This window comes from Equus asinus, chromosome 26, assembly GCF_041296235.1.
Source record: "Equus asinus isolate D_3611 breed Donkey chromosome 26, EquAss-T2T_v2, whole genome shotgun sequence".
Lineage (NCBI taxonomy): Eukaryota > Metazoa > Chordata > Mammalia > Perissodactyla > Equidae > Equus > Equus asinus.
The window spans coordinates 37470081-37609802 of NC_091815.1; the positions used below are offsets into that span (position 1 = coordinate 37470081).

The 139722-nt window shown below is 50.0% G+C and overlaps 5 protein-coding genes and 1 long non-coding RNA gene across 16 annotated transcripts; 5 read left to right on the top strand and 1 right to left on the bottom strand.

The window, feature by feature from the left end:
• Positions 1-14089: 14089 nt before the first annotated feature.
• On the bottom strand, positions 14090-18705 carry LOC139042139 (uncharacterized). The gene is made up of 3 exons (XR_011498403.1): positions 18343-18705; positions 16267-16582; positions 14090-14311 (listed from the first exon to the last, which is right to left on the bottom strand). It is a non-coding gene; the product is annotated as an uncharacterized lncRNA (long non-coding RNA).
• Positions 18706-19199: 494 nt separating this feature from the next.
• Positions 19200-28227, top strand: MYADM (myeloid associated differentiation marker). 7 transcript variants are annotated; one of them, XM_070498403.1, is made up of 6 exons: positions 19721-19858; positions 20525-20689; positions 21045-21170; positions 22865-22970; positions 23692-23767; positions 25876-28227. In XM_070498403.1, exon 6 carries the CDS (start codon positions 25878-25880, stop codon positions 26844-26846), a length of 969 nt encoding a protein of 322 aa, XP_070354504.1. In that variant the 5' UTR covers positions 19721-19858; positions 20525-20689; positions 21045-21170; positions 22865-22970; positions 23692-23767; positions 25876-25877; the 3' UTR covers positions 26847-28227. The 7 variants fall into 7 exon arrangements, with proteins under 7 accessions (XP_070354501.1, XP_070354503.1, XP_070354502.1 ...); XM_070498399.1 differs by lacking the exon at positions 22865-22970; XM_070498404.1 differs by lacking the exon at positions 21045-21170.
• A 2836-nt stretch (positions 28228-31063) lies between these two features.
• PRKCG (protein kinase C gamma) lies at positions 31064-48519 on the top strand. Its single transcript, XM_044759966.2, has 18 exons — positions 31064-31508; positions 31876-31907; positions 32989-33071; positions 37075-37186; positions 37335-37466; positions 37983-38139; positions 38821-38955; positions 39265-39352; positions 39640-39669; positions 41568-41720; positions 42049-42237; positions 43128-43219; positions 43307-43369; positions 43502-43640; positions 44688-44768; positions 45883-45990; positions 47175-47315; positions 47550-48519. Exons 1-18 carry the CDS (start codon positions 31339-31341, stop codon positions 47736-47738), a joined length of 2094 nt encoding a protein of 697 aa, XP_044615901.1. The 5' UTR covers positions 31064-31338; the 3' UTR covers positions 47739-48519.
• A 1793-nt stretch (positions 48520-50312) lies between these two features.
• Positions 50313-71270, top strand: CACNG7 (calcium voltage-gated channel auxiliary subunit gamma 7). Of its 2 annotated transcripts, none has more exons than XM_044760219.2 (6): positions 50313-50447; positions 53209-53433; positions 54076-54162; positions 54548-54688; positions 69083-69228; positions 69616-71270. In XM_044760219.2, the coding sequence occupies exons 2-6, from the start codon at positions 53238-53240 to the stop codon at positions 69871-69873; spliced, it is 828 nt and encodes a 275-aa protein (XP_044616154.1). In that variant the 5' UTR covers positions 50313-50447; positions 53209-53237; the 3' UTR covers positions 69874-71270. The 2 variants fall into 2 exon arrangements, with proteins under 2 accessions (XP_044616154.1, XP_044616153.1); XM_044760218.2 differs by having other exon boundaries at positions 50316-50447; positions 53125-53433.
• Positions 71271-81068: 9798 nt separating this feature from the next.
• Positions 81069-96956, top strand: CACNG8 (calcium voltage-gated channel auxiliary subunit gamma 8). The gene is made up of 5 exons (XM_014856695.3): positions 81069-81363; positions 83990-84452; positions 93003-93086; positions 94359-94499; positions 96063-96956. The coding sequence occupies exons 2-5, from the start codon at positions 84275-84277 to the stop codon at positions 96824-96826; spliced, it is 1167 nt and encodes a 388-aa protein (XP_014712181.3). The 5' UTR covers positions 81069-81363; positions 83990-84274; the 3' UTR covers positions 96827-96956.
• A 6857-nt stretch (positions 96957-103813) lies between these two features.
• On the top strand, positions 103814-127763 carry CACNG6 (calcium voltage-gated channel auxiliary subunit gamma 6). Of its 4 annotated transcripts, none has more exons than XM_070498631.1 (5): positions 103818-103942; positions 105045-105433; positions 109820-109894; positions 111393-111530; positions 125620-127751. In XM_070498631.1, the coding sequence occupies exons 2-5, from the start codon at positions 105100-105102 to the stop codon at positions 125856-125858; spliced, it is 786 nt and encodes a 261-aa protein (XP_070354732.1). In that variant the 5' UTR covers positions 103818-103942; positions 105045-105099; the 3' UTR covers positions 125859-127751. The 4 variants fall into 4 exon arrangements, with proteins under 4 accessions (XP_070354734.1, XP_070354732.1, XP_014711965.1 ...); XM_014856479.3 differs by having other exon boundaries at positions 103824-103942; positions 105017-105433; positions 125620-126332; XM_070498633.1 differs by lacking the exons at positions 109820-109894; positions 111393-111530 and having other exon boundaries at positions 103814-103942; positions 125620-126332.
• The last annotated feature ends 11959 nt before the right edge of the window (positions 127764-139722 follow it).

Below are 139722 nucleotides of genomic sequence, written 5' to 3' on the forward strand. Positions count from 1 at the left end.
GAGTAGATCTTAAAAGTTCTCATCGCAAGGAGAAAAATATGTAACTATGTGCCATGATGGATGTTGACTAGATCTATTGTGTTGATCATGTCACAATATACACAAATATCGAATCCTTAGGTTGTTACGCCTGAAGCTAATATAATGTTATATGTCAGTTATACCTCAACTAAAAAAAAAGAAAAGAAGATTGCGACAACATGGATGGGCCTTGAGGGTATTATGCTAAGAGAGATGTCAGACAGAGAAAGATGAGTCCTGTATGATACCATGTACACGTGGAATCTAAAAAAGCTGAACTTGTAAAAACAGAGTAGACTGATGGTTATTAGGGCAAGGAGTCGGGGAATTAGGGAGATGATATTAAGGGAACAAGTAAATAAATAAGTGCTGGATCTAATGCACGGCATGGTGATTATAACCAACAATACTGTATCATAAATTTCAAAGTTGCCAAGAGACTAGATCTTAATTGTTCCCACCATAAAAAGGAAATAATTGTGTGATGTGATAGAGGGGCCAGCCTAGCTGAGGCTACAATGGCGATCATATTGCAATATATAAATGCATCAAATCAACAGGTTGTACACCTTAAACTTACACAATGTTAAATATCCATTATTTGTTGTTACGTGCAGTCAAGTTGGCTCCGACTCTTGGTGACACTGTGAATGAGTGCTGTGCACGGTGTCCTGTCCTCAGCAGCCCTCCTCAGCTCGTATAGACTCGGGCTATGGCTTCCTCTACGGAGTCAGTCCGTCTCACATTTTCTCTTCCTCTTTTCCCGCCGCCTCCTACTTTTCCCAGCATTATTGTCTTCTCCAAAGAACCTGCCTTCTCACAATGCGCCCAAAGTAGGAGGGCCTCTGCTTTGTCATCTTTGTCTCCAGCGATAGTTCAGGCTTCATTTGCTCCAGGACCTACTGGTTCGTCTTTCTGACAGTCCAGGATATCTGCAGAGCTCTCCTCCAACGTCATATTTCAAACAGATCCATTTTTCTCCTGTCAGACTTCTTCGCTGTCCAGCTTTCACACCCGAAGATAGTAACTGGGAGTATGAGGGGGTGGATGATCTTGGCCTTGGTCTCTAAAGACACTTCCTTACGCTGGATGATCTTTCCTAATTCTTCCATTGCTGCCTTTCCAAGTCAGTCTTCTCTCCATTTCTTGGCTGCAGTCTCCATTTAAATCGATGACTGAGGGGCCAGCCTGGTGGTGCAGTGGTTAAGTGCGCACGTTCCACTTCTCAGCGGCCTGGGGTTCGCCGGTTCGGATCCCAGGTGCGGACATGGCACCACTTGGCAAGCTGTGTTGCGGTAGCCGTCCCACATATAAAGTGGAGGAAGATGGGCACCGATGTTAGCTCAGGACCAGTCTTCCTCAGCAAAAAGAGGAAGATTGGCAGCAGTTAGCTCAGGGCTAATCGTCCTCAAAAAAAAAAATAAGTAAATAAAATAAAATAAATCGATGACTGAACCAAGGGAAACAAACTCTTCAACAATTTCAACGTCTTCGTTGTCTACGTTAAAGCTGCGTAGTTCTTCTGTAGTCACGACCTTTGTCTTCTTGATGTTCAAACGCAGTCCTGTTTGGGCACTTTCTTCTTTCACTTTTGTCAGAAATCATTCCAAGTCATTGCTGCTTTCTGCCAGGAAGATGGTGTCATCTGCATATCTTACATTGCTGATATTTTTTCCACCGATTTTCACTCCTCCTTCATCTAAGCCTTGCCCAGTTTTTTGTACATGTTCTGCATACAGATTAAACAGAGAGGGAGATAAAACGCACCCTTATCTGACACTTTGCCTATTGGAAACCATTCTGTCTCTCCATATTCTGTCTTGACAGTGGCTTCTTGTCCATAATACAGATCACGTGTCAGGACAACCACGCGCTGAGGCACACCCAGTTCTTTCAGAGCAACTCGGAGCTTTTCATGACCCACACATCAAAGGCTTTACTGTAGCCTATGAAACACAGTAACCTTGTGAAATTCTTTGGAGTGCTGTAGTAGCCAGTGACTAATTGCATTCAAATCTCATGTGTCTCTCCTTTTTCAAAATCCAGCTCGGTCATCCAGCTGGGTCATCAGGCATTTCTTGCTTTATATAAGGTAAAAGCCTTTGTTGCAGCACCTTGAACTTTTTTTTACTTGCACGGGAACTTAGAGCCATGGTCCTATAGCTACTGCACCCCTTGGCATCTCCTTTCCTGGGGATGGGATGTATATTGAGCATTTCCAGTCTGTAAGCCATTATTTTGTTTCCCCTATTTGTTGTCATATTTGTTTTTTCCTGAGGAAGATTAGCCCTGAGTTAACATCTGCCATCAATCCTCCTGTTTTTGCTGAGGAAGACTGGCCCTGAGCTAACATCTGTGCCCATCTTCCTCCACTTTATATGTGGGACTCCTGCCACAGCATGGCTTGACAAGCTGTGCATAAGTCTCTATTCAGGATCCGAACTGGTGAACCCCAGGCCGCCACAGCAGAACGTGCGCACTTAACCGCTGCGCCCCTGGGCCAGCCCCATGTTGGCATCTTCTTGTTAGGATTTTAACAGATTCCGCTTCTGTGGCTTGAAATAATTCTATCGATATCCCACCTACCCCTGGTAATTTTTTTCTTCCCAGGACTCTTAGGGCAGCCTTCATTTCACTTTCTAAAATTATGGATTCAGGGGCCGGCCCCGTGGCCGAGTGGTTAATTTCGCGAGCTCTGCTTCAGCGGTCCAGGGTTCCGCTGGTTCGGATCCTGGGCATGGACACGGCGCCGCTCATCAGGGCATGTTGAGGCGGCATCCCACACGCCACAACTAGAAGGACCCACAACTAAAAATACACAACTATGTACCAGGGGGCTTTGGGGAGAAAAAGGAAAAATAAAATCTTTAAAATTACGGGTTCATCCTCATGCGCATCTCCTTCAAAGGAATCTGTCATCCTTTTGTCTCTTCTGTATAGATCTTCAGAAGATCTATATCCATTATATGTCAATAAAAATAAATTTTTAGGAGCCGGCCCCATGGCGGAGTGGTTAAGTTACACGCTCTGCTTCAGTGGCCCAGGGTTCCACTGGTTTGGATCCTGGGCTCGGACATGGCACTGCTCCTCAGGCCATGTTGAGGTGGTATTCCACATGCCACAACTAGAAAGACCCACAACTAAAAATATACAACCATGTTCCGGGGGGGTTTGGGGAGAAAAAGCAGAGGAAAAAAAGAAGATTGGCAACAATTGTTAGCTCAGGTGCCAATCTTTAAAAAATTAATTAATTAATTAAATTTTTTTTTTTGAGGACGATTAGCCCTGAGCTAACTGCTGCCAATCCTCCTCTTTTTGCTGAGGAAGACTGGCCCTGAGCTAACATTCGTGCCTATCTTCCTCTACTTCATATGTGGGATGCCTACCACAGCATGGCATGCCAAGTGGTGCCATGTCTGTATCCGGGATCTGAACCAGCGAACCCTGGGCCGCCGAATGAAAACATGCAAACTTAACTGCTGAGTCACCAGGCCGGCCCCTAAAATAAATGTTTAAAAAGTCCAATAAGTCCACCACCCATCCTAGTTTTCCAGTTTCTCAATCCCCCTCCCCTCTTACCACTTTCTTATACTTTTTTTTTGCAGAAATTCACCATATACACAAGAATGTATTTGATGGTTAGCAAGTACCAAGATGGCCCAATTTTGAGGCACTGTTGTAAATGCTTTACTGGATTTGAGCCTCACAATAAACACATAGCTGTTAGACGGGTGACACATTTACGAGGTTAAGAAATCCAAATAATATGAAAAGATATTGTTGGGCCCAGGGCAGGCCACCCCAAAACATCCCACGGTAGCATATTGATTCTTTTGAACTAAAGTTGCTTGAGAAGCGTGAAAGGCCTTCTGAGCCTCCTGTCTCGGTTTCCCCGGAAAGCAGGAAAGAAATCTCTCCTCTGAAAGGTGCTCTCTCTGCATCCTGATCACCAGAACCAGGGACCAGAAAGCTGTATAGACAAACCTGGCTAATTTATTACCTCGAGCCTAACCTCTGTCAATTCCTCACTAATTTCCTACCTCAAGTCTAAGTTTCTTCGTCCTGTCGTTCCTCACGGATTGACTGTTTCTTTGTGTAAAAGATGTATATATATCTGTACCACCTGCTTTGTTTGGTCTCTGAGCATCATTGTTCTATGATCTCCAATACGTATGTATCGAACTGGGTTTTTTCTTCCGTTTATCTGGTCTTGTGTCAATTTTATTATTAGCCCGGCCACAAGAACACAAGAAGGGAAGAAAGGGGATTTTCCCCGCCCTGCCAATGTACATTAAAAGTCCCGTCCCAGGGGCCAGCCCGGTGGTGCAGCGGTTAAGTGCACATGCTCCGCTTCTGCAGCCCAGGGTTCGCTGGCTCGGATCCCGGGTGCGGACACGGCACCGCTTGGCAAGCCATGCTGTGGCAGGCGTCCCACATATAAAGTGGAGGAAGATGGGCACGGATGTTAGCTCAGGGCCAGTCTTCCTCAGCAAAAAGAGGAGGATTGGCATCAGATGTTAGCTCAGGGCTAATCTTCCTCAAAAATACTTAAAAAAATAAAAATAATAAAAAAAAATTTAAAAAGTCCCATCCCAGCTGCTGCCTAAATACTTCATCTCCCTCCCTCACAAGCCAAGACTTTGAAGGATTTCTTACATGTGCTTCCAGTGTTTATGCAAAATCCAGGAAACAGGAAAATATATTCCCATTTTTTAACCTTTCCTCGCACAAATGATGGCGTGATCCTAATCTGTTCTGCGTCTTGCGTATTTTGCTTGACAAGAGATCCTGAAGATTTTCCTGTGTGCTACCCACCTTTGTAAATACCTCAGTTCTCCTCCCATTAGCCATTTGAGTGTGCCGTTTGCTGACTCCAAAGGTGACTGGTACATTTCGACATCTGAAATCCTCGCCGGCGTGGAAGGGCCGTGTGGGATACGTATACCCCGGGGGCCAGACCTATGTAGGCAAAACATATGTTCCCTCAGGAATGAGAAGGCCTAGAAAAATCTGTGCAGGGGAATTGGACATGAGAAGTCATTTATAACTCACAGTCACCACCCCCACGTTCCTGTCAACAGTTTTCTCCATCTCGGCATTCCTCTGAATCCCTCCAGATGCCCCTTGTCACTGTCACATACTCTGTTAGTTCTCAGCTTTTTCTCATCTCGGGAGAGACTCAACTTCAGTGTGCACCTCACTTTCACGGAACCTGCGGGTGAATCCTAATTAGCGAGCACACTCCAGCGACAAAGGGGGTCCTGGTCTCCTTTCGTTGCTTCTCATTTCCTCCTCAACAATTCCTTTTGTGCCAAACAATTTCCTGTCCCTTATCATAAGTAACTTTTGACGAACAGATGTCTGAATCTGTTTGGGCGACTATAACAAAATACCACAGACTGGATGGCTTGTAAGCAACAGACATTTATTTCTCACAGTTCTGGAGGTTGGAAGTCTAAGATCGATCACAGCACTGGCAGATTCTGTGTCTGGTGAGAGGGCGCTTTCTGGTCCATGGGTGACATCTTCTCACCGTGTCCTCTCCTGGCAGGAAGGACCAAAGAGCTCTCGGGGGTCTCTTCTTATAAGGGCACTAATCCCATTCATGACAGCTCCACTTTGACTATCTAAGCATGTCCCAAAGGCCCCACCTTCAAATACCATCACATTTTGGACTAAGTTTCAACGTATGAATTTGTGGGGGTGGGTGGGGCACAAACGTTCAGTCCATAGCAACAGAAGTTCTCCGTTTCAAGATAGCCCAGTTTACCACTTTCCACGTACACAATGCTTCTGCATCCTAAGAAATCGTCGCCAATCCCAGGATCCTGACGATGTTTTCCAATGTCTTATTCTTTTTCTTTTTTTTCTTTTTCCTTCTTCTCTCCAAAGCCCTCCAGTACATGTTGTATATTGTAGTTGTGGGTCCTTCTAGTTGTGGCATGTGGGACACCACCTCAGCATGGCCTGATGAGCAGTGCCATGTCCGTGCCCAGGATCTGAACCGGTAAAACCCTGGGCTGCCAAAGTGGAGTGTGCAAACTTAACCACTCAGCCACGGGGCCAGCCCCCAATGTCTTATTCTTGAATATGTATGGTTTTATCATTCACAGTTAGACCTAAGAACCATCTAGAAATTTATTTGGGGGTATGGTGTGGGGTAGGCATCATTGGCTCAACACAACACACACACACACACATACACACAATCCATTCTCTCTCCTCAGCATCATGCTGTGCCTTTGTTCATAAATCAAGTGGCTTTCTATGTGTGTATCTGTTTCTGAAATCTGTATTCTGCTACATCCGTCTATGTATCTGTCTTTGTGACGATCCCACGTTATCGGCCTCCTCTCCCACCACAGTTCCTCTGTCTCTCTGGGTTCAGCCACGTTATCCTTCTTGCTCTTCCACAAACACATCCGTTCCATCCCTCTCTCTCGGGGCATTTGCTCCTTCCAGGGTCTGGAATGTTCAGCCTTCTTTAGACTCTCTGGTTCCTCCTGATCCTTCAGGTCTCAGGTCACATGTCACCCCCTCAAAAGGCCCTTCTCTGACCACTCGGTGTCAACAGAGCCTCAATATCCTCCGTACCCTTTTATTTCGCTGCTCATCAACAACTGTGTATGTGCCTGCTTATTCGTTGCCTCCTTCTTGAATATACGTGCAGAGTAAGAGTGATCCTGTCTGTCTTGTTCACTTGCTGTGTCCCCTGTGCTTAACACGCCACGCAGCACTCACTCTGAATGTGTGAGAAAGAAGGGAGAGAAATGTCCCCCTTCCACGCCTACGATGAATGCATGTTTACCCTCCCGGTGGTCTAGAGGGCAACCTAACGTGGATGGGCCCCCACTGGGCCCAGCTCCGCAGACCATCTTGATCTGTTTTTTTGTGTTTTCACTGGTCTAGCCTGTTAACTGCAGATTTAGAGAGACTGGCCCTGTGGCTAAGTGGTTAAGTTCGTGTGCTCCACTTTGGCGCCCCAGGGTTTCGCGGGTTCAGATCTTGGGTGAGGACATGGCACCGCTCATCAGGCCATGCCGAGGTGGGACCCCACATAGCACCACCAAAGGGACCACAACTAGAATATACACCTATGTACTGGGGGGCTTTGGGGAGAAAAAGAAAGATTGGCAATGGATGTTAGCTTGGGTGCCAATCTTTAAAAAAAAGACAAAGGAAAGAAAGAGACCACACGCGGTGAAAGCCTGGGGTCAGCCCTCGATTCCCCGAATTGAGGTATTTTTACCGAAGTCTCCTGTGTCCTGGGCCCCAGGCTAGATCCCAGAGGGCATGCAGAGGTTATCCTAGCTAGGTGGCCATCCTGGAGGTGACCCCAGTCCCCTGGCCACACTCTGGCTCGCAGAACCTTGATACCCCACAATAGGTGTGGGATAAATCCCATGCATGTAGATCACAGACACTGGGATGAATTCATCTTGGCCTTCAAGCCTTCAGACTCTGTGTCTGTGATCTTATCTATTTCAGTCTGTGAAAGGGAATTGCGACATTTGCCCAGTGATCGGCTCCCTCAGAGCTTGGTAGGAAAAGGCATCTGCATTCATTTGTCATCATAAGGCTCCTTGCCTGGCAAATTATAAATAGCTCGTTAAAATACATGCATACTTATGTGTTTTGACTTGGTAATATATTTGCCATGGTAGAAGATTCAGAAAATACAAAAAGAAGGGTGGATAGTGAAAGTAAGTCTCTCATCCATACCAGTGCTCCAATTGCCCAGTTCTTCCCTTCTGATCTGAACCAAGTTCTTCTGTATCTTTCCAGAACTTTCCATTGCATATTTTATATAATTTTAGTATATATTATATAGTGCATAATTAGCATGTACTGGCATGAAGCCATTGTTCTAAGTATTTTACATGCATTGAGTCATATAATCTAAACATAGATATAATTTTAAATAAATAATGCATTAATGTTTAAAATTAAAAATTTAAATATATACATGAAATTTCATTTCCACACCTGTACTCTACATCTCACATTTTGCCCTACCTTAGAGGTCACCACTTTTATGAGTCTCTAGTGTATTCTTCCAGTGTTTAGGCAAACAAACATAATAAAATAGGAATACCTATTCTTACCTTTTTTAAAAAATTTTTGGTGAGGAAGATTGGCCCCGAGCTAACATCTGTTGCCAATCTTCCTCTTTTTGCTTGAGGAGGATTGTCACTGAGCTAACATCTATGCCAGTCTTCTTCTATTTTGTCTGTGGGACACCGCCACAGCATGGCTTGATAAGCCATGTCTAGGTCCACACCTGGGATCCAAACTGGCAAAGCCCTGGCTGCTGAAGCAGAGCCCATAAACTTAACCACTATGCCACCGGGCCAGCCCCTACCTATTCTTATTTTTATATTTTCTCACACAAAATGTTTCATCCTCATACCCCATTCTGCATCTTGCCTTTTTCACTTGAGACAATACCCTGGAAAATTTTCCATTTAGGTAAAAAGAGCTTTCTCGTTCTTTTTTTTTTTTTTTTTTAGCTATGCACATTGTTGCATTATCTGAAGGTACTGCGATTTATTTATCTAGCCCCCTATAGATGGAGTCTTGATTTACTTCCAATCGGATAAGTGCATTTGGCAGAGGAGTTTTACAAATCAAATAGATTTCCTTCCTTGTTCCCTCAAAAATACAGCCTACGACTTCCAAAGTGAAGACTTCAGTCTATTTTGCTTGAGGACGACGAGAGTCGCCATCTGTTCATCCAATCTGCCTCGCAAGGAAAAGGAAGATTGTCTCCTGGGCATGAAACCTTCTCTCAGGCCTCGTGAAGGGGAATTCCTGAGTTTCCAGCACCAGGGCCGTGACAGCGCCTACCTATCGTGCTCTGGTTTGCAAATGACAGACATCACTTTCGGATCTCAGAAGCAGAGGAGGAACTTACCGGAAGGACACTGAGTCCATCACAGAACGCATGGGAAATCTGGGGACCCAGGCTCGGGAATGTGGAGGGAAGCCAAGAAGAGGCCTCGGAGAGAATGTTCCGACCACAGCTGGGGTGGGAAGCCGCCTCGGCCGCCAGATCCACTGGACACGCCCCACTCAACGCTTGACCAATGATGTCTTTTTCCCCTTGCTGCTGCCCTCTTAATTTTCCTCTGTCCTTACCTCTTTCCTGCCTAATTCGAAGTCCCAGGGGCAAGCCTTCAATGGCCTATGCCCGCCTTCCAGGGAGTAAGAAGAAGGCAGGTCTAGCTCATTTAGTCTTCCCAATAAGTCAGAAGCCAGCTCCCTCCTTGTGCCCACAGTGGGGAATTACCCCCTCCCAAAATAAGTTGGGGGTTTAGATATTAGGAAGACCCCAAAATATCAGACATTGTCTACGGTGTTTATATATGCTGAATTCCTGCAAAGAGCAAAGAGCGCGCTGAGAAGTAGGGGCCTTAGACACCAGCCCTGTCACCAGGGACCAGAGAAATCCCTTCCCAGAGAAGGAGGCCTGGAGAGTCACAGATGGCTAACAGCTTCAGGAACTATAACTTCCTATTTATTCAGTGTTTTTCTTTTCTTTTTCTTTTTTTTTAAAGATTGGTATCTGAGCTAACATCTGTTGCCAATCTTCTTTTTTTTCTTCTTCTTCTTCTCCCCAAAGTCCCCCAGTACATAGCTGTATATTCCAGTTGTGGGTCCTTCAGGATCTGCTATGTGGGATGCTGGCTCAGCATGGCCTGATGAGCGGTGCCATGTCCTCGCCCAGGATCCGAACTGACGAAACCCTGGGCCACCGAAGCAGAGCGCGTGAACTGAACCACTCGGCCACAGGGCCAGACCCTCAGTGTTTTTCTTAAAAAAAAAAAAATTAACAGATATTAAATTTTGTCAAATACTCTTTTAGCATATTGGGAATGGTCATATTTTTTTTTCCTACTTGGCTCTGTTAATATGACAAATTTTACTAATGGTCTCCAAATATGAGTCATTCTGGCATTCCTGGAATAAATCGCGCTTGGTCACAATGTATTATTTTTGTGAAATACTGCTGCGGTCTGTATGCTAGTACAGATTGACCCACTCCAAGACACCGTTCCATTCCGAGCCTGGAGAACTCAGGACTTCAAGGCTGTGCTGTGCAATGTGGTCGCCGTGCTGAGAGCCCGAAATGGAGCTAGTGAGACTGAGGAACTGAATTTTAAATTTTATTTACATTTAACTAATTTAAATCTAAAGGCTGATACTTGCTCAGCTATTAGATAACTTTTAGTATGTTTGGATAGCTCGGGCTTGTGAATTTAGTTTTTCAACTGTGTATTTTATGAATTTCACCTACAGAGGAAGCAGTTCCCTTTGAAAACTTAACATCTGAAATGAGATATTAGGAAGTGCAAAATACACACCAGATTTTAAAGAGAGTTCAGGCCACCGTCCTCTTCATGACCAACAACTGGGGCTCATTGAGAAATTTTTCTTCATATTATGCAAAACATATTAATAATTTGGGTTAAATATAATAGGCTTTTAAAGTTAACTTCACCTATCTTTTCACTTTTTAAAAATGTGGGGGCTGGCCCCGTGGCCAAGTGGTTAAGTTCAAGCGCTCTGCTGCAGGTGGTCCAGTGTTTCGTTGGTTCGAATCCTGGGCGCGGACATGGCACTGCTCATCAAACCACGCTGAGGCAGCGTCCCACATGCCACAACTAGAAGGACCCACACAGAAGAATATACAACTATGTACCGGGGGGTTTGGGGAGAAAAAGGAAAAAAATAAAATCTTTAAAAAAAAAAAGATGAAATTAAAAAAAAAATGTGGCTACTAGAAATGTTTAAGTTCTATTTACAGCTCCCACTATTTTTCTATTGGACAGCCCGGCTCTAAGGGAAGCGGAAATCCATTCACAGGCTTTGGTGATAGACGGTCTAAGCACAGGAGAAGCTCCTCAGAGGGGAGGGGTTGCTTAGAAACTGAAAATTCTAGAGATGCCCTTTGGAGGATGGTCATGGTCATTGATGCTCTCAGTCACTGTGAGGCATGGAGGACATATGGAACTGGGTGCCTGTGAGGATTCCTTCAGCCCAACCCAGTCCAGCAAGTGTGGATCTGCCAACAGTCCACTCCAGGGATATTTGGATAATTCTATTTATGACACTCAATCATTCTTTAAAAAGGGCGGGTGCTCAGGGTATTAACTATCTTCCATTTTCTTCTCCTGTTCCATTCTGAACTCTCCAGTCTGCTCCATTATTCTATTTGTCTAGCTTTGTGCCAATATCACACTCACTTAATTACTTGGCTTCATAAATCAGTCTTTATACCCAGTAGCATAAGTTTTTGAGCTTTGTTATTCCTCTTCAAGATTGGCCAGGCTATTCTTTTTTTTTTTTTCTTTTTAACTATTGTGGTAAAATACACGTAACATAAAATTTACCATTTTAACCATTTTTTTTTTAAGATTTTATTTTATTTTTTCTCCCCAAAGCCCCCCAGTACACAGTTGTATATTCTTCGTTGTGGGTCCTTGTAGTTGTGGCATGTGGGACGCTGCCTCAGCGTGGTTTGATGAGCAGTGCCATGTCCGCGCCCAGGATTCGAACCGACGAAACACTGGGCCGCCTGCAGCGGAGCGCGCGAACTTAACCACTCGGCCACGGGGCCAGCCCCCCGTTTTAACCATTTTTGAGTGTATAATTTACTGTCACTAAGGTCATTCTCATTCTTGCGCAACCGACACCACTACACATGGCCAGAACTCTCTCATTATCCCAAACTGAAACTCTGTATCCAGTAAACACTAACTCCTATTTCCCCTCCCCCGGCCCCTGGTCATTACCGTTCTACTTTCTGTCCCTGTGAATTTGACCACTGGGTGCTTCATATGAGTGGACTCATACAGTATTTGTCCTTTTGTGTCTGGCTTCTTTCACTCTGCATAATGTTCTGAAGGTTCATCCATGCTGTAGCATGTGTCAGCACCTCATTCCTTTAAAACACTAAGTTTGGGGGAAGTTATTACCCAGCAGTTGGTGACTAATCCAGAGATGTACAGAAGTTGATGAATTTGAGAGAGAATATAGGAGGTAAAAGTGACAGGACCTGGCGTTGAGCTGGACGTGGGAAGATATGGGAGATGACAATATCAACGATGACTCTTGGAATTTTGGCTTGTACAACAGGATGAAGGGTGGTGAAATTTACCGGTGAGATATGGTGCACTGGAAGGGACCAGGATTTGGAGCAAAGATCATGTGCTAATTTTGGATGTATTGAGTTTGGGCTTTTGCGATATCCAAGTAGAGGCTAATTGAGCACCTGGATACACATGTCTGGAGCTCAGAGGACAAATCTGGGTTGCACTATATTCCTGTGAGTTGTAGCAGAGGTTACCAGTAATTTCCCCAATTTTTTTCCTCTATAATAAAAGATTTATCTGGGTATATGTTTCCCCCACTGAAGATTCTATTTCCTGGTCTCCCTTACAGCTATATGTGGCCATGTAACTAAGTCCTGGGCAAAGGCATATGTATAGAAGTGACCTGTGCAATTTCAGGATCACACACTTAAAAAGAAACACACCAACCCCTTGCCATTCTTTTCCTGCTGGCCACAATGCCAACACAGTGGTATGACCTAGATCATATGTTAGATCCCAAAAGGAAGCCCTTGTTGAAGATGACAGGGCAACAAGGGAGAATGACTCCTTGAGACCGTGGAGGTATCATGTCAACCTTGGATTGCTAGCTCTTGGACTGCTACAAGAGACAGAAACATACCATTAACTTGTATGCGCTTATATTGTCCAATATGGTAGACATTAGCCACATGTGGCTACTGAGTATTTGAAATGTGGCTAGTGTCACAGGTTGATAATATTTTTGATATATAGTCATGCGTTTCTTAACAACTGGGATACCTTCTGAGAAACCTGTCACTAGGCAATTTCATCACTGTGCAAACATCAGAGAGATACTTACACAAACCTAGATGGTAGGGCCTGCTACACACCTAGGCAATACGGCACTAATCTAATGGGACCACCGTTGCATCTGTAGTCTGTTGTTGACAGAAACATTGTTAGGCAATGGACAACTACACTGGATTAAATAAGATAAGTTGTTAAAATTAACTCAACCCTTTCCTTTGACCTCTTTTCAATGCGGCTACCAGAAAATTTAAAATTGCACGTGTGGCTCACATTATTTTTCTATTGATCAGCACTGGTTGAGGCTGTTGATATTTCACCTTTACTGTAGCAGCTGAACTATCATCTTCACTAATGCTGGGTCATTTACACATTGGTGCTACCTGAAGCCGGTATGTAGGGAATTCCTTCATAAGAGTGTGTCATGAGGGGCTGCCGGCCCAGTGGCATCGTGGTTGAGTTCATGAACTCCGCTTCAGTGGGCCGGGGTTTGCTGGTTCAGATCCTGGGCATGGACCTACACACCGCTCATCAGGCCACGCTGTGGTGGTGTCCCACATAGATGAGCTAGAAGGACTCACAACTAGGATATAAACTATGTGCTGGGGCTTTGGGGAGAAAAAAAAGAGGGAAGATTGGCAACAGATGTTAGCTCAGGGCCAATCTTCTAGAAAAAGAAATTAAAAGATTTACACAGCATTTACAAGGTTGTTTAAAAAAAAAAAAAAAAAAAGAGTGGCTGGCCCCATGGCCGAGTGTTAAATTCGAGCGCTCCGCTTCAGCAACCCAGGGTTTCACCGGTTCAGATCCTGGGTGTGGACATGGCACCGCTCATCAAGCCATGCTGAGGCGGCATCCCACATGCCACAACTAGAAGGACCCACAACTAAAATATACAACTATGTATGGGGGGCTTTGGGGAGAAAAAGGAAAAATAAAATCTTTTAAAAAAAAAAAAAAGAGTGTGTCACAAGAAGAGCAGGGGCCCAGGAAAGAGCCTTGAGGAACGCTAGTATTTAAAGGAGCATGAGCTTGCAAAGGCGAGAGGGAACCTAACGGAGCAGAAGGAAAACCAAGAGAATGATGTGTGATACAATCCTAGAGGACAGGGTTTCAAGTTGGAAGGAGACGCTAACAGCATCAGTTACTTGAGAGACCAGAAAGTTAAGAACTGAGAAAAGATTGCCCAAAGTGGTAAGAAACTGTATTAATAAAGTACCACAGATGGGATGGCTCAAAAAGAAATTGATTCTCTCACAATTCTGGAAGCTAGAAATCCAAGTTCAAAGTGTCGGCAGGGTTGGTTTCTTCTGAGATCTCTCTCCTTGGCTTGTAAATGGTTGTCTTTTCCCTGCGTCTTCACATGGTCCCAGTGTGAATGTACCTAATGCCACTGAACTGTACACCTAAAAATGGTTAAAAAGGTAAATTTTATGTTACGTGTATTTTACCACAGTTAAAAATATCTATTATTTCTTTAAAAGCTGATGAAAGGTTCTTTAAGTGGAAGATGCTGAGGATCCCAAGAGAAGAAGATGAGTAATAGCAATAGTGAGATTATGAGAAGGAGGTATTTAAGGATCAAAAAAATAAGAAAAAGGATTGGCATGAGATGAGACGAACAACTTCACTATTGTTAGAAGAGAATGGTCCTAGAAGTACAGTCAGGTTTATGGTCATAGCATAGGGAAATTGAGGGACTTCCCAGTTGACAGCTTCTGTTATTTCTGTAAATAAAGAAGGCAGGTCACAGGCTGAGAACGGGGGGCAGGAGGTGTAAAGGGTGTCGCAGACTGAAGGGGATAAAAATAGTGTGCTTGTCACTGTGGAGATGAGAAAGAGTTGACCGGTTGATTGCAATGGGATTGTGGGCAATGTTGAGGGTATATTTGAATTTGGTGATCATGTATTTATGGTGGAACTGCTCTGTCCTGTAATGTGACTTTCTCCAGGAATGTCCAATTGCTTAGGGACAAACACAGAAAAAAAGAAACCGTGTTAGATGGGCTTTTTTGTCTCCAAGACTGGGGTGATGCAAAGACAGAAGGGCAAAGGAGTGTTCAATCCCTAACCTGAGAGTGTTATTGAAATGATGGATGGGGAATCGTAGCTGAAGAAGGAGGAAAGGGAAGGAAAGAGAGGGCTGATGGACTGCGGGGTTCCTATCAGGTTAAGAAAAGGTCATAGTGAAAATTGCTGAGAAAGTGAGATGGAAGGAGAAGTGATTGATGCCTGAGAGGCATGGACAACTGAGTGGATCGATGACTGCTGTGGAGTGGAGGGTAATGTCAATGTGAGGGTCTTCTAAGTCAATGACTCTCACACATTTTCACACCATGGGGTAAACAGAAACAGAATATTCTGACAGCTCAATGAGGTAAACAAATGAGTCTGCCACAGTCAGAGGCACCCAGGTCGCTCCGAGGGCCAAGAGAATCAACATCTCACAGCCAACCTGTGCCCTGTTCACGGCACATCAGTTGAGAAGCTCTTTAGAGAATTTCAGGAAACCACATGAAAATGAAGGTAAGTAACCAGGAAGTCCGCAGATAACAAAAAGGTGTTATAGCCAGAGAAAAGGCTAGGGGGATATCCATTTCCATGAAGACCAGGGAAGAAAGAACACTTAACGACGAAGTGGCTTTCATAGGGGAATTTGCTGGTTCTGGAACAGTTCCACAGGACACAGAGCAAGGGTTCTGAGGTCCTGAGCGGAGAAGAATGGAGCAGGGTGGTGATAACTGACAATGTCAGTGTCTAGAAGGAGTCTTCCTCCTGCATGGCGCTGGAGGCACAGGTCTCCATCATCCCAAGAAACCCAACCTCCCTGGGAAAAAGTGAGATCTGGACACGCGGGATCCTGTTCCCCCTCCTTCTTCCCCACTTCCACAAGGCTCACTGCTGTGTAGACAGGACGCCAGCAGGGGAACTCTAATTGCAGCCGTGCAATTGTGATCTTGCCGGATGAAACCAACCCAGCCCTAGGCATCTAGAATGGCCAATCCATTTACCTCTAGCACAGTAAACAGAAGATCTAGAAGCAGTGTGGCTTCACCGGGGATGATATAGTGGGCTGAATAGCAGCCCTCAAGATGTGGCCACACCCTGACCCCTGGAACCTGTAAATGTGACCTTATTTGCAAACAGGGGCTGTTCGGATATGACGAAGTTAAGGATCTTGTGAAGAGGAAATCATCCTGGGTGACCCAGGTGGGCCCTAAAACCAATGATAAATGTCTTAACTGGACAGAGATGGAGATTTCAGACAGAAGAGAAGACACAGACACACACAGAGGCGAAGGTGACAGGAAAACAGGAGGCAGAGATTGGATGTGGAGGCCACTAGACCAGGAACACCCACCGTCACCAGAAGCTGGCAGAGGCAAGGAACTCGTTTCCCCCTAGAGCCTTTAAAGTGAGTGGGGCCCTACTGACACCTCTGTTTCAGACTTCTGGCCTGCAGGACTGTGAGAGAATAAATCTCTGTTGTTTTGAGGCACCAAGATTGTAATGATTGGTTCCAGCAGCCCCAGGAAATTCATACAGGTGTAGCGCAGGACGGTCACACCTTCTCCCGGGTTACGTGAATTCTTCAACCCCGTTCCACAGCTTATTCTTCAGGAAACTCCATCTTTCAATAGCCCTTAGATTCCATTCTGGTCAACTGCATTGATGACCTAAAAAAGCAGGAAGGAGCAGATAGACACACCGTCTTGACTTAAGACACACACATGGGGGCCGGCCCCGTGGCCAAGTGGTTAAGTTCGCGCACTCTGCTTCGGTGGCCTGGATTCACTGGTTCGGATCCTGGGCACAGATATGGCACCGCTCATCAAGCCATGCTGAGGCGGCATCCCACATAGCACCAGAAGGACCAGAATCAGAAGGACCTACAACTAGAATATGCAACTATGTACTGGGGAGCTTTGGGGAGAAGAAGAAGAAAAAGAAAAAAAAAAAAAGAGATTGGCAACAGATGTTAGCTCAGGGCCAATCTTAAAAAAAAAATTGTGATGAAAAATTTATTAAAAAATAAAAAGACACACATATGCCAGAACATGTGAGAAAAAAACTCCTGAAAACTGGGGAGCCTGTCACATCAGGGAAGTTACTGAGAATCTAATAATCTGAGGACAGTGGGAATGTCCCCTCCAAATGAAGCAGTTACTGTATCTCGAACGTTTTGCCATCAACAAATAAGATAAAATCTCCATTAAGGCAGGAAGTAGCCTGTTTTCTTCTCAGTAGGAGGCTCATCAATACTGATGGATGGACGAATGAAACTTTCCAATGGACCCACAGTATGGAAAGATCTGTGTGTTACTGTGATGGAATAAGATATTTAATTTGGTCTTTGTCCCCAGTTCCTGGCACTGAGCTCCTGAAACCCTTGTAATTTCCTGGGTGATGGGGGTGAGGGGAGTGTATTTATAATACACCCCTTTCGGTGGGCTGGCCCCGTGGCCGAGTGGTTAAGTTCGTGTGCTCCACTTTGGCGGCCCAGGGTTCGCCGGTTTGGATCCTGGGCCTGGACCTAGCACCGGGCGTCAAGCCATGCTGAGGCAGCGTCCCACGGAGAACTAGAAGGACTTACAGCTAGGATATACGAGTACGCACTGGGGCTTTGGGGAGGAAAAAAAAAGAGGAAGATTGGCAACAGATGTGAACTCAGGGCCAATATTCCTCACCAAAAAGCATACCTTTAAAAAAATAAAAGAAAATAATAACCCTCTTTCAACCACACCTGAGTTTATGCTAATGAGATGACTCTTGGCAGGCTCCTACGTAACTTCTGAATGGGGGCTGGTTGTCACAGGAGCCAATCAGATGACTAAAAGATTGGAACTTTCAACCCCACCCCTGACCTCCTGAGAGGAGAAGACTGAGCTTCAACACCGATGGGTAATGGCTTAATCAATCATGCCTGCGTAATAGAATCTTCATAAAAACCCTAAATAATGGGGTTCAAAGAGCTTCCACACCAGTAGAAGCATCAAGGTGCTGGGAGGGTGGTGCACCTGGAGGGGGCACAGCATCTTCCCCACGTCCAGCCCCCCCAAGCCCTATGCATCCTTTCCTCTATTTGGTTGTTTCTGAGTTGTATCTTTTGTAATAAACCAGTAATACTGAGTAAAGGGCCTTCTTGAATTCTGTGAGCCATTCTAGCAAATTACAGAACAAGAGGAGGGGGTCGTGGGAACCCCCGATTTCGAGCCAGTGGGTCAGAAGTCCAGGAGCCCAGGGACTCGTGATTAGTGTCTGAAGTGGGGGCGGTCTAGCAGGACTGAGCCCTTCTCCTGTGGGGTCTGACAATAATCGCAGGTCATTACTGCACCCAGATTCAGAATCGCATTGAATCACTGGACACTCAGTATCCAGAGCTGGACAACTGCTTGTTGGCGTGGGGGGGAAAAAAAAAAGAAAGAAACTCACATACTTGGTGTCAGAAGCGTCAGGAGTGGAAAACATTTCATAATCCGTATCCAGGTGAACTCTCCCTCAAAAACCTCTGTTACAGAGAATGCTTTAAGCCACCCCGCAGAGCAGATGACCGTTCTGTGGCTCTCCGTCAGCTTCTTTCCCCAGTCTCCCCCATGCTTGCTCAATGGGCTCACGAACAAAGTGGCCATGGTGGGCTATCCATGCATTTAAATGCCTCACCAAGGCTTAGCCAGCCATGTCACTGACCAGTGCCCACCTGTTGGTAGCAGCAAGTGGCGCTGAGCCCCCAGTGTGGCACGGTTTCTCAGAGAGACCAGCCAAATACCTGGTCACCTGAGGATTACATTGGGCCCCTTCCATCACGGATTGGGCAACGACTGTTTCCTCCTTGAAATAATTAACTCTGGGTTGTTACTCGCTTCCCTTCCCTTTCGTCCTCCTGCCAACAGCCGCATCTGTGCATGCACTGAATGGTCCTATTCACCGACCCGTTAACCCACACAATATTACTTCTGATTAAGAAACAGTATTAGGAAGTCAGTGGGCAGGTCCATGTACCCCATCACCCCAACGTAGCCAGCCTCACAGAACAGAGGCAGGGCCTGTTTGAGACTGGGTTACAGTGCCATGTTGGAGAGGACATCTTTGGGGTCGGAGCAGGGCCCTACAGGATGAGTAAACACTCTGAACCAGTAGGCACATACGAGATCACAGATTATACAGACCCGGGAACCACACGGTGTCACTTCTCCAGGTCACACCCGATGACTCACTCTTTAAATGTTTGCTTCCTGTTCCTGCTACCCTGAACTCTGCTGGTTTGTGGTTTTAGCGCCTAACGGGGGGGGGAACGCTTCCACCAGGGAGCACAACATAGAAAGCTGTGTGAGTGAAGGCCGCCCCTGGACTATTTGGGGTATCTCAGGTGTGCGACTAGAGGGTCCGGCGAAGAGAGAGAATGATTTGGGAAGGAAGGCGGGAAGAGATGCGGCTACACTGGGGTCCAAGGAGGTGTGTGAATAGAACCTGGGGACCTCCAATTAATACCATGTCTTGACTCGCTATGGGTCCTGATGCGGGGCTCCTTGAGACCCCTTCTCTGCAGGGCACAGAATGGCAAAGAGGATCTGCGCCTACCCCCTTTGCAGGGACACAAAAGTGGGCATACACGCTCCACATCCCTCCCACCCCCACCCCTACCCCTACCCCCCACTTCTGCAGAGCACAGAGCGTCCAGGGCCCCTCTCCAGCCCCTCCTTCCTCTGCAGGGCACGCAGCCGGGTATACAGAGCTCCCGGACCCCTTCGGACCCCTCCCTGGGCGACTCGCGCGGCTTCCACCCCGGGGCTCGGCCTCAAAGCCTCCTCAGTTGTCGGCCTGGAAGGCACCCAGCGGCAGCAGCGGAGGCAGTGCGCCGTTAGCTCAGCTTCGGGAAGCATCCGCAGCCGCCAGCAGGCCCCGCCCAGCCGCCGCGGCGAGCAAGGCCGCGCCAGGGACGACTGCAGAGCGCGGTGAGTGAGCACGGCCAGCAGGGAGGGACCCAGGCGTCCCGGTCCCCGCCCGGCTCCGACCCCGGGCCCGGCATCCCCACCTTCAGCTTCCGCTTGCTTCTTGGCTTTATCAATCCGTTTCAGGGCCCCAGAGCCGCCCTTAAAAAAGGACCCCGCAGCCCCTCCCTGCTCTGGGGCCCGGGCAAACCGGCCCCTTGGGCCCCTCCCCTCTTGCAGGAATCTGGCGCCCCCAGCCCCCAGCCCCGTCCTCATTCGGCTTCTGAGCCCCTCCCTTTATCCAGGAGCCAGGAATACAGGCCAAAAATATCTCTCCCTTCCAGACCTAGGAGGCTCGGCTTCCAACCACATCTGCTCTGAAAACCCAGGAGTCTGAGCTCTGATTGCTTTTTGAGCCAAGATCTGGGCCCCCAGCCTAGGCGTCATGTGGAACCCGGGAGTCCGTGCCCCCAGCTCCTACTGCCCTAGATCCCAGGAATACTGCTACCCTCGCCCTCTTCCCCTGCCTCCATCCACCCTGACATCTGGGGCCCAGGGGTCCGGTCACCCAGTCCCTTACACCGCGAGTCCCAGTGTAAATAAGGATTAGGGAACTCAGGAGTCCCGGACCTCAGCTCAGAAGGCTCTTAAAGCCTAGGGATCACCACCTTCAACTCCTTCCTCTTTCAGGGACCCAGGAGACAGAGACCCTAGCCCACAGACCCCATGAACTGAAAGGCCCGATTCCCCCAACCCGCTGCGACCCAGATGTCCAAGGTTTCATCCATCCTGGAAGAGGGGGCTGGAGCAGAAGGGGACGGAGGGGGAAGGAAGGGAGAGGGAGAATTGAGTGAGGTGAGACTGGGGTGGGGACCTGGGCTGGGGGGCTCCGTGCTAAACAAATTCTAAACAGGCGGGTTGCCACGGCAGCGGCCTTCCCGGGCCTCCCCTAGAGACTTCGTTAGGGCTGTGTCGGGGAGGGCAACCCCCAGGAGCCCCCACTCCGCCAGCTGTTGTGTCTTCCTGTTTTGTCACCACGGCAACAGTGACCTCAGTCCTCCACCCCCTCCACTGGAGGGGCGCGAGGGCCGCCGTATATTTATCGCTCGGGGGCGTGGTCTTTCCTTGTCCCCGCCCTCGGGGCGGGGCTGGGATAGCCCTGGCTCCGGGGGTGTCCCTTCCCCAGGCTGAGTCTGGCGCTCTCGCCCAGTCTCCAGCCCCGCCCCCGGCCCCGCCCGCACTCACTCTCCAGCCCGCCAACCCCACCCAGGCCTCAGACCCTTCCAGTCCGCAGCTGTCGCCTCTGCTTCAGCCGCAGCCACCACAAGCCCGTGAGGTGAGGCTGCGGGGACCCCAGGGGGTGGGAGCAGCGGTCCAAGATTCTTGGGTGCAGAAGGATGAATGAACTAGGATTCAGACTATCTGAGTCCCTAGAAAGACCGGATCTAGGCCAGGACTCAGGTTCTGGAAAGGAAAGGGCTGGGGACCTGGACTCATACAAGTCATACATCTGAAAGAAGAGGGGTTGGGTGCCCAGACTGCGGGGTCTCAGGGAGGAGACTGGGGACTCGGATTCTTGGGTCTGAGAGAGGAAGGGACTAGGTGCTTGGACTTCTGGTCTGATGGACCAGGAGACTGCGGTCCTGGATTCCTGGGTCTGAGGAGGGAGGAGGGGGCTAGAGGCCTGGACTCCTGGCCTGATGGAGGAGGGTCTGGGACCTGGACTCCTGGGTCTGATGGAGGAGGGGCTGGGGCCTGGACTCCTGGGTCTGAGGGAGGAGGGTCTGGGACCTGGACTCCTGGGTCTGAGGGAGGAGGGGCTGGAGGCCTGGATTCCTGGGTCTGAGGGAGGAGGGGCTGGAGGCCTGGACTCCTGGCCTGATGGAGGAGGGTCTGGGACCTGGACTCCTGGGTCTGAGGGAGGAGGGGCGGGGGGCCTGGACTCCTGGGTCTGAGGGAGGAGGGGCTGGGGGCCTGGACTCCTGGGTCTGAGGGAGGAGGGGCTGGGGGCCTGGATTCCTGGGTCTGAGGGAGGAGGGGCTGGAGGCCTGGACTCCTGGCCTGATGGAGGAGGGTCTGGGACCTGGACTCCTGGGTCTGAGGGAGGAGGGGCTGGGGCCTGGACCCCTGGATCTGAGGGAGGAGGGGCTGGGGGCCTGGACTCCCGGGTCTGAGGGAGGAGGGGCTGGGGGCCTGGACCCCTGGATCTGAGGGAGGAGGGGCTGGGGGCCTGGACTCCCGGGTCTGAGGGAGGAGGGGCTGGGGGCCTGGACCCCTGGGTCTGAGGGAGGAGGGGCTGTGGGCCTGGACTTCTGGGTCTGAAGGAGGAGGGGCTGGGGGCCTGGACTCCTGGGTCTGAGGGCACAGAGGGATGGGGTCTCCTATGTGTCTGGGTTGAATGGGGTTGGAATCAAGGTCCTCAGGAGGGGAGGAGCTTGGAGCAGGGAGTCCTGGGTTTGGGAAAGAGAGTGGCTGAGGTTCAGAATTACTGACCTCGTCCCCATGCAGGGGACAAAATCCGAACTTTGGACTCTGAAAGGCCGGGGACTGAGATCCAGCAGCTGTCGTCCCAAAGTGAGGAGGGAGCTGGGAAGCGGATGTCCTAAGACCGAGAGAGGGCAAGGCTGAGTCCAGCGTCCCTGGGTGTTGACAGCAGAGGCTGAGTTTCAGAGGCGCGATTCTGAGTCCGTTTAGAAATAGGGTATGGCGTTCGGAGAGAGGTGGGGAGAGGACTGGGGCGTGGCCAGGAGTCCTGAGCCTCGCGAAGAAGCCAAAGGGGTGTTTCTTCTCCCTCTTCTGGTCCTTGGTAGTGCATTCCTGAGCTCTGACCTCAGGCGACGGCTGAGGTCCCTGAGGGTGGCGATGGACCCCTCCCGTCGGGGTCTCAGCGCGAACGCACCTTCCGCGGGAGACCTCAGGAGCTCTGCCCCGCCCTCCTCCTCCTGGGCCAGCCTCCACTTCCTCCTAACGGGTTCTGGAGGGGCGTGGGGGGAAGGAGGAGGTGGCCGACTCCGCCGTAACACCTCCCAGGTGGCGCAGTCCTGGCGGAGAGACCTGCCTTGCTGGAGGTGGTGGGAGGTGTGGCTCCTTACGTCTGGACCGGATTCCAATACGCTGCGCAGTTTCCGGGCTCCAGGCAAGGGGCGCCCGCGAGGCGGTTCCCAGCCACTCTGCTCTTAGAGACCCTCTTGAGGGGTTCCAGTCTCCCAGACCATCCTTATAGCGACCCAGAACTCACATTTTGAAGGTCTCAGAAACTCTGACTTCCAGGCCTCCCCTCCTAGGACCTGGAGTCCCAGTTCCCAACCCCCGCCCCACCCCCTGAAATCCACCATCGGGGCGGGCCATCCTGGAGGCCGGCGCGGGGCGGGGGTCCCGGCACCGCCTCCCGGTCCCCGTCACATTCCAGATGGCTGCACCGACTTGAAGTCCTTATAAGGCCCGGAGACGCGGCGCCGGCCGGGGCCGCCCGCCCCCGCAGCCACCGCCCAGGGTCCGCCCGCCCGGCGGCCCGCAGCCCGCGGCCCTCGCGACCCGGGCAGGGTTAGGCTCCCCCACGCCCACGCCGGCCCGCGGGGCGTGCCCTTCCGTCCGGGTCGCTCCCTTCCCGCCCCAGCTGTTTGGGGAAGGAGGGGGAGGGGGCGTGGCTTCCCTGGGGTCACCTCCCGGACCCCTCCGGGGCTCGTGGCCAGACCCCACCCTAGGTCCGGGCTGGGAGTCGCGCCCGGGCTGCAGAGCCTCAGCGGGTGTTCTGGGCGAGCCCCTGGCGGGCCGGCTCGTCTCCTGGGCCCCGGGAGGACAGAGGCAAGTCTGAGCTGGACGCTGACGTTCTCTCTTCCTCCCCGTGCTCTGACTAGCCTTTTCCAGGTGTCTGACCTCATCCGCCTCCAGAGCCGGACCTTTCTCCATCGGGGTCTTCAGCTAAGACCGCTGGTGAGTGGGCTGGAGGCCAGGACTCCCAGGTCTGAGGGAGGAGGGCTTGTGGGTCCGGACCCCTGGGTCTGGGGGAGGACGGGCTGGGGGCCCGGAATCCCAGGTCTGAGGAGGAGAGGCTGGGGGCCTGGACCCCTGGGTCTGAGGGAGGAGGGGCTGGGGGCCCGGAATCCCAGGTCTGAGGGAGGAGGGGCTGGGGGCCTGGACCCCTGGGTCTGAGGGAGGAGGGGCTGGGGGCCTGAACTCCCAGGTCTGAGAGAGGAGGGGCTGGGGGCCTGGACTCCTGGGTCAGAGGGAGGAGGGGACTAGAGGCCTGGACTCCTGGATCCTGAGAGAAGGACCTGGAAGCTTAGGTTCCAAGGAGAGGCCCAGACACCTGTGCATCTGAGGAAGAAATGTGTCTGGAAACTGGACTCCTGTGTGCTCAGGGAGCTATTGTTCGGGTATGGTGGGCCCCAGAGGAGCTCAAAGCCTGTTAGACTGCCCTCCTCTGTGTCCCACACTAGAAGGAGGAAGTTTTGTTTCCTTGTGGCTGAGTGAGGCCTTTTGAGCTGTTGAAGGGCAGCAGCTGAGAGATGAGACATTTTAGGGCCTGAGGCACGATCTGGACACCTGGTCAGGAATCGAGGCTGGGCCCTGGATTCCTAAATGTCTTTAGGACAAAAAGGTCTCGGAGGGACGGAAGAAAGAAGTTGATTTTTCAGAGTATAGGTGTCTGGCGTGCTCAGGGCTGAGGGCCCGGCCGGAGTCCTGAGGTCTGAAGCTGTTTAACGGAGCAGGAGAGGCCCAGAGATTTCAGTGCAAAGGGCCTGGGCACTGCACAGTCCAGCTGGGGAGCTGACTTTCCTGGAAGTTGGAGAACTAGCTGGCTGGGTTCCTGAGGGGCGCTGGACCCCATGTGGAGGAGCGGGATAGTCAGGAGGAAGCTCAGCTTCCCGTGGGGTGGAGTACTAAAGACGTAAATCCCAGGTGGAGGTAGACTGAGAACGAAGGCTCCTGTCTCTGAGGTGGGAGGGTGGGCATGGGAGGGGGGTGCCGCCGAGAGGTAAGGCCCGCTTCCAGAAGGGAGGGGAAGCTCCTGGTCTTCCAGGAGCTGGGAGCGGACACCTGCTCCGTGAGAGGAGACAGATTGGGAAGTTGGAAGCTCAGATCAGATGTGGTCCCTGAGAACATACGCATGTGGAGGTTGGGGTCTTGAATGTTTGTAGGTTAGAAATGCCTAGGCCTATTAGGTGAGGGAGGGGGTCCCAGGGGCTTGGAGGCAGAGCCCTGGGTACTGCAACAGAGGAAGTAGAGAGATGGGATTTTTTTGTTTGTTTGGTTGTTTTAATGTTGAAAGCTTTCTCTCTCTCTTCTTTCTTTTTTTTTGGTGAGGAAGATTGGTCCTGAGCTAACGTCTGTTACCAATCTTCCTCTTTTTTTTTTTTCCTCCCCAAAGTCCCAGTACATAGTTGTATATCCTAGTTGTAAGTCATTCTAGTTCTTCTGTGATGGATGCTGCCACAGCATGGCCCGATGAATGGTGTGTAGGTTGGCGCCCAGGATCTGAACTGGGGAACCCTGGGCCGCTGAAGCAGAATGCGGGCCGCTGAAGCAGAACGCCCGAATTTAACCACTCGACCACGGGGCTGGCCCCCTGAGAGATGGGCTTTTAAGAGCTCATGAAGACAGGGCCTCTTGTTCGACAGGGGCAGTGGGGGCAGGCTGGGGAGAGGGACGCTTTAGAGCAGAGTCTTGAGTGGCTGGGTTGCTGAGACCCTGGGGAATGGAGGGCAGCTCTGAGTGTCTAGAGTAGGAAGAAAAGTATGTGGTTTTATAGTAGGTGGGTTGCGGAGGGAAGAAAGGAGTGTCTTGGAAAGGAGAGAGATTGGGGCCTAGATTCCTAGCTTCGGACATGGGAGGTGGGAAACCTGAGTCCAGAGGGAGGAGGGGGCTGGGACCTGGGTGACCAACTCATCCGTGTAGGCCTGGGACTGTCAATTTGAAAACAGAAAGGCCCACATCCTGGGTCCCCCCCATGTTCCTTCATCCCCAGGGGGAGGCAAGGGCTGGGGGCCTGGATCCCCGGGTTTGGAACCTTCTTAGGGCACTTTCTTTCCCCTCCCCAGCCATGCCGGTTACAGTAACCCGCACGACCATCACGACCACCACCACGTCATCCTCAGGCCTGGGTTCCTCAACCATTGTGGGGTCCCCTCGGGCACTGACCCAGCCCCTGGGCCTCCTGCGCCTGCTGCAGCTGGTCTCCACCTGTGTGGCCTTCTCGCTGGTGGCCAGTGTGGGCGCCTGGACGGGACCCATGGGTAACTGGTCCATGTTCACCTGGTGCTTCTGCTTTGCCGTGACCCTCATCATCCTCATCGTGGAGTTAGCCGGGCTCCAGGCCCGCTTCCCCCTCTCCTGGCGCAACTTCCCCATCACCTTTGCCTGCTATGCTGCCCTCTTCTGCCTCTCGTCTTCCATCATCTACCCCACCACCTACGTCCAGTTCTTACCTCACGGCCGCTCCCGGGACCACGCAATCGCCGCCACCGCCTTCTCCTGCATTGCCTGCGTGGCTTACGCCACCGAAGTGGCCTGGACCCGGGCCCGGCCCGGCGAGATCACCGGCTACATGGCCACGGTGCCAGGGCTGCTCAAGGTGCTGGAGACCTTCGTGGCCTGCATCATCTTCGCCTTCATCAGCAGCACCCAGCTGTACCAGCACAAGCCGGCCCTGGAGTGGTGCGTGGCCGTGTATGCCATCTGCTTCATCCTGGCGGCCGTGGCCATCCTGCTGAACCTGGGCGACTGCACCAACATGCTGCCCATCCCCTTCCCCAGCTTCCTGTCGGGGCTGGCCCTGCTCTCCGTCCTCCTCTACGCCACTGCTCTTGTCCTCTGGCCACTCTACCAGTTCGATGAGAAGTATGGTGGCCAGCCCCAGCGGTCGAAGGAGCACGGCTGCAGCACCAGCCACGCCCACTATGTGTGCGATTGGGACCGCCGCCTGGCCGTGGCCATCTTGACGGCCATCAACCTGCTGGCCTATGTGGCCGACCTGGTGTACTCGGCCCGCCTGGTTTTTGTCAGGGTCTGAGGCTCTGACCTGGGGCTCCTGATACCCTGTTCTCTCCCATGATGCCCGGTTCCTGGCTCCATGCTTTCTCACCCTGCTCATTTCCTCGTCAGTTCATCTCGCTCTCTTTTCTGTTTCCTTCCCTCCCTCTCTCCCTTCCAGGTTGCCATCTCTTTTCCTTCCTGCTTTGTTTGGTTGCCCACATCCTGTTTTGCCTCCTGTTGGCCTCTTTTTTTGCTGTCTTCCTTTCTACCTGTCCTGCTTTTCGGCTCTTTTCCGGGCATCCTGTTGGTTTTCTCATGTGCGTGCTTCCTCACCACCTCTTCCCATTTTCCTTCTGCCCGTTTTCCTCGGGAGCCCTGAGACTTCTTTCTTCTCTTGCCCCACCTCCAAAGGTGCTGAGCTCCACATCCCACACACCCCTCTTCACAGCTGTTCATACCCTGGGCCTCCCGAGGGGCCTCATTGCCAAAGCATGCCTGCCCGCCCTGGCTGTGCCTTAGTCGGTGTGTGTTTGTGTCTGTGTTTGAGGGGTGGGGGTGGGAAGCTAGGGTTTGGGCCCCATTCTCCCGGTGGAGGGGGGTGCACACTGCACCTCCCCTTTAAGTTAAAAAAAAAAAATCTCTCGAGGTCAATCATTTCCTCTAGTGGGTAGAGGCTTAAAGCACAGACCCTGGGTCCCTAGGCCTCGCCTGGTGCTCAGCCTCCCCTTGAGATTGGCTCCAGAATTTTTGCGACGCTTACTAAAAACCCACTGCCTAGAGGCCATCTTAAAAGTAAAGGGTGGATACCTTCCATTCCAGCTACCCTCTAGGTATCAAAAAGGAGCTGGCGAAGAAGAACTGCATTGTCTTGAGACAATGGTCTGAAGTATTAGAGGGAGAGGCAGTCATGTCGCCCTCCAGCCTCAGTGTTAAAAATAGCATGCCCTGCCTTGGCAGGGAGGAGAAGAAAATGGCCACTGCCAGCCTTACAGGCAGTGTTAGCCTGGGTATTTTTCTTTTCTTTTTCCTGGTCGCAAGGGCAAAAATTATTGGGTAGCTCTATTCTTAAAGGGGACGTTTCTTTTCAATTTTTTTTTGGGGGGGTGGGTTGGAGGGTTGGGTGGGTGGGGATTGCTGCTGCCATAGCCAGAGAATTGTATTGCTCGAGTGTGTGGTGCACACACACGTGTGTTTCTGTGTGCTAGTTGCTTCCTGCTGCTGCTTCATGCTTTTCTGGGACTCACAAACATAACGTGATATATAAATGTATAAATATATATTTTATTTTTTTTTAATTCCCTGGAGCTTCTGGTTTCCATCAGCCCCTGCTGCCAATCATAGAGCCTTGTCCCCTCCCCCAGTCCCACATCCATAATGTTCATTTTTTTTTTTACCTTAATATAAAGATAAAAGAAAGACTTGCGCTTGCTTTATTATTGGGGAGGGCTCCAGGAGAGACAGCAACGTCCAGATTCCTGGGTCTGGTAGGAGAAGCAGAACTGGGGCCAAGACAACTCTGGCCTCATCAGAAAATACTAACTGAGTCTGCATCTTCCAAATTACTCTGTCAAACCAGGAGAAGTAGTTAGGACAGAAATGAACAAGATTTCTCCCTCCTTGGAGTCCCACGAGCACCTCAGAAACACAATGTCCCAATCTGAGCACAGCATCTTTACTCCAAAATCAACTCCTCAAGGTTCCCCATCTCAGTAATAACCTCTCAGGGCTAAGAGCCCGGGCACTTGGTCTGTCAGTCTCCTCTCTGTCAGCCAGTCGCTCATCAAACACTGTCTATTCTTTCTCCTGAATACTGTTTATATCTGTCCCCATTCTCCAGGTTCCTGACACAGCTCAGGTTTCATTTTGTTTCACCTCAGTTATTGCCCCAGTCACCTCCTTGAGCATCCTTACCTCCAGCCCGCCCTGGCCCCAGGGGGATGCTTCCAACATCCAGGGCTGACACGCCCTCCCCTGTTCAAATCTTTCCACACCCCACTCCACCCTGGCTATAGGTAATACCAGTCTGGCATTCAAGGCCTTCAGGATCTGACCCTGCCTACGATCCCACTCTCAGCTCCCTGACACCCCTGCTGCATAGAAGACCTCGGTAAAGAGCAAACGAATTACTCCCATAACGAATCTCGCTGTCCCACCGACGGTCATCCTGCTCCAGCCTGAGGAGAATCACAAATACATAAAGACATAACCCCTGGGAAATCCCAGCATCGTGCAACCCATTTCCTGCACCTACACCCGCAAAAGCAATCGGGAAGAGATTGTAAGGGAGGGAACGGTCCCTCCGGAAGAGGGGCAAGGGCTAACCAGAACAGACGCACTCCTTGTCGGTGGGGAAAAGCCTTTTTGATCTCTGCAGTGTCCACCCCAGAATTCTGACCCACACCAATCCCTGCTTCCTCAAAGGGCGTCTCGGCCCCCTTTCCCTCCCCCATCCGATGCTTGCATCCCTCCTGGAAGGCATCCGAGAGAACAGCTCTAGAACCCGGAGGTGATACAATGGTGACTCGAGAAAGAACCCAAGCAGAGCAGGAATAGAGCGCGGCGGGATTCCTAGGCCACCCCGCCCCCTATCCTCTGCCCTGGGGCACGGCGGCCGCCTGGAGGTGGCTGGAAGGCTGGAGGACCCCACGTTTGGGGGGTTAGGAGAGAAACCGGATCTCTCACCTCCCCTTCGGCTTCGGGAAGCCGGACCTGACCCCCAAAATTCCCAGAGAAAGTGTAGCGGGCGCCCGGAGTCCCAGCCGCCGCCGCAGCGCCCCGCCCCGCCTCGCGCGGCACGCCGGGAGTGGAAGTTCTCGGCCGCGTCGCGAGAACAGGCGGCCCGCGGGCTCAGACTACAACTCCCAGGATGCATTGCACCTCACAGCCCCGGGCGGGCCGTGGTTGCCCTAGGCAACAGAGTGGGTCTCCCCAGGGCGGGACTGGGAAGCGCTCGCCAGCTCGGGGAGGGACGGAGTGCGGCCAGAGAGGCGGAGACGCTGGTGGAGCGACGCAGGGGGGAAAGCGGGGGAGAAGGACAGGCCGGCGTTCCGAGAGACCCTCGCAAACCCGGAGAGATGCGCAGAGATTTCCAGAGCCAGAGAGACACGTGGGGAGAAGGACAGAGACTGAGTCGCAGAGAGACGTGGAGGGAGGGAGAGACCCCCAGATATAGAGAGAGATTCATAGAGCCAGAGAGAGTGGGAGAGAAGGGGACAAAGATGGGGGTGGGGGAGACGGAGCAACTCGAACATTGAGAGAAACCCCCGCGACGGAGGGAGAGATTGACAGAGCCAGAGAGCGGATCAGAGACAGGGACACAGGGAGAGAGAGAGGGAGAGACAGGAAGGATTTAGAGAGACCCGCAGAGAGAGAGACATAGAAGAGGAGAGACGGGGAGAGAGACAAACAGAGACTGAGTTTCAAAGAGAAAGACACAGAGAGAGGGACAGATAGAGACCCACAGAGTCACAGCCTGATTGAGCGAGAGAAATAGAGAGAGTCACAGAGCTAGAGAGACAAATAGAGAGGGAGAGATTTAGGGGGGCGGAAGCACAAGAATTTATAAGACATACAGGGAGAAACAGGGAGACTGATTCACGGTGAGACAGATATCCAATGAGAAAGAGAGACACCAAGACCCCAGAGGGTCGCCGGATGAGTGACAGATGGAGACACACAGCGAAGAAAACAGAGAAATAGAAACAGAAATTTCCAGAGACAAGGAAAGGAATGCAGATCTACCCAGAGACAGAAACAGAGACACAGAGAGCAAGCCAGGAACACAGGGAATGAAACAGAGACCGGGACAAAGAGATGCTCCCAGAGGGAGACAGAGACATACACATTCACAGAGGTCCAGAGAGAGAAGTCAAGACTCGGAGGGCATCAGAGAAAGGGAGACACCAAGCCCCCCTGGGGGTCGCCACTGGATCCCCAGCAGTGAATACAAAGTTTGTGGAATGAAACAGAGTGACACAGTCAGAGACACAGACATCCGAGAGGGGTCGCAATGGGCTAACAGGACCCACTGGGGCACCCTAGTGGGGAAGGAAGACGGGCCCGGGCGACAGATTGCGGTGGGGGGAGGGCACGGCTCAGAGGATGCCCCCTCCCTCCAGCCAGCCCCCGGAGTGGGTGTGCGCACGTGTGCTGGGGGGGAGGGCATTTGTCCCGTGTTCAGGGAGGGGGACGCCTTTAAGCCGAAACCCCGCCCTTCGGTCGTCATGGCAACGCCTCCCCCCAGCCGGGGCTCCCACATTTCAGCAGGTGCCGGAGCTGGAGCTCCCAACGCCGCCGCCCGTGCCTCCGGCTCTCCGCCCCACTTGCCCGCTCCCCCTGGCGGAGCGGGCGCGCCCCGGGCTGCCGCTCCCTGGCCCGCGCGCTCCGCTCCTGGAGGTGCCTCGCCCCTCTCCTTCCCACCCCGGAATCTCCCGGGGGCTCATTCGCTCTCCCGAGTCTCCGGCTCCTTCGTCCTTCCACCTGTTCCCTGAGAAAGGCAGGATCCTGGTCCCTGCGACGTTCCTGGGGCCATGTCAGGCCTCGGCCCTGGCGGAGGCGATTCGGAGGGGGGACCCCGACCCCTGTTTTGCAGAAAGGGGGCTCTGAGGCAGAAGGTGGTCCACGAAGTCAAGAGCCACAAGTTCACCGCTCGCTTCTTCAAGCAGCCAACCTTCTGCAGCCACTGCACCGACTTCATCTGGTGAGGGAACGGGGCTGGGGGCCTGAGGGACGACGGGACGATGGGTAGAGACCCCTGTCATGCCAGACCCCTGAGTGATGAGGGAAGAGGGGGCTGCAGCCCTGGCTCCTGGTTCTAGGGTAGGAGGGGGCTGGGGACCTGGACTCCTGAGTCAGAGGGAGGAGGGGCTGGGGTCCAGGGCTCCTGGGTCTGAGGGAGGAGGGGCTGGGGGGCCCCTTTCTGGGTTCTAGAAGGAAGAGGCAGCTGGGTCTCAGACTGCCAGGTCCTGTGGGACGAGTGTTGAAGGACACTTGCCTCCTACGGCTGGCAGAGGTGAGGGGTCCAGGTACCCTTTTTCCCACTGACCTCAGATCCTTGACTCTTGCAGGGGCATTGGAAAACAGGGCCTGCAATGTCAAGGTAAGAGCTGGGGACCTGGACTCCTGGGACCCTGAGGAGGGGGGAGGCTGGGGCCCCACAGCTGGGGAGGCTTGACACACGTGTTCTCTGGTCCCCAGAGAGGCGCGGGGGAGCCCTGGGCGGGGGGTGTGGCAGAGACACAGCCTGTGGTGGGGAGGGAGCTCTGACGGCGGGGCCACCGCGGAGGTGGTGCTGGGGGCCCCTCCCTCGGCCGGCTCCAGGTGGGGACAGATATTTGGAGAATCTGTTGCCATGGGAACAGGGAGATTTGGAAAAGGGGAGCTGAAGGGGGGGGCTGGAGATGCAAAGTCAGAGCCCCCCCCACCCCAGGCTCCTGTCGCCATGACAACACCGACTGTCCTAGGCAGGGGCAGGCCAGGGCGGGGTCACCAATGGGCAGGTGGGGGCCAGGCAGGGTGGCAGTTATGGGGGGCGGGAGAGGGGGGCGACTCCTAAAGCAACAGCTGCTACTGCTGAGAACAGAGTGAGTCAGGGAGGAAGGCGGGCCGGCAGGGCGCCCCCAGGCTCACTTCTGCCCAAGTTGCTGCTCTCTCTCGCTTCTGTCAGAGGACATCTCTCTGTGTTTTGTCTCTGCAAGTCTGCCTGCCTCTCTCCTTCTCGCTTTCTTATCTCTGTCTGTGGATCTGCATTTGTCAATGGGATCCTGTTTTCTCTCTGTCTCTCTGTCTCTGTCTCTGTTTCTCTCTCTCTCTCTCTTTCTCTGTCTCGCTCGCTCTGTCTCTCTGTCTCTTTGTCTTTCTCTGTCTCTGCTTCTTTCTCTCTGTCTCCCTTTGGCTGTGTGTATGCATTGAGCTCTCTGTGCTCTGTGTTTCTCTCTGTTTCTCTGCGTCTCTGTTTCTGTCTTTCTTTGGGTCTGTCTCTTGAATTCCTGTCCCCTGGTCTCTCTCTCTCTCTCTCTGTGTTGAGGTCTCTCCTTTGATTTTCTGTCTATTGAACTCTGTCTGTGTCAGGGTCCCTCTATTTCTGCTTTTCTGTCTGTTGGGGTTTCTCTCTTTCTTTCTGATTTTCTGTCTGTTGGGGTCTCTCTCTGTCTCTGCTTCTCTATGATTCTCACCTTCAGTCTGCAGCTTTGTGGTTCATCGACGATGCCACGAATTTGTGACCTTCGAGTGTCCAGGCGCTGGGAAGGGCCCCCAGACGGACGTGAGTGCTCGGACACCTGGTTCTTCCTCCTCGGGCCGCGCCCCCGCCCTCACCCCCTCGGCGTCCGTCCCAATTTCTCCTGCTATTTTTAAGGCTGGGAGGGGAGGGGGGCTGGAGAGATAGGGGGAGCTAGGCTGGCCCAGATTCCCTGCCCTTGGCCTGGAAAGGGGGAGTGAGAGGGGACTGAGGCAGGCTGGGGCCGCAGGTGGGGGACAGAGAGGAGGCAGGGATGAGGGGACCAAAGACCGGCACTGGAGGGGGTGCTCTGTGATCCAGAAGTCAAGAGATTTAAAAAACAGAGAGCTGAGGGACAGAGAGAGAGAGAGAGAAATATTGATGTAGGCAATGAGATCTCGAGATAAGATGGGAAAAAAATCTCAGAGATGCAGAGAAAGATAGAGACACAGGCAGAGAGATCAAAGCAGAGAGAGAGGAATGGAACAGAGACAGTGACACAAGAGGAAGGAAAAAGGGACCCGGAGACACTGAGAGAGAGATAGAGAAACTCAGAGAGACAGAGGTGCAGATTCCCGGAGAGAGAGACTAGAATAGAAAATGGTGGATCTGGAAAAAGGCTTAGGAGGTGCTGAGAAGGGGGGGCCCAGAGAGATCCTGCAATGCACATGCACACACACATGTGCATATAGAGATCTCCGTTCACACACACACCCATGTGCATATACAGACCCCATTCATGCACACACACGTGCATTTACAGACCCCCATGCATGCACACGTGTGTATATATACAGGTCCCCATGCACACACGCGGGCACATACAGATTCCATGTGCACACACACACCCATGTGCATATACAGACCCCCATGCATGCACACACATGCATATATACAGACCCATGTGCACACACGTGTGCACATAGATTCCATGTGCACACACACATGCATATACAGATCCCCCATGTGCACACATACAGATACACTCAATCCCCCCCACATCAGGGGATTATAAGAACAGTCAACCCTGGGTGTGCAGCCCTGATCCCTCCTTCACTTTCTCTCTGGCCCTAGGACTCTTCTCTCTGAGCCTCAGTTTCCCCCTCTGTAAAATGGGGCTGACCGTCTAGCATTGACCAATAGAACTTTCTGCAATGATGGAACATAGTCTCTATCTGCACCCTCCCATAGGGCAGCCACCAGCCACACGTAGCAGGGCCCTTGAGAGAGGGCTCCTGTGACTGAGGATGAAAATCTAAATTCCATTTAATTTGAACTGATTTCAATGTCAATAGCACATGTGGTGAGTGGCTACTGTATGGGCCGGAGCAGCATCTATCTAGACATCCCCAGGCTTGTTTTGACAGTTCAGTGAAGTCAGGCAGGCTAAGCGGCTTTGAGTCAGGGGTTGCGCACAGGGTTGGAGATGGCTTGATTAGAAGCAGATGGAGAAAGAGGCAGAGAGAGAAATCGCGTCAGAGAGACAGAGAGAGGAGAGAGAGATCCACAGAGTCCTTGAGGCATTTTGACAGCTTGACAGGTGAAGAAAATTGAAGTTTACATAGAGGAGGTGTCTTCATAGAACATACATTGAGCACCACTGTCTACCAGCGCCTATATATGTTACCGATTGGCCGTCTCAGCTGCCCGCCTCCACCACCAACGCTCCTTCCCACTTAGCCAGCGCGCATTGCGCACAGTCATCAGATATCTTGTATCCAATACAAGATTGAATCGCACAACAGTGTATAAGGTTGGGTATCGTTCCTGTCCCTATCTGAGCCGAGGCTCCCGACCCAGGACACTTGTGCTTGAACCCCAGCTGCACCACGCCTGGGTTCTGTGACCTTCAGGAAGTTAACTTACCTCTCTGTGCTTCTTGAGTTCCTCATCTGCAAAATGGGGTTGATAACCATGCCCGTCTTATAGGACTGACTTCAGGACTAAATGAGTCAAATACTTGGGACGGTACCTGGTACATAGCAAGAGACAAAATATTAATGATTATCATTGTAAAAGTATTCATATTCTGATGAGGAGACAGAGGTGAATGATGCGGAGGGGGGCTTTCCTCCACATCACTCTGGCTCTTTTTTTTCTTCCTAATGCTTTTTTTTTTTTTTTGAGGAAGATTAGCCCTGAGCTAACATCTGCCGCCGATCCTCCTCTTTTTGCTGAGGAAGATTGCCCTGAGCTAACATCTGTGCCCATCTTCCTCTATTTTATATATGGGACTCCTGCCACAGCATGGCTTGCCAAGTGGTGTGTAGGGCTGCACCTGGGATCTGAACTGGCCAACCCCAGGCCGCCAAAGCGGAACGTGCGAACTTAACTGCTGCGCCACTGGGCCGTCCCCTTTCCTAATGCTTTTGATCTTGTTGTAAGGAACATGGATCAAGAGCTTAAGAAGGGTAAGGGCTTGGGGACTGCCCCGTGGTGTAGCAGTTAAGTTCGCACCTTCTGCTTTGGCGGCCTGGGGTTGGCCAGTTCAGATCCCAGGTGTGGACCTACACACTGCTTGGCAAGCCATGCTGTGGCAGGAGTCCCACATATAAAGTAGAGGAAGGTGGGCACAAATGTTAGCTCAGGGCCAATCTTCCTCAGCAAAAAGAGGAAGATTGCTGGCGGATGTTAGCTCAGGGCTAATCTTCCTCAAAAAAAAAAAAAGAAGAAGAAGAAGAAGGGTAAGGGCTCGACAAGCCTGATTTCATTTCGTCTTTGCAAGATACTTTCAGGGAGGGCTCATGGCCCCATTTGATAGGGAGGAAGCTGGAGTCTCTGAAAGGGATGGTGTCTGGGAGGCCACACAGCTCAGTAGTGGGCAGAGTCAAAACGTGGACCCTGGTCTATCTAATGGGAGCCCCAGTACTGTCTCCTTTTTGATAGTGACTTTCACCTTGAGAATAATAATGTCAGCCTCTCATCGTGGAGCGCTTGTGTGTCAGGCTCCCCGCTGCCGGCCTTCACACACAGTATCTCATTTAGACGGCAGGCACCCTGTGCGTTAGGGTCAGCTGACGATCTTTAGGGGCCCAGAGCACTGAAAGAGATCATGGCAATGGCCAACACCTGCCCCCACCCAAGTATAATTCGAAACGGAATACCCACTAAACTGCAAAATAAGTAAAAGTCCAAGGATGTCCTGAATGTTCACCCCAGCATGACTCTTGCAAGGCATTCTTCGAAAAAGGCAAATGTCAAATTATTTGACAATCAGACATTGCAGGAGGCGGGGGTGTGGAGAGAGGAATGCTTTGCTGGTGTCCTAAATTCATGCTTAGTTGCACTCTGGACATTTCACATTGCTTCAAGATATAGATTGTTTATTTCCACTGGGCAGAGGAGGATGCCGAGGCTCAAAACTAGGCGCTAACTTGCCCCAAGTCACACAGCTGGGAAATGGCCTAACTCTTATTTAAACCCGGGGCTATGTGGGGACTGCAATAAAATCACTAATAGTAACCACAGCAGTAGGAGTAACAGCACTAAGCACATTTAACATGCCAGGCCCTGCTATTCGGTTTACACTTAAAACTTTCCTTTAGGACTCCTCGGGCCCTCTAACTGAGACATTAGATTCTCCATCCCACAAGGGGCTCAGAGAAGGCAGATCATCAAGAGGCAGATATGGACGGAGGCTGACAGTAAACGATCTGGGGTTCATAGTGGCCCACAACAAGTTCTGGGAGAACAGCTTATGGGAAGTGGGTAGGAGTAGGGACTATGGGACCTTAGAAGCCCCCACCTCCTTCAGGTTCTTCCCAAATGCCACCTTGTTAGTGATGCCTCCCTGATCACTCTATTTCAAACTAGAAACTAAAATTCATGTGGATGGGAGTTTTTATTTGTTCTGTTCACGGCTGGTCCCAGCACCAAGCACAGTGCCTGGCACACAGCAGGTGCTCAATCAATACTGTAGCGTGAGTGAGGTGGAACAGCAGGAAGACTGGGAGAGCAAGGTGGAAGGAGGAAGAGTTCAAGGGTTGCTCTCCCAGGGTTCTAGGACTTCCCTCCCGACTCCCTCTGACCCACGCTTCTCTGCCCCCAGGATCCCCGCAACAAGCACAAGTTCCGTCTGCACAGCTACAGCAGCCCCACCTTCTGCGACCACTGTGGCTCCCTGCTTTACGGGCTGGTGCACCAGGGCATGAAATGCTCCTGTGAGTCTGCGCTTGCCGCTCGAGCCAGAACTCGGTGCTTCTGGGGTCCCTTCAAAAGCGCAGTGTCTGGGTTTCGGGCAATGCTGGGAGATGGAATCTGGGGTCGGGGCCGGGGCCTGAAGCACTACCCTCAGTTTTATCCGCCCAGGCTGCGAGATGAACGTGCACCGGCGCTGTGTGCGCAGCGTGCCCTCTCTGTGCGGCGTAGACCACACGGAGCGCCGCGGGCGCCTGCAGCTGGAAATCCGGGCTCCGACTGCCGATGAGATTCACGTCACGGGTGAGGCCCCGCCCTTTCACCCCAGAGCGCTGGGCTGATTGAATTCCCCCGCGCGACCCTGCCCCGCCCCTCAAGACGGGAAGGCCACGCCCCTCTTGGAGGTCACGCCCACATCCCTGACCCCACCTGCAAAGACTGAGCACCACCTGGCCACGCCCCTTCTAACTCGAAGCCCCGGCCTGGCCCCCTTGCAACTAGCAGCGCCTCTTAATGGCCATTCTAGGCATCTAGGTCCTTGAGAGGGAGGGACGAGGGAAGACCTGCTTCGGGGTTACTACGGGTGATATGGCCAGGATCCTGACTCCTGGGTCCTAACGGAGGAAGGGGCTGTGGGTCTGGGTCGCTGAGGAAAGGGCTGTATGCCCTGTCTTCCGGGTCCTGGAGAGGGTCTCATGACCTGGGTCGTAAGAAAGGAGGCTGAGAGCTTGGAATTCTTGATTGCTGCCTGGGGAAGGATGGGGGGCGTCTTCCTGGATCTCTAACCCCATCCGCCCTCCTTCGCCTCCCTCCCTTCAGTTGGTGAGGCCCGTAACCTCATCCCCATGGACCCCAATGGTCTGTCTGATCCCTATGTGAAACTGAAGCTCATCCCAGACCCTCGGAACTTGACAAAACAGAAGACCCGGACGGTGAAAGCCACGCTAAACCCCGTGTGGAACGAGACCTTTGTGTTGTGAGCCTCGGGTGCAGGGGAGGCTGTGATGGCTGACAGAGAATGATCTGAGGGTCCTGGCGGCCCACAAGACCTCAGAGAGCAGCTGGTGGGAGGGGTTAGGATAGAGAGAACTCAAAAAAGGGCAGAAAAGGGTAGTGGGAGAAGGGAATGGAGTGACTGAGGGAGAGGAACAGAGATACAGAAGCTGAGAGACAGACAGACTGGTCTGTATTTAATCTCCATCAAAGCCCACCACTTCAGAGTAAGAGAGATGGAAGAGAGAGTCTCAGAAGAAGAGACACAAAGGAAATGGGGGTGGGGGGAGGCGGTTGCGAGCAGAAGGGTGGTGGTGTGGCGGATGGGTGGCAGTGAGAGAAAGAGAAGCCAACTGACAGGAAGACAGAAGGACAGAGACCCGGAGGAAGGAGAGGGACATAGTTTCAGAGTGGGAGAGAGATCTGGAGAGAAGACAGGGATGGGAAGGGGCCAAGAAAGTGGGAGGAAGAGAGAGAGACAGAGAGCGAGCTATCTCGGTTTCCTTAGGGCCGGATATCGGGGAGGCTCAGAGGTGGGAAGCCACCTTACAGAGCAGGAAGCAGACCCCAAGTCCCGGGGTTTGCCTCCTCCTCCAGCACCAAGGATGGGGAGGTGGGGGGAGCCAGAAGCCGAGCCCCTCACTGCGCCCCACCCTTCCCGCAGCAACCTGAAGCCGGGGGATGTGGAGCGCCGGCTCAGCGTCGAGGTGTGGGACTGGGACCGGACTTCCCGCAACGACTTCATGGGTGCCATGTCCTTCGGCGTCTCGGAGCTGCTCAAGGCGCCGGTGGACGGCTGGTGGGGGCGGGGACGGGGCGGGGGCGGGGCCGGGCGTCTCCATCCCCGTCTGCGTGTGGTCTCTCTCCTCTAGGCCACTGTCATTCTCTCTGCCTCCCTGCGCTTCTTTCTCCCCGGACCCTCTGTCTCTCCTCCCCCTCCTCCCCCTCCTTATCTCACTTTTTCTCTCTCCGTCTCTGTGTCTGTCTCTCTGTGTCTCTTTCCCTGCTTCTGATGTCTTTGCTTGTCCGACGGGTACCCCCCCCCACCCCCCCCACCCCGCACATCTCCCCCACTCTTGCCCTGCTCTGGTCTCCGTCTGTATGTCAGGTACAAGTTACTGAACCAGGAGGAGGGCGAATATTACAATGTGCCGGTGGCTGATGCTGACAACTGCAGCCTCCTCCAGAAGTTTGAGGTACTCAGACCCCAGCTTCCCCAAGGGGAGCCCAGCCCAGCCTCTCACAGTTCAGAGCTGGTCTTTCCCTACACTCTGGCTGCCCCCTGGTCCTAGGACTACAATTCCCAGAAAACCCTGGGGCCCCTTCCTTTGCATTTCTAGGGGACTCCTGTCCCAAGGTCTGATGGGAATTAGAGTTCCTAACCATCCCCATGGCTTGGCGGGGATTGTGGGTGCCCACCCTGCGCTCCAGGGCAATCTCCTACCCCTCCAGGGGCTCTGACTCTGGCTTTCTTCTCTGCCAGGCCTGTAACTACCCCCTGGAACTGTATGAGGTGAGTAGCGATGAGGCCTGGAATGGAGACACATTCCTGTGATCTCTCTCTCTCCACATCTCCCTCCCCTGATGTTTGTCTTCATCCCCACACACATGGGCTGAGCACACACTTGGCAGCTGGTCTTGTGAATCTGACCCTCAGGCAACTCCCCAAGGTAGGGACGCAGTCACGGATACTTGAATTCCAGGATGATGTGCTGAATTAGAGGTAGCCCGGGACACTGAAGAAGCATAGAGGAGGCACTAACCAGCCTGTGGGGGAGGTAGTCAGGGAGGACTTCCCTGAGGAGGTGGCACCTGAATTGCTCTCTGAGTTTTTCTGTCTACGTATCACCGTGGCCTTTCTCTCCTCCATTCATTTTCTCACTCACGGAACAGTTGTTTCCTGAGGTGTCACAGAAACCATGCCCTGTTCTGGGAGTGGAAACAGGCCATTCCCCAGGGAGCTTCTCTCTCACCGTAGGAGAGAGTTACAGATAAAGACTTTCACCTCCAGAAGAAATGTGTTTGATAATGGAGGTTGCCTCAGGCAGGAAGGAGTCCCGAAGCACCTGGCAGAGCCTGGGGGAGTCAGAGAAAGCTTCCCACAGATGGGAGCCATGGAGGAAGGCCAGGATTCCTCAGGCAGAGGAGACGGAGGCTGGATTTTCAGGCCAAAACAAGGCATGCTCTCTCCCTCACTTATTCTTTCCAAAACTGTTCTGTGGAGCCCCTCTGTGTGCAAGGCATGGTTCTAATTACTGGGGATGTTGCAGCGAACAAGACAGAAAAAAAAAATTCCCACCCTCATGGGGCTTACCTTCAGGGGGAGACGTTAAACAAAGTGAAGTCAATGATAATATGTTAGAGGGTGATGAGCGATATGGAGAAAAATAAATATTAAAGAGGACAGGGAGTGCTGTTGGGGAAGTGTTTGCTGTTTTAACTGCAGTAAGCAGGGAAGGCTTCACTGACAAAGCAACCACGGGGCAAAGACATAAAGGAGGTGAGAGAGTGAGCCATGAGGATAGTGGAGGAGAGACTTCCAGGCAGAGGGAAGAGCACGTGCAAAGGCCCTGAGGTGGGAGCAGGCTGGGAGTATCTGCGGCACAGCAGGAGGACAGTGAGGCTGGAACTGAGGGGCATGGTGTGGGGAGAAGTAGGAGATGAAGTCTGAGAGGGAAGAGGGTGCCTTGTCAGTTATTGGAAGGATTATGGCTTTTAAGGGTGTGAGGTGGGAGGGTGTCAGAGGTGGCCTGCGATGATTATATTTGAACGAGACGACTCCTCTGTAGAGAATAGATGGTAGACAGTGGAAAAGGAAGAAGGCCATTGTGAAGACTCAGGTGGGAGTAGCTTGTGGCTTGGCCCAGGAGGACAATGGTAGTAAAGGTGTTCATATTCTGGAATGCTCTGAAGGTTGAGCATTAGTAAGTGCATTCAGCACTTGAGACCTTCATGCATTAAGCACCCTTTTGCTGAGATCTGTTGTGTTCCAAGTCATGTGCTGGGTGATGGTGGAGAAACAGAAAGGAGGGAGACACAGTCTCTGGCTTTAAACAATTTTTTATTTCTGGCTCTGCTTTTTACCTGCTGTGTGACTTTGGGCAAGTTACTTAATGTCTCTGTGCCAATTTCCTCTTCTCTAGCACAGGAGGTGATAACAGGGTTTTTCAGAAGATTAGTGGCATATAGTAAGCTATCTAAGTTATATAATAAATAAACCCTCCAAGCTTTGGGAAGTCACAGAAAGTTCTCGAGCCAAGGAGAGGGGCAGGGACAATATCTTTTTCCTCCCCATCTCCCCATCTCTCGTCTCGCCCCATCCCTTTGATTCTTGGACGCTGTCTCTCTGAGGGGCATCTCCTAATCCCTGGCTGGGGTGTGACTGTCTCGGATCTTTCCTCTTTCTCACAGCGGGTGCGGATGGGGCCGTCCTCCTCTCCCATCCCCTCCCCATCCCCTAGTCCCACGGACTCCAAGCGCTGTTTCTTCGGGGCAAGCCCTGGACGTCTGCACATCTCCGACTTCAGCTTCCTCATGGTTCTAGGAAAAGGCAGTTTTGGGAAGGTTGGATTGCGGGCCTCTGGGGGAAGGGGAGGATGTCTAGGGGGAGATCAGGTTTCTGGTCCTTAGGGAAGAGGTGCGGAGGGAGGGGCACAGGGCCACTGAGTCCCCAAAGAGGGTTTGATGGGGCCGCTGGGCTCCCAGGGGAGGAGAGGCATAAAGATGCGGATACTTTCCCCTAGGGGCTGGTTGGCAAAGTCAGGGCGTCTGGTCCCCTGAGAAAGAGAGGAAGGACCTGCGATTCTGTTTCTCTGTGTCCCCGAAAGGGAGGGGCAGGGACCTGCATCCTGGGTTCCCCAGACGGACCAGGCCTTTCGGGCCCCTGTCCTAGGTGATGCTGGCTGAGCGCAGGGGCTCTGATGAGCTCTACGCCATCAAGATCCTGAAGAAAGACGTGATCGTCCAGGATGACGACGTGGACTGCACCCTGGTGGAGAAACGCGTGCTGGCCCTCGGGGGCCGAGGCCCGGGAGGCCGACCCCACTTTCTCACCCAGCTCCACTCCACCTTCCAGACCCCGGTAAGGCTCTGGAGCCCTGTCTCCACGCCCACCCCACCCCCCCCCCCAACCTCCATCCCGACCCCCGCGATGGATGAGGCATCTGCTTCGAAATTCCGAGTTTATGGCAAAGCAAAAGAACCATATGCACTCTGATTGGGCGTGGCCAGAGGGACGGGCGCCTCAGTGGGCGTGGCCACAATGCAGGTGCTCTGGAGGGGCGTGGCCACAAGGCTGGGATCCTGAGTGGGCGTGGCTCGAAACAGCTTGGTCTTGAGTGGGTGTTTTTCGAGTAAAGGATTTTTGCGTAAAGGAGGGCGTGGAGGAGAATGTCTCCTGAGTGGGCGTGCCTACAATTGGGCTCCGAGTGACAAGGTCGTCACTCGGATTCTGAGTGAAGAACGGGGCGTTTCCCCAAGATTGTGGAACGGAACAAGGAGTCAGAAGCGTCAAGGGTTTGAGAGGGCGTGACGACTTCCAAGAGCTCTGAAAGGGCGTCACCAGCTTCCTGGATTTTAAAAAAATTACTGTTATCAATTGCACGTGAGGCCTGAACAGCTGTCTCTTTCCTAATAGGTGGCTAGGATAGCATATGTGTGAGCGAGTGTGGAAAGAGGTTTTGGTATTCCCGGGATTTCGAATGCATGGTGGGTGGGCCTCAGTGTTCAATTCAGAGAGGGGGGCACCAGAACGCTTGATAGTTTGTACTAACGGGGGATGGAGCCAGTCGAGATTCTGAGATGGCCAGGTGAGAATCTTTGGGGCTTCCAGGTGGGCATGGCCAGTTGCTCTGGATTGGTGTTTGGGTCGATCTGGAGCCTTCCACGTTTGTCTGGAGTGGGCAGAAATGGATGGTTCCTACGCCCTGGTGGGCGTGTCCTCTCCTCTAAGCCCCGCCCACTCCTCTGCAGGATCGCCTGTATTTTGTGATGGAGTATGTCACCGGGGGCGACTTGATGTACCACATCCAGCAGCTGGGCAAGTTTAAGGAGCCCCACGCGGCGTGAGTCTCGGCCGAGAGTGGAGGCTGGAAGGTGGAAGGGGATGGGGTCCATCCTTGCACCTTCTGACTCGCCACGCCCTCTTCCAGGTTCTATGCAGCGGAAATTGCCATCGGCCTCTTCTTCCTTCACAATCAGGGCATCATTTACCGGTGAGCAGTCCCAGGCCTTTCAATTCAGAGAATCAGGTCCTTAGAGGGCAAGGGATTTGAACTGATGGCTCCAGCAGGCTGAACTCAATCCTTCCTGCAATTCCTACCCACCCGACCCCACCTCACCCCCAGGGACCTGAAACTGGACAACGTGATGCTGGATGCCGAAGGACATATCAAAATCACTGACTTTGGCATGTGTAAGGAGAATGTCTTCCCCGGGACCACCACCCGCACCTTCTGCGGGACCCCAGACTACATAGCCCCCGAGGTAACCCTAACTTCGCTGCTCTTGGCACGCTCCAAGTTCGCTGAGTGGGTATAGTTGGTTGTTTAGTATTCACAATGGGGGTGCGGGGCTGACCCTGGGGTCTTTACGTGAGTCGTGGGCGTTCTAAAGGCGAGCAGCGCAGAGAGGCCCCTGCGCAGAGCGTTGCAAGTGGGCGGAGCTGGGTCTCTAAATAGGCAAAGTGGGCGGGACTTGTGGGTGAACGTTCTAAAGAGACGGACCACATCGTAGGAATTCGAAGAGAACAGGGCCTGTTGTGGGACTATTCTAAGAAGATGGAGAACGATTTCCAGGGTACTCTGAGTGGGTGGGGCCCGTCCTTCGAGAACATTAAGCGTGTGGAGGCTGTCTCCTGAATTTTCCAAGTAGGCGGAGTATGCGCTTGACTTTAAGTAGATAGAGCTAATGATCTGACTGTATCTAAGTAGAGAGAGAATGTGTCCCGACTTGTCTCAGTTGAAGGAGGAGGTGGTGGTGGTGATGCCGTCCTGGATCTTTCCAGGTGGTACAATGGTAGTGCCCGAGTAATCAATGTCAATGGTTTCAAAACCTGGCTGGGACTCAGAATCACCTGGGGAGATTTTGAAAAATATACACATTTTCCTGACTCTGACTCTGGCCTATTGAGGCTGGAATTCTTCTGGGCTGGGAACATCTATTTTTAAACAGCACCCTAGCTGAATCTGAAATGCATCCAGATTCAAGAATCTCTGGTCTCTGAAATTTTGCCCTATGCACCCGATATTATTAGGAGAGGGTCCAGTTACCTAAATATTATAGATGGGTGGAACTTGTGACTTGGCCCTTAGATAGTCTTTATATTAGGGACCAAAAGAATGTTCTAAGCAGGTAAAAGTTTGTTTCCATAATTTTCTAAAGGATGGAGCTCTGACCAAAGTATTCTGAGTGGGAAGAGTTTGTGCTGAGAACACTTGAAATGGGTAGGGCTCCCAGTGGGTTAGGCCAGAGGGGCCTTAGGCTTCTTAAAGCACAAATCATGATTCCTTGCCTTCCATCCTCCCCGGCCAGATCATTGCCTACCAGCCCTATGGGAAGTCTGTGGATTGGTGGTCCTTTGGGGTTCTGTTGTATGAGATGTTGGCGGGACAGGTAAGGGAAGCTGAGAAGCTGTATTGGCTCAAGGCAATGCGGAGCGGGGCGCCACCTGTTAGGTGGCTTGTATATGGGGAGGAGCTGTCTAGGAAGGAAAGTCTATAGTCTATTGAGATGTGCTAAGCGGTGGGAGATCCCCCCCCCCCCACTGGATAGCACTGTCCGTGGTCCTGAAGCATTATCTTCGCACAGGCCAGAAGTTCTTCATCTTTTTTTTGCGCCACGGACCCCTTCTCAGAACAATATTTTCAAATGCACGAAATAAAATACTAAGATTACAAAAGAAATCAATCATATTGAAATATGGTTATCAAACCTTTAAAATTTTAATTGAATTAACTTAACCAACTAAAATTTAACTTCACTGTATACAGTTGTCTAAATATTAAACATTGGGATGTGGACATATATGTGACTTCCTATTAATAAATTAAATAGTAACACTTCACAGTATTAGGAAGTAAATAGGAAGGTCTGCCAGGAATTCTGAAGCAGAGATGACTGATCTTTTGAGATATCTGCAACTCTAATGTGATAAGAAAATATCTGTGATTTCTATTGGTGTTGAAGCCACAAGTCCCGTTATTGTGGTTTGTTGCCTCCATTCATAACCGAAGAGAATGCTAAATTTAAGTTAGAGGTTTTTAAGAACAATCAGATGCATTTTTTTCCCCATCCAAGTTCATGGACCCCCTCAGTTGTATGAACAGACTCCCTCTACAGACGCCACATTGAGAATCCTTGCCTTGGTATTGCTTTTCCTAATCCCAGAAGACTAGAGGCCACTCCTCTAACCAGAATGCTTTCACAGTTTTCCTGCAGTTTTTTTCTCTCTTCTATTTAAACGACATATTGCCTAATTAACACCCTACTGATTTACATAGCAGATAAAGAAAGACGGAATAGCAAAGAGGTACAGAGAGCTGAAGCATCTGAGATAGGAAACAAGAGAGTCTGAGAGGGAGGAAGATAAAGCTTTAGTGGCTTGGCCAAATTTTTCCCTTGGAAGTTGCAGAGTTGGGAGGGGAGGGTGGGCGTTGTGTTTATGGTGGGAAGGTCAGGAGAGGCAGTTAGTCAAGTCTCTGACTCTTTATCCCTTCCACTTCCTTAGCCCCCCTTCGATGGGGAGGATGAGGAGGAGCTGTTTCAGGCCATCATGGAACAAACTGTCACCTACCCCAAGTCGCTTTCCCGGGAAGCCGTGGCCATCTGCAAGGGGGTAAGACCCCCGCTGACGCCCAGATTCTCCAGACTCCTAACTCATGCCCCCAGGCCTTCCCACACAGTGTCTCTGTGCACAGTAGAAAAAGGCTTCCACTCCTCAAGTCACCTTACTTCCATCTGCTGGAAAAATTTATATAATACAGAGATTTTGTTAGAACAATAATTTACTGCCCTGCTGCCACCTCCCGTCCAAGGGTGGCCTCTATCTCATCCTCCTCTGCTGGCCCCTCTCCCTGGCTCACTGCAGGAAGTGCTGGGAGGCCAGGGCCACCCCTCCCAAATGGGGCAGGTCCTGCGGAAGTCCTGGGGTTACGGAGTAAGTGCGGGAGAAAGAGCCTAGCCAACAGCAGCTTTTCAACAGATGTTAGCGCACTTCTGCTTCTAGCGCCTGTCTCCATGTCTCTCTGACTGTCTCTCTCTGGGTTTCTGTCTCATCTCTCTGCCTCCATCTACATATGATGGGGCTTTCTGTGTCTCGACCTTCTCTCTGTGTAATTCGGGGTCTCTGCCCACCTTTGGCATCTTTGTCCCTCTCTCTCTGGGTCTCTGTTACTTTCCCCCACCACTCCCATATACATGCTCTCTGGATCTGTCCTCCGCTCTGGGGATTTCTCTCCTCCTTTCTTTCTGGGTGTCTGTCTTCCCCTTTCTCTGAGTTTCTGTCTACACATTTGGTCTCTATCCTTTTCTCTGGGTGTTGGTCTTCTGGGTCTTCCTCCTCTTTCTGGGCTCTGTCTGTCCCTGACCGCCCAATCTCCTCCTCTCTCTGGATCTCTATTCCCCTTTTTCTCTGGGTCTCCAACCTCTCAATCTCTGTCTGTCTCTCTCTTTCAATTTCCCTCCCTCCCTCCATCCCACTCTGGGATTCTGCCCTTGTCCTCTTCCTCTCTTTCTGGGTTTCTTTGCCCCTCTTACCCTCTCACTCTGATTTTCTCTTTCTCGATCCGTCCCTGGGTCTCTGGGTTTGGATTTCATCCATCCCATCTCATTTATCTTCCCTATTCCTCTCTCCCTTCCTTCTTCCCCCTCCCTCCCCCTCGCTCTTCCCCCTGCCATTCTTCTCTCTGCATCTCTATGCTCGTGTCCCTCTGTTCTTGTCTTTCCCTCTCTTTCTCGTTCTCTGGGCCTCCCTGTCCGGGGCTCTGTCTGTCCGTCTGTCTCTCTCTGTGTTTCTCACAGTTCCTAACCAAGCACCCCGCCAAGCGCCTGGGCTCAGGCCCAGACGGGGAACCCACCATCCGTGCTCACGGCTTTTTCCGCTGGATCGACTGGGAGCGGCTGGAACGATTGGAGATCGCGCCTCCATTCAGACCCCGCCCGGTCAGTCACCTTTCGGAACAAAACCTGGGTCCCTACGGGGTGGGACTCAGAAGCTCCAATCCCAGTGTGTGGAGGTGGGAGGGGTCCCTCTGCGGAAGGAGACACCCTCAGGGGAGGTGCCGAGGCCACGAAGGATGTGCAGAGGTTCTAAGGCAGACGGGAGATGGATACAGGCTAGGCGCACACCGAAGGAGCGGGCAGAATTTCATGTCTTCCTCCCGGTGTTTCCCACAGTGCGGCCGCAGCGGGGAGAACTTCGACAAGTTCTTCACACGGGCCGCGCCAGCGCTGACCCCTCCAGACCGCCTAGTTCTGGCCAGCATTGACCAGGCAGATTTCCAAGGCTTCACCTACGTTAACCCGGATTTTGTGCACCCGGATGCGCGCAGCCCCATCAGCCCGACGCCGGTGCCAGTCATGTAATCTCACCTGCCGCCACTAGGTGTCCCCATGGCTCCCTCCGCCGCGCCAGCCTCGGCCCCGACTCACTACCCCCTTCCCAGATCTTGCTCCCCAGCCTTCTGGCCTCTGCCCCGTGGGCGCTAGATGCCCCCCTCGCCCTCAAGCGTTCCTGGCAGTCTAACCTCCGTACAGTCTCTAGAGCCTTACCGTGTTCTAGATTCTGCTGCTCTGAGCCCTAGATTCTCACCCATCTCGGAGTTCTGGACTCCGCCTCCACCAGCTTCCAGAACCACCACCACCACCACCTCACCTCCATGGGGTTCTAGACACCATCTTGGTAGAATCTATACTTCTCCTTCTTTTTTCTTCCTGGGAAACAGTCTCCTGGGGTGGGCTTTTCCAGACTCGGATTCCAGAACAACCCTCCACCTTCGAGGGCCCGCCCATCCCCGAGGCCCCGCGCACCCCACTCCTTTCTGGAGTAAGTGGGAGGCTGTGCCCCCGTGCTCCAGTGCCCCTCTTCCACGCTCTGGGGATTCCTGGGATGTATGGAGGGTTCTTCCCCAATTGTTCTCGTCAGCTTTTGTCCTACACTCCATCCTGAACCCATTGCTGCTCGCCTGCCAGGTGCATGGCTCCAGTCCTGCTCCAACCCCACCCCCAACTGAACGCTGCCGCTCTCGGGACTCCCTCCCCCCCCCCCCCCCCCCCGCCTCCTCCCCCCCGCCCCCCCCATCCTCTTCTCTTTGCCTCTCCCATCCGACCACAGCTGCTGGAGAATAAATTTGGGATGCTGATGCTGAAGTGTTTGGATGTTTTCTTCTAAGCTTGGAGCATGAAGGGGGTGCGGAGGTGGGACAATGACCGTACATAGAAACAAACAGAGAAAGAGAGAGACAGGGGCTGGGAGGGGGCAGCAGAGAGAGAGGGAGAGCACAGAGGCTCCTAAAGGGAGAGAATACCCGCAGCATGAGAGCGAAAGAACAGAGACCCCAAGAGAGCAGATACCCCGGGAGGAAGACAGACAGATCCACAGAGAGAGACAGGCAAACGAGAGCCACAAAGAGGACTGAAGTGACACACGCTCAGAAGGTAGAGATGTACACAGAGACCACTGAGCGTATCGGTAGATACCCCGGGTAGAGAGACACAAGCACACACATATTCACCCAGAGCAACACACAAGCTCACAGACACATAAATAAATACACACACTGAGACCCAGAGCCTGGGAAGTCCTGAGAGGCAAGATGAAAGGCAAGCCTCCTGTTGAGAGACGTGGAGACTTGATCAGAGGGAGACACCCCACGACAGAGAAGCCAAAACAACCAGAACCTATGAGCTTAGGAATCAGCGACGGAGGCAGAAAGCAGGCCGACGCGCCCTGGGGCCTCTTTCCTTTGACCCACTTGCGAGTGGGGGGAGTGGGGAGGACAGCCCAAATAGACCACAATTCCCAGCTGACACAGCGACGGACCCTTCCCCCCCAAGTGCAGCCCCCAGCCGCCAGGGCTGATGGGAAATGTAGTCCCTGGACATGGGCAGGCCAGTCGAATGGTGTGCCCATGTCTGTGTTTTTGGAGGGGACTGAGCCCCAGATCTTCGCAGGCTCCCTCCGGGGGGCCCGGCGTCTCTTCTTCCCTAGAGGCTGTTGGGTTTCCGGGACTGGGTCCAGTTGGATGCTGGAGCTTCCCCCATCTTCCCCAACAACGCCGCGATACCCCCATCTGGTGCCTGCGGCCCCCAGCCCCCTCTCCGACCCTCGGCGGGCGGCCTGGCCCTTTAAGAGTGGCCCCGCTGACATCACGGCGGGGGGGGGGGGGTGGCTGGCCCGGCTCCCGGCTCCGCGGCGGCTGCAGGACCCGGCTCCGCTCTGCGCCCGCCTGCTGCTCTAGGGACCCCGGCCCGGGACGCCCCCTCCCGCCTCCTCCAGCTGCCCAGACCCCAGGCTCTGCCCCAGGCCTGGCCAGAGCCCCAGTCCTCATCAGGGGACCCCCCAGGATTGCCCCTGCTGTCTCTCCTCCTCAGGGTCTCTCTCTCTCATTCCCCCTCTGTCTCTTTCGCCAGCTCAAGGTCTCTGGATCTCAGCATCTCTCAGCCCGAGGCCTCTGAGCATCTCCCTGTCTCTTTCTGCCTCTGTCTCTCTGACCTCTCCACTTCCAGGGCCCCAGAATCTCTGAGCCTGGGGGAAGGCGGGGGGTCCTAGACCCAATCTCTGTCTCTCCTTTTCTCTCTCTGTCTCTTTTAGGCTCTCTCTGTGTCTCCTCCAGTCTGCAGACCTGTGAGTCTCAGAATTTCTCGGCCTCCAGGTCTCGGCGTGCTTCTAGATTCTCTGCTCTGTCTCCCCGCCTCTCTGTGTGCCCCTGCCCCTCTCGGGCTCTCTGCCTCTGTTTCTATTCTCTCTCGCTCTGCCTCCCCCATTCTCAAGGCCCATATCCCTCCCTCCCTGCATCCTTTCCCCCCTCCCTCCCCGCCCCTCCCCTCCTCCGCAGTAGCCAATGAGCGGCCGCCGGTCCCAGCTCCCGGCGTCGTCCGCCGAGTGAGGCCGCGGGCGCGGGGGGTGGGGGGTGGGAGGCCGGGAGGGGGCCGGGACGCCGGGCTCCGGGGCGGGGGCGGGGGGCGCGGGCACCGGCGACCCCGGTGGCGGCGGCGGCGGCCGGGGGAAGCCGCGGGGCCGGTCATGCGGCTGCGGGGCCCGCGGCCCGGAGCGTCCGCCCAGCCCTGAGCGAGGTGAGCTCGAGGGGAGGGTCCTGGAAGGAGTGGGGGCTCCCCCTAGGTGGCTGGGAGCCGGGGTTGGGGCTACAAGGGCCCAGAGTGACTCTGGAGGGGGTGGGATTCCAGCGGTCAGAGCGGCCCAGTTCGAGAAGCGGTGGGGGATGGAGAGACATTTGGGCCTAGGGAATCCGGGAGAAGGGGGTCCGAGGGTCCCGGAGTGGGGCAGCTGTATTCTCAATGTCCCAGTCTTAGAGACTGTGGGCACTGAAGAGGGTGCAGGCCGGATCCTTGAGGGAGGCGGTCCTGGATGAGGGGGCAGGGCCCAGACCCGATTAGAGGTGAATGTGAGTCTGAGAAGGGGTCCCCAGAAAGGGGAGTACGTATCCCAAGAGATTGAAGCGAGATGGAGTTTGGACTTGGGGCTTGGAGGATGGGACCCCGGAGATCCGAATGCCTGAATCCAGGGGAGGCTGAAATAAAGGAGGATAAGAAGGAGGCTCCAGGCCTGGAGGGAGGGTACCAAAGGAGGAAGGGCTGGAGGCTGGAGGAGAATGAGGCGATCCATTTAGAGTGAGGAGGAATCAGAGCAAGGAAGGAGGGGGTACCAAAGGGAAAGTGAGAAGGGTGACAATGGGCAAGGTCCCAGCTGGGAGTCTGAGGAGCCAATGAGGGATCTGAGGCCCGCTACCTGGGACCAAGGTGGTCAGGGTGACAGGGTTCATCATGCTTGTTTCTGAGTTGAGCAGACAGGAAGGGGAGCAGGCAGCTGGCGGTCAAACCCTGGAGCCATGGGACGGACAGGGGGAGGGGAGGAAAGGCCGGTGGGAGCTCTGCCAGACTCCATCCCCAAGTTCTCTAGGAGGCTGGGGACCAGGCAGGGTGGGGTGGGGGCATTGGATGCTGGGAGGGGAGAGGGTGAAGTTTGTCTCAGACTCCAGGGTCCTTGTGGGGTGGGGCAGAGTTACAAAGCCACAAGAATTCTGGTTAAGGAATGTCGGGTCTCAAGTCTTGGCTGCACTGATGAGGGGAGTGTTTAGGAGTCTTAATCTTCACAGTTAAAAAAATGATGGGGATCACTGGTATTCAGGGATGTAGAGGTCTCTGGTTGAGATAAGATGGGGATCCCTGGGTGAGTTCCCCAAATTATGGGATTGTGTGGTTTAGGGAAAAGTTCTTGGTGGGGGGGGGGGAGGGTGAGGGTGATGGATAAGAGATTAGAAGCTCCCTATTTGGAATCTCCAGATTCCTGATAGGAATTTGGGAGGCCACAGCTATGAACTAGGGATCTCTTGTTTTGAGGGTCCAGCATTAGAAGGATCAGGGTTCTGAGCTGGATGTTGAAGAGGGCCTGTAATTGGAAGTCCTAGCATGGGAGTTGGAGTCCAGACTCTCTGGTAGGGAATTTGGGAATCTTGTGATGGGGGCCTGGGGCGGGGAGGGGTTGGGATCCTGGACTTCTTGATTGGGATTTGAGAGTTCAGAGCACTGATCCCTTGTTTCACTGATGTGCTCCGGTTAGGGTGCTGAGTTGGGGGCTTCTGAGATTGTGGTTTTGACATTCTGGTGTCTCTAACTAAAATCTTGGCTCTGGGTCTCTGGGTCCCAATGTTCTGGGACCCAGCAGCCTAGGATGGAGTTCCAGCATCTTAGGTTCAGGGACATGCCTGGATCTCGGACAAGGGGAATTAGGGTTCTGGAAGCTTGAATCTAGGTCGTGGGCCACCATCTCAGATTGGGGTACCAAATTGAGGTCAAGGCATGGGAGCAGAGTTGGAAGGTCGTGGGTCAAGGTCTTGGTGTCAGGATTGGTTGGTAAGGGTCAAGATAAGAGGCCGAGTGTTTAAACATGGGCGGGAGCCTCTGCTCAAGGTCTTAGGTAGACCTGAAGTCAAGGGGCTGAGGCCAGGGTATGGGGTTACAGTCCTTGGCTAGTGATCCACTTTGGGGATTTGTGGTTGCTATTCAGAGAAACAGAGTCCAAAGGAAAGGGGTCAGGGCGCCAGGTCAGGACATGGAGTCAGGATTGGGTAGCCAAGGTTAGGGTTTCTAGATAGGTCATGTTGCTCAGCATCCAGTGACCAACTGGATGGGCTCAGAGTCTAGAGATCTAGGCCCTGGCTCAGCGTTGAGGCCATGGGCCCTCGCTAGAGTCTGGTATTCAGGGTTGAGGGCTTGGATCAGGGCACAGAGTCAAGGTCAGGGGTGGGGGTGCTGCCTAGTCCTAGTGTTGAAGTGCCTGATCGGCATAATTGTTTGTGAATCATGAGCTCAGGCTCAAGGTTAGTGATTCTGGTGGGAGTCTGGTGTCTTGGGTTAGGGTCTTGGGTCAGGACGTGAGGTTAGGGTCGGAGGGCCTGGTCCTGGGGTTGAGAATCTGGAAATTGAGTTTCTAATCAGAGTCAGGGTCATTTGGGACCCATATCCACACACATTGTTGGAGTCAAGTTTCAACCTCTGGATCTGGGCCAAAGGTTGTGGTTGGAAATCCTATCCTGGGGTTGAGAGTCTGGCACTGGCATCTCTGACCAGGATCTAGAGCCAGAGCACAAGTCTCAGGTTTGGGAAGCCCAGTCCTGAAGTTGAAGGTCAACAGCCGGTGTCACTCGTTCAAATCCAGGGATGAGGTCCTAGGTCAGGACACAGAGGTCAGATTTGAGAAACCTCCGTTTGGAAATTGATGTTTCTGGCCCAGCTGCAGGGTCGCAGGAGGCTGCATGGGGTTGGGGACTCGAGTCGGTCCCACCGGGGCTCTCCACGGCAGCTTTCGGCCCCTCAGGCCCCGCAGGGCGCCCCCCGCCGCTGAGGATGAGTCACTGCAGCAGCCGCGCCCTGACCCTGCTGAGCAGCGTGTTCGGCGCGTGCGGCCTGCTGCTCGTGGGCATCGCGGTCAGCACTGACTATTGGCTGTACATGGAGGAGGGAACGGTGCTGCCGCAGAACCAGACCACGGAGGTCAAGATGGCGCTGCATGCTGGCCTCTGGCGCGTCTGCTTCTTCGCAGGTACGGACCTCACCTACCCTCCTCTCAGCTGGGGCATGACAGTCCTTATCCATCATCCTACGCCTTGGGTTCCAGAAATCCAGAAACGGATCCTGTTTCTCTCCTGGAGAGTCAAATTTCTACCCGGAGAGCCCATTTGTAGGCCCTTATTCTCTGGACCCAAGAGCCCCAATGATCACACAATCTCCAGGTCCCTAATCCCCAGAGAACCCCAAAGTCTCCCCCTTAGAAGCGGTAGTCTAGGTTCAGAACTTGTCCTCCGGACAGCTCCAGTGTTGAATGGGCAACATGAAAAAATCCACGCCTCCCAGCGACCTAGAAGGAGACTCTTCCTTTGAGGAGTCCTGCCCCCCACCCCCACACCCCCGACTTTATCCTGGCCCACAGCCCCTCCTCATTTGGGGCCCAGGGTTCCAGCCCTGTGCTCCTCTATCCATGGGTCTCTAGGGCATCTCACAAGAGGAGCTCCGAGACCTCTTGCCCGCCCCTTCCGCCATCCCCTAAGAGCAGGACAGGTGGTAACCCTTGGACTAAGCCTCATATCCCCATCCCGGGGTCTCCCCGCTGTGTGTCCTGTCCCTGACTGCCTCTCCAGAATTGAGGAGCCTCTCTTCTAGTCCTACCTTCTTATCTTCCCTCCAGGCCGAGAGAAGGGTCGGTGCGTGGCCTCGGAATATTTCCTTGAACCGGAGATCAACCTGGTGACGGAAAACACAGAGAACATTCTGAGTGAGGAGAAACGGAGGGCCTAGTCAACGACAGGGCGGGATCACAGAGCAGGTCCTGGGAGAAAGGGCAGGACCGGGGAAGGGATGGGGTGGAAGGGCAGGAGGGAGGCATGAAAGAAGGTGGGGTGGTTGGGTGTGGAGGAGGGGGCCAAGCTGAAGGGGCGGGGCCCAGGGGTTGGGTGGAGTCAGCAGGAAAGTGGGTGGAGTTAAACCAGAGGAGGTGTCGCCTGGTAGTGAGTGGAAGTTTCAAAAAGGGAGGAGTCTGTGGAAAGGGGAGAAGCCACATAAAGGGGCTGGGGTGGTGGAAGTGAAGTCAGGGGAATGGGCAGGTGTCCTCCTGGAGACTCCCCCCTCACCCCTTGTCTCTCCCGTTACTCCTCCCCCAGAGACAGTGCGCACAGCCACCCCCTTCCCCATGGTCAGTCTCTTCCTGGTGTTCACGGCCTTCGTCATCAGCAACATTGGCCACATCCGCCCGCAGAGGACAATTCTGGCCTTCGTTTCTGGCATCTTCTTCATCCTATCGGGTGAGCCCAAGGAAGGGACTTACGGGCCGGGGGACTATTTTAGGTTCCAGGAACCTGTGGTCCCTCTTCCGCTAAGAAAGCCCTTTCCTTGCTGTGTAATCCTGGAGGAGTTGCAGAACCTCTCTGAGCCCCATTTTGTTTCTCTGTGAAATGGAAGTAGCTAGCGGCGCCCGTTCCACAGCGCTGGTTGGAGGACCAAATCATAGCGAATGCTTATTGGGTGCTAATTAGCTTCCAGGCTCTGGTCTGATACTCACAACAACCCTGTGAGGCAAATGCTATTAATAGTCCCATTTTACAGACGCGTACCAAACACTCAGCGAGAAGAAGTCATTTGCTCGAGGCCATACAACCAATAAGAGGCAGAGCTAGGACTCAAACTCATGCAGGTCACCTCCAGAGACTGCATTTTTAACCACTCCTGCTATTGTAGCAATCAACAGATTCCGAGGCTCTCTATTTTCCGTGCGACATTTTATTTGAAAAAATTTCAAGGAAAAGTCAAAGGAATTTTGGAGTGAACATCCATGTACCTGCCACTTAGAGTCAACCTGCAACATGTTACTAGACTTGCTTTATCCTCTATCTGTCCATCTATCTATATTCCTAACCATCTATCCATCTATCTTTTTTTAAAAATGTGTTTCAGAGTAAGTTGCGGGCATCAGTAAACTTTACCCAAATACTTGACCACGCATGCCATCAGGCAGAGTTCAGTCTTGGCTTACAGTTCTTTTTTTCTTTTGAGATACGAGGCTGTTTTGCATGCGTGATCTGACACCCTTCTCATAACATCTCTGCCTGCGAATTATTATTAGCATTCACTTGATAAAATGGGGGTACTGAGGCCTGGAATTGTACCGGGAGTTGCCCAAGATACCAGCGTAAGCTGGTGCGCAGGGACTTGAGAGTCCTGAGTTCCAGAGTAGAATTCTTTCTGAAATGTTACCCTGCTCCAAATTTCACCTCACTCCAGTCCCCTTCAGTCCAAGTCAGCTGAGGTCAGCCCGGATCAACTCGGCTCTAAAACGTTTAATTCCATCCATCAGGTCCAACCAACCCCGATCCATTGTGACTCAGTTCTTCAATTCAATTCAAATTAATTCAACATAATTTAATTAAACTCCGCTCAGGTCTTTTGAACTCGGTTGATATTTTATGAACAAATCCCGCTGTATGTCTCATTTCCGTTCCATCCCCTGGGACCTGCACTCGGCTCCCTCTTTCCAGCCGACTCTGAAAATAGTTGAAGGTGGATCTTCAAATACCCCCTCCCCCAGTCTCCTTGTGGCTCCTCACCCAGCGTTCCGTAGGCTAAACCTCCCCCGTGCCTCCAACCTAACCTGACAAGACCTTTTCCAGGGAAACCAGGGTGCAACCTCTGTGCAGAGTTAAATCATGGCATGTGGAGCCAGACACCGAACTAAAATAAGACGCGTAGAATATCACCATCCCAGAGTGTCAGAGCAGAAAGTTCTCATCATTTTTCAGATGGAAAAATAGTGGCCTAGAGAGAGAGAAAGGGGGGCAAGGGTAGGAAGCAGGAAGACTTTTTCTTTAACCCACCCAAACATTTGAAGGAAAATCCCATTTTTTGCAGTTCCCAGAAGTGGAAACAGAAGAGGCAAAATAGCTAGTCAATGGCAGAGCTGGGATTAGAATCAAAGGTATTCTAATCACAAAATCCGTGTTCACACCACTGTGCCAGGACCTGACTTCCCAAGGTCAAGCTGAGGATCGATGGTGCTATCAGGGCTGGATGTCAGGCCTCTGATGTAACAATAGAGTAATTTGGGGGGATTGGACCCCTTCCTCAAGGATGTACCCCACCCCAAGGTATCCAGTCATGCAGTTTCAAGGTTGTGGGGTGCAGTGGCTGAAGGAACATGTTGTGAACCTAGAAAGATCTGTGTTCAAATCCTACCAATTACCCACTGTGTGAGCTGCAGCCTTCCTTTGTGGAGTTGTTGAGAGGACAAACCTTGGTCAGGGTTGGGAAACTTCTTCTGCTTAAGGTCAGATAGTAAATATTTCAGGCTTTGTGTGCTATAGGGCCTTTGACCAATGACCTAACTCTGCCGCTGTGCAGCTCTGTCCGTTGAAGCATCAGAGCAGCCAGAGGTGAGCAGGTAGGCGTGGCTGTGTTCTGATAACCCTTTATTTACAGACCCTGAAATTTGAATTCAATGTAATTTTTATGGCTTATGAAATACTATTCTTTTGTTTTTTCCCACTGTTAAAAAATGTAAAAACCAGGCTTAACTGGCAAACCATACAAAAACCAGGCAGCAGGTCAAATCATGGTTCGCTGACCCATGGTCTAGACAGTGGATGTAGAGGGTCCGACCCAGTGCCGTGTCTATAACAATAAGTGCTCAACACGTGGTAGTATTATAAATACATACATAAATAAATAGTACTAGTAACAACCACCACCATAATAGTAAACACTATATTGAGGGCTGTGGTTTAGCGAAGTGCTTCACGCAAATTATTTCTTTTTCTTCACTTTGTAAGGCAGATGCCATTATTATTCTCACTTTCCAGTTGAGGAGGCAGAAGCATTCAGAGGTTAAGCTGCTCCAGAGTGGAAGCGGGATTCCAATCCAGGCTTTCACCATGGCACTCTACTGCCCCATCACAATTAAAAATCATAAAAACAAAGGAGATTTGAAAGGATGGAAATAGTACTGATATCTTAGATCTTGGAATGGAATGGTCTAGTCCAATCACCTCATGTTCCCAATGAGGAAACCAAGACTTAGAAAGAGAGACAGGAGTTTCCTGAGGTCTGGTAAATCGTGGAGTTAGCATTCAGTTCTGCAGACAGTGGTGGGACGGTTGGGACAAATGAGGGACACGTCCCCCATGGGTGTTAAACATTTCTCAGGGGCCTGTGTTTGGAATAGACTAGAGGGAAAGAGACTGGAAATGGGCAAACCAACCACCAAATGCAGTGGTCCAGGCAATAGCAGACAAGGCTTGATCTGGGGCTGGGGCAGGGAGGATAAAGGTGACTGGATGACTTTGAGAGAGAAGGATATTGACAGAAGAATCAATAGGACCAGATGACTGACTGGATATGGTTGGTGAGAGAAGAGGGGAGGAGGCTGGAGTGACATTGATTTTCTTTTTCCAGGTCATAAGAGGCACGCTTCTCAATCATGGCCCATATTAACCCCTGATCCTTAAACATGCTGTATGCATCTGTTCATTCATTCACTCCTCAAACATTTAGAGACAGCCTACATGCCAGGCCCTGTGCTGGGCACTAGAGACATGGCTGAATCCTAAATGAGAGGCTACATGCTGTCAATCACAAAACAGCCCCCAACTATACGTCAGTCAAAGCTTGTCACACATCTGCTTAAATGCTTCAGTGGATTCCCAGTGCATTAAGAATGCATCCAAACTCCTCATCCTGGCCTACAGGTCTTCCACAATTTGGCTATTGCTCAAGTCTCTGACCTCATTTCATAACCCACTAACACTCTCTCCATTGCTTATAACTTCAGCCACACTGGCTTCCTTCTATTCCTTGAAAATGTGGATCTCAACCCCACCTGGGGACTTTTACACTCATTATTCCTGCCTGCATGGAAGTCTGTCTCCCCTGATTCTCAAAGGGCTAAACCTTTCCCTTTCCAGAGTTTCTTTCTCTGACAACAGTACATAATGTTGCCTTGCCCCAACAATACTATCACATTCCCTATTTTACATTTGTTTCATAGCATTTGTTGCTTTTGTCAGTCATCTTACTTGTTTTGTGACCTCTCCTACAAGAATGTAAATTCAAAAAGGCAGAGACCTTTACAAATATTTTCTCATTTGTGTCTGCAAAATCTAAATGAGTTGCTGGTACAAAGTGCATATTGATATAGTTGGAGAATGGATGAATGATAAGGACAGCTCAGGGCACTCTGGGCAAAGGGAAGACGCATTAACTTGACACAGTAGGGTGTTGGGGAGTGGGAGTGACCAGGATTCTGGGAGGAGGTGACATCTAAGTTGATGATGTGGAAAGGGCGATGGCGATGGAATTCACAGCTAGTGTTAAGACCCTGGGAAGCTTCTAAGACAGAGGTAGATGCATGTGCAGCTCTCCATGGTCCTGAAAACCTATTGTTCTAAAGCCGGGTTATTTCTGTTCAACTTGGAATGTAGGCGATCCTTGCCGACTGTGCTCTAAGAATTCTGGAGCAGATGTAGTGGAGGGGGGAGGGAGACAATTGGATTACAGAGAAAGAGAGGAGGAAGGGAAGGAGAAAAAGAAGGTTATTTTTGGAGAAGCAGAGCCACTGTAAAATGGCCGGGAAGGAGAAAGAATGACAAGAATAACTTACCTTCTCACGTTGTATTTAGATAGTTTTAAATTACTGAAGACAAAAACAAAAGCAACAACAACAACAAAACGTCTTTCTATTTGGAAATATTTGTTTCCTTCACACCCCCTCCCCCCAACTCCTGACTCCTCTTAGGGAGAATGTTTGTTATGTAGAACTGTAATGTGAAACATGGCACTTACAGTGAGGCAGGAATGGTGAGCAGAAGTCAGCTCTTAAAGCACCTGGGATGTCAGGCTGCAGAATGAATACCTTCTTCTGTGGATAATAGAGAGGAAGAATTTTGACAAGAGAAGGATAGAGTCCAGTCTGAGTTTTAGAAAGAACCAGTATCTAAAACAGGGAGATAAGGATTTGAGGGCAATGGTACAGGCATAGGGAATAAGCCTTAGCTGAGTCAGAGGACTTGGAGGTGCAAAAATGGGTTTAGATTTGTGAGAGATTCAGGAAGTAAAGTGGACATGATGTGATGGCTGACCATCCTTGATAGATGAGAGAGAGAGAGAGAGAGAAATCAAGATGATGCCCCTGCATTTGACTAGGGTACCCAAATGAGTGAGGTTTCTGGGCTTCCTTTGGTATTCCTTCCCTATAAATCTGCTCATCTTTCAAGACCTATCTCAAAAACTTTTCCACCATGTAACACTTCGTGGGCTTCCTGTTCTTGAATGTCAAAATTGTGAAATACCAGAAGTTGAAAGTGCTATGGAAGTTCAAAGTAAGAAAAGGTTAATTCTTAGAGGAGATGGAGAAATGGTGGGATTTAGAGTGGATTTAATAAGGGGAGAGAAAGTGATGAGCTTTTCTAGAAGTTCCAGTGGTGTAGTGAGTATACTCATCCATTCAACTAGCATTTATTATGTGCTGGATCTTGTGATGGATGCTAAGAATGCAGTTGGGAACAAGGTAGTCTAGTTCCAAGCATCCTAGTGAAGGTAAGGGAGATGTATGACAAAAAAAAATTGCAAATAGATGGAAAATATAATGTTAGGTGGTGATTAGTGCTACAAAGAAAAATAGGGCAGGTTAAGGGGAAGGAGAGTGATGAAGGGGGGTCGTTATTTTATCTCATCTCAATCACTCCAATTTTTTAAAGAAAATTTTGAAATCTTTAGAATACCACAATGAACACATGTATACTTTCCTCTATCTAGATCCAACCAGATCCTGCATTTTGCTAATGTTTTGCCATATTCTCTCTTTCTTTCTCTCTCTTTCTCTCTCTCTCCATGCACACACACACAACACACACACATACACACGCTTTTTTGGCTTTACGATATGGAAGTATGTTGCAGGCATCATGATAGCTCATCTCTAAACCCTTTAGTGTGCCTCTCTTAGGAGTAAGCACATTCTTCTACATAACTACAACATCATTTTCACACCTAGAAATTTTACAATAATTCCATAGTATAATTTATTCCATTTTCAAACTGTCCCAGTTGTTTCAAGAATGCCTTTTATAGCTTTTCCCCCAGAACCAGGATTCAATCTAGGTTCATGCATAGCATTTAGTTAATGTCTTTTTTAGTCTAGACTAGTTACACTATTTTTTTCTACAACACTGACTTTTAAAATATAGTTCATTTAAAAATATAGAAAGGATAGAATAACAAAATCCCATGTACTCTTCACTCAGTTTCAACAATTATCAACATACGGCGAATCTTTTTTCAGCCGTACTGCCATATCTCTCTTCTACACTGCACTACACTATTTGAAAGCCAGTTTTAGATTTTAAATTGTTTTCTCCACAAATATTTCAGTATACTTCTGAGAAATAAGTACTTTGTTATTTAGCATAGCCACAGTGCCATTATCACACCCAAATAATTAAGAATGGCTGCTTAATATCATTTACTATTTAGTCAGTGTTAAACTTCCTCGCTTGTCTCATAAATGCCTTTTTACAGTTAATTTGGTGTGAATCAGGATCCAAATTCCACTTGCGCATTTAGTTGATAGATCTCCAAAGCATCTTTAAATCTGTAACAGTTCCTCTTCCGTTTTTTTCTTGCCACTTATTTGTTGAAGAAATCTGGTCATTGTCTTGTAGAACTCCCACATTCTGGATTTTTCCAAATGTGTTCGTGTGTTGTGGTTTAATATATTCATTCATCCCTATGTTTTCCTGTAAAACTGTTATTGATGGGATCCAGTTTTTTTTTTTTTTTTGGCAAAAACATTTCGTAGATAGTTCGTGCTGTTTATATCATAGTGCATTACTTCAGGAACATAATCGTGTCTAGTTGTCTCTGTTTGAGGTGTTGAGATTGGTCACTGGCTCAGGTGTTGTCAGCTTGAGCCATGCCATTGTCCTTTTGAAGACTGCAGGATGGGGTGTCTCGTAGGATATCTCGCATCCTGGATTCGTTTGATTGTTTTCTCATGGCATCATTTAATTTGTTCCTCTTTGTATTTTCTGTAACCTGGACATTATATCTAGACTAGAGGTTTCGCTAGATTCAAGTTAAACATGCTTGGCAAGAATGTTCAGAGGTGGTGCTGTCTTCTTCGTATGCCATCACTTCAGGCAGCAAATAATGTCAGGTTATTCCAGCACGAGTGGAAGTTTGAACCCTCGGGCAAGGTCGTGGTCAGCAGAGCTCTCCACGGAAAAAGTACATTTTTCTCTTGACAACGAGTAAGTAACTTGCAGAGTGATGCATTGGCAACTTGTGGGGGAAATCTCATTTGGGGATACCTATTTTATTTAAAATTTTTCACTTTGGAAAAACTTTAAACCTACAGAAAAGTTGCAAAAATAATCCAGTGAACTCTCCTATCCTTCACTTGAACCAATTTTTAACATTTTGCCACATCTTCCTTTCTCTTTCTCCCTCTTCCTCTATGTAGCTGTGTATGTATATGTTAGATCTGTTTTATATATACGTATATTGGTGGAACCTCTTGAACCTAAGTTGCGAACAGTTTACCACTAAATATTTCAGCAAGTGTCTCCTAAGAACAACTGAATTCTCTTTCTGGGGCCAGCCCCGTGGCCGAGTGATTAAGTTCATGCGCTCTGCTGTGGTGGCCCAGGGTTTCACCGGTTCGGATCCTGGGCACGGACATGGCACCACTCGTTAGGTGAGGTTGAGGCAGCGTCCCACATGCCACAACTAGTAGGACCTGCAGCTAAGACATACAACTATGTACGGGGGGATTTGGGGAGATAAAGCAGAATTCTCTTTTCTAACCACAGTATAATAATCAAATACAGAGAGTTTAACATTTGTACAGCACTATAGCTAATACACAGTCCGTATTCAAATTTCACCAATTGTCTCAATACTTTTTATTTATTTATTTATTTATTTATTTATTTTGAGGAAGATTAGCCCTGAGCTAACATCTGCTGCCAATCCTTCTCTTTTTGCTGAGGAAGATTGGCCCTGAGTTCACATCCATGCCCATCTTCCTCTACTTTATAGGTGGGACACCTACCACAGCATGGCCTTTTTTGCCAAGCGGTGCCATTTCCGAACCCTGGATCCAAACCGGCGAACCCTGGGCGACCGAAAAACGGAACGTGTGCACTTAACTGCTGCGCCACTGGGCAGGCCCCCCAATACTATCTTTTACAGTCATTTTCCCACTGATTTTGAGATCCAGTCTAGGATCATGCCTTCTATCTTCTTGTTGCATCTCTTTTGTCTCCTTTCATCTTTTATATAGTTCCTCTGCCTTTCTAAAAAAAATCTTTCATGTAGAAGTTTTTTGAAGAGTGCAGCCAGTTGTTCTGAAGAATGCCCCAGAGTTTTCTCTCGAGTGGGTTCAGGTTACACATTTTCAGCAGGAGCCCTACATAAATGAAGCCGTCGCTCGCTCGCATCAGGAGGTATTGGTGTCAGTGGGCCCCGTTACTGGCGATATTTGCTTTGATCACTTGGGTGAAGTTGTATCTGCCAGGTTCCTTTACAATAAGGGAAGTTGTTGGTTTTTTAAAAAATCTCTTTGTAGTTAATAGATATTCCATGGGGAGATTCTGTCATCCAGCGATTTAACACCCACTGATGATGCTTGCCTCAGTCCCGATATTACCACTAGGATTGCAAATGGTGTTTTCTAACTCTGTCTTTCCATCTACGTGTATACACCTGAAAAGAAGAGATTTCTCTTTTGGTTGATTTATTTATTTATTTAAAAATATATCAGTATGGATTCACATGTTTTTAAATTCAATGTGTTACATGCCATTATATTATTACTCGTTTTGATGTTCAAATTGTCCCAAACTGGACTATCAGGAACGCCCCTCAAACTAGTTTCTGTGTCTTTTTCTGAACACTTCCTCACTTTGTGGCACAAGGACACTTTTTTTCCCCAAGTAATTTTATTTGGGTTATAATGGTTTATAACATTGTGTAATTTCGGGTGTACATTATTGTTTGTCAATTCCTGAATACACTTCATCATGCTCACCCCTAGTAGTCTAATTTTTATCCATCACCATACATATGTGCCTGTTTATCCCTTTCATTCACAACCCCAACCCCCTCCCCCTCTGGTAACCACTAGTCTGTTCTCTTTATCCATGTATTATCTTCCACACACGAGTGAAATCATGCAGTATTTGTCTTTCTCTGTCTGGCTTATTTAGCTCAACATCATGTTCTCAAGCTCCATCCATGTTATCGCTAGTGGGACTATTTTGTCTTTTTTATGGTTGAGTAGTATTCCACTGTATATATACACCACATCTTCTTTATCCAATCATCCATTCCTGGGCACTTGTATTGCTTCCAAGTCTTGGGTATTGTGAATAATGCTGCAATGAACATAGGGGTGCGTAAGTCTGTTTGGATCATTAATTTCAAGTTCTTTGGATAAAAACCCAGTAGTGGGATAGCTGGATAGTATGGTATTTCTATTTTTAATTTTTTGAGAAATCTCCACACTGTTTTCCACAGTGGCTGCACCAGTTTGCATTCCCACCAGCAGAGCATGAGGATTCTCTTTTCTCTACATCCTCTCCAACATTTGTTGTGTTTTGCCTTGGTAATTATAGCCATTCTGACTGGTGTAACGTGATCTCTCATTGTAGTTTTGATTTGCATTTTCCTAATAATTAGTGATGTCGGGCATCGTTTCATGTGTCTGTTGGCCATCTGTGTATCTTCCACAAGGACACTTTTATGCTCCTGCTGCAGGCTTCAAATCAGCTATTTCTCCTGGGAGCCCTAGTTCCTTGTTTAGTCGGGGGTGATATTAGAGATGAAACTCTGGGCGCTAGGTGTGCTCATTGTTGCTGAGATGTCACTGCTTCTTGAATATTTCACGACACAAAGTTGGGAAATGATATGTATTTGTAAAACAGGAGTTTGTACACCTAGACACCACAGGATTCTTCCTTGTTTTACCCCATTCTGATCTGTATCTTCCTTCTTTCAGAATGAGAACTCCAGTTCCCCAAAACATCAGTATACTTACAGATTTGCTCAACCCTACAATGCACACAGAATAATTGCAGAACTGTTAGTCTTAGCCCACTCCCAACAAAAAACCTGCTCGGTAAGGTTCAAGATTTCTCTGCAGAAATCTTTTTTGTCTTTAGACTGAGATATATAATCAAAGTACCATCTTCAAAAGTTACTTGAATTACTCCTGTGGCTATATTGTTCATTTGATATAAAGTTAGCTTCATTTATTTTTGTTCGTATCAATTTTAGTTTTTTCCCCGTCCTCCTTGATCTTATTTTTTGCACATATAAAATACTAGCGTAGTTCCAAAGGTCAGAATCAAGCAAAAATACGTACTAAGGGGAATGCCACTTCTTTCCTCTCTCTCCTTCCTATTCTCACCTCCCTCCTGTAGGTGATCAACTTCTTTTGTTTATTTTCCTTCCTATGTCTCTTTTTGGAAAAATAATCAGATGCACGTTTGTATTTTTATGTATCCTTTCTTTTTGCTTAAAATGTAGCATCCTGTGTGCATTACTTTTTTATTTAGTCATATCGTTTGGAACCATCACTGAACTCCACATCAATTCATAGAGATCTCCCTCATTGCCATTTCACAGTGGCACAATACTTTGTCATGGGATGTTTTCTAGTTTATTCCATTAATCCTCTGTGTAAGGGCATCGAGGTCATTTCCAGTATTGTGCAATCACAAGTAATGCTCCAGTGCATTAACCTGCGCATATGTGCTTTCACATCCTTGAACAGATATCTTCAGGGTGAATTTCTAGAAGTGGGATTGCTGGGTCAAAGGGTAAAGACGTGTGTGGTTTTGTTAGATATAGCCAATTCCCCTCCATAGGGGTTGTGCCATTTTGCATTCCAACCAGCAATGTGTGAGAGCTGCTGTGTCCCCCGGCCTCGCCAGAAAAGTATGTTATGAAGCTTTTAAACTTTTTTGGATGATCTGATGCACGAGAGATGGTATCTCCTCATAGTTTTCATCTGCATTTCTGTTATTTTGAGTGAGGGAGCATTTTTCTCTCTCTCTGTTTTTATTGAGTTCATAGTAGTTTACATCATCGTGAAATTTCGGTTGTACATTATTTCTTGATGTCACCACACAAGTGCTCCCCTTCACCCTCTGCGCCCACTCCCCACCCTCCTTCCCCTGGTAACCCTGAACTAACTAACCCTGACCTGTTTTCTTTGTCCATGTGTTTGTTTATATTCCACATGTGAGTGAAGTCATATGACGTTTGTCTTTCTCAGTCTGCCTTATTTCGTTTACCATAATTCCCTCCAGGTCCATCCATGTTATTGCAAATGGGATGATTTTGTCTTTTTTCTGGCTGAGTAGTATTCCATTGTATATATACACCACATCTTCTTTATCCAATCATCAGTCGATGGGCACTTGGATTGTTTCCACGTCTCAGCTATTGTGAATAGTGCTGCAATGAACATAGAGGTGCATATGTTACTTTGGATTCTTGATTTCAAGTTGTTTAGATAAATACCCAGTAGTGGGATAGCTGGGTCATGTGGTATTTCTTTCTTTCTTTCTTTCTTTCTTTTTTTTTTGAGGAAGATTAGCCCTGAGCTAACTACTGCCAATCCTCCACTTTTTGCTGAGGAAGACTGGCCCTGAGCTAACATCCACGCCCATCTTCCTCTATTTTATACGTGGGACGCCTACCACAGCATGGCTTTTGCCAAGCGATGCCATGTCCGCACCTGGGATCCGAATCGGCAAACCCCGGGCCACCTAATCGGAATGTGCGCACTTAACCACTGCACCTCCAGGCTGGCCCTGGTATTTCTATTTTTAGTCTTTTGAGGAATCTCCATACTGTTTTCCATAGTGGCTGCACCAATTTGCATTCCACCAGCAGTGTATGAGGGTTCCCTTCTCTCCACACCCTCTCCAACATTTGTTATTTTTAGTCTTAGTGATTATAGCCATTTTAACAGGTATAAGGTGGTATCTTGTTGTAGTTTTGATTTGCATTTTGAGGGAGTATATAAAAAAAAAAGCAGGGAGATGATAGAAGTCCTTTCTAAAGAGGTCACAAGGGAGGAAAGATCTAAATAAAGTGACAGAGAGAGACATGGAGAAATCTGGAGGGAGAGCATTCCAGGCCGAGGAAACAGTGAGAGCAAAGGTCCTGAGGCGCAAAGGAGCTTGATGTGTTCAAGGAAGAGTGGGGGAGTTCACATGGTCTAAGCAGAGGAAGAAATGAGGGATGAGGCTGACAGGCACCAGGCCGTGTAGGCATTGTAGTCCAGGGGTCAGGAAGTTTTTTCTGTAAAAGGTCAGATAACAAATATTTTCAGCTTTCCTGGCCATCCAGTCTCTGTGCAACTACTCAACGTTGCCGTTGCAGCCACAGGCATGATGTAAACAAACAGATGTGGCTGCATTCCCTTAAAATCTGATTTATGGACCCTGAAATTTGAAATGCATGTACTTTTCAAATTGAGACATTATAATTCACATAAGCTGAAGTTCATATAATTCAGTGTTTTTTAGTATAGTCACAAGGTTGTGCAACCATCTCCGTTACCCAATTTCACAACCTTTTCATCACCCCAAAAGGAAACTTCACACCCTTTAATAGCCAGTCACAATCCCCCTTCATTCTATTCCCTGGCAACCACTAACATACATTTTATCCCTGTGGATTTGCCTATTTTGGACGTTTCACATAAATGGAACCTGCAATATGTGGTCTTTTGCCTCTGGCTTCTTTCATTTAGTGTATTCTCTAGCTCCATCCATGTGGAAGCATAAATCAGTGCTTCATTCCTTTTTTTGGCTGAATAATATTCCTTTATATGGCTATACCACATTTTGTTTATCCCTTCAGTTGGTAGACATTTGGGTTGTTTCCACTTTTTGGCTGCTATAAATAACGCTGCTACAAACATTCCTGCATAAGTTTTTGTGTGAACATATGTTTCCAATTCTCTTGGGCAGATACCTAGGAGTGGAATCACCGGGTCATGTGGTAATTCTATCTTTAACACTTTGAGGAACTGCCAAATGAAATTCACATACCTTTTAAAAGCATCATTCTTCTTTCCATTTTTTTTTTCAACCATTTAATTACGGAAAAACTGTTCTCAGCTATGAGGCCATACAAAAACAGGAGGTGGGCTGGATTCCGGCCTCAGGCCGTAATTTGCTGACCGCTGTTGTAGCGATGGAAGGAATGTAGATCTATTCAGAGTGTGATGGGCACACAGATGATTATTTGTAGGATGCCAGGGGAAGATGCTGATAAGGGTTACTTGGATTAATTTAGAGCAGGGGGACTTTACAGCCTCCTTAAGCCACCCTTGGCATGGCTACTGATTAAGAGAAAATTCATCTTGAGGAGGTGGTATTTGCCTCTTAAAATTTCTCAAACCAGGGCCAGCTCAGTGGCATAGTGGCTAAGTTTGCGCACTCTGTTTCGGCGGCCGGGGGTTCATGGGTTCGGATCCTGGACACAGACCCACACACGGCTCATCAAGCCCTGCTGTGGTGGTGCCCCACATCGAAAATGGAGGAGCATTGGCACAGATGTTAACTCAGCGAGAATCTTTTTCAAACAAAATGAGGAGGATTGGCAACAGATGTTAGCTCAGAGCCAAGGTTCCTCATCTAAAAAAAAAAAAATTTCAAACCAGACCTCTCTTCTTCACCTTCTCCATGTGCCTCGATTTCTTCAATCATAAATGGAGATAAAGTTGGTACCTACTTGAAAGGGTTGTTGTGAGACTTGAATGAGTTAGTATATATATAAGACCAAGAATGGTGCCTGGCACAGAGCAAGACCTATATAAGCAGTTGCTATTATTATTGTTGATGCTGTTGTTGCTATTATTATCCATACAGCCTCAGCTCAGGTTCATCCTCTCCACCTGGAATATCACAACTCCAGTTTCTCCCCTCTAATCTCTTCCCAGAACAAACCAGCCCTAAAAGGACCTTCCAACACTCCTACTCAGCCCTGTCCTTCCTCTGCTCTACACCTTCCATGGCTCCCTACTGCCCTGGGCATCGATGCCAAGCTCCTCCACTTGGCGTTTGAGGCTCATCATGGCCATGTCCCTCCTGGATTCTCTGGCCTCATTTCTTGTGGCTGCGGTCCATGTTTTAGCTACATGGACGGATTAGCTCAATGTTTCCCCTCCAAGCCTTTGCCCAAGCTGGTCCCTGTGTCTGGAGGCCTCATCCTTTAGACCATGGACAAAGTCATAAAGTCATTCTTCCAGGAAGCCTTCCTGGACTGCCCCCACCCGCGCCCCTGCCCCAGGTGGGTTTGGTGCCTCTCCTGGATCCACAGAGCTCGGTGCTACGGCTTCCTTTACAGTACGTGTCACCATGTATGTGACTGTCCACCAGTGTCCAGATTTGCCTTCTTCAATTGCACTGTTAGCTCCTGGACGGCAGATCTGGAGCAGGAAGCTTCCTGACTCAGCTGGGGGTTCCCTGCACCCAGCCAAGGCCCAGCACACAGCGGGCTTCACAAGGTGGAAGTTGGTCCAAGACAGAGCCCGGAGGAGAGGGGAGAGGATGGCAGTGAGATGGGGAGGCGGTGGGGCTGGGGAGAGGGGTCCACTGCTAATGCAGCGGGGCACCCCTCTGCTCCTCCAGGCCTCTCCTTGGTGGTGGGCTTGGTTCTTTACATTTCCAGCATCAATGACGAGGTCATGAACAGGCCCAGCAGCTCTGAGCAGTATTTTCACTATCGCTACGGGTGGTCTTTTGCCTTCGCTGCTTCCTCCTTCTTACTCAAAGAGGTGATGTCTGTGGGGCCCAGACTCTAGGGTTTTGAATGGGGGAAGGAGGGTTCTGGGGGGCCTGATTCTTGGGTCCAGGAGGAAGAGGAGGCTGGGGGTGTAGACTCTGGATTAAGAGGGAGGTGGCGGCTGGGGCCTAACGTTTGGGTCCCAGGGAGGAGGGGCTGGGGGCCTGGACCCCTGGGTCTGAGGGAGGAGGGGCTGGGGGCCCGGACCCCTGGGTCTGAGGGAGGAGGGGCTGGGGGTCTAATTCCTGGATTCCGAGGGAGGACGAAGCTGGAGGCCTGGAATCTTGGGTCCTATGAGAAGAGGGGCTGGGGGTCTTGAGTTTCGGGGTAAGAGGAGCCCGGGGCCAGCCTCTGGGACTCTGACCATGCCTCGCCACAGGGGGCTGGCGTGATGTCCGTGTACTTGTTCACCAAGCGGTACGCGGAGGAGGAGATGTATCGTCCGCACCCGGCCTTCTACCGCCCGCGTCTCAGCGACTGCTCCGACTACTCGGGCCAGTTCCTGCAGCCCGAGGCCTGGCGCCGCGGCCGCAGCCCCTCCGACATCTCCAGCGATGTATCCATCCAGATGACGCAGAACTACCCTCCCGCCATCAAGTACCCGGACCACCTGCACATCTCCACCTCGCCTTGCTGAGGCCCCGCGCCTAGGAGCTCCCCTCCTCCTCCTCTTGACGGGTGTCTCCGCCACGCAGCTCCCTTTCCTTCCTCGGGACTCCTCGCTCCCACCTGGAGGACGCTGCGCAAGCTTTAGGCCCCGCCCTCTTCCCGATGGCCCCGCCCACCGTCCTAACCCCTCCCTCGTTCCAATGGCTCCTCCTCCCTTTCCTGACCTGTCCACTTCATTGGTCCCTTCCACTTCCAGATGACTCCTCCCCCTCGATGCCCCGCCCCCTTTCCCTTAAGGCCCACCCCTTTCCTCTGGCCCCGCCCCTCCCAACCTATTACCTCTCCGAGTTCCGCTGCGCTGCGCGCCTGCGTCGGAGCGGTGGTCTGTGCAGCCGCCCCCCTCCCCTGAGCCCCGCGGTCTTCCGTCTCTCCGCAGGAGCGCTGGGCTGAAGAGTAGGTTCCGGCAGCCGTCAGGAATGCCAACCATCCTCTTCTCTCTGCCCTGACTCCTCTCTTTCCTGGCCTAATCTGACCTCCGGACCTTCGGGGTCCTCAGGTGCAGCTGGGGGACCTCCTTGCTCCGCCCACAGCTCCAGGGTGGGATGGGGGGCTGGAGGCCGCGGGTGTGGTTAACCTGGCCTCCCCGCCCTTACACATACACGCACACTTCTCTGCCCCCCCCTTCAGAGACCCCATTCTTTCTCCCTGGCTGGGCTCTTCTCGGCCTCCTGAAGGATCCCTGCCTTTTAGGGGGCGCTGTCTAACGGATCTTCTTGCTTTCTCAGCTGTCCTGGGCTTCTTTTTTCTTCCTCCTCCAACTCTGTCTCCTTTCCTCCTTCCCACCCGCTCATCTCAAGCCCCTAGGTGCATCCAGCCCGCACACCACACAGGGACGGAGACCCTGGGGGTGGAGAGGATTCCTCCAGCCAATTCCACACCTGTGCCCGCCTCTTCTCCCCGAGGCCCCGTCGGGGGAGGGAGAGGCAGTAGCGGGGGTCGACACCCCCCAAACCTCGAAGTCTTCCATTTTCTGGCACTCCTCATTGAAGTCCCCCTTCCCATCTCAGACCCCCAACTCTGGCCTCTTTCGAGGGTCCGTCCGCCCCCTTGGACAGATCGGCTGGGGGCACCAGGAACTCGCCCACCTCCCTTGTTAGAGGAGGAGGGGCAAGGTAGCACAGTGTCGTACGCGGAACCAGGAAGGCCCCCGGGGTGGGGGGAGGGGGGCAGGGGAGGGACGGGGCCTTTTAGTTTGCATCTTAGGGGGGAGGGGGGAGCGCAGCAGTTAACCTGTCATTACGCAGCGATTTTTAACGAGGCTGGGGGGAGGGGGGCTCTGGGGGTGGGAAAGGGGTGGGGTGGGGGGGCCTGGCTCTTATTTACCGTGTATCATATGTAAATACCGACAGAAACTTCAATAAACTTTATTTCAAACACGTCTCCGCCTGCCCGGGGTTGGGGGGGGGGGGCATCGGGTCCAGAGGGCTGGATCCACATCTCCACCCCTAGGGTCGGGGTGCCTAGGGTGCTGCGGAATAGAGATGAGATTGGTGTTCGTTAAATGGCTTCATCCTCATAATTCTTAACTCCAGCGCTTTATAATTCGGTCCGTGTAAAGCATGTAGGACAGCAAACGACATGGGTCAGGATCAATAAAAAACAACTCCCAGTGTGACTCTGACCACTTAGAGTGGGCTACTATTACTCGCCGTCCTTCTTCATTCGTTGCTTCATTTAATTTTCTCCCCAAGCCTGCGCGTTGAGTTTACTGGACTGGCTTTGCAGATAGGGCCATGGAGGTGAAATGACTCGCCCAGGGTCACACAGGTAGAAACTGGCAGAGCCGTGAGCTGAAACTAGGTTCACCTGGTTCCAAAACTTGGGCTTCCTTCTCCTCACACCGGGGAGCGGTGGATGCTCCTAGTGCCTGGCTCCGTCACCCCGTGGAGAAATAACTGCTACCGTTTATCACACACCTACTATGAGCCACACTTTCCTCCCTTGCAGGATCTCGTGAGACGTTCCCAGCAGCACTGATGTAGGAATTATTACACACACACACACACACACACACACACGCTTCTGTCGCGGGTGAGGGATGGAGGCCCCACAGAGGCCTCTCAAATCTATAATCTCACCCACGGCCCGAGGGACTGAAAACAGCCTAAATGTTTGTTATGCTTATTCCTGAAATGGATTGAAGAGGGAACACAGGGCTGGCTGTCCGTTTCTCTGCCTCGTCTACCTGTAGCCTCTTCAGGGGCCATCAGAACTTCTGCAACCACAGCCACAGCTGGTAAAGGCCACGACCCCATTTATCATCCTGTCTTAGATGTCCGGCTTGGTGCTGAGCACTGCTCGTTCATTAGCTCATCCGATTCTCCCCACCATCCTGCCAACTGAGCATTCCAAATAGCCCCATTTTGTAGATGAAGAAACTGAGGCTCAGGAGCATAATGTCACCTAGCTGGTACCATGCAAAGGAGGATTCATGCCCAGGATCTCTGAGCTCAGAGTCTGCTCCTTCCGCTGCTGTATTTTACTACTCTGAATCTGATGCAAACTCATTCTGTGACCTTGAGCAGGTCTTTCAATCTCTGGGGCCTCCGTTTCTTTTTCTGTAAAAAAGGAGGGAGATGTGCTAAAAGGCCTCCAAATCCCTCTGGAGCAGGGAGAGTCATGGGGGTAGTTTAGGAGGAAAGAAATAAGATTCAGCAGGATCAGACTCCCTGGGGGAAATCTCCTGAGTCATCTTCAATGATTTCAAGAATTTCTGGAGGTCATGCTTGAGATTTGGGATGGCAAATATGTTTTTAGCTTCTTTGTCAAGATTAATCGATTCCTAGTGGCTGCCCGGAACACAGTGTGGAGAAGGATTTTGGACATCTGGTCAGTGGGAGAGGATGTCCTCATTGATTGGTGCTGTCTGCCATCCTGATCAATTGGTGCTGTCTGCCTTGCCTTCGGGATGGCCGGTTGTGGTGCGAGTGCTGGATATTTGCTGATTTGTCCAGAACTTAACAACCTACAATTTATGTTCTTTTAAAAAATTGAGCTAGTTTTTTGGGTGGTTGTTTTGTTTTTTACATTTTAGAAAGTGGAATGGGATTCCATAGTTAAAGATTTATCTTTTTAAAAATTATATATTCAATATTTTTTGGCTTTTTGCTTTTTTCTTGGAAGACTGGCTCTGAGCTAACATCTGTTGTCAATCTTCCTCTTTTTTTTTTTTCTTTCTCTCTGCAGAGTCCAGTACATAGTTGTATATGCTAGTTGTAGGTCATTCTAGCTCCTCTATGTGGGATGCCGCCACAGCGTGGCTTGATGAGTGGTGCGTAGGTCCTCAGCCAGGATCTGAACCAGCAAACCCTGGGCCATGGAAGTGGAGTGCGCAAACTTACCCACTTAGCCATGGGGCCGGCCCCTGTTTACCTTTTTTTTGAAGGAATGCTGTGAAAAGTCAGTCCACTCCTGACCTCTTGACATCCAGAAATCCCCCTCCCCCTGGGGTACTACCATCTTTTAACGTATAATTTCAAGGATACTATATGCATATGGAAACATATATGCAGTGTTTCAATCCACACACAGGAGACTATGTAGCATATCCATGTTAATTTGACACAGTGTTTATCATAGAGTGCACTAGTTCTCTACCTTCCAAATTCACACGACAATGTATTATGGAGACCATTTACTACCAGTTATATAACTGTTCCTTATTGTTTTTCAAGGCTGCTTGATAACAATAGTTTGCATAAATTAATTGTGTAATATGTGCCAGTCACTTTGAATTCAAGTCCTAAGCACTTTACATTCAGTAACCCAAGAAGACTGGTGCTTTTTATTATCATCTCCATTTTATAAATGAGATCCTGAGGCACAGAGAGGTTAATCAACCTTTTCCTAGTCACACAGCTAGTAAATGGTCAGGGTAAGACTTGAATCCTGGGAGTCTCCTGAGCTGTTTACCTTCATGTATATGGACGTCACATAATGCCATCTACTTATCTGTCACTGCTTTTACACAGTGTCATGCACCCATTTCATTTACAGAACAATACTACACATTAGTGTTTCTCAAAGTGTGGCCCAGGGACCCTAGGCATCCCTGAGACCTGCTTAATGGGTCCATGAGGCCAAAACCACTTTGATAATAACACTAAGATAGAATTTGCCTTTTTCACTCCTAGTCTGTCATCAATGGATAGAGTCCAGGGTCTTGGTGACTCCCACAGGTGATAAAACAATAGAATGAATGCCAAGCAGATATGAGAACCCAACCTTTTTCTCTTAGGCCAAACGTTGAATGGATTTTCAAGAATATAAACCAATGCCACTATATTTTTTTTATTTGGGAAAATATAGCTATTTTTCCCTAAAATAAGTTTTTTATGTAAGCATGCAATGAGTTCATTACTTTTTACTTAAATTAATACATATTTTAAAATATTCTGTGTTTGAATTGTGAATATGTTAAATATTGATAGATATAACACATGTAAACAAAAGCTTTTGGGGTCCTCTACAATTTTTAAGCACATGGAGGGATCCTGAGACCAAAAGCTTTAAACGTTGCTGCTGTCTGTCATGGAGGCAATCTATCAGATGGAGACATTTGCCTCATTTTCTTCAATGGCTTTGGATGGGTCCATCGAATGGAGGTAATTTATTTCAACAATAAACTCATTTTTAGTATAAATTTAATACCTGGTCATGATTTTTAAATTTAAGCAGCAGAGAAGGGCCGAAAGAATAAAGGAACTTTCTTCTTCTCATTCTTCTCAATGCCAGTCTCACTTCCCAGAGGAAAGGATTGCCATCAGTTTCTTCTTCTAGAGCAGAGGTTCTCCACTTGGGGTGATTATCCTCAAGGAGCATCGGGCAGTGTCTGGGGGGCATGTTTGGTTGTCACAGCTGGGGAGGGGGCGCTACTGGCATCTATGGAGCAGAGTCCAGGGACGTTGCTGAGCATCCTGCAGTGCACAGGACGACCCCCGCAGCAAGGAACGATCTGGTCCAGGATGTGACGGGTGCTGAAAATCTGCTTTAGACACTGTCTATGCATTTATATACTCTCCCTTTTTTTTTTTTGCCTTTATTTTTATTAACACGAATGAGATTTTGCCAAATTGGATTATAAGCAGTGACTCTTATAAGCAGTGTATGGGTTTAGGGACCCCTTTGAGCATCAGATAAAAGCTATAGATCCCCAGGAAAGAATACCCATATTCACAAAATTTTGTACATAATCTCGGGGGCTTCACAGACACCCAAAAGCCCTGCCAGAACTCCCTGGATGTGCGCTGGTGAATCATAGTCCCGAAAGATCCCATCCAGAGCGAGATTCTTCACTGCACCTCCCCGCTCCCCTTTACAGACAAGAGGATGAAGATGCAGACAGAACAAGAGTTTGATTCTGGGTCCCTTCAGGAGATGAAGAAAAGCCAGGATTGGAACTCAGGCCACCTGACTCCCCAGTGCTGGAATCTTTCCACTTCACCCTGAATGAGGACGTTTTAGAAATGCTGATTTCTCTTCCGGGTACAGTGAGAAAACACGCCGACACCACTCTGTTCCTCTTGAGGAAACACAAAGGCCCCAGCTGTTGTTGATGAGAAACACTCAAGCACCTGGGAAAAAGCACATTCAGGATATGAGGCGGGGAGAGAGGTTGGACAAGGACGGGAGTTTGTGATTGGCTGCTAGAGGGTAGGGACTCCAGAATAGGCATCCACTCATTCCCTGAGTATTTCATTCATTCCTTCATCCACCCATCCATCCATCCATCCATTCAGTGCCTGTGGACAGGGGCTTCTCGTCTACCAGGGCTGGGCTCTGGGGGACCCCAAAGTGAACCTGACCTGTGCCTGTCTTGAGCAGCTCCCATTCTGCTGGAGGAGACTGGTGGACATGTCAATCAGAATGCAGGGTGACTGTGCTGTAATGGGGGCACCATAGGACAAGGTGGAAGCACAGCTGAAACCCCTGGTTCAGACTTTCGAGGTCAGGGAAGGCTTCCTGGAGGAAGGAGCATGTACCTTGAATCTTCAAGAACAGAGAGAGGGTTTGGAATATGGAGGAGAGGCGGAAGGGGATTCTAGGCAAGGGAGTCACACTCAGACATCTCAAAAGTGTGAAGGAGCTGGGCATAGTAGGGAAAATGATCCCAGCTGGCAGGAGGCAGCAGTGGAGATGGCATAAGATGAGACTGGTGCTCTTGGCAAAAGGACATAGGTGAGGAGCTTAGATTTTCCCCTGAGGGCAATAGGGAGCTATAGGAGAATTTTAAACAGAGGAAGGACAGGGTTAGCTCTGAATGTTAGAAAGAGCCCTTGGGGGACAAGTGAAAATTGGACTGGAGGGAGACCAGTGAGCTAGGCTGGTGGCATAGCTCAGACAAGAACAGGACAGAGCAGGGAATGGTATGAAAGGGATCCAGGAGGGAGAAGGGTCTGCACATTGGGACTGACTGGTCATCAGGAGTGAGGGGGAGGCACGAGGCACGAGGAGGCATTAATGCAACATTGGCTGACTGGCCCCTGTGTGACCTGCACAGAGCAATGTGATTTACAGGATGTATTAGTTATTTACTGCTGTGTAACCAAATGCCACAAATGCAGGGGCTTAAAAAAGCACGTATTTATTATCTCATAGTTACTGTAGGTCAGAATCCAGCCCAGTGTAACTGGGTCCTCTGCTGGGGTTCTCACAAGACTGAAATTAAGATGTCTGCTGGCTGGGTCCTCATCCAGAGATTCAGTTAGGGATCCACTTCCAAGCTCCCTTGGATTGAGCAGAATTCATTTCCTTGTGGTTGTATGACTGAGGTCCCTGTTTTCTTGCTACTACTTGTCCTTCTCAGGTCCTCACCGTGTGGCCCCCTCTATAACAGGGCAATTTGTTCCTTCAAGGACAGCAGGAGACGCTCTCAAGTTGAACCTCTCTGACTTCTTGACCCTGTCTAAGAGATCACCTGATTAGGTCAGGCCCACCCAGATAATCTTCCTTTTTATTAACTTCAAGTCAACTGATTCCATGTGCAAAATCCCTTCACCTTGCCATATTGTGTAACCTAATCATGGGAGTGACACCTCACTCTTTTCACAAATCTTGCCCACTCAAGGTGGGTGGGGGTGGGATTCGAGAGGATGAGTATCCAGGGGATGGGAAACTTGGGTGTCATTTTAGAATTCTGCCTACCACATGGGATCAAGGGGAGTGAGGGTGGAGGACTTTCTCAAGGGTAGAGGCTTAGCCGACTTATCTCTGAGCCTACAGTCTCTAGGTCTCCAGCTCATACCCACTGAAAGCCTTGGTTAATGTGAGGTGAATTCATGAGCAAATTTAGGAATGAAATCTAAGAGGGCCCATAACCTGAATCTTCTGAGACACCCCTTTTGAAGGGTCCTTCCAGGGGCTGAAGGGTTGATCAGTGGGTCTAATATTCCTAACTTACAACATGAGGTTCAGAGATGCTATCTCATTTCTCAAAAGGGTAAAGATCTGATGTAGGAATTCCACTCCCAGATATACACCCCAGAGATGAAAGCGCAGGTCTGAGCAACAACTTGTACACGAATGTTCACAGCAGTATTACTCATGATAGCTCAAGTGTGAAAATAACACGAATGCCCATCAATGGGTGAATGGATACATAAAATGTGGCGTATCCATGGAATGGAATATCATTCAGCAATAAACGGAAATGGAGGACCGATACAGGCTACAACGTGAATGAATCTTGAAAACATTATGCTAAGTGAAAGAAGCCAGTCACAAACAAACATACATTGTGTGATTCCATTTATATGAAATGTCCAGAATAGGCAAATCTATACAAACAGGAAGCAGATTAGTGGTTGGGATGCTAGGGCTGGGATATATGTGTGTGTGTGTGGGGGGGGGGTTGACGGCTGGCTAAGCAGTGTGTGGTATCTCCTTGAGCTAAAGAAGATGCTCTAAAATGGATCTAAAGTTGCCGGTTGCGCTGTTCTATGATTATAGTTAAAAGTCATTGAATTGCACACTTTAAGTGGTTGAATTGTATGGTATGTGCATTCTACCTCAATAAAGCTGCCAAAAAAAAAAAAAAAGAAGAAGAGAGATGCCCTCAGAAACAAGAAATCATAATGTAAAGCTATTATTTTATGTCATAAAATTAACCAGGAGAAGAATTACAAATATTTATGTAGAAGGAAAGGCAGAAAAGTGAGGTCTACATGAGTTAAGACCCTTATCTATCAGAGAAAAAAAAATCCTTAATGTATAACGCTGACACATGCGGAAGATAACTGTTATTCAAGCACGTAAAGGCAAGTAAGAGAAGAAACAGTTAAAAATGTTAAAAGTCTTTTCCAATAGGGATTTGAGGTAGAACCAAGTGAATTCTTCTTGTCATAATCCCTTGCTACTGGCATCTAGCGGGTAGAGTCCAGCGATGCTCCTGGACTTCCTACAAAAGCACAGGACCGTCCCCACCACAGAGAATTAGCCAGCCCAGATGGCAATCGTTCCGAGGTTTAGAAACTCTGGCTTATTTTATCTTCCTATTTGTTTTCACTCGTGAAAACTACCTGTTTTTGTTGTTGTTTATTTTTAGTTTCCTCATTTAGGATGTAAACACCCCTCGCCCTCCCCCCTAAAGAACAGAGAAACAGTGAAAAGCAGTGCAGGCTCTGGAATCTGAAGCCTGGACCCTGATGTCCACCACTACCACCTCTTACCTGCGGGATGTGCTTACCTCTCTCAGCCTCCGTCTTCACATCTTTAAAATGGGGGCTAATAACAGAACCTGGAAGACCGAGTCGATGCCTGCAGATCACTTAGCGTCTGCAATATTCAGCACTTTATTTACATCGGTTGCTGTTACCGTCTGAGGCTGTGTCGCACGCTCCCTGGCAAAAGAGCAGAGGTCGAACAAATATTTCTCAAATGAGTGAATTCCAGGCCCCTTCCCGAGAGGCTGGTGTTTCTTTGCTTCTACCCCAGGAGCGTCAGAATGCTGCTACGAACTCCTTTCCCCAGGGGGCACAGTAAGAATTAAGTGAACTGATCTGTCCAAATTCCGGTGGAAATTTGAGATGCTGGGTACAGAAAAAGATAGGGCTCCTCCAGGGGGAGGTAATTGGGTGTGTGGGGAACACAGGTTTTCTGGGGATTTTTTTGCCAGCCCCCAAAAGGGAGCAGCTGGCCCAGGAATGTTAAGTGGCTCTGAAGGTTACCCATTGCTAACCAGCCTTGGCAACCCACCACAAAGAGGCTGCTTCATCTCCAGCTCTGCCTTTCATCCCTTGAGTGATTTGGGCAAATCATTATACGTCTGCAAGCTTCTGTTTAGCCATCTATAATAGGGGAACACCAGTGCCCACATTGCAAAGATTCTGTAAGAATCCCACAAGACAATGAAGCACGCAAACTGCCCACCCCAAGTCCACGGTCATGGCTGGCTTTTAGCTTTCGAGAGCATTTGCACAGTCCTGAAATAACTGCTTGTCTAGAGCAGTGTGCGAAGACCTTTTCTCACCAATGTTCTCATTTAATGGGAGGCAGGTTTTGTCCCCATTGTAACTGAGTCTGCCAGTTATAAGTTCTACAACTAGAAGAGAAGAAATGTTTTGCCCAAGGTCACACGGTGGCTATGGGCATCTCTGAGATTTGAACCCAGGATCAAACTTTCTGATTCTCCTCTCAGATTTTCTACCTCGAGTTGTCCCACCCGCTCCTGACTGGCTAGTTCTAGAACTCACATATCCATTCTTTTCAAAACTGTTGCACAGCCGTCCTACCCAACCCCAGATAGATTCTTAAGACTTATTTCCACCCAAGCTATTCACATCCTACTTTTCTCCTGACTCCCATCTCCATCTTGAAAGAATCTACCCCTTCTTCCCCATCAGGTTTGAGCTAGGGGTGGGTAGGGGGTAAAAAGAAAAAAAATATATTTGTTGCTGGAACTCAAAAAGGCTTGCTACTGTGTTAATTAAATATAATATAATTTCATTTACAGAGGATCTTTGCTCTCATCACTTGTTCGTGTGTGTCGGGGGGGAGGTTGGGGAGACCCGGGATGTTGAGTTTTCCCTTGGATTTTGGGAAAGGGGAGAGCTCCCGGAGTCCTTTCTAAAAGGCCCTCCCCTCATTTCCGGCCGCTGCTGCCAGCCTTGGCTGAGCGCCTGGATCCTGTTGCTATGACGACAGGAAGAGGCGGTGGCGGTGGCAAGCGATGCTGTGGAGAGATGGAGGCTAGTGGGGGTGGGGGTGGTGGCTTTAAAATGGGGATGGGGGTAGGGATCAGGGGCTGGGGATGTGGTCGGGGGAGGAGGCAGGGGTCTCCATCTCTGACCTCCCTCATTCATCTGAGCCTGGCCCCTCTCCTATTTTCCCCCAGCTTCCTTTCCATGCCTCCTCAGTCTCTTTCTCTGTCTCTCCTTCCCTGGGTCTCTTTCTCTCCTAGCCTCAGTTTCGCTCCATCTGTCTCTCTCTTTGGGTCTCTCTCTTCCCTTCTGCACCTGCCTTTCTGTCTCCAGGCACCTTCTACCACTCTGATCCCACTCCCCTAAATTTCTCTCATTATTTACTCTCTTGGTGTCTCTCTCTGTCTCTTTCTCTCTGTATCTTCTTCTCTCTCTAAAGCATCTTTCTCTCTTTTCAGACCTTGCCCCATCCCCAATTTCTCTCCTCTCTTTATTTCCTTTGCTCTCCCCCATCCTCTCTGTCTCTCCCTGTCTGTCTCTCCCCATCTGTCTCTCCTCCCCCTCTCTGGATGACTCTCTTCCATCTCTTCTTTCCTTCTGTCACCCAGATCCTGACCCCCACCCCCTCCTCTCCTTCACTCCAGTCCTGCCCCCTCCCCCACCGCTCCCCCTCTCTTGGATTCTCTCTTTGGGTCTCTGTCTCTCTGGATATTTCTCTCTGTGTGTGTCTGTCTCTCCCTAACTTCCTTCTGCTACCAGCCGCTGCCTCCCCCAAATTTCTCCTCCCCCATTTCTGTTTCCCGTCTCTGGGTCTCTCTTTCCGCTTCTCCTTGTCTCTCTCCATCTCTCTTCCTCCCTCTCCGGGTCTCTCTCGCTCTTTCTCTCCAGCTTCCTTCTGCCACCCAGACCCTGCCCCCCCCATCATTTCCCTCCCCCCCATCCATCTCCTCTCCGTGGCTCCCCCATCCTCAGCAGCTCCCCCTCCCCCCGCTCCCTCCTCCCTCCCTCTCTCGTCCTCCAGCTCCGCACTTTACCCAGCGACACGAGAACCAAATTGTCTCCTCACCTTTTTTTTTCCCCCCATCCCGACCCCCACTCCCTTGGGGCCAGAGCTCAGAGCTCCCCTCGGCCTCCCCTCCCACCCCAACACCCCCATTCCCCATACGCCTCCTCATCTCCACCTCCCAACCAGGTCGGACGCCTGGGTCCCTCGCTGCTGGGGGAGGGGGAGCAGTGAGAATTGGGAGCCACAAGGGTTTTTCTGGGGGGGGCTCACCGTTCCCTCCCCAGTGCATCGGAGAGTTGACCTATCCGTAACAGAGGTGAGACAGATCTTCTTATTAATCGGAGGTGGGTGGATGTGGAATGAAGGTTCTGTGAGCCCCTAATTCTGGAGGAAGGAGCTGGACCCCTTCAGGGGGAGAAGGGAGGGTGACCCCTCTCATATCCAGAAGCTTTAGAATTGGGGGTCCCCTGCTCCCTCCTCCTTTGCTGCCGCTGACAGATGGATTGAGGGGAGAGTCCCTATAACCATTGCCCCCCAAACTGACAAAATGAAAAGATCTTCAAATCTTTTTTTGATGGAGAATTTCCCTCCTTTATCCCCTCTCTCCATCCCCTCCTTATTCCCGGGGTTGTAAGGGGCCCAGCAGGAGGAGGGGTGCATCCTGGGGTCACAGGCTCAGCCCCGGTGGAAGCAGAAATTTGCTAGGACAGTGGAGGTGGTGGTGTTGGTGGTGAGGGGGCACAGATATGGGGAGAGGAGGCCGAGAGATAGAGAGGAGACAAACTCAGCTGTCTGTCTGGAGAGGAAAGAGAGGAAGGGGCCAGAAGGGGCGGGGAGGGAGGCTGGGGGCTGTCAGTGTCCGGCGCTGATGAATGGGGCTGGGGGAGGGGCTGCGTGTGTGGGCAGGCAGGAGTCGAGGTGGGGGAGGGAACACGTGTGGGGCACTAGGCCCAGTTGCCATGGAGACACCCCCCATAGACAACCTTCTTCAAAAGCCCCTCTTCGGAGCAGACCCAGTGGGGGCCAGCTGATGGGGGCGGAGGAGGCCAAGGTCACCCCGGTCCTGGGACCTGGGGTGTTATTTTCCCCTCCTCTGAGGCTTCCAGGCTCTTAATTATAATAAGGGGTTTGGGGGAAGAAGTCTAGGAAAAAGTGAGTGTTGGAAACAGCCAGGGGCCAGTGCCAGCAGGGAAGGTTTTGGGAGGGTGGGAAGGCAGGGCTGGGGGCTCGTAGTGGAACTCTGTGGAAGAGGGAGATGAATGGACACTGAGGGCGGGGGGGGGGGGGGGGGGGGGGGGGGGGGGGGGGGGGGGCCGGTGCAGAGTGGGAAATTATTCCTAATTGAAAGAGAGTTGTAATCTCGAAAGCCGAATTTTTCTGAGGGGCACCGTTTGTGAAGGGGGGCCTTTTTTAAACTTGGAAGAAAATGGGGGTACTGTGTATGTTTCTCCACAGGTGAAATAGTAGGGGGAGTTCTGGGGGTGTACCCAAGAAGGGAAGTTGGTGGGAGCCAGGAAGTGGGTTTTCCTGAGTGGAGGAGATCCTGGGAGCTGGAGAGGGTGGAGGAAGGGGGTGAAAGTGAAGGGAGTTCTTCAGGATCTAAGAGAAGTCAGGGGAGGGGGTGGAGGGGGGTTCTTGTCAGTTGAAGAAAGAGTGGAGATCCAAGTGAGTTGTGGAGATCTAGGGTTTGGGGGTTCATCCTTATGATGACGATGAGAAGGGCTCCAGTGGGGGAATCTGGAGGCAGAGGGGGATGGCGGAAGGGCAGAGGAATGGGGTGGGGGGATGCCGGGCAGGCTTGGGGGGGTTCCTTTGACAGCAGCGGGTGTACAGGTCAGAGCTTGGGAGGTTTCTGAATGGAGAGGAATTTGGGGTCTGGAGGAAGGGATTCCTGTGAGTAGAAAATGCCGTGGAGCTCATGGAAGAAATTTTTCTTAATGGAGGAGAAAGTGATGGTTATGATGAGTTTGTCTAAGTTGTAAAGAGTGGGGGCCAGATTCCAAAGACTTCTTGAAGTACAGGGAAGAATGGGGGATTTTCCTTGAGTCAAAGACATAGTAGGGGATGCGGAGGGGTTGTCTAAGGGAGCTGGTGGGGACTGTGAGAGGGGATGTGATGGAGATGGGAAACATTCTCCCAAACCAGGGGATCCAAGGGGTCCAATGGGTTGGTTGCCGTGAGAACCCCCCAGGGAGCTTTTAAAAACCTAGATGCTCAGGGCCACACCCCAGACGATTGAATTCGGAATTTCTCAGGTGGGACTCAGGTATTAGTATCTTGAAAGGTCCTCTGGTGATTTCAAGGTGCCTTGGAGGTTGAGAACCTTGGTCCAGAGACAGGGGTCTGAGGGAGGAAGCGGGTTCACACACAGAGGAGACCGTGGGGTGGGGGTGGCAGGGGTGGGAACCGTGTGGTTTCTCTGAGTTGTGAAAACTGAGGATTCATTGGAAGATTTTTTTCTTTTTAGCTGAGGTGAGATTGAGAGATTTATTTTTCTTGAGTAGAGGACATCGTAGGTGAAGAGAGGGGACTTGTAGGGGGAGATGGAGAGGGGGTGGACTATGAGAGAATGGTGATGGGGGTCTCGTAGGAAATGAGGAAGAAGTTCCTGGGGAGGAGGAAGCAGTGGGGCTACATGAGAAATGGCTTTCCCTGTGCTGAGGACAGAGGACAGGGGGAGGAGCTGGAAGAGGCTGGAGGAACGTCCTACCAGGGCTGGTGGGGGTGTTTCTGGAGCGGCGTTAGTGGAAAGACTTCTCTGGGCAGAGGGAGATTTTTTTCAGAGACAGGGAGGCAGTGAGGACCAGAGTGGAAGGAGTTCCTTCAACCGGGGAAACAGCGGGGGTTCTTTCTGAAGTGGGGGGGGGGGGCAGTGGGGAGATCGGGGGAGGTACTGGTGCCTTCTTGTCTAATTCCCTACCTCACTCCCTGCCCTCCACCAGCTGGCGACCATGGCCGCTCTCTGACCGGCTCCCCGCCGAGCCTCCTCCTCGCCGCCCCCTCCCCAGCCCCGCCGGCCCCGGGCCCCCGACTTCTGCCTGCGCTGTGCCCACCCCACCGCCGGCACGGCCCCGCCCCCGCTGCCCCGGTGGTGGCCCACGGCCCCCCGGCTGCCCGTGGTCAAACTGGAGTCGCTGAAACGCTGGAACGAAGAGAGGGGCCTTTGGTGCGAGAAGGGGGTGCAGGTGCTGCTGACGACGGTGGGCGCCTTCGCCGCCTTCGGCCTCATGACCATCGCCATCAGCACCGACTACTGGCTCTACACTCGCGCCTTCATCTGTAACACCACCAACCTCACGGCCGGCGACGACGGGCCGCCCCACCGCGGGGGCAGTGGCTCCTCCGAGAAGAAGGACCCCGGCGGCCTCACTCACTCGGGCCTCTGGAGGATCTGCTGCCTGGAAGGTAGGGTGCGGAGGACCCCGCCTCCAGATCTGAGCCTCCCCTCTCTGGAATCTGCCGGTTTGCCCTCATCCCCATTAGTGGTCTCCCTCTCCTCCTGCTCTTTCCCACCATGCTCACCCCCTGCCACTCCTCTCTCCTACTATATCAACCCCTCTCTGCATCCTGGCCCTCCTCTGTCGGTGCACCCTATTCATGCCCCCACTCCATCTCTCCGCACATGGGTGCCCGGGTGCCTCCTCCGCTCTGTACCCCTTTATCTTTCCTTCATTTGTGTCTCCTTCCCCCCCTCATCCCTCCCTCTTACCTCTCCCTACACATGGGGCTCCCCCTGCCTCACTTCCCCCTTCCTTCCCCCCTCACCATTTATTTTGACCCTCCTCCTCCAGAGCTGCCCCATCTCGCCTCCTTCCTGCCCACTGCATCTCCTCTCTCCCCACATCCTGCCTCAGCCTCTGAGTGTTCCTGCCTCTCTGGCCCCATTCAGAGCCCCCTCCTCGTCACCTCCATCCCTTCGTCTCGCTTTGGCTGTTTCCCCCCTCTAACATCATGCCTCCTCCGGCCATCACTCGGGACCCTCTCGTCTTTCCTGCCTTGCCTCTGTTCCTCCTGTAGACTGTCTTGTCTTGCTTACCTCTCCCCTCCAGGCCTCCCATCAGGATCTCTTCCCACCTCCCATCCTGGTCCTCGTCCCCCTTTGTTCTTCACACGGCTCTGCTTTGCCCTCCCTCCACTCATGCCTTCCTTCCACTTCTTCCTCCTTCCACACCTCACTTCTTCTCTCTAAGTCTTCTCTCTTCTGAGTCCACTGCCACTTCTAACATCCGCCTTCCTTCTTTCCCTCAGTCCTGCTCTCCTTCTCGCAGTTTCCCTCCATGCCAGATCCCTCTGCCTCCCCCTCCTCGTCTCCCAGACTCCTGCCCTCTCCTCTCCAGCACCTCCTCTCTCCCACTCTCAACCTGGTTATTTTATTGACGCATAACATGGAGGCGCTGGGGGGAAGCAGGAGACGGGGTGCCAGTGCATCTGTCCCCCTGTGTGACCCTGACCTTGCACCTTCCTGAGCCTCACAGCCCTCATCTGCAACAGGGAGTGGGACTAGCCAATCCTGAGGCTCTCCCTCCCGCACCAGAAAGATGGAAATCCTTTCACTTCTTTTTATCTCTCTCTTTTCCTATTCTTTCCTCCTCTGAGCACTCTCAATGAGCAAGGAATGTTATCATCTCCTTCTGATCCTATGAGGTGGGTGCCAGCCTCCTGTCAGGGATGAGGAAACTGAGGCCCAGAGAGGTTAAGCCACTTGCCCAAGGTCACCCGGCTGTGACTGGGGCAGAGCCAAGAGAACTCAGGTCTGATGGATGGGACTTGCAGATGTGCTTTGTATGGTTTGCAGAGTGGTTAAAACCAAAACCAAAATCTGAATCAGTTGCCAAATTTAAAAATAGGAAGACTTCACACTGAAAATCTGATTTCCGGCTTCTTTTGAACTAGCGGAAGATGTGACAACATGGGGCCTGCATCCTGCAATGGCCACAAGTGGCCAGATCTGAGTAGCAACTGCTTCTTCAGATCGGGCATGGAGATTTCCATTTCCCCACAGTCACCTCCACTCCCTATCACCTCACATCCATCCACTTCTCTCATTATGTTACTTTCTTCTTCCTGTGGGCATTCGAGTTCATGTGCATTCGTTGGTCTGACCAAGCATCAGGCACAGAGCCAAGGGTGGGGGCTTCCCTTGTGAATCCCCTATGACAGAGTACAGCATATAGCAAGAATGCCACTCATCCAGTCATTCATTTAACAACCAACATTTATTGAGTTTATACTATATGCCAGGAATTGTTCTTGATTCCAGGGCTACAGCAATGGGAAAAAAAAAAAGATAGACAAAAAAAAATCCCTGTTTTTATATGTCTTATATTCTAAAGGGAGAGACAAATAATAAGAGACATAAGTAAGTAAAACATTTAGGGTATTAGAGCTAAGTGCTAAGGAGGAAAAAGAGCAAAGGGCATGGAAAGCGTCAGGGTATGTGTGTGAAATTGTAGATAAGGGGACTGGGAAAAGCTTCACTGAGGAGGTGACATCGAGTGGAGGGCTGAAGGAAGTGAGAGATGGAGCCACGTGGCCGACTGGAGGAACTGCTTCAGGCTGTAGAAACAGGGAACGCAGACACCCTGAGGTGGGAGCCTGCGCGGTTGATGACCAGGGGGAGCCAGTGAGGCTTGGGGACACGGTCTGAGCTGCGGTCAAAGAGATGACAGCGCCCTGATCTCGCTCGTTCTTCTGGTCCCTGCAATGTATTTTGCTTTTCACATCAGAGGCTTTTGAGCAGAGGAGTGACATGAGCTGCCTTAAACGTTACCGGGATCACTCCTGCTGCTGTGTTGAGAAACCAAGAAGACCGGAGGGAAACAGGAAGTGGCTTGTCCCGGGTGGGAGCTGTGGAGTCCGGGAGGTGAATTCAGAATATGTCGGAAGCTGCAGCGGGCAGGAATTGCTGACGGAGCAGTTGTGGGGTATGAGAGAGAGAAGAGGCCGCATGTCTCCGACGCAGTGTTTCTCAGCCTCAGTGCCGTGGACATTTGGGATGGATAATTCTGTGTTCTGGGGAGCTGTCCTGTGCATTGTAGGACGTCTACCAGCATCCTTGGCCTCTGTCTTCTAAATGCCAGTAGCAACTTCCCAGTCGTGACAACCCATTGCCACCCCTTGTCACTGCTCTAAGACTGTGACCTGAGCACCTGAGAATGGGGCTCCGAGGGCATTCATCAGATTGAACAGGAGGTATTTTATTTCATTTATTTTATTTTCTCTTATCTAGTTTATTATAAGAGGGGCTATCAAGAGCTCAGTTTTGGACACGTTAAGCTTAGGATGCCTGTTAGAGACGTCATCTGGGACAGGGATCAGCACAGGAAAGGCCCTATAAAGCGGCATACGTTCGATATTTTAGGCTTTGTGGAGTGTACTCCTGAAAACAGCCTGGGACACGCCGGGAGTGAATGAGGGCGGCTGTGTTCCAATCAAACTTCATTCATGGACACTGACATTGGAACCTTATATCATTTTCACCTACCGCAAAATGGTCTTTGACAGTTTTTCAATCATTTAAAGGATGTGAAACCCATTCTTGGCTGGATTTGGCAGGCTGGGTTTGGCCCGGGGGCCGGAGTTTGCTGACTTCTGGTCCCGGCTGTTAGCGATCTGATAGATTAGATGAGGCCAGAGTTCAGGGGAGAGTCTGGGCTGAGATAAAAATTGGGGGGGTCATTGCATGTGGATGGATGAGGTCACCGAGAGAGTGAGATGAGACAGAGATGAGTCAAAAAATCAGTTGAAGGACTGCAGCCTGAGCTCGTCCACTATGAAAAGACAATCAGAGACGAGAAGGAGCCATCAAAGGGAGCAGAGAAAGGAGTGGCCACAGAGGTTGGGGGAAAATGAAGTAAGTGGGTGCTCTGGAAGCCAAAGGAAGTAAGTGTTTTAAGGCGGGGGTAAATGAAGGCTGGCTTTATTGTTGCTATAATCGTCATTTGTTTGTCACCGAATGCTCACAATAACCCTGTGAAGGATGTACTGTTATCCCCAGCTTCTAGAAATGGAGGCAAAGGCTCGGAGAAGTGGAATGCCTTTCCCAAAGTCACACAGCTAATAGGCAGCATCCGGATTCGAATCCAGGTCTGTTTTGTTTCCTAGGAGAACAAAGCAACACGTCCACTAGCCTTCAGCCCATCGGGGATCCAGGAGTGGAGAAACTGGTCCCCTGAGCTATTGCCTCCTGAAGGCGCTGTGTCCCTGGGGAATTCTTGGGTTCCATCCCATCTCCCCTTGAGTCTCTGGGAGATGCAGTAGAATGTAGTCATTTGGACACAAACTTTGGAGCACGAGCGTTGGGTTTACCTCCTGCCTGCCACACACAGCGGGGTGAGCTTGGGCCATATACGCTTTAACCTCTCTGTGCCTCATTTCCTTCATTGGTGAAATGGAGATCATCATAGCCCCGAGCCACAGGGTTATAACAGCCACAACCACAGCCCCTAGCTCATTGAGAGGGACTCGATGAGCTGGCAGGTGTAAAGCATTTTAAAGGCTGGCAGGCACAGAGTAAGGGATCGACTATGTAGTTTATACTTTGTTGTTGTTCTTATCCTTATTATTGTCCTTATTATTAGGAATTCAGGTGACCGAGCCCTGAGTCTCTCTTCCTTGATAACCCAGAAGCCCCAGCCTCTCTCCCAGCACAGCCCAATAGAAACACCAAACGAGCTGCAATATGATTTAAATTTTTCTAGTAGCTACGTTAAAAGAAGTAAAAAGTAGGGGCCGGCCGGTGGCGCAGCAGTTAAGTGTGCATGTTCTGCTTCAGCGGCCCGGGGTTCGCCAGTTCCAATCCCGGGTGCAGACATGGCACCGCTTGGCATGCCATGCTGTGGTAGGCATCCCACGTATAAAGCAGAGGAAGATGGGCATGGATGTTAGCTCAGGGCCAGGCTTCCTCAGCAAAAAGGGGAGGATTGGCAGTAATTAGCTCAGGGCTAATCTTCCTCAAAAAAAAAAAAAAAGGAGAAATTTGGGTGAATACAATGCAATAAACATAATTTACACAATATAATGAATTAATATAAAAGTTAATATCTTTTATTTAACCAAACATAGCCAAACTATTATCATTTTAACAAGTAATTAATATAAAAATTATTAGTGATATCTTATGTATGCTTTTCATACCAAGTCTGAAACTGGGGATGTATCTTATGCTCACAGCTCATCTCAATTGCCATGATTCAAGTGCCCAAGAGCCAGCTGGGGCTGATGGCATCCCTATGGGTCTAGAACCCATACCCCCACCCCCACCCCTGAATCTCAGCTGCCGTCCTAGGTCCTCTCTCAGGACTCAAGAACCTGGACCCACAGCCGCATTTATGCGACCTGACTGTGTAAAGACCCCACACTCAGCACTTTGCATGTCTTATTATCTCACGGAATCCTTGCAGAAGGTATTATTACCACTCTTGAGTTTGTCAAAGCAGGAGGCTGATGGCCAGAAAGGGGAAGTGAGTCAGCCACATGTCCACTCAATATGTGAGGGGCAGAGCCATCTGGAACCCACTTCTCCATGTGTCCTCGCCACAGCATCCTCCCCCTTCACCCTCGCCTACCCAGGTCTGTGCTAGGCAGGCCTGCGGGAGACTCAGGGACACGTCACTGCCATCCCTTCACACAAAAAGCTCCTGGCCCAGTAGGGTGGCATAACCCACACAGGCATGCTGCATAACCCCTGTGGATTCTGCCCTTGACTGTGGGTCTCATTGAACCCTTATCAAATCCTATAAGGTCATATCATTGCCCTCATTTTCCAAATGAGGAAGCTGAGGCTCAGGGGCATTCAAGCCCCAAAAGCCACAGAGATGGGAAGTGGCAGCCCTGACATGTGAGTCCAGAGCACTCTGGACTCATGTTCTGGGGCACCATATTCCACTGCCCCATCTATGCTCACCTCTGAAGCCCAGCCACACTGGACTCTCCTCCCCTTGACTTACCATCCACATGAGATTGAGCAACTCCTTCAACTCTCTGCCTCAGTTTCCTCATCTGTAAAGCAGGGACACTATTATTGCTTGGTATCCCTAGGGTTTGTCTTAAGTATTGAGTGCGTTGATGTCTGTCAAATGCTTGGAGCGGTGCCTGGTGCGTGGTTAGCCCTCAGTAAGTACTAGTTATCATGACTGCTGTCACCACTGATCTGTCGAGCATCTGCGTGGTGTGAGCTTTACATGCTCAATCTCATTTAATTATCATTCATGTTTTGAGAGAAATACTATGATCCCCTTCAAGAGAGGAGAACTTGAACCCACAGGCTTACCTGCCACACCATAATGGATGTGCTGATGGGTAAGAATTTGCACTTGAGAGGTGTAGATTCATTCATTCATTCATTCATTCAATCATTCTTTTTTTAAAATTGTGGTAAAACAGCCGTAACATAAAATTTATCATCTTAACCACTGTTAGGTGTGCAGCTCAGTGGTGTTAAGTACATTCACATTGTTGTGCACCCAATCTCCAGAACTCTTCTCATCTTGCAAAACTTAGACTCTGTCCCCATTGAACAACTCCCCACCCGCCCTCCTCCCAGCCCCTAGCAACCATCGGTCTGCTTTCTGTCTCTATGAATTGGATTATTCTAGATACCTCACATAAGTAGAATCATACAGTATTTGTATTTTTATGACTGGCTTACTTCACTTAACGTCCTCAGGGTTCATCTACATTGTGGCATGTGTCAGAATTCGCTTACTTTTTAAGGCTGAATAATATTCCACTGTATGTATATACCACATTTCATTTATCCATTCATTTGTTGATAGACACGTGTGTTGCTTTTGGCTGTTGTGAATAATGCTGCTATAAAAATGTATGTAAAAATATTTCTTAGAGACCCTGCTTTTAATTGTTTTGGGTATGTACCCAGAAGTGGAATTGCTGGATCCTATGATAATTCCGTTTTTAATTTTTTGAGGAGCCTCCATATTATTTTCCATAGCGACTGCACCATTTTACATTCCCACCAACAGCGCACAAAGGTTCCAATTTCTCCATATCGCAAACACTTGTTGTCTTCTGGTTTGTTTTTTAATCATTTTTTGTAGTAGCCTTCCTAGTGGGATGGTATCTCATATCTATGAGAGTATCTCGTGGTTTTGACTTGCATTTTTCTAATGATTAAGGATGTTGAGCATCTTTTCATGTGCTTGTTGGCCCAGTCAATCATTCTTTCATAAAAATATTTATTAAGCTCCTACTGTGTGCTAAGCATTGTTCTAGATGCTAGGAATACAGTGGTGAACCACCCAGATGCTTACATTACAGTGGAGCAAATTGCTGTGTGTTTGAATTCTGCTTCCACTACCCATCAGCTGTGAATTGATGAACCCTTTCTGTGCCTCTGTTTCCTCATTCGGACAATGGGTATATTGACTAATGCCAACTGAGCACTTAATTTTGTTCCAGGCAAAGTGCTAAATCTCTTTACTTGGATTCAATCCTCACAACAAACCTGTGAGGTCCATCCAATTATCCACTTCCTATAGGAGAAGAGATTGAAGCAAATTGGCATGAGTAATGCCAGCAAGGTCACAGAATAAGGACGTGATGGAGTCGGACTTCATTATCAAGCAGTGTGACTCCAATTCCCAATGTTTGGCCACTGCAGGACACCAATAACATTATCTTTTTCACAGGACAATTGGGAGCTCCAGAGGAGTTAATCCTCCTAGGAAGCCCTTAAAAAATGTTAGCTCTTAGTGGAATTATTCACTCCTTACATTCTTTCTTCTCAATCCTTTCCCTTATCCCATTCCTTCTCCTATCATCTTCTGCCTTGATTCTCCCCTTCTGCTATCCTTATAATCATTCATAATTTCATTCATGCATTCATTTATTCTTTCATTCAACACCCATTTCTTGAAGCATCCTTTGTGCCAGGCAATGCTAGGGACACACAGCGGAATCAGACTGCATGCCTTCCCCCTGCAGGAACTCTGAGCTTGCTCAGAAAGAAGATCATAAATCAACCCAATGCATGCCAGAAAGGGGGGGGTAGCACAGGGAGCTGCTGGACCCCGGGCGGGGGCGGAGAACTGACCCAACTTTGGTGGGAGGCGTGCATGTGCACACACACACACACACGCACCCGGAAAGCTTCCTCAAGCAGATGCCCCGTGAGGTGCCCACTTGCAGGGTAAGTTTTTCGTCAGTGAAGAATGTGAGCGGAATGTTCCACAGCATGGGCAAGTGCCTGGAGGTTGGAAGGAGCCTGGAGAATTGAGGAAACTAAATGTATTTATATTTGTACTTACTTATAATCAGTCTCCAGCTAGGTGAGGAGAATTCTGGGAGGAAGGCAGGGGGTGAGAGTGCATGACCCCTAGAGGCATACTTCATCTCCTCACATGCCTCTGCTTGCTCCAACCACTCCATCTCCTTTCAGAGGATTCCACGTTCAGTGCGGAAAGACACCGAGAAGCTCGCTCCCTATATTGAAGAGACTACAACTCCCATGATCCACTGGGGCTGGTCTCTCCTCACCATTGGACTCAAGACCTCATAGGGCCTCATGGGAAATGTAGTCCTCGCCCTGCGTAGCCCCTTTCTTCGTTTCCTACCCATTTTCAGACTTGTCCGCAAGTTCAGAGTTAGAAGGGCGCTCTGACACTGCTGAAACCAATGCCTTCTTCCTTGCAGGGTGGAAACAGAAGGCCAGAGAAGCTGAGTGTACTCGAAGAGTTTCCAGGGCAAAGGTCCTTGTGGCCTTTTAATGGTGTTGGATGGGTTTTTTTTCTTTCTTTTCCTTTTAACAGGTGGGGAAACTGAGGCCAGAGGGGTTGAAAGTTTGTCCCAGATGCCGAGACAGGCTCAGGAGCAAGGACTTCCTTTCCCCCAATCAGCCCAGAGAGAGAAGGGATTTGGGGAGGGGGAGGGTCTTCTCTCACCGGAGATTCCCCCCAACTCTTAAATACTGCCACCACCACTCCCATCCCCCTCCAGGGTTGAAAAGAGGCGTCTGCGTGAAGATCAACCATTTCCCGGAGGACACGGACTACGACCATGACAGCGCGGAGTATCTGCTCCGTACGTGTGGGTCTGGGTCTGAATGGCGGGACTGCCGGTCCGGGGCGGGTCGGGGGTGTAGAGAGGGGGCCCGGCACTTAGAGCGACAAGCAGAGATGGGCTTGCCAGCCAATCCACGTCCGGACACTGAGATCCTCTGGTCCCCGATTGGCTCAGTGGTCTCTCTCCCGCCCCCACCTCTCACCTTGGGGCGGGCTGAGGGGGGATCCCGGGAGCTGATTGGCCGCTGTGCTGTACTGGGCACTCGCGGCAACTCCGCGCCGTGACTGGTTGTTGCTCCCTGGGCTGGGATTGGCCACTGAGCCCAGCGCTGTGAGGCAATCTGCGGCGCGGACTGGCCACTCTCGGGAGCTGGCTGGGGAAGCCCGTGGTGCGATTGGTGGCTACCCCGAGAACGCGGCAAATCCTGAATTATGATTGGCTGCGGCCTCAGCCTGGCTCAGAAATCGCAAAATCTGGTTGCCTGAGGTTTGGGGGGAGGGTGGTGGTGGGGTGGTGGAAATGACTGCAAAAAGAGAGAGAGAGAGAAAGAGAGAGAAAGAGAGAGACAGAGAGAGAGAGAGACAGAGAAAGGGAAAGAGAGATGAGAGGAAGAGGGAGAGAGGAAGGGAAGCCTAGAGCAATAGACGAAGCCAGGCAGAAGCGGGGTGGGGGCAGAGAGAGAGAGTCAGAGAGGGAGAGAGAGGGAAAAGGAAGGAGGGAGGGAAAGATGAAGGAAGAGGGAGGGGGAGAGAGAGAAGGAGGAGGAATCCAGAGAGGTAGATGAAGCCAGGCAGAAAGGGGGTCTGGTGGGGAGCGATATTAAGAAATTTGATAGAAAGAGGCATCTGGAGAAAGGAAAGAAATGCGCAGAAGAGAGGAAGGAAAGGAGCGTGCGAGAAGGAAAAAGAGTAAGAGAGAGGGTCCACAGAGAAAGGGAGAAGTTCAGAGAAAAAGAGGAGAGTGATTTAGAGAAATAAAAAGAAAAAAAAAATGCCACCAGAGAAAAATAGACTGAGGAAGAAAGAAAGGGACGAAGAAAAAGAGGCAGAGGAAATCAGACCGAGAAATAGAGAAAATTTAAAGAAGAGCGAGAATGAGGCAAAAAGTAAAGTAACCAGAATACAGGCAGAGAGGGAGAGTTGGAGAACCAGCGAGGGACGGAAGAGAGAGACGCAGAGACGGAAGCAGGCAGGGGACACGAGGCGCGGGGCGTGCAGGCGGCCGCGGCTGACTGCCCCGGCTCCCACCCCCTCTCTCTCCCACTCCCCCCGTCTCCTTTCTCCCTCGCAGGAGTCGTCCGAGCCTCCAGCATCTTCCCCATCCTCAGCGCCATCCTGCTGCTGCTCGGGGGCGTGTGCGTGGCGGCCTCCCGGGTCTACAAGTCCAAGAGAAACATCATTCTGGGCGCAGGGATCCTGTTCGTGGCAGCAGGTGAGAGGCAGAGGGGAGGGGGTGGCCGGCCGGGGCGGCCCACCTGCGCGCGCGCACGTGTGTGTGTGTGTGTATGTGTGTGTCCGCGCGCGCGTCTGCAAAGCGACCCTGCCCCCGGCGCCCCCTGGGGCCCGGAGCCTTCTTAGGCTCTTCCCAAGCTCCATCGTCACCCGCTGGGAAAGGTAGGTGTCGCCTTCGCGCCGTCTTCGGGGGAGTGAACCCAGCGCAGACAGGTGTCTAGCTCGTAATCTGGAAAGCAGGGAGTTGAGGTTCCAAAACCCGCGGTTCTGGAGACGGAAGGGGAGGAGCTTGGGTGAAGGGGTGGGACTTCTAGGCAGAACTGGGGTCTTGAAGATAGAGAGGTGAGGCTGGCGTAGGAGGACCAGGCCTGAGAATGAGAGAGTGAATCGGCTGCAGATGGGGAGAAACCTACTCTAGGGGGCGGGGCCTCCTGGACCCCGGTGGATCCAAGAAGGGGCCGGTCCTGGGAAACCATCCGGAGCAACTCCGAGCGAGGCATGTCATTAAGGGGCAAGACCCCCTTTCTACCCGCAATGAGTAGTGCTGGGAAATTCCAGGGAGCAGAGCTTTTCCGAAGGGGTGGAAGCCAGGGGAGGAGAGGGAGGATTTAGCATAAAGAGCAGGGTGTGCTTTGGCGATGGGTCGAGATCTGCAGGGGGCGGGCTGCCTGAACCCGGGACAGTGGGCGGGGCTTGACCTAGACCTGCCGCGGGCGGGGTTTGGAGTAGAGGGGCACCTGCTCTAATAAAGACGAACTTTACACCAACAGAGGAAGGGCCTAGAATGTATAACCAGGCTGCGATGGCATCATGAAAGGAAGAGTTTAGGTCAGCAGGAGTCAGGGCCTAGAGAGTCAGAGCGGGATATCCTCATTAACAGTTTAAACGAATAGAGGCTGGGACCTCGGGGAGACCCAGGCTGATAACGTTAGGGGCGGAGTTTAGACCACCCGGGGCAGGGCCTGGGCCAGCTGGGGCGGGGTTTAGACTAGACCAGTGGAGGTGGGGCCTGCACTAGCTGACAGTGGGGCTTTGGTCATTTGGGGTGGGGCCTAGATCAGGTGGGGCGGGGCTTGGCGGCTGGAGCGGACTTTAGACCACCTGGGACCTGGCTTGGATCATCCGAGGTAGTGTCTGGACCCTTTGGGGCGGGGCCTAGGCCATCTCGGGGTGGAGTTTAGACCAGCACAGGGCAGGGCCCTGGGCCAGCTGGGCAGGAGTTTCGGCCATCTGGGAAAGGCTGGGACCATCCAGGCGGGGTCTGGGCCCCTCGGGGCGAGGCCCAGGCCACCAGGGGGTGGAGCTTAGACCAGCGCGAGGTGGGGTCTGGGCCAGGCAAGGAGGAGTGTAGACAATTTGGGAGGGAGCTTGGACCATCCGGGGCGGGGTCTGGACCCCTCGAGGCGGGGCCCAGGCCATCAAGGAGATGGAGCCTAGGTGCCCCCACACCCCCCACCCCGGGCGAGCTGCGCGGGACCTCCGGGCGGGGCCGGGGACAGGGCCGGGGTGGCCTCGAGGCTCCCGTCTGACCGTCCCCGCCCAGGCCTGAGCAACATCATCGGCGTGATCGTGTACATCTCGGCCAACGCGGGCGAGCCGGGCCCGAAGCGGGACGAGGAGAAGAAGAACCACTACTCGTACGGCTGGTCCTTCTACTTCGGCGGGCTGTCGTTCATCCTGGCCGAGGTGATCGGCGTGCTGGCCGTCAACATCTACATCGAGCGCAGCCGCGAGGCGCACTGCCAGTCTCGCTCGGACCTGCTCAAGGCCGGCGGGGGCGCGGGCGGCAGTGGCGGGAGCGGCCCCTCGGCCATCCTCCGTCTGCCCAGTTACCGCTTCCGCTACCGCCGCCGCTCCCGCTCTAGCTCCCGCTCCAGCGAGCCGTCGCCGTCGCGGGACGCGTCTCCCGGCGGCGCCGGGGGCCCGGGCTTCGCCTCCACGGACATCTCCATGTACACGCTCAGCCGCGACCCGTCCAAGGGCAGCGTGGCCGCGGGGCTGGCGGGGGCCGGCGGCGGCGGCGGCGCGTACGGCGGCGCGGCGGGGGGCGCGGGGGGCGGCGGCGGCGGCGGCGGCGGCGGCGGGGCGGGCGCCGAGCGGGACCGCGGGGGGGCGCCCGGCTTCCTCACGCTGCACAACGCCTTCCCCAAGGAGGCGGGCGGCGGCGTCACGGTCACGGTCACCGGGCCGCCCGCCGCGCCCGCCCCCGCGCCGCCCGCGCCCGCCGCGCCCGCCCCCGGGACCCTGGCCAAGGAGGCCGCCGCCTCCAACACCAACACGCTCAACAGGAAAACCACGCCCGTGTAGGGGCGCGACGGGGGGCGCCGAGGGGGGCGTGTCCGGGGCGCGTGCGCGGGCGCGCGTGCAACGAGGCTGCCGGGGGTCGGGGGCGCCCCCCTCCCTCCCCGCGAGCGCGCTGGAGACTGCTTGGCCTTTCCCCCCCTCACCCCGGCGTGGGGGGGCGCCCCCGACCCTCCGAATCAGGGACCCCGAGGGAGGGGGAAGGGAAGGGAAAGGAGGGGGCCGTTGTGAGGGAGCGTCGTGTTTTATTTTTTTGTGGGATTGGGGGGGAGGGGGGAGGGCTGTGGTGTTTTTTGCAGTTTCGAGATGTTTTCTTTTTAATGTTTTGCTGTGTGCATGTGGGGGCGGGGCGGTGGGGAGGGAGGGACTCCCAGCCCAGCCCAACTCCTGGAGAGGGGCCCAAAACACACGAATATATAGTTATATCTACAAACTATATAGACGCTTTATCTGAAGAGACCAAGGTAAAGAGAAGGGAAGCAGAAAGGCAAGGGACAAGGGGTGGACGTGGGCATTCATTCATTCATTTTTCATTCATTATTCCACAAGGGTTTATTAAGCACCTGCTGTGTACTGGGTTGGCGGGGGTGCTGGACAGGGAAAATCAACAGGCACAGAGAGGAACTCATTCATTCATTACTGGCAATTTTATTTGTGTACCTAAGTGCTCAGCAATGTGCTGAATGCTGAGCTACACAAGAGAGCAAGACGGACAGGGTCCCCAACGTCCTCACAGAGCGTACATCTTATGCATGAGACAGACATTAATCAAAGAATTGTGTACACAAACAGTAAGTTACAATTAGGACATAAGAAAAATCTGGAGGGCTACGAAATGCTTCGTCAGGGAGGCTTAACCTAGTTTGAAAGAAAGGGTTATTTTAGCTGACACTGAAAGGATGACAGAAAGCCATCCAGGGGAAGCTGGGGGATGTGTCTCAGCTAGAGAACAGCATATGCAAAGGCCCTGGGGCAGGAAGAGTTTCCAGAGAGAGCTAAAGTGTAGAGAGCCAGGTGTAGATGGAGCGAGATGAGGCTGGCGATGTAGACAGGACCAGACTGCCCAGGGACTTGTAGTTTAGTCCAGAGTTTAGATTTTATTCTAAGGGCAGCAGGAAGCCACGGAATGACTTTAAGCAGGAGCCTCCCTACCGTGAATGGTGTACAAAGGGAGGCAGGAACTCAGAAGGGAGAGCAAGAGGCAGACACACGCTGAAATTCGGCATCAAACACGGGCACTGGCCCTTGAAACTCACCCTGGTGGGAGGAAGCACACAATTACACAAGTACTGAAGTGCAGGCATGGCGTCTGGTGCTCTGGAGAAACACTGGGACTCAGAGATTCGTGCTTCACTCGTTAATTCAGCCAAGCACTCGTTGACATTTTTGCGCCTCTGCCAACACACCAGGCAGTGTGTTAGAATCAGCATCCCCCGAGGTGACACAGGGAAACAGACCCTACTCTGCTCTCAAGGAGGAGCCATCGAGAAACGCAATATCGAGGCAGGGTGATGGGTACTGTAACAGGGCCCACGATGGGCACCTCAGGCAGAGGACAGAGTGACCAGCTGCCAGGAGTGGGCAGTAATTTCGGGGGAGACTTCTTGGAGAATGGCATGCCCGGCCTGGGCTTTAGAAGGATGAGTAGGAGCCTGCCAGGTGATGAAGGGGGTGAGGAAGGCTTTCACGGGGCAGGGGGACAAGCTGGGCAAAGGCCCTGGGGGGCGTGAAACAGCGGGCTGTACTGGGGACAGTGCTCACGGTTCCGGGAGCTGAAGGGCAGGGGACAGGAGGTAAGGAAGAGAAGCAGCTAGAAGCGAGTGGAAAGGTGCTGCAGTCCCAGGCTGAGGAGTCTGGACTTTATTCTAAGGGTAGCGAGGAGATACAGGAGAATTCTGAGCAGCAGAAGAGCAGGATCAGATGTGAGTGTTAGAAGGAGCCCCTGGGGTGTGGGATAGGGCTGAACACGAGGCAGATGCTCTGGGATAATGAGAGGATGGCAGTTGAGCTGGGCCGGGGCTGTGAGGGGTGGGGGGGGGGGAGGGCAGGCGGGGATGGATTTGAAGAACACTGAGGACCATGCTTAGTGGCCTTCCCTTCATTTGCTCAGCAAATATTTCCCAAGGTCTCCTGTGTGTCAGGCCCTGCACTCTTGATGCTGGGAGTGGGAGATGCTTCAGATCCTGCCCCCCCCCCACCTTCTCCAGGGGCTCCCAATCTGGTGGGAAGATGGACTGGGACACAGACAGGAGAGAAGTGGTTAGTTGATGGTGCCACACTGCCAGGGGCTTCACCAGCTTCTCTCTTCATAAGATGGAGCAGCAGAAAGGGGTGGAATGGGAGGTGGGACGGGATCAGAACTGGGTGTTGGGAATTTCCTTCTGGGGCCCATGTGGACTAGGAAGGGAGAGAGACTGGAGGGCAGGGCACCAGAGAGGAATTGCAAGGGGGCAGCGTCAGAGAGAGATGCTGGAAAATGCCTGGAAAGGCATACAAATGAGCAAGACAGAGGAGAACTTAGTGTAGGGATGACAAAATGGAGAGAAGAGGGACAGAGAGAGGTGGAGTGAAAAGAGACAAATTTGGTGGGGGAGGGGGTTCTGTAGTGGAGGAGGACAGAACTGGTTAGGAGTTGGTGGATTCTGGGGTCCAAATGCCAAATTGGAAGGAAGAAAGAGGTGGAGGATGGGCAGAAGGGAGAGATGGGGAGGAGGGGAGATGGGGGAGAGAGAGATGGGGAGGAGGGGAGATGCGGGAGAGAGAGATAGAGGAGAGAGGAGATGGAGAGAGAAGGGGAGATGGAGAGAGAGAGATGGGGAGGAGGGGAGATGGGGGAGAGAGAGATGGGGAGGAGGGGAGATGGAGAAAGAGAGATGGGGAGGAGGGGAGATGGGGGAGAGAGATGGAGAGGAGGGGAGATGGAGGGAGAGAGATGGGGAGGAGGGGAGATGGAGAGAGAGATGGGGAGGAGGGGAGATGGAGAAAGAGAGATGGGGAGGAGGGGAGATGGAGAGAGAGATGGAGAGGAGGGGAGATGGAGGGAGAGAGATGGGGAGGAGGGGAGATGGAGAGAGAGATGGGGAGGAGGGGAGATGGAGAAAGAGAGATGGGGAGGAGAGGAGATGGAGAAAGAGAGATGGGGAGGAGGGGAGATGGAGAGAGAGATGGGGAGGAGGGGAGATGGAGAAAGAGAGATGGGGAGGAGGGGAGATGGAGAAAGAGAGATGGGGAGGAGGGGAGATGGAGAAAGAGATGGGGAGGAGGGGAGATGGGGGAGAGAGATGGGGAGGAGGGGAGATGGGGGAGAGAGAGAGGGGGAGGAGGGAAGATGGAGAGAGAGAGATGGGGAGGAGGGGAGATGGGGGAGAGAGAGATGGGGGAGAGAGGAGATGGAGAGAGAGAGATGGGGAGGAGGGGAGATGGAGAGAGAGATGGAGAGGAGGGGAGATGGAGAGAGAGATGGAGAGGAGGGGAGATGGAGGGAGAGAGATGGGGAGATGGGGAAGAAAGAGATGGGGAGAAGGGGAGATGAGGGAGAGAGAGATGGGGGAGAGAGGATATGGAGAGAGAGAGATGGGGAGGAGGGGAGATGGAGGGAGGAAGGATGAGGAGAGAAGAGGCCAAAGCTAGGTGAGTCACAGAGAGAGAGAGAGGAAAAGTCTAAGATGTGGGAAGGTGATCCAGAGAGGAAAGAAAAAGAGACAGGAGAGAGACTGACACAAAGATGCACAAATGAGAAGAGAGAAGTCTCAGAGATACAAAAAATATACACATACACAGAGATGGAGAGATGGAACCTCAGAAAAAGATCCAGGGATATGCCCAGAGGAAATGTGGCAACTTAGAAGCAAGTATCGTGTACAGGAATGATCCATTTCATTTGTTCGTCTCCAGTGTTCGAGAAATATTTAGTGAGTGCCAATCCCTTCTAGATTATATCAAGGCCCGAGGCATGTGGTGGTTAACAGACCGTCAAGGTCTTGCTCTCCTGGAACTCACAGGAGAGACAAACAAGAAATATTAAGAGAATTCCAGTTATGGAGAAGTGCTTTAAAAACTAAGGATGTGGTGACAGTGGTGGGGTGGGGGGGGGTGGGGGGTGGGCAGGACAGACTCTAGATGACTCCAGAAGACCTGGCTGCAGAGGTAACCTTTGAGCAGAGATGCGGGTTATGAGAAGGAAAGGGACGGGCCACCAAAAGCAGCACAAAAGCCCTGAGGAGTCACAGGTTTGCAAGGAGGCTCCACGGCGGGCAGGTTAACAAGGGTGAGCACATCAGGGTGAAGTCAGAAGCGAAGGCTGGGGACAGCTCATGTAGGGCCTTGTAGCCCTGGGAAGAAATTTGAATTTTATTCTAGATTCCAAGGGAAGCCCTTGGAGGGTGTGAGCACAGGCATGACATGATCATATTTTTATTTGAAAACAAAACAAGAGAATCCCATTGCCGTGCCGAGAATAGATTTAGGAGTGAAAAGTGGAAGTAAGGAGGTAGGGGCTGTTGTCCTTGTCTAGTTGAGGCTGAGGGTGGCCTGGACCAATGTGGAAGCTGTGAGGATGGAGAGAAATGGAACAACAAGGCATGAGATTTTGGAGGCAGAGCCCAGAGTGGTGGTGAACTCGATGTAGCAGGAGACGGAATGTGAAACCAAAGTGAGAGAAAGAGGAATTCTTTATTTGGGCATGCATGACTTGAGCGGGTGCTGATGTGTGTTGCCTGAAAGGAGGCCACCAGGGAAGGAATCAGGATTTGAGTGGGAAGGTTCAAGCATCCTTCTCTGGACATGTCAAGGTGGGGATGCTTGTGAGAAACCCAAGTCGGGGTATCAGGTAACCAGAGGGATACGTGAGACTGGAGCTTGGGGAAGAGGTCATGACTGGAAATACAGCATATAGGAGACATTTAAAGCCACTGGACTGGATGAGGTTACCTAGGAGGTGAGTGTGGACAGAGAAGGGACCCCGGCCAGAGCCTCAGGGGGCATCTGCATCAGAGAGAGGAGAGGAGGTAGTAAAGGGGGCAAAGGGTGACCATGAGGTGAGAGGAAACCAGGAGCAAATGGCCAGTGGTGCCAAACCTGCTGAGAACTGAGAAAGAACCAAAGACTATTGGGTTTGACCCTGATTGGAGGTCACTGCAGTGCAATGGTGGGGACAGGAGCCCTGCTGCATGGGAGGAAGAAAGAATGTGGGAGGGTGGAAGGAAAAGGAGACCAGGCCATCCTTTTGATATGAAAGTGACAAGAACTTTCATACCAAAGAGAGTTCTTACCCTTTCTGTGAAAGGAGAGAAAGGGAGACTGTCAGACAGGGAGATGGAAGCCAGAAAAATACACTCTGATGTGAGGGAGCTGTTACAGCAGGCGAGATTGAGAAAGATGGGAGGCCCAGGGCCAGGAGGGGAGGGTGGATTCCAGGGGGGCAGGGCAGAGGTGCTGTAGGAGCGTGTGTGTGTCTGATCGCTAGGAACCAAGGCACTGCTGGACCGGACCCAAGGCTGCTTTGCTCAGCTCCCATCTCATGCTGCTGCCAGCGCCTCGCATACTCTCGGATTCCCCTCTGGATCCTGCCCGAGGCCTGGAAAGACCCAGTGAAGAGAAGGGCAAGAACAGATTTCACTCATTCATTTAAGAACTATTGCCTGAGGCCTTCCAGGCACCAGGGCCTGACATCTGAGAGCCGCCTTGGTCAGGAGACAGGAAGGGCGGCCAATTAGAATTCGAAGGGATGTGTGCTCTGATGGGGGCATTGAGGAAAGGCAGCGGGCACCATCCCTAGCTTGGGAGGGGATGTCTGTGTGTCACCATCTCACTTCATCCATTCATCTGGTTGCTCATTCATTCATTCATTCTTTCATGTCACCTAATGCACATTTCCTAAGGCCTTCTGTGTACACGGCCCTGGGCTGGGTGGTACTGGGGTATACTGGGGACACTGAGCTGAGACCCTCGTGTACCTGGGCCCTGGTGGGAGAGCAGGAAGCAGACACACACAGTCACATCCCAGGGCAATGCATGCTCTAATGGAAGCGGCACAGGGGACTGTGGGCATCCGGAGCAGGGTGGGCAGAGAGCGCCAGGGTGCACCAGGCCCCACTGGAGCCACCACCACGGAGAAGGAGTTGGTGAAAGGTGGGTCCCACCTGGGCCATCCGCAGAAGGGCTAAGGGAGGGGAGGAGGGGTGAAGATCTGGCCCCGCTGCCATTCCACACGGCTGTCCCCGTCCCTGCCCCTGGGGGAGCTGAAACTGCATGGATGGTCCCCCAGGGGTGCCCCGTCTAATAAACTCGATGAAGAGGACTGCGGCTCTGGTTCCCACGCCCCTCACACCCAGCCCTCCCCAAGGAGCTGAGGACCCCAGCATGAATCTGTCCTTTCATCCTTCAAGGCCCCGGGATCTGGGCCCCAGTCTTCTCTTCCCTCAGACCCAGGAGTCTGTGTCCCCGGATCGCTCCTCCGGATTCCCTGTCTCCAGTCCCCTCCACTCTGAGGCCCAGGAAGTGAGTCCCTGGGCTCCTCCTCACGCAGACCCAGGAGTCCAGGCCCCCAGCCCCTCCTCTCTCAGACCCAAGGGTCGGACTCCAAGCCCCTCCTCCCGCAGACCCTCCTGCCTCAGATCCCGGAGCCCGGATCCCCAGCCCCCTCCTTCCTCAGACCCGGGAGTCCAGGCCCCCAGCTCCTCCTCCCTGAGACCCATCAGTGCAGGTTCCCAGCCTGGCCAGCTCCGGACCAAAAGTCCAGCTTCCCTGCCCTGCCCCCTCCCCTGCCACCTCGGTGATCCGACCCTCAGTTCACGCCCTTGCCCCTTAAGGAAATAAAAGTCCCCTCAGGCTCCACCCGGGTCAGGACCTGGCCCCCAGCCCCTCCTCCCTGGGGGGCCTCCGTCTTCCCCAGCCTTGTCCCCTTAAAATACCCGGGATCCCTATGGCAACAGGCGCCAGGCGACAGGTGCGGGTGTTATTTACGGGTCGAGCCCGAAATAGCCCTGGAGGGTGAGGGGAGGGCGATGGGGGCGAGGCCGGAGGGAGCGGAGCGGCCGGCCTGGGGGCCGAGCGCGGTGGCCGCGGCGTGCAGAAGCCGACGGATTGGAGGCATCGCGGAGCTGGGGTCGGCGCGGCGCCGAGGCAGGAGAGCGAGAGGGGTCCCTGCCCAGGAGACCGGGGTGGGAGGCCTGAGGGAGGCGCCGGGGCTGGCGCTGAGCCTGGAGCCTTCTCGGCCTGGCAGGCCCTGGGAGCCCGGGGGAGGGGGAGCCCAGTGATCTCCAGGGGACACAGAGTCTCTTCTGGGTCCCAGTTGTCCTTTGATCCCTGGGGGGACTTTGTCCCCGTTTCCTGAGCCGCAGTGCGGACCACAGCCCCTTCATCTGAGCCCCACTGGGGACCCCAGGTCCCCCTCCTGAGCCCTGGGGGCTTCCCTCAGCCCCCTTCTCTGAACGGCCACTTGTCTCTCAGCCTCAGTGCAGACCTCTGATCTCCCTTTTTTAAATGGCCAAAGAGACCCCGATCCCCTTTCCCTGAATTCCAGCAGGCCCCCAGCCCCCCTTCTCTGAACCCCAGGCGGGACTCAGCTGGTCCCCTTCTGTGACTGTTGGTGGATCCTCCTGACCCTCTGAGACTCAGAAATAATTCTGGTCTCCCCTTCAGAGCCCCCCCTAGGGACCCAGCTCTTCCTCTTCTGAACCCCAGAGGGGACCCAACTCCTCCCTCCGCAGACTCTGAGCCCAAAAGAAGCCAGAAGGCGTCTCCTCTCAAACACACAGAGGACCTCAGCTCCCCGTCCTGGGTACCCCAAACTCTGAGTCCTAGTGGGGAGCTCAGATCCCTTCCTTCAGGAAATCTGGTTTCCCTTTGGCGATTCCTTCCAGTGGGCATCCCAGAGCAGCCCGGGCCTCAGAGGTCCAGCTGCCACTCAGTTCTCCTTCCTCTGGAGCCTCCAGACCCCTGGCCTGGGCACCCAGGTTCTAGCTCTGAGCCTCGAGGGGACCACAGCTTTCCTGTGGGTCCCATCTTCTTTGCTGAGTTTCTGTGGGTACCCCAGGCCCTCCTCTGAACCTCAGAGGGTTCCCCAGCCAGAAGATCTAGTTTTTTCTCTTCCAAGCCCCAGAGGCAACCTTGACACCCCCATTTGAGGTTCTAGGGACGATTCAGATCTTCCCTCTCAATATTCCAGTGGAAACTGAGCCCCTCACCCCCTTCCAGACCCCAGGCGCTTCCCTCCCCACCCCAGGAGACCTCCTCGGCTCTGCCTCCTTCGCACCTGAGCCCCGTCACTGGCTGTAAAGATGATGATGTGGTCCAACTTCTTCATGCAAGAGGAGGACCGGCGGCGAGCGGCCGCGGGCCGGCGACGGGCTCAAGCACAGCACAAGTCCTGGCTGACCCCGGAGCAGGAGGGGAAGATCAAGCTGGTGCTGCTGCTGACCACCGTGGGCGCCACGCTGGCCGTGCTGGCCGTGGGCACTGAGTTCTGGGTGGAACTCAACACCTACAAGGTCAACGGCAGTGCCGTCTGCGACGCTGCCCACCTGGGGCTGTGGAAGATGTGCACCAAGCGACTGTGGCAGGCCGACGTGCCCGCGGGCAGAGAGACCTGCGGCCCCGCAGAGCTGCCCGGAGGTGAGAGGCCACTGCCCCAGTGCAGGGCTTGTACCCCACAGACAGTGAGAGAGCCCCGTGTCTGAGAAAACTGAGCCCTAGAAACAGCCTGTGCCCCAGAAAGAGCCTGAGCCCCAAGGACAGAGCTTGCATCCTCAAAAGAGCCCATGCCCACATCAACCTGTGCTCCTGAGTGACTTTTGTCCCAGGCAGAAACTGTGTGGAGAAAGAGAGAAAGCCTGTACCCCTAGCCTAGCCCATACTTCTAGCCCAGCCTGTGCCCCAAGACCAACCTATGACCTCCAAAGTTCCTAGAACCCCAACACAGCCTGTGACCTCAGACATTTCTGTGTCCCCAGACCAGGCTGTACCCCCAGAGAGAGCCCATGTTCCTAGAGAAAATTTGTGCATCCTCCCACAGCCTGTGCCCCGAGACCCAGCCTGTGACTCCAGACACAGCTGGTGCCCTTAGACCGCCTGAGTCCCCCTCAAACACCTGTCCCTGCCCGAGTCAGCCTGTGCCCCCTGTGCATGCCCACAGACAGCCTGTGCCCCCGTGTGCATGCCCACAGACAGCCTGTGCCCCCGTGTGCATGCCCACAGACAGCCTGTGCCCCCGTGTGCATGCCCACAGACAGCCTGTGCCCCCTGTGTGCATGCCCAAAGACAACCTGTGCCCCTGTGCACATGCACAGCCTGTGCCTCTGTGGGCATGTCCACAGACAGCATGTGCCTCCATGCGCATGGCCAGAGACAGCCTGTTCCTCTGTGTGCACATCGAGCACAGACAGCCTGTGCTCCCCGTGCACACGCACAGACAGCCTTTGCCCCCTGTGCGCATGCCCAAAGATGGCCTGTGCCCCTGTGCGCATGCCCAAATACAGCCTGTGCCCCTGTGCAGATGCAGTCCGTGCCTCCATGTGCATGTCCACAGACAGTGTCTCCGTGTGCATGTCCACAGACAGCCTGTGCCCTTTGTGTGCATGTCCAAAGACAGCCTGTGCCCTTGTGCAGATGCAGTCTGTGCCTCCGTGTGCATGTCCACAGACAGCGTGTCTCCATGTGCATGTCCACAGACAGCCTGTGCCCTTTGTGTGCATGTCCAAAGACAGCCTGTGCCCCTGTGCAGATGCAGTCTGTGCTTCCGTGTGCATGTCCACAGACAGCGTGTTCCTCCGTGTGCCTGCACAGACAGCCTGTGCCTCTGTGCGCATGGCCACAGCAGCCTGTGCCTCCGTGCGCATGCCCACAACCTGTGCCCCTATGCACAAGCACAGCCGGCCTGTTCCCACCTACTGATTCTGCCAAATGAAGCTCCCTTCAAGCACTTCCCCACGTCCCAGGGCAGACCTCGTGCTTTCCGGGAAATGTTCTTCTTCATTTCCTGTCCCTCTCACCGATGAACGCCCACACTGGATGCTCCAGCCCTTCTCATTTTCTCTTAGACACCCCACACCCCTCACCTTCCCAGAGAGTGGCTGTTTCACCCCTAGCTATGCCAGAGAGCTATCCTATACCTCTCACTCTCCCTGACAGGGCACACCATGCCCTTTGGGACATACCAGTGGGATATCCTATACCCCTTGGGAACGGGAAAGGGATCTCACTCCACCTCTATTGACCCAAGGGAACTATCTGACACCCCTCAGGGCCCTTCAGGTTGTCTTAAGCTTGATCACCCATATGAAATCTCCAACACTCTTTACTCTCCAAAGGATATCCTACAATCTCAGTATCCCCCTGGGCTCCAGATGGGATTTCCCTGCTTCGTTTCTCCGGATGTGATTCTTATATCCATAGGGTCCAAAATAGGATGTCCCAAGCCCTCAACAGCAAAGTGGGATGCCAAGTACTCTTTGTTCTCTGAGGCACCTATCCACTCAGCATCCAGATTACATTTCACTTCTGCAAATGAGCTCGTTCTCATCCCTCAGGACCTCAAGCAAGAGTTCCCAAACTTTTGCAAAGTGGGATACTCCGGTAATAAAAATATCAGGTACTTATGTAGTGCCTGGGTCTGTTTTAAGTATTTCACATACATTAACTCATTAATCTTCATAGCAATCCTACAAATAGTTATTATCTTCCTCATTCTACAAAAGAGGAAAATGAGGAGCAAGAAATGTAAGTGGCTCAGTCTATGCATCCAGGCGAGTCATGTGGGCTTTGAACCCTGGTTATGTCTGTTCTTAGCAACTATGCTATATTGCATCTCACTAGTCCATGAAGGTGTTCCAAAGGTCCTCGCTGCACTGGGGGGGATGTCGCGCCCCACCTCACTGGGTAATATGGGGTCTGTCACATTCCTGGATGTCCCCCTATTGGTCAGAAAGGACTTCAACTTCTTTACAGGACCATCACCATCATCCCACAATCCCGACCCTTCAGAAGACATTTCCCAATTTTTATTATCTCAGAAATATCCCACTGCCCATCAAAGGACATCCAAAGGGGCTGCAAGGGGATGACCCATGTCCTACTCTTTTCCAAATGGGATATACCATATCCTCTGTGGTCAGGAACAAGATGTCCTAAATCAGTAGTAGCCAAAATGGGATGCCAGACACCCCACACTCTCCCAGAAAGATGTACCACATCTTCTTACTCACTAGATGGGACTTCACGTTTCCCTCGTGGACGAAGACGACATTTCCCACACTGACTGCTACAGATAGCATCCTCACCCTTCGCTCTGCTGCATGACGCTTCATTTACTTCTTGCCGGTGCAAGATGGCTGCCCCGGGATAAGGACTCACATCTTCTGCTGCTCCTAACCGGACATTTCATGCCCTCTCCTTCCCAGACAATACCAGGTGGAGTGTCCCACACCACCTCACCTGACTCAGCAGTTTATCTCTAGTCCCTCCACATCCTGCTTCAATTTGGAAAACTCTTTTTCACTTCCCCAGACTGTCTGGCCCCTCCTCTATTTCTTTCACCCCTCTTATTTTCTATGTCTCTCCTCCCTTTCTGTGCCTCAGTTTCCCCATCTGTAGAATGAGAAAGTTGGACTAGGTGAATTCTGTGGGAAATTCTGGCTTTAAAATGCAGTTTAGAAGTGCTTTTTAAATATTTTTTAGTTCAGGATTTCTTGGACCTCACGTACACAAAGTTGGACGAATCATACCCTTCAGTTTATCTGTCTTATCTCTTCTTGTCTCTGACCCCAGCCTTTGCAAGATCCTTCTTGTGCTTTATTTTACATTATTATTCTTTTTTTTTTATTCCTTCCTAACTCATCTCTTTAATGTGCTTGATATGCCTCCATGAATATGTATTTTAACTCGGAAAATATGTAGTGTTACTTTATATATATGTGTGTTGTTAATTTACATAAATGACATCATGCTATAGATTTTTCCTTGTTTTTGATTTTTAAAACTTTTTTTTGCTCAATACTGTGTTTCTCAAATCTTGCCATGCTGCTTTCTGTTATTCTAGTTTGTGGCTATCATGTACTGCAGAGATTTGCACAGGGAGCATCCATCACATCTACTTGTCTGTTCCCCTAGAGATGGACACCTAGGTTGGTTCCAACTCCCTGTTGTTATAAACAATGCTGCAATGAACATCCACATATACATTCCTGTATGTAATTTTTTTTCTAGATGTATACCCAGAAGTGAAATTGTTGGGTTATAGGGAGTAAACATACTTCATTTCATGAAGTATGTCAGAGTGCTTTCCAAAAAGATTGGTACCAGTTTATGCTCCCAGCTGTTTCCTCTTATCCTGCCAGTGCTTGATATCGTCCTTTTAATATTTACCAATCTAATTGATGTAAAGTGGCACCACCCCGCTGACTTAAGTTGCATTTCTGTGATCCCTGGTGAGGTGGAGCATCTCTTCTTGTACTTGTGAGTCATCCAGGCTTCCTCTTCTAGGAATTGACTATTCATAGCCTTTGCCCATTTTTCAATTGGATTACCTCTCTTTTCTTGCTGATCCGCAGGAGTTCTTTGTGTATTCCAGGCAGGAATCCTTTCTGAGATAAGAATCTCTTCTGAGTCTGTTGGCCTTCTGTTGCTTGTATCTTGGTGTCCTTTGTTGAATAGAGTAATTGTCCATTTCTAATTCCACTTGACCCTCAACAAACCCATATGACCGAGCCGAGAAAGAGACTATTCTCTCATTTTATAGAGGGAGAATCAGAGGCCCAGAGAGGTCAACAGCCCACTCCCAGCAGCAGATCTGGACCTCAGAGCTCTGCCTTAGAATCCCAGCCCCTGGATAGCTGTGTGGTGGCCGGTGGCTTTTACTTCTCTGAGCATATTTCTCTCCTCTGTATATCAGGGGTGCTAATGTCATATTTTTAGGCTATGTGAGGTATGTTTGATGTCCCACCCTGAGCTTACACTAGAGAGCTCCCAGTATTACCTCCCTTTCTCTCTCTCCTGCTCCCACAGAAGCAAACTGCAGCTACTTTAAATTCTTCACCACGGGGGAGAATGCACACGTTTTCCAGAGAACCACAAAGAAAGGTGAGAACTTTTCACCCCTCAATGAGGTGGTGGTGGGGATACACTGACCATGCCAGAGGAGTTCCTGATAGCGTTGTCATCCTCTCTGCTTTGTCCTGGGGAGGCCTCATCTTTGAGAGGTGTTGGCATTAGGGTTATGGTTCTCCAGAGCCCGGTGCTCAGCACCCCTACCCGAGCTTTGCCTTTGCCATCTGCTGTGTGACTTTGGGCAAGCCACAGCCCCTCTCTGTGGATAGTGCTTTAACATCTCACAAAGGTGCATCTACTACATGCTAAGCCTAGCGCTGGATTTTTCATTTATAAGAGCTCTGGTCCTTGCGTGACCCTGCCAGGAAGGGGCTTTATCTTAATCTTCCAACTGAGACAACGAAAGTCCATAAATGGTTAAATTTGTTTTTCCCAGGAAGTGGCAGAGGCAGAGACAGGATTCAAACCTAAATAATTCTGACTCTAAAGCAGCGCTCTCCTACAGAATCTTCTGTGGAAAGGGAAATAAATGTTTTATGTCTGCGCTGACTGATATGGTAGCCACTGGCCTCATGTGGCTGCTGAGCACTTGGAGTATGGCTGGTGTAATTGAGAAACTAAGTTCTTAATTTTGTTTAATTTAAATCCATTTAAAATTAAAAGGCCACATATGACTCATGGCGACCACACTGGACGACACAACCCTTGAGACTCTACCCTTTCTGCTCTAACCGCAGCCTCTCCATCACCCTGGTATCTCCATATCCCCGCCAGGAAAAGAATTGTGATCAATCTTACCTGGTCTTTGTAAGGATTAAGTGAGATAATGCAGCTAAAACATAGTGTGTAGCCTGGCACGTAGTAGGTTCTCAACAAACAGTGGTTCTTACCCTGCCCACTGTTTTCTCTCTTGTCTTTGTGCTAAGTGAGCTTGGGCAAGACACTCTGCCCCTTTGGGAGAGTAAAATAATCTTAGTGCACACGTTTGGAGCAACTGCTGTGTGCCAATCACTGCACTCGGCACTTTACATATGTGATTTCTAATCCTCACAATGGCCCAGTCCAATAGGAATTTTGATCCTGATTTTCTAGAGGAGGGAATTAAGGCTCAGAGAGGTTCACTGGCTTTACTAAAATGTTCCCGCTAGGAAGTGGCTGGGGGGAATTCTGACTTGGATCATCCCACTGTAACATACCACCTTCCCTGTTGTTGCCCACACAGCCACTGCCTCAGTTTCCTCACCTGCAAACAAACGGTGAGCAGCTCATAAGTAATAATTGGTAGTTCCCATCTCCTTCTAATCCTGGCTCGGTCCCCTTATTGCTCTGTGACCTTAGGCAAATAACTGACCTTCTCTGAGTCTTAGTTCCTTCAACAGTATAAGTAAAATATTGGACAGGATGACCTTCTACTTGAAAGTTCTTCTCTAGTTCTGCATCTTCCATCTTCCTGGTTCTGGGTCCCTATAGGGGAGTTCTTTCTGCTTCTGCATCCCATGCTCTCTACTTCTTCCCCTTCCCCCCCTCGCAGAGGTGAGTCTGGCGGCTGCAGTGATAGCGGTGCTAGGCCTGGCAGTCATGGCCCTGGGCTGCCTCTGTATCATCATGGTGCTCAGTAAAGGTGCAGAGTTCCTGCTCCGAGTTGGAGCCATCTGCTTTGGCCTCTCAGGTGAGGGTTGAGAGCCTGGAGACTGAGGACACTGCATGCTGGGAAGTCGGATCTCCAGGCACTGTTGCATGCTGGGAGGTCGGATCTTCAAGCACTGTTGCATGCTGGGAGTTAGAGGAAGCCCAGGGATTATAGTGGGTTATAGTGGGCTCAAAAGATGGGAGAATTCCAAGCTCTATTGTTGCTTGGGGATTGGAGGGTCTCCAAACACTGTTTTAGATTTAGACTGAGGATCTCCAAGGATTGTTGCATGCTGGGAGGTGGGGTCTCCAAGCACAGTTGCATGCTGGGAAGTAGGATCTCCAAGTACTGTTGCATGCTGGGAGGTCAGATCTCCAACCACAGTGGCACACTGGGAGTTGGGAGAAGCCCAAGGTAGGCTCAAAGATGGGAGAAATCCAAGCTCTGTTGTTGCTTGGGGATTGGAGGGTCTCCAAACACTGTTTTAGATTTGGACCCAGGGTCTCCAAGGATTGTTGCATGCTGGGAGGTGGGCTCTTCAAGCACTGTTGCATGCTGGGAGGCAGGGCCTGCAAGCACTGTTGAATGCTGGGATTGGAGGAAGCCCAAGGGCTAGTCTCAAAGATGAGAGAGTTATAAACCCTGTTGTTCATTGGGAATTTAAATTTGAACCTGGGGTCCCCAAGCACTATTGCATGCTGGGAAGCACAAAGGCTGTAGTAGGCTCAAATATGAGAGAGTTCCAAGCCCTGTTGCTGGCTGTGGACTGGAAGATCTCCAAACTTTCTTTTAGATTTAGAGCTGGGGTCTGCAAGAACTGCTGCATTATTGGAATTGAAGGTCCAAAAATATGATACATCTTGTGAAATGTAGTTCTCACTGGATAAGTTGTTTTCTAAGGTGGACATAGAGGTCACTGATTATATAAACTTCAGTTATTTAGCCTTTGTGTATTTACTAAGCACCTACTATGTTCCAGGCACTGCACTAAGGGCTGGAGATATGAGATTAATAAGACAGACACTGTGTCTGCACTGCACATGTATATACAGAGCCTAGATTATGGCAGAGATAGACAATAACTAGTAATTACAATATAATAATTCAACAATAATTGTGATGAGAGTTATGATAAAGTACATTAAGGGTACACAATGTGGTGTGGGGGCATGCCAGAGAGACTCCCCAAGAAAGTGACACTTAAGTTGATAATTGAAGGATAAATAGGAATTATCCAGTCAGAGTATGGTGGTGACAGTGGTGGTGGCAACATTATGATGTTAGTTGTAGTGGCAGTGGTGGTGATGCTGGTGCTGGTGGTGGTAGTAATGCTGGTGATGGTGGTGGTGGTCGTGATGGTAGTGATGATGGTGATGATGCTGGTGATGATAGTAATGGTGGTACTGATGATAATGGTAGTGGTAATAGTGGTGATGGAACAGCATGTATGAAGGCTGTAAAAGAGTTGGAAACTCTGAGGAACAGAACAAAGATCAGGGTGTAAATCAGGGCAAGGCTTGCACAAATGTACATGGTAGCATTAATTAACAAATGAAGTAGAGGCCAGGCGCAAGATAAGGCTGGGAGACATATGAGTGTTCAAGAGCACACGTGAATGGGAAAGAATAATGATCACATTCTTACTATGGTTTTGTTGCCTTAGAGATCTTCCTAAATAAAGGGGAAAATTCAGTCATCCTCTTACCTTTCATTCATTTATTCATTAGTTCATTTAATTCACTGATACACACACAGACACATTACACCCAATACATATATGCATGGTATACGTGCATGTATATGTAATATTGTAAGAGTGTACAAGACAGAAAAGTGCCTTCCCTTATGGACATTATTATCTAGTTAAGGATACAGAAATAGCACAAATCTTCCCACAATTACAAGCTGCAGTAAGTGCTATGAAGGAAAAGTAGAGTTCTATGAGAGTGTATGATGAGAGCACTTGATTTAAAGCAGAGAATTAAAGAGGGCTTCCTAGAGGAGGTGACACTTAAAGTCAAAGTATAAGTAGCCAAGCCAGAAAGAGCTTGGTGACTTTGAGAACCAGAAATAAAGCCAGTGCAGCTGGAGCATGGAGCGTAAGGAGGGTACTGGTGTAAAAGATGGACCAGGGAATCAAAAGATCTGGGTTGGAGTCCCAACTTCTTAAGAGCTGTGTAATCATGGGCAAATCTTTTTCTCTATCTCTGGGCTTAAATCTTTTCATATCCATGAACTCACTCATTCAAGCATCCATTTATCAAGTATCCATCCCATCTATCCATCCATCCATCCATCCATCCTGCCATCCTGTCATCCATACATACATATATACATCCTATCATCCATGTATCCTATTCATGCATCTATCCATCCATCCATACATACATATAACCATCCACTAATCCATCCATCCATCCATCCATTCACCCATCCATCCATCCATGCTTCCATTGATCCATCAATTCCCTCCCTTCCTCCTTCCCTCCTCCTTCTCTTCCCTTTTACCTTTCTTTTTTTCCATCCGTCTTCCCTTCCTCCCTCTCTCCCTCTATCCATCTATTTTTCTATCTGTCTGTCCACCCATTCATTCAATAAGTCTGTCTCTAATATCTAGTAAGTGTTAGATGCTATGCTAGGGACCACTGGGGATAGAATGATGAGTAAAGTTAAGAGGATTCCCGTTCTCATGGAATTTACGGCTTGGTAGGAATTTGGTGCTGGTGTTAATATTGAACTCATGCCTGTGTGATTCCTGGGGTTGCCATGAAGGTGTGGATGTAAAAGTGTTTGAGGAAAGTCTTGTGCCTGAAAATGTTCTGCAAACTGCAAAACGAGATGAAAGTGAGGGGTAGATGCAATGCCCTAATTACTAGGATTATACTGGGCATCAGGGACTGGCCAGGTTAGGTTTTTGAGGTCTCCCCAGATAAAAGGTTGTGTTCAGCATATATTGCTTCTTTCCATAAAATACATATGTCAGATGTTGTTCTATTTTTTAGAGATATGAGAAAGACAACTTTCCTACCCTCATGGACTTATGGTCCGGAGTGGGGAGATAGAAATTAGACAAATAAACAGTATGTATGTAAATTAACATAAATTAGTAATTACCAACTGTGATAAATGCTATAAATGAAAAGAAAAGAGTAAGAGGAAAATGTATTAACAGGGAGACCCCATGTGGACTTAAGTGGTGGCAGTCAGGGGAGGCTCTCAGAAGAAGTGTAAATTAAGGAGTGATGCAAAGAATGAGGATCTGTAAGGCAGGCTCAGGGAGGGGCAAGAAGAAAATTATTCCAAGGAGCATAGAGGTCTCCAGGCTTGAAAGAATTCGGTGCCTTTAAAGACCTGAAAGAGGTGCTTGCCTGGTGGTATAGTGGTTGGGTTCACTCACTTCACTTTGGCGGCCCAGGATTTGCAGGTTTGGATCTGGGGCGCAAACCTACACACTGCTCCTCAAGCCGTGCTGTCCCATAGGCAAAGTAGAGGAAGATTGGCACAGATGTTAGCTCAGGGACAATCTTCCTCAAGCAAAAAGAGGAAGATTGGCAACAGACGTTAGATCAGGGACAATCTTCCTCACCAAAAAAAAAAAAGACACAAAAGAAGTCTTTCTCCATACTACTACGGGATAGGAAATGCAGCTTGATAGGAGGCTGAAGAAGTAGACAGGGGCCAGATCACTGGTCTCTTCTGGTCACTCATGGATGCTTCTAGGTCATACAAAGGAAGTCAGGCTCGATCGAGGAGGAGGTATAGTGAGGTGCCTACAAGAATAGTCTATGGAGTGGAGCTGGCTGGGCTCAAACCCAGCTCCACCTCTCTAGGCTTCAATTTTCCCATTGTAAAGTGAGGATAATAATAACATCTACCTCATAAGATCTCATGGAAGAGATGGGACGTGAGAGCATTTGGTTAGATTCTTGGCACAAAGCTAGTATGTCAAGGCCCGGGATCGCCAACTACAGCCCACGGCCAAATCCTACCTGCCCCTTGTTTTGAGGTTAATGATATTTTTAAACCATAAATCATTCCTATGTGGTTCCTATATGGATCAAAAGCCACCAATTAATTGCTACCACTAGGATAACACGGCTCCAAGGTCTTACGTGGCCTGGCTCCCTGCTACATGAGACTTCGTCTCTTACTACTTGCTCTCTTTCTTCTGGCCACATTGGCCTCTTTGCTGTTCCTCAGACATTCCAGGCTCATTCCTGCCTCATGGCATTTGGCACTGCTCTCCCCTCAGCATGGAACGTTCTTCCACAAGGTCTTCTCCTGTCTTATTTCTTCATACCATTTAAGTCTCTGATTCGGTATCACCTCCTCAGAGAGACCAGGGTTGACCACCTTGTCTGATGTAGACCCATTACCCGCTGTGTCTCTACTTTGCCTTATTTTTCTTCGTAGAATGGATTACTACCTGCAATTATGTATTTATGTATGCTTTTGTTCGCCAAGGCTGCCGTAACAAAGTCCCACAGACCGGGAGGCTGATAAACAACAAAAATTTGTTGTCTCACGGTTCTGGAGGCTGGAAGTCTCAGACCAGCACGTTGGCAGAGTTAGTTTCTTCTGAGGCCTCTCTCCTTGGCTTGTGGATGGCCGTCTTCCCCCTGTGTCCTCTCATAGTCGTCCCTCTGTCTGTGTCTACCTAACCTCCTCTTCTCGTGAGGGCACCAGACATATTGGATTAGGGCCCATCCTATGACATCATTTATATTTAATTATCTCTTTAAAGACCCTATCTCCAAATATAGTCAAATTCCAAGGCACTGAGGGTCAGAACCCCAACATATGAACTTTTGGGGGCACAGAGTTCAGGCCACAATATATTTACCTGATTATTGTCCATCTCCCCTTCTGGGATAAAGCCCCAAGAGGACAGGGACTTTGTTAGACCCCTTTATATAGTTTATAATGAGAGCTTAATTAAGATCTGTTGGAGGAATGGAAGGAGGCATGAATTAGCAGAGGAATGAAGGGACTGGACAATATCTCTTCCTCCTTTTCCACCTCTAGTGCCCTAATGTTGGGCTGGTGGGGCCGAGATGGGCTTATGGGGGCCATTGAGCCACAGTACACAGACTCCAGGCTGCATTCTCCAGGTCCCTGATTAAAATCCATGGGGGAACTGGAGTGCAAGGAGGAAGGAGGGGCATGGATTCGTTGAGATTGAGGCCAGACTCCAGGTTCTGACAGGGGAGGCAGCTTGGACCCATGCCTTGTGTATGACCATCAGATTGTCCTATATGATCTGACCCTGCCCACCTCTGTATGTCCACTGCCCACTGTTCTCCCCCTCTCCAACCCTCTTTGTTGTGGTCACACTGACCATCTTACTTTTCCTCATGCTCACTGTACTCCATTCTACCACTGGGCCTTTGCACCAGCCATTCCTTCTGCTTGGAACAGCCATTGCTCAGTTTTGTGCATGGCTGGCGTCTTCTTGTCCTTTGGGTCTCAGCTCAAATAGCTTTTTCTGATGATACCATCTAAAGTCCCTGCTCCGCCCCTGGATGTCACTCCCTTTCCCATCCTAGTGTGCATCACTCTCTGAAATTACCTCATCTTCTCATGTGTTCACTCTGGAAGTTGCAACCTGGCAGCCCTCAGGCCAACAATGGCCCATAGGTGTGTTTTGTTTGGCTGACAGTGTATAAAGATTTCTCTGAGTCAATACCTAAAGATTAGGAGAATTCCCATAAAAATAATAATCATTTTTAAAAAAGTTCTAGCTATTCTTGAAAAATCAGAAAATCTGGTAAATTAGGTCTCCATTTCTGACGGGCTGCAGTTGGCTGAAACTGAGTTCTGGCTGCTCTTTGTCATTGTCCCTGCCACACATGCCTGCGTTATTTATATTTTCTCATCATCGTCCCCTACAGGCATCTGAGTTTTGCAAGCCTGGGTTTTGTTTGTTGACCCTCTGTCCTCTCCAAGTGGAATAGAAGCTCCACCAGGTTGGCGTCTTCGTCTGTCTTGTTTCTTCTTTCTTTTCTCTTGTTTTCTTTTTCCTTTTTTTTTTTATTAATGTTATGCTAGATTACAACCTTGTGAGATTTCAGTTGTACATTTTTGTTAGTCATGTTGTGGGTACACCACTTCCCCCTTTGTGCCCTCCCCACAACCCCCCTTTTCCCTGGTAACCACCGATCAGATCTCCTTGTCAATATACTAACTTCCACCTATGAGTGGAGTCATATAGAGTTCGTCTTTCTCTGACTGGCTTATTTCGCTTAACATAATACCCTCGAGGTCCATCCACGTTGCTGTGAATGGGCCAATTTTGTCTTTTTTTATGGCTGAGTAGTATTCCATTGTGTATATATACCACATCTTCTTTATCCAATCATCAGTTTCTGGGCATGTAGGCTGGTTCCACGTCTTGGCTATTGTAAATAATGCTGCGATGAACATAGGGGTGCAAGGGACTCTTGAGATTTCTGATTTCAGGTTCTTAGGATAGATACCCAGTAATGGGATGGCTGGGTCATAGGGTATTCCTATTTTTAACTTTCTGAGAAATCTCCATACTGTTTTCCATAGTGGCTGTACCAGTTTGCATTCCCACCAACAGTGTATGAGGGTTCCTTTTTCTCCACAACCTCTCCAACATTTGTCGCTGTTGGTTTTGGATGTTTTTGCCAATCTAACGGGTGTAAGGTGATATCTTAGTGTAGTTTTGATTTGCATTTCGCTGATGATTAGCGATGATGAACATCTTTTCATGTGTCTATTGGCCATATTCATATTTTGTTTTGAGAAATGTCTGTTCATGTCCTCTGCCCATTTGTTGATCGGGTTGTTTGTTTTTTTGTTGTTAAGCCATGTGAGTTCTTTGTATATTATGGAGATTAACCCTTTGTCGGATAAGTGGCTTGTAAATATTTTTTCCCAATTAGTGAGCTGTTTTTTTGTTTCAATCCTGTTTTCCCTTGCCTTAAAGAAGCTCTTTAGTCTGATGAAGTCCCATTTGTTTATTCTTTCTATTGTTTCCCTCAACTGAGTAGTTATAGTGTCTGAAAAGATTCTTTTGAAACTGATGTCAAAGAGTGTGCTGCCTATATTCTCTTCCAGAGGACTTATTGTTTCAGGCCTAGTCTTTAGGTCTTTGATCCATTTTGAGTTTATTTTGGTGTGTGGTGAAAAAGAATGGTCAATTTTCAATCTTTTGCATGTGGCTGTCCAGTTTTCCCAGCACCATTTGTTGAAGAGACTTTCTTTCCTCCATTGTAGACCCCCTGCTCCTTTGTCGAAGATTGACTGTCCATAGATGTGTGGTTTTATCTCTGGGCTTTCAATTCTGTTCCGTTGATCTGTGGACCTGTTTTTGTACCAGTACCATGCTGTTTTGATCACTGTAGCTTTGTAGTATGTTTTGAAATCGGGGATTGTGATTCCGCCGGCTTTGTTTTTCTTTCTCAGGATTGCTTTAGCAATTCGCGGTCTTTTGTTGCCCCATATGAGTTTTAGGATTCTTTGTTCAATTTCTGTGAAGAATGTTCTTGGGATTCTGATTGGGATCGCATTGAATCTGTAGATTGCTTTAGGTAGTATGGACATTTTAACTATGTTTATTCTTCCAATCCATGTGCATGGAATGTCTTTCCATCTCTTTATGTCGTCGTCAATTTCTTTCAAGAAAGTCTTGTAGTTTTCATTGTATAGATCCTTCACTTCCTTGGTTAAGTTATCCCAAGGTATTTTATTCTTTTCGTTGCGATTGTGAATGGGATTGAGTTCTTGAGTTCTTTTTCTGTTAGTTCATTGTTAGTGTATAGAAATGCTACTGATTTTTGTAAGTTGATTTTATACCCTGCTACTTTGCTGTAGTTGTTGATTATTTCTAATAGTTTTTCTATGGATTCTTTGGGGTTTTCTATATATAAGATCATGTCGTCTGCAAACAGCGAGAGTTTTACTTCTTCGTTACCTATTTGGATTCCTTTTATTTCTTTTTCCTGCCGAATTGCTCTGGCCAGCACCTCCAGTACTATGTTGAATAGGAGTGGTGAAAGTGGGCACCCTTGTCTTGTTCCTGTCCTCAGAGGGATGGCTTTCAGTTTTTGTCCATTGAGTATGATGTTGGCTGTGGGTCTGTCATATATGGCCTTTATTATGTTGAGGTACTTTCCTTCTATACCCATTTTATTGAGGGTTTTTATCATAAATGGGTGTTGGATCTTGTCGAATGCTTTCTCTGCATCTATTGAGATGATCATGTGGTTTTTGCTTTTCATTTTGTTGATGTAGTGTATCACGTTGATTGACTTGCGGATGTTGAACCATCCCTGTGTCCCTGGTATAAATCCCACTTGATCATGGTGTATAATCTTTTTGATGTATTGCTGTATTCAGTTTGCCAAAATTTTGTTGAGGATTTTTGCATCTATGTTCATCAGTGATATCGGCCTGTAGTTCTCCTTCTTTGTGTTGTCCTTGTCAGGTTTGGGGATCAGAGTGATGTTGGCTTCATAGAATGTGTTAGGGAGTACTCCATCTTTCTCAATTTTTTGGAACAGTTTGAGAAGAATAGATATTAAGTCTTCTTTGAATGTTTGATAGAATTCTCCAGAGAAGCCGTCTGGTCCTGGACTCTTATTTTTGGGGAGGTTTTTGATTACCGTTTCTATTTCCTGACTTGTGATTGGCCTATTCAGATTCTCCATTTCTTCCTGATTCAGTTTGGGGAGATTGTAGGAGTCTAGGAATTTGTCCATTTCTTCCAGGTTGTTCAATTTGTTGGCATATAGTTTTTCATAGTATTCTCTTATGATCCCTTGTATTTCATTGGTATCTGTTGTGATTTCTCCTCTCTCATTCCTAATTTTATTTATTTGCGATTTCTCTCTTCTTTTCTTGGTGAGTCTGGCTAAAGGTTTGTCGATTTTGTTAATTTTTTCAAAGAACCAACTCTTTGTTTCATTGATCCTTTCTATTGTCTTTTTTGTTTCAATATCGTTTATTTCTGCTCTTATTTTTATTATTTCCCTCCTTCTACTGACTCTGGGCTTTGTTTGTTTTTCTTTTCGTAGTTCTGTTAGGTGCCGTTTGAGGTTGCTTATGTGAGCTTTTTCTTGTTTAGTGAGGTGAGCCTGTATTGTGATGAATTTCCCTCTTAGGACTGCTTTTGCTGCATCCCAAATGATTTGGTATGTCGTGTTCTCATTTTCATTTGTCTCCAGATAATATTTGATTTCTTCTTTAATTTCTTCAATGATACATTGTTTGTTCAGAAGCGTGTTGTTTAGTCTCCACATTTTTGCACCTTTCTCTGCTTTTTTCTTGTAGTTGATTTCTAGTTTCATAGCATTATGATCAGAAAAGATGCTTGATATTATTTCAACTCTCTTGTATTTATTGATGTTTGCTTTGTTTCCCAAAATATGGTCAATCCTTGAGAATGTTCCATGTGCACTTGAGAAGAATGTGTAACCTGCTGTTTTTGGATGAAGTGTTCTATATATATCTCTTAAGTCCATCTGGTCTAATTTTTCATTTAATTCTATTATTTCCTTGTTGATTTTCTGTCTGGATGTTCTGTCCATTGGTGTTAATGGTGTGTTGAGGTCTCCTACTATTATTGTATTGTTGTTGATGTCTTCTTTTAGTTCTATTAAGAGTTGCTTTACAAATTTTGGTGCTCCTGTGTTGGGTGCGTATATATTTATAAGTGTTATGTCTTCTTGGTGGAGAGTCCCTTTTATCATTATATACTGTCCCTCTTTGTCTTTCTTTATCTGTTTTGCTTTGAAGTCTACCTTGTCTGATATTAGTATAGCGACACCTGCTTTCTTTTGTTCATTATTAGCTTGGAGTATTGTTCTCCATCCCTTCACTCTGAGTCTGTGTTTGTCTTTGGGGCTGAGGTGTGTTTCCTGGAGGCAGCATATTGTTGGGTCTTGTTCTTTGATCCATCCTGCCACTCTGTGTCTTTTGATTGGGGAGTTCAATCCATTTACATTTAGAGTGATTATTGAGATGTGGGGGCCTACCACTACCATTTTATGTCTTGTTTTCTGGTTTTCTTCAATTTCCTTTGTTTCTCGTCCCATGGTTTAATCTGTTCTGATGAAGAGCTGCTACTCTCTGTTGTTGTCCTTCTACTTATCTCCTCTGCTCTTGGTTTTGTAGCCCCTTTCCTTTTTTTGATTTTTCAGGAATGAGGGTTTTCCTGAGGATTTCCTGAAGAGGAGGTTTTGTGGCAATGAACTCCCTTAATTTTTGTTTATCTGAGAAAGTTTTTATTTCTCCATCGTATTTGAAGGATATTTTCGCTGGGTAGAGAATTCTCGGCTGTAGGTTTTTGTCCTTCAGATTCTTGAATATATCATTCCACTCTCTTCTAGCCTGTAAAGTTTCTGCTGAGAAATCTGCTGATAGCCTGATGGGGGTTCCTTTGTAGGTTAGTTTCTTTTGCCTGGCTGTCCTTAGTATTTTCCCCTTGTCGTTGACTTTTGCTAGCTTCACTACTATATGCTGTGGCGTTGGTCTTCTTGCATTGATAAAGTTTGGAGATCTATTGGCTTCTGTAACCTGAAGATCCATCTCTCTCACCAGATTTGGGAAGTTCTCAGCCATTATTTCTTTGAATAGGCTTTCTGCCCCTTTCTCCTTCTCTTCTCCCTCTGGTATACCTATAATCCTTACGTTGCATCTCCTAATTGTGTCTGATAATTCTCAGAGAGTTTCTTCATTTCTTTTTAGTCTTACTTCTCTCTCCTCCTCTGCCTGCAGCATTTCTATATTCCTATCTTCCAAATTGCTAATTCTTTCCTCCATATTATCGGCCCTACTGTTCAGAGCATCTAGATTTTTCTTAATCTCCTCTATTGTGTTCTTCATTTCCAATATTTCTGTTTGGTTCTTCTTTATTGTATCAAACTCTTTTGTGACATAGCTCCTGAACTCGTTGAGTTGTCTATCTGAATTCTCTCTTAACTCATTGAGTATTTTAATGATGGCTGTTTTGAAGTCATCATCATTTAGGTTATATATCTCATTTTCTTTGGGATTGTTTTCTGTGTGTTATTTTCCTTCTGTTCTGGAGATTTAATGTATTTTTTCATATTGCTTGATGTTGTTGATTTGTGCCTCCGCATAGAGATAGAGTTTAGTTGCTCCTTCCACTTGTTTCTGCTGCTGTGGTGGGGGAGCAGCTGTTTATACTGCACCAACCAGGAACCCTCTCCGCAGTTGCTAACTGGGCCTGGGCCCCTCCTCGTAGTCACAGTGGTCCTTTGGGTTACCTCTTCTGCCGTGGGAGCTGTCACGGGGGGGCTTCAGGCTGCTGGTGCCTACTGTTGCAGCCCACCTAGATGTGCTCCCTCCTTGGGGTCTGCAATGGTGTTATGGGCTTTTCCAGCGGCCAAGGGTAGGATCACCTATATTTGCTGCTCAATCACTGTTGGCACCCACAAAATCTCACTTGTCCACTATGGGTCACAGCAGAGCTATTGGCATCTTCTACAGTCTGTGGTTAGCTCACCTAACTATGCTACTTTTGTCCCGGGGTCTTCCAGCCTTGTGGCTGCCGGATGGGTGCTCTCTACTAGTGCTGTGCAGAGGCTTTCCCTGAGGCTGCTGTGAGCCTGTAGGGTTTCCCCCTAGGCTATGGAGCTGGGTCGCTGGAACTCCACCCAGCCCCAGTCCTGTCCCCAGGAACTCAGGGAGCCCTTTGCCCTGTCTGGGGGATAGCCGGAGATCCTGATTTCAGTGGTAGCTGGTCAGCTGCTGCCCTGCCTGATATTCTCCTCTCCGGGACCCTCCCGGTGTTGTGGATGCTGGGTGTAGCCCCTCCGCTAATAGCTGACAGAGAGTTTTGTCTGCTGCCCGGGCAGAGCTCTGGATCTTCCCCTCTGGGGCGCGGAGCGGGCCTCTGGAGCTTCACCCAGCCCCAGTCCTCTCCAAGATCTCCGGCAATCCCTAGCCCCACGGGGCGGGCAACGGCAGCTGGGGGGTCGCCCCGCCCTCTGGGATTCTCTCCGGGACTTTCCCGGAGTTGAATGCTGGGCGTGGCCCCTCTGCTAATAGCAGACAGAGAGTTTTGTCTGCTGCCCTGGCAGAACTCTGGAGCTTCCCCTCCCGGCTGCAGGGCCGGCCTCTGGAGCTCCCCCCAGCTCCAGTCCTCTCTGAGATCTCCAGCAATCCCTTACCCCACGGGGTGGGCAACGGCAGCTGGGGGTCACCTCGCCCTCTGGGAGTCTCTCCGGGACTTTCCCGGAGCCGTGAATGCTGGGCATGGCCCCTCCGCTAATGGCAGACAGAGAGTTTTGTCTGCTGCCCGGGTGGAACTCTGGAGCTTCCCCTCCGGGGCACGGAGCCAGCCTCTGGGGCTTCACCCAGCCCCAGTCCTCTCTGAGATCTCCGGCAATCCCTTGCCCCACCGTGCAGGCAGTGGCAGCTGGGGGGCCGCCATGCCCTCTGTGATTCTCTCTGGGACCCCCCGGGCGCTGTGGACACCAGGCGGGATCTCCCCACCAATGGCGGGGCGAGACTCTCCCCACGGGCTCAGGTTTTCCCTCTGCATTTAGGAGTAATTGCGGGGAGTTTAGGTAGGGTTCTGGTCACCTGTTTCCACCATCACTCCTCTGGTGTGTGCTCGCTCCTGCCCTAGGTGTGTGTTGATCTTCTGGGCGCGTCCATTGGAAGAAAGCTGCTTGCAGGTACTAGGCTGTTCGGTCGGGGTTGGAGAGTTTTCACCTATCTCCACATCATCCTGGAGGGAAGTCCGTCCGCCTTCCAATGTATAGTCGCGTGGGTCTCTCAGACGTCCTGAGATACTGTCTGGATATCCTTTGTTAAGCAATGAGTGTCCAAATAATTGTAGACTCGAAGGGGGAGAGACAAAGAGGACTACTCATGGCGCCATCTTGGATCCCAATCTCTTTTCTCTTGTTTTCTTAAAAATCAAATTGTATTACAACTGGATTGCCTTTCTTTTCATTTTGTGATCCACCATCCCTCTTTTTTCTAGCTTTATTGGGTATGATCGACAAGTAGAAATTGTATATATTTATGGTGTACAAACTTGATGTTTTGATACATGTATACATCGTGAAATGATCAGCAGAATCAAACTAGCTAACATATTCGTCACCTTGCATGGCTGTCTTCTTTGGTGTGTGGTCAGAACATTTAAGATCTAATCTCTTAGCAACATTCAAGTATGCAACACAGTATTGTTAACTATAGTCACCATGTTGTATATTAGATCGCCAGAACTCATTCATCTGCATAAGTGAAACTTTGTACCCTTGACCAACATCGTCCGTTTCCCTCCCCCCACCCAGCCCCTGACAACCACCATTTGGCTCTCTGCTTCTGTGAGTTTGACTGTTTTAGGTTCCACCATCACTCTTTACAAAAGCCTTGATGGAGTCTTCATTTGACTTTTGGGATTCCTGTTTTTTTTTTTGAGGAAGATTAGCCCTGACCTAATATCTGCTGCCAATCCTCCTCCTTTTGCTGAGGAAGATTAGCCCTGAGCTAACATCCGTGCCCATCTTCCTCTACTTTATACGTGGGACGCCTGCCACAGCATGGCTTGCCAAGCAGTGCCATGTCCGCACCCGGCATCCGAACTGGTGAACTCCAGGTCGCCAAAGTGGAACATGCACGCTTAACTGCTGCGCCACTGGGCCAGTCCCTGACTTTCGTGATTCTTGATTCCTGGGTTTGCTTCTTTCTTTTTTAAAGCGATAAAATACACATAATGTAAAATTTACCGTCTAACCCTTTTTGAGTGTCCAGTTCAGCGGCATTAAGTATCTTCACACTGTTATGCAACCATCACCACCATCCGTCTCCAGAACTTTTTCATCTTCCCCAACTGAAACTCCGTCCTTGTTAAACACCAACTCTCAGCCCCTGGCAACCGCCATTCTACTTTCCGTCTCTATCAATCTGTGTCTTGTTCCTGCCTTATCTCCAGCTTCCAAAACTGTGCCTGCTACATAGTAGGTGTTTAGTAGGTAGCTGCTGTTGAAAGAATGAGTGCTAGGGGGTCTCCCAGGTTTCTTGTTTGAGCAAGCATGTGATGGGGTCTATGGGGGAGATGCTCAGACCCAGATTGGGGTCCCCAGGGGCCTGAGCATCACGCTCTGTCCTTCTCTCCCCACAGGTCTGCTGCTGCTGGTCAGCCTGGAGGTGTTCCGGCATTCCGTGCATGCCCTGGTGCAGAGAGTCAGTCCTGAGCCTCCCCGACCCCCAGCCCTGACCTACGAGTACTCCTGGTCTCTGGGCTGTGGTGTGGGGGCCAGCCTGGTCTTGCTGCTAGGGGGCGGCTGCTTTCTCCTGCTCACCCTGCCTCCCAGGCCCTGGGCCTCACTCTGTCCCAAGTGGGGACACAGGGCCACCTAGAGCCACCCCATTGTGCCTTCTCTTAGCTCCTTCCAAATTCTTTTCCTTTCTCCATCGTCCTCACTCGAAATCTTTTGCCCCGTGTCCTGGAGAAACTGTGTTCTTCCTGCTCCAGGACCCAGACTGTTTGCACAAACCTGCCTCCCATGCCCTCATCTTTTCCCTCTGTAAATGTGTTTTTCTCAGTGGCTGAATTTGGGATGCTCGGGGCTGGGGTGGGCAGAGGCTTTTTGCAAACGAGGGTCCCCAGGGAAGGCTGGCAGGGACCTGATGGGGTAACTGGGGAGTGAGGGGGCGGGGGTCTTGGGAGGGAGTTGGACCTCGTCATTTCCTACATCTGGATGAGTTCCCTCGTGGGAGAGACTTATTCCGACTAATCTGAGACTCTGGGAAGCAGGGGACGGGGAGGGGAGGGAAGAATATCTGAGTCTGACCTCGCTGGGGTCTGATTTGGGATTAAAGGTTTGGAAACGTAACAACTTTGGTTTGGAGTCCATTTGTGATGTGGCTGGAGGTTCTGGGATAGAGAAAAGTGACCCCTTGTCCTCTCCAGAAACCCACTGCATGCTTCTCAGCCTCAAAATCGCATGTCAGTGAACCCACAGGCAGCGATGGAAAACTCAACAGATTGGAACATGAGTACCGTTGTGGGTTGAATTGTGTCCTTCCCAAAAGTACATGCTGGAGTCCCAGCTCCCAGGACCTCAGAATGTGACCTTATTCCGAGAAGGGTCTTCACAGAGGTGATCGAGTGAAAGTGAGGTCATTAGAGTGGACCCTAATCCAACATGACTGTAGTCCTTATGAGAAAGAGCCATTGGGACAGAAAGGTGGACAGGTACAGAGGAAGACAAGGTGAAGAGACACGGGGAGAAGACCCCATCTTCAAGCCCAGGAGAGAGGCCTGGAACAGTCTCCTTCATAGCCCCTGAAGGAACCAACCCAGTGACACCTTGATCTCGGACTTCCAGCCTCCAGAACCTTGAGACAATGTATTTCCATTGTTTAAGTCACCCAGTCTTGGTATTTTGTTATGGCAGGCCTAGAAACTGATAGAGATTTTATTTTACTTTTTGTTTCTTTTTTGCAGGGGAAGATTAGCCCTAAGCTAACATCTGTTGCCAATCTCCCCTCTTTTTTCTTGCATTTTCCCCCCCAAAGCCCCAGCACATAGTTGTGTATAGTTGTGGGTTCTTCTACCTGAGCTGCTGCTACAGCATGGCTTACTGACAGACGAGTGATGCGGTTCCGTGCCGAGGAATCGAACCCAGGCTGCCAAAGCAAAGCGCACTGAACTTTAACCGCTAGGCCATCAGAGATTTTAGTACCTGGTAATGGGGTGCTGCTGTAACAGAAACCTAAAAAGGTGGATGTGGCTTTGGAGTTGGGGAATAGATAGAGACTGGAGGCGTTTTGAGGTGCATGATAGAAAAAGCCAAATTGCCTTGACGAGACTGTTGACAGGAATATAGACAGGAAAGGGAATTCTGAGGACTCAGGAAGAAGCAAGGGGAGCTGCAGAGAAAGCTTCTATCGTCTTGGAGAACACGTTTATCATTGTGAGCAGAAGGTTGGTAGAAGCTGGAGTAACAACACCACCAACAGATACCAGCGAATGAAGACCTTCGAGTCAAGCGTTCGAGTCCCTCGGGCCGAAGGGCCAGACCCCTCCCTTATGAAGATCCATCTGTGTGTTTCAACCCAAAATCACAGCTTGAATGAGTTCTTCAGTTACATGGGAATTGCCGAACATGATCTGTTACCTCCAAAGGCCGACGTCTCTTAAATGTTTTAAAATATTTAACTTACAACTAGGATATATGACCATATACTGGGGCTTTGAGGAGGAAAAAAAAAATGTTTAATACAGAATTTGTACTGGATCATGAATACAAATGTACTGGTATTCTGAGTTTGATTCTCTTAAATGTTTCTATATTTAATTATAAATTATAATTGTATAGAATAATATATATTATATATTATACTAGTATTATGTATAGTATATGATTATATTATAATCAACAGATTATATTAATAATATTATAGATATTATTATATTATGATATATTAATATGTTCTCAAACATGTCTATATTTAATTATAAATTATAAATACAATTAGATACATAAGTATATATAATTATCGCATGTAATAAATTATAACATTTACATAAATATATTAATATATTATATATACAACATTCATAATATTACATATATGTAACATAATATTTATACGATATATGTTATATCGTATAAATATTGCAATTTTTATAATATAACATATATGTAACAATATTTATATAATACAACATATTATATTATATATAAATATTATAACATTATCATTGGGATAATAATTATAAATTGTAATTGTATTTTGACAGGGGGCTGGCCCTGAGGCAGTGTGGTTAAAGTTTCGTGCACTCCGCTTTGGCAGCAGGAGTTCGTGGGTTCAGATCCCGGGTGTGGACTGACTCCACTCATCAGCTGTGCTGTGGAGGCATCCCACACACAAAGGGGAGGAAGATTGGCATGGATGTTAGCTCAGGGCTAATCTTCCTCAAGCAAAAAAAAAGGAGGGTTGGCAACGGATGTTAAATCAGGGCAAATCTTCCACACACACACACAAACACAAAATTGTAACTATATTTTGACAATGATAAATTGTCCCAGGGTTGAAAGCAGTTCCCCTGAGGAGATCATTTTACCAGTTGAGGAAACGTGGGGATAAGCCTTTCTTGATTAGCTGGGGTGGAGCCCTATCTCAGATTCAGTAGTGCATATGTAGGCAGTCTATTCTTTTCATATCTTTTGTGTGTGTATGAGGAAGATTGGCCCTACTTGAGGAAGGTTAGCCCTGAGCTAACATCTGTGCCCATCTTCCTCTATTTTGTATGTGAGATGCCGCCACAGCATGGCTTGACAAGCAGTGTGTAGGTCCGCGCCTGGGTTCTGAACCCACAAACCCTGGCCGCCAAAGCAGAGCTTGCGAACTTAATCACCATGCCACCAGCCCGCCCCTCTCTTCATTTCTTTATGCACTGAACTTAGCATCGTGAGACGGCTGGGGATGGGCATTCGCTTCTTCATCCAAGTAGGGGAAGTGTCATTCGTGGTTGAGAATGTGAGCTCTGAGCACGGACTTCCGGTGTGAAACCCTGGCTCCATCTTTTGTAGCTTGAGCAACTTGCTTGACCTCTCTGTGCCTCCGTGTGTTCAACCCTCACAAGAGCTCATGGCAGTATTTACTTCCTCGAGTCATCACGGGGAGTAAATGCGGTAATAATCCTTGCAAAGCCCTGGAAGACCGTCTGGCACACAGTCATAACTAGATCAGTCTTGTTGTTGTTATTATTTATCGAGTGGCACTTTGGGCCTGGCATACAGTAGAGAGTAAAACGGGACCCCCGATGAGCTGACAGTCTGGTGATGGAAACAGATATTAATCACATCATCACACTAATGAATGTGTAATTATAAACTGAGATAAGTGCTAGGAAAAGGGATCATGAGCAATTTTTTTTCCCACTTGACTTTGTGCCCTGCTAGCTCAGAGAAGCCCCAAGAGACAGCTGCCTCGGGGGAGGGGTTCTCTGGTCTTTGTCCAGTGGGGTCTTTACTCTGTGCCCTCTTTCTTACTGGGGGGTCTTCATGAAATCCCTAGAAGTGGGAAAAGGAAATAGAGACTCCCTCAAAGATGAATAACGGGAATCACAAAATACTAAGGGATGATTTCTCAAAGCATTAATTGCATCTCATCATCATATTTTTTCAAGTGAAGGAAAATAGAAGCTTCTTGAAATCCACAGCCCTTCCTGTCTTTTTTGTACACATTTTAAAACTTTTTTGAACATAATTTCAAACTTCAGAAAAGTTGCAAGAATCTAAATAATTTGCAGAAGACCCGCATGCTCTTTTCTCAGCTTCACCTGTTGTTAACTTTTCACCTTACATCCAAATGTGTCTTTTAAAAACCCAACAAACATTTATTTTTAAATGGGAAATGCCTCATATATGCAAAAGAGTGTATAAAACTCTAACATCCCAATTAAAGAACTAAAATTTAAAAACTCTCATTTTCTCAGAACGTAGGATAAGAAACGGAGCTGGGATCTTGGAAGCTACTGGTCTGATCCTTGCTGGAACCATCCTCACCACGCCCAACACTCACAGATAATCAACCACCAACCTGAATTTTAAAGAAATCATCCCCTTGCTTTTCCTTATAGTTTTGCAAACTATAATTCTATTCTTTTAAAAAAGTGTTGTTACATTTTGCATATTTTTGAAGTTCATGTAAATGGAATCTTACCGTACATATTTTCCTGTGTAATGTTTCTCTCTCTCTCTTTTTTTTTTTTTTGGTGAGGAAGATTGGCCCTGAGCTAACATCTGTTGCCAATCTTCCTCTTTTTGCTTGAGGAAGATTGTCAGTGAGCTAACATCTTTGCCAACCTTCCTCTATTTTATGTGGGGTGCTGCCACAGTGTGGCTTGACAAAGGGTGCTAGTTCCACACCCAGGATCTGAACCTGCAAACCCCAGGCCTCCGAAGCGGAATGCCTGAATTGAACAACTACGCCACCAGGCTGGCCCCAGTTTGTCTTTTTTTTTTAAGGCCAAAGAAGAGGATTCAGACTCATAGCCAGAGGGTCAGATAAGACCCACAGACATGTTTTGGTAGCCTTCATGATGTTTACAAAATTATTTATTTCATTGAGGTAAAATTCACATAACATAAAATTAACCACTGACCACTCTAAGTGAACAATCCAGTGGCAACTAGTGCATTCTCAAGGTTGTGCAACCATCACCTCTATCTAGTTCCAAGACATTTTCCTCACCCCAAAAAGGAAATCCTATACCCATCAAGCAGTTACTCCCCATTTTCCCCTTCTCCCACCCCTGAAAACCAGTCATTTGATTTCTGTCTCTAAGGATTTATCTATTCTGGATGTTTCATACGAAAACAGACGTTCAGACAAATACTTGCACACGAGTGTTCCTGGCAGCGCTATTCACAACAGCCCAAATGTCCATCAGCAGAGGGATGGACGGACCAAATGTGGTGTATCCATAAAATGGAATACTATTCATTCACAGAAAGGAAGGAGGTACATGCCTCAACACGAATGAACCTCAAAAACAAATTTACTTTTGAGTTACTTTCCCATCTTTAAACATCAGAAGATTTTACATCAAAATCTGGGTTTCCAGGTTCTGTTGAGAAACGGAAGCTGGCAGCGTGGTGACCATAACATGGTATTTACACTTGTGGTTTTATTTCTTTATGTGAGTAGTCAATTTACCTGCACGTTGGAGGGAACCCTTGATGCCTTAGAACTTTGTTACATGCCCCCTGAAATTTGCACAGCTCTAGCAGAGGCCCAATAACGTGTCACACCAAATTTCCCACCAGCCCTGCCTGCCTGGGATGGGTTCATAATATGTTCTGTTTCCTACATTGCTTTTTTACTTAAGTGTGTATTAAAAATTATTCCATGTCAGTTGTGGTAGGTCAGCCCCCGAGATGGCCCATGTGAGTCTTGACTCTTGTTTATTCACACCTGTTATGGTTAATTTTATGTGTCAACTCGGCTGGACCATGGTGCCAAAGATTATTCTGGGTGTTTCTGTGAGGGCATTTCTAGAAGAGATTAACACTGAAAACAGTGCTCTGTGAGTAAAGCAGATTGCTCTCCATAATGTGGGTGGGCCATATCTAATCAGTTGAAGGACTGAATAGAATAAAAAGACTGGCCTCCCTGAACAAGAGAGAATTCCTCAGCAGCCTGCCTTCAGACATCATCTTCCACATTGGCTCTTCCAGGTACAGCAGACTGCCTTCACACCAGAACTGCAGCATTGGCTCTCCCGAGTCTCTAGCCAACTGGCATGGATTTGACTTGCCAGCCTCGATAATCACGTGAGCCCATTTCTTACCATAAATCTTCTTCTATATACACCACACATCTTATTGGTTCTGTTTCCCTGGAGAGCCCTGACTAACACAGCACCCTGTATAGTCCCTCCTATGCTGCGTTAGGATTGATCTGTGTGACCGATAGCATATGGCAGAAATGATGGTGCGTCCGTTCCAAGATTAGGTTGTAAAAGATATCGTGGGTCTCATCTTGGTCGCTGTTTTATATTTCTCTCTCTCTCAGACTCTGGGGAGAAATGTATCTTGAGCAGCCCTCTGGAGAGGCCCAGGTGATAGGAAACTGAGGCCTCCTGCCAACAGCCATGGGAGTGACCTCAGGAGCCCATCCTCCAGCTCCCGTCACAGCCCTGGCCAACAGCTTGAGAGGTCCTGAGCCAGAGCCGCCCAGCTAAGCCCCATTTAAAGGTGTACAAAACAGTCCTAGCTTGTGGACTGCACAAGAAGAGTTTGCAGGATGGGTTGGGTGAGGTTTGTTGACCTCTGGTCTTGTTCACGGGGACTGGCTCCTGGGACAATAGCCTTCAAGGACTCTTCTCAGTCCCAGCCCTTGTTGGGTCAGGCCTGGCTCCGTCTCTGTCGCCTCTGCAATTGTCTGGAATAGCAGTCTGAGCTGACTGATACATATGTATATACCACATTTTATTCAATACTCTGTAACAGCAGTCTGAGCTGATTCATGCGTATGTATAGAACATGTCTTATTTATCCATTCATCTGTTGGTGCACACTTGGGTTGCTTCTACCTTTTGGTTATTGTGAATAATGCTGATGTGAACACAGGTGTATAAATATCTGATGCAAATAGACACATTCGAGTCCCTGCCTTCAATTCTTTGGGGTTATACCCAGAAGTGGAATTCCTGGATCACATAGTAATTCTATTTCATGAGTTCGAATCTGCTGGTCTGGATTTCTGTGGTGTCAGCTGAGGACTCCCAGCAAGAGAAGTTCAGCAAGGAATGGCTTTTAAGACGTCACAAGAGACACCATCTCATTTCCTGAAGGGTCAGCAGAACACAAACTGTGGGGCAGAAGACAGAGCCGGGGAGAGCACGTGACCTCCCCAGCTTTGCTCCGGTTCTCAAACTGCGGAACTGAACGAGGGTCTTTGGAATAGGGCAAAGGGGCGCCCATGTGCCTAGACCCCGCTCTGCTTTGGGGAGCCTCGTGGGGCTGGGCAAACGGCTTGAGGCTGGAAATGAGGGTATTTGTGTGGACACATGTAGGAGGAGATTGGGTTTCGGTAAGGAAATAATGATTACAGTCCTAAGTGATGTTGTATTAGACACCCGACTTAGGGCAGGAGCAGCTCAGTCTTAATTCTTCTCCATCTCCCTTTGGCTGGAGACAATCATTGGCCGCCACCTAGCTGCAAAAAATGGCAGCAACGACCTAGAGCAGAGACCACAGGAATAAAGGCTTTTGCCACTTCATTCCTTCAAATTGGGACAATTGCTCCTCGCAATGCTGCTTCTGTGTTCTGGTTATCTATTGATTTATACCAAACCACCCCAAACTTAGTGACATAAAACTACCATCATTTTATTACGCTTATAGATCCTATGGGTCAGGAATTTGGACAGAGCACACTGAGGATGGCTGTATCTGCTCCACGATATCTTCAGCTTCAGCTGAAGACACGGATGGTTGAGGGAGACATGAGCGGTAGGGCCCTGGAATCATCTAGAATCATCTGGAAGCTTCTTCACCTACATGTCTGGTGCCTAGGCTGGGATGACTCCAAAGCTCGGCTCAGCTGGGGGACAGTTGACTGGAGTCCCCACACATGGCCTCTCTGTGTGGCTTGGGCTTCCTCACAGTACAGTGGCCTCAGGATAGCTGGACTTCTTGCACGGTGGCTCAGCAAACAGGACAGAAATCAAATCACATTTCATGAATGACCTGGATTCAGAAATTGCATGAGATCATGTCTGCCAAACTCTGCTGGCCGGATCCACCAACATCTGAGGGGACAGGGTCATGGACCCCACCTCTTGAAGGATTGGGTGTCAAGTAATGTGCAGCGATGTTATAAAACTGTCACATTCTCCCTGAGGGTTTGATTGTAAAGAATAATTGCTTCATGGGGTGAAGCCAAATGGGAGTGATGATAGGGGGAAGGGGTGTCAGATGGACCAAGAATTCAAAATATGCATAAGACATATACTAAAAGAGATAAGGAAATATGTTAGCAATGTGAAACAAGAACAGTAATCCATAAAGCAAGAGTGTCATGGAAATGATAGATATGAAAATATGTGATGGTAAAATAAAGGATATAATATTCCCCTGTAACAGGATATACAGTAGAATGGATACAGGTGAAGAACAAATTAGTGAGAAAATCTGATTGAGGAACTTTTCCAAAAAGCGGGTATAATGATAATAATAGCCGAAAAAACAAAGCGATAAAGCCCATCGTGAGGTATAGGAGACAGCTCTATATCTAACAAGCTTCTTTGCTAAGAGAACCCTGAATTTTTTCAGATGTCAAGTGACCATCCACCAACATCTTGATGATACTTGGCCCTTTTCTGGTCCCAGGTGTGAATCTTGATTAGTCTAAGGCTTAGGAAGCCGGTGGTTCTCAAAGTGTGGGCCCCAGATCAGCAACACCAGCATCACCTGGGAACTGGTCAGAAACGCAACATCAGCGTCACCTGGGAACTGGTCAGAAATGCAACACCAGCATCACCTGGGAACTGGTCAGAAACACAACATCAGCGTCACCTGGGAACTGGTCAGAAACGCATCAGCATCACCTGGGAAGTGGTCAGAAACGCAACATCAGCATCACCTGGGAACTGGTCAGAAACGCAACATCAGCGTCACCTGGGAACTGGTCAGAAATGCAACATCAGCATCACCTGGGAACTTGGGCCCTTCCCCCCCCGCCGGGCCTGCTGAATCAGACACTCTGAGGGTGAGGTCCAATAATCTATGAGCCCTCCAGGTGATTCTGATACACATGAAATTTTAACACTGTTCTTAGCCCATTGTGTTAATCCCTCACCTACTGCCAGAGGTTACTTGAGGAAGGCGCTGGATGCGAGTGTGCTTTATGGGATGTGGGCAGAAATCTTATGAAGTCTTCAGCACGTTAGAAAGGGTCTCAGTGCTGAGATATGCCCTTCATTGGCTTCTTTATCTCGTCCTTTAAAGAAATAAACTCTGTTTTAGAATCGTTTTAGATTTACAGGAATATTGCAAAGATAAATCAGAGATGCTCATTTACTCCATTATCTATTCCAGTTTCCTCTGTCTTTAACGTTTTACATTAGTGTAGCACATTTGCCACAATTAATGAACAATATTGATGCATTATTACTAACTAAAGGCCATACTTATTCAGATTTCCTTAGTTTTTGCTTAGTGTCCTTTGTTCTGATCCAAGATGCATTACATTTATACGTCACGTCTCCTCTTGATTGCAGCTCTCAGACTTTCCTTGTTTTGAATGACCTTGACGATTTTGAAAAGTACTGGTTAGGTATTTTGTAGACTGTCCCTCAATTGAATGCTCACCTTGGAGTGCATCTTTTTAAACTTGTCATCTGTTATGTTTTGGGGGGTGGGGGGGTGGGTGTTTGTGTGTGCGTGCTGGGGGGTTCAGCTGAAGCGTTTTAATGTAGTTCTCAGTTGGAGAGACCAGTGGCTAACGGCTCTGAAGACATTCTGGGACAGCCAGGAGAGGGAGGAGAGAAAGAGAGAAAAATGAGCGAGTCAGGGGGTGTCTTATATGCTTTCCGCGAGCGCCACCTGGAGGTCGGACGCGAACCCCGCAGAGAGAAGCTGGAGACGTACTGATGGACCCCCCACCGGGGAAGTTTCCTTGCCTGACCTACGGAGGAGATGCATTTAAGGCTTGGGGGAATTGCAGGTGAGAAAATTGCAGCCTTGAGAGAGAGTAGGAGGAGGAGAAGAAGCTCTAGATGCGGAAACAAAGACAAAGCTGACCATGCCCACTGCAGCTACAGGCGACCTGCCAAAAGCATTTCAATTGCTGAACAGACACTGTCTTTTCCCTGCATGTGACTAAAAAAACCCCCTAGTGACTGGAAGTCTTTATTACTTAAGATGACTATAAAGGTCATGGAACTCGCCTTAGACGTCCCCCAAGGGCACAGGTAAAGATTAGACTTATGAAGTGAGTGTAATAGGGGAATGGGGAAAAGGAAAAAGTTCTTGGAAGCAATGTAATTATCACACTGACGTCTTTATAACTCATATGCTTGCAGCTAGGGCAACCGAGCCATTCCGCTTTGCCCAGGACTTTCATTTTAGCCCTGAAATTTTCTAGTCTTGGGAAAAATTGTTAAAATTAATTAAACCCTGCACTTCTGAATGTGCACCTTTATGCACATTTATGTTTAACTCCAAAATAGTTCAAACATTGCTCTGGAAGTAAAGGAAAATATCAGTGGACACATTTGGAAATAGAATGTACACGCTGGAAGAGATCATTGGGGAACTGGAATATAGGTCAGAACAAAACACCTATAATGTAGAATAAAGACAAAAAACGGTGAAATGTACGAAGAGAGGGTGAGAGATGTAAGGATGCAGTGAGAAGGGCAGCATGAATTTGATTGTCATTTTAGAGGAGAGGAGAGAGAATGGGGCAGAGGCAATATTTAAAAGATGATGGTTGAGAATTTTCCATAACTGATAAAAGATACCCATCCCCAGGTTCAAGAGACCCAGAAAATATCCCAGGACATATCAACAGATTCCAAACTGGGTATATCATAGTGAAACTGCAGAATACCAAAAACAGTGAAAAAATATTCAAAGGAATAGGAGTTCTAGAGACTATAAAAATAATAGCAGAAAATGTGATTTTCACTTCAATCTACGGAAAGAGAACATCTTCTTGACCTAGAGTTTTGAACTCATTGAAAATTTCAAATATTCTTATATGTAAATGAACAAAACGATCCAGTTAGAAGGAAATGTTTGATGGAACTGAGAAAATTAACATTCTGTTTCGAAGATACACATCAAAAACATAAAGATGTACAAGGCTAAAAGTAAATAAATAGAGACAAGATATATGATGCAAAGACTAAGCAAAAGAAAACCAGTAGGTGTCAAGACTCACTGTAGTGTTTGCTAAGAGGGGAGATCTTCTGCTAAGTGCTCTCACCACAAAACAAAACAAAACAAGAAAGGGGGCAGGAGGAAACTTTTGGTGGTGGGCATAAGCATTGATTGTGGTGCTGGCTTCATGGATGTGTACTTATCTGCAAACACATTAAGTTGTATACATCAAGGGGGAGCAAAATAGCCCACCTCAAAATATGCCACTTTGGTGTATTCATTATTTTGAATTAAAGTAACTTAAGAAACAGCAGAAACAAGAAGCACACTCTGACCCTCCTTTGTCCCCTTGAAAACAGGGAATAAATCTCCCATGTGAAATTTACCCTCCCTGTACCAGCAGAAAGAGACACATCCTTATCACTGGACATGGAAATTCAGGGCCAAGAAGGCTGTATGAACAAACCTTGTTACTTCCTCACTAATTAGCTACCTTAAGCCCAAACTTCTTTGTCTTGTCAATTCTTCACAAATTTACTATATCTTTGTCTACAAGGCATAAAAGCTTCTGGCTCTGGTAACTTCTGAGAGGCTCATATCGTTGGGGCTCCTGTATGTACAAAATTAAATTTGTTTTTCTCCTCTTCATCTGTCTCATGTCAATTTAATCATTAGACCAGCCAAAGAACCTAGAAGGGAAGAAGGAAAAATTTTTCTTCCCCTACAACATTAAATATCTACAGCTTATTGTATGTAAAAAAAAAAAATGTGTGCAAAAAACAAAAAAAACCCCAAAAACCAGGCATACTATGGCAATTAAAGGAGGAAGAACACCAGAGTGGATGTCCATAAATGTTTTCTATTAGGGTCATCGATTTTAACGAGGTTCGTCAAGACTGTTTGACCAAAACAAAATCCCTTCTCGGACTAGGTTAGATTCAAAGGTATTTTGTGTATTTTGTTGTTGCTGTTGTTCAGAGAGTTCCAAGAATGATTGAACAAGAAAGCTACAAGGAGGGAAAGGATGCTGAGTTTTGGAAGCAGTTAGAACCAGGAAAACCAAAGCTGAAGGCACTGTCACTCTGTCTCCTTTTCGGATACTCCCTGAGTCATCTTTGTGTTTCTCATTAAAGACCAGCTTCCTCCACATGGTGAGACAGATGGTCGCCAAGAGCTCCCAAGTTTTAGAGCGAATGACTTCTGTAGCGGGAGGAACAGAGAGATACTCCTCCACGCTGCTGCTCCCCATATGACTTCAGCACCTTGTCAACCAGGGACTGTGTGGTGAGGGGAGGGGAGCAAAGCAGATGCTCCCTCAGATGCACCATTCCTGGGAGCTTCTGGTTGAAGCTGGGATGCAAGCCTGGTCCCGACTGGATGCAACTGGTCCCGACAGGACCTCGCACTCAGAATGGGACCCCATGCTTTGGGTTGAATGCTCTGTGGTCGCCATCTTGAAGTTCTTAATCATTTCTCTTCCAATCTGTTTTGTTAATGAATTCCCACGGGACGATAGAGCATATGCCAGGGCTTGGAGCTGTGGCTTATACAGATCTTTGCTGCCTGCTGCCTCCCTACCTCCCTGTATTAATCCATTCAGGCTGCTACAGCAAAATGCCACAGCCTGGGCAGCTTGAACAGCAGAAATCTATTCTTTTGCAGTTCTGGAGGCCAGAAGTCCAAGATCAAGGTGTCGGCAGGGTTGGTTTCTGCGGTTCTATGGCTCATTCCTGGCTTCTGGTGTTTCGCTGACAGTTGTTGGCGTTTCTTGGCTTGTAGACAAATCCCTCCAACCTCTGCCTTCATGTTGACATGGGGTTCTCCCTGTGTGTGTGTCTCTGTGCCCAAATGTCCTGTCGTATTGGGTGAGGGGCCCACCCCACCAGGGTAAAAAGATGACCTCATCTTTTTAACTAATTACATTGGCAATGACCCTATCTCCAAATTAGGCCACATTCTGAGATACTAGGGGGTTAGGACTTAAACATATAAATTTTGGGGGTGGACAAAATTTGGCCCATAAGAGTGTGGGTTGGTGTGTGATTGTGTGTGTGTAGAGGCTCTGTGTAGCTCTCTCTTTGGGTATCTGCATAGAATAGTGTGTATGTGTGTGTGTGTGTGTGTTATGGACTCAATGTGTCCCCCCACAATTCATTATGTTGAAGTCTTAAAACACTGCGTGGCTGTATTTAGAGATGGGGCCTCTGAGGAAGTAATTAAGGTTAAGTGAGGTCATAAGAATGGGGCCCTGATCTGATAGGATTAGTGTCCTTATGAGAAGAGACACCAGAGAGCTTTCTTCTCCCCTCGAGAGTGCGGAGGAAAGGTCATGTGAAGACGCAGCGAGAAGGCAGCCATCTGTAAGGCAGGAAGAGCGCTCTCAACAGAAACTGAATTGGTTGGCACCTTGATCTTGGATTTCCAGCCTCCAGAACTGAGAAAATAAATGTCTGCTGTTTAAATCACACAGTCTATGGTATTTTATTGTGGTAGTCAGAGGAGACTAATGTGGTCTGTGAGGGTGAGAGAGAGAGAGAGGGAGGGAGAGAGAGAGTCTTTGTAGAGCAGAGAAACAGATACACCTGGGGGAGACATAAAGAAGGTGAAAGAATCAGGGACAGACCAGGACCCTGAGATTCAGAAGGCCTCTCTGCTCTTGGCCCCTTCACCCCCTTCCCAACATGGTGTCTTTTGCTGTACCCCCCCCCCTTTTTTCTTTTGCTGAGGAAGATTGGCCCTGAGCTAACATCTGTGCTCATCTTCCTCTATTTTATATGTGGGACGCCACCACAGCATGGCATATTGTGTGGTGCATAGGTTTGTGCCCAGGATCTGAACCTGCGAACCTCAGGCCACCGAAGCGGAGTGCATGAACT

Bases quoted from the DNA above. Each gene is read 5' to 3' on its own strand.
- MYADM (XM_070498400.1), top strand. From the start codon at position 25,878: ATGCCGGTTACAGTAACCCGCACGACCATCACGACCACCACCACGTCA.
- PRKCG (XM_044759966.2), top strand. From the start codon at position 31,339: ATGTCAGGCCTCGGCCCTGGCGGAGGCGATTCGGAGGGGGGACCCCGA. The intron at 38,956-39,264 runs GTGGGGGCGGGG...TCTGTATGTCAG, and splicing joins AAGGCGCCGGTGGACGGCTG to GTACAAGTTACTGAACCAGG. The intron at 42,238-43,127 runs GTAAGGCTCTGG...ACTCCTCTGCAG, and splicing joins ACTCCACCTTCCAGACCCCG to GATCGCCTGTATTTTGTGAT.
- CACNG7 (XM_044760219.2), top strand. From the start codon at position 53,238: ATGAGTCACTGCAGCAGCCGCGCCCTGACCCTGCTGAGCAGCGTGTTC. The intron at 54,163-54,547 runs GTGAGGAGAAAC...CTCCTCCCCCAG, and splicing joins AAACACAGAGAACATTCTGA to AGACAGTGCGCACAGCCACC. The intron at 54,689-69,082 runs GTGAGCCCAAGG...CTGCTCCTCCAG, and splicing joins CATCTTCTTCATCCTATCGG to GCCTCTCCTTGGTGGTGGGC.
- CACNG8 (XM_014856695.3), top strand. From the start codon at position 84,275: ATGACCATCGCCATCAGCACCGACTACTGGCTCTACACTCGCGCCTTC. The intron at 93,087-94,358 runs GTACGTGTGGGT...TCTCCCTCGCAG, and splicing joins CAGCGCGGAGTATCTGCTCC to GAGTCGTCCGAGCCTCCAGC. The intron at 94,500-96,062 runs GTGAGAGGCAGA...GTCCCCGCCCAG, and splicing joins GATCCTGTTCGTGGCAGCAG to GCCTGAGCAACATCATCGGC.
- CACNG6 (XM_070498631.1), top strand. From the start codon at position 105,100: ATGATGATGTGGTCCAACTTCTTCATGCAAGAGGAGGACCGGCGGCGA. The intron at 109,895-111,392 runs GTGAGAACTTTT...CCCCCCTCGCAG, and splicing joins CCAGAGAACCACAAAGAAAG to AGGTGAGTCTGGCGGCTGCA. The intron at 111,531-125,619 runs GTGAGGGTTGAG...CTCTCCCCACAG, and splicing joins CATCTGCTTTGGCCTCTCAG to GTCTGCTGCTGCTGGTCAGC.